Genomic DNA, 142888 nt, shown 5'->3' on the forward strand with positions numbered 1-142888 from the left:
CTCCTTCCCAATTTCTAGTTTTAGGCTAATTCTGTCATTCCATCCTCCATCAGAGGGGGTAATGGGTACGCTTTCTTAGTTGTTTGATGCATCTCTTTAAGTTTCTTGCTTAAAGAAGCTTATACAATATGTTAAATACACTTTTATTTTTCACTTTTTCACTTTCTTGCTTAAGGAAGCTTATATGTTAAATAAACTTTTCCCCACTTCTCTCTGTTTTTTTAAAGATTTTATTTATTTATTCTCAGAGAGAGGGGAAGGGAGGGAGTAAGAGAGGGAGAGAAACATTGAAGTGATTAACATCCGTTGGGGTTGCCTCTTGCACCCTGACTGACAAGGACCAAACCTACAACCAGGCACTTGTCCTGACTGGGAATCAAACCTGCAACATTTCGCTCTGTGGGATGACACCCAACCAACCGAGCAACAACACTCATTTCCTAACCATGAAATAAATTCGATTTTTTGGTTTGCTTCCATTAGTCTTTTGTGCACACAAGTTAATCGGTGGCAGGAAAGATAACCCACAGAGAATGTTAACAGCTGACAAAAAAGTGTCCTTGGTCCTGATCCGCCTTGGTCAGGTCTCTGAACCACATTCAGAGCTTCAGTAGCAACCTGGCCCTTCCTCACGGCTTTCAGACACTCGTACCACACCAGCCCAGCTCCAGCTGGATGTCTGACCAGGGTCACCTGCACAGGTGCGGGATCACCAGAACACCTGCAGGGGATCCACTCTTTTGAGTTCTCCGCCCTAGTGCAGTGGGGCCAACAGTGACACACGACATATTTCAACATGTGGGTCATGGTTGGTTCAGCCGACTCCTTTACCCAAGACACTTATTTAAAGGTGTCTTATTCTGAAGAAATCACAAACCAGTCTACATTAAGTCAGGGGTACAAATGTCCCTTTCCAAGAAAAGCTCCAAGTAACACTTATTTTACTTTTCGTCTCAACACAACTCTTGGGCTGTGGACCTGTTAGAACCAAGAATTTGAGAAACTTTGACTAAATCTAGAAAAACACGGGCTCTGTAATGGACAAAGCAGATCGGGGGGCAAAGTAAACGCACTGGAAGAAACAGGATTCTCCTTCCTCTCATGTGCTTCCGGAATCTAACTACAGAACTCCATTACCTTCTCTGTCACTCCCACAAAAATCCCATAACTTTCTTTATTTTTTATTTTTTTAAAGATTGTATTTCTTTTTAAAGAGGGGAAGAGAGGGAGAGAAACATCAATGTACGGCTGCCTCTCGCACACCCCGCACTGGGGACCTGGCCCGCAACCCAGGGATGTGCCCTGACTGGGAATGGAACCAACAACCGTCTGGTTCACAGGCCAGCGCTCAATCCACTGAGCCACTGGGGCTTCTTAAAATAATTTTTATTGAATTTACTGGGGTGACATTGGTTAATAATTTACACAGATTTCAGGCATACGATTCTATAACACATCATCTGTGTGTTGTATCATGCGTTCAGCATCCCAAATCAAATCTCTTTCTACCACCTTCTATGCCCCTCTTACCCTCTTCTACTCCCCCCTCCTTCTCTCTGCTAATCACCGCACTGTTGTCTCCGTCTAGGAGGGTTTTTTCCTTTGCTTAACCTCTTCACCTTTTCCACCCAGCCCCCCAGTCCCCCTTCCCTCTGAGTCAGAGTCTTTTGACTGTAACTGAGGTACTAGTTTTTGGAAGTGTTCGCTTTAGATCACGAAATCTGGGTTATGTGATACCCAGAGGGGTACACACTGGGAGACAGTAGAGTAATTAATCATCATGGAGCAAACATCTACCGAGTGTTCACCAAGGGCTAAGCGCCTTCCTATGCATTGCCTCATTTCATTTCACTACAACTTTCAGAAGTAGATACTATTTATTTACTTTGTTTTACAGATAGGAATCGTAAGGTTCAGCTATGTGAGGTAACTCTCCTAGCCTCACTCAGCTTGTGAGCGACAGAACTAAACCAGAACTTAGATTTGATCCCAAATGTGAATGAAGTGGGTATTATCTCATTTTGCAAATGAGTGAATTAGAGATGTTAAGTAACTTGGCCTAAAGTTACATAAATGGTGACTTAACAGTGGTAACTGGACTTGAACTCATGTCTACTTCTTTCTAAAACTTATGGTTTTAACTATTTCCAATTCTTTAAAAAAATTTTAATAGACTTCTATTATTTTTAAATGATTTTAGAGAGGAAGGCAGAGAGAGAAAAAGAGATCAACTTGCTGTTCCACTTATTGATGCATTCATTGGTTGCTTTTTTTGTATTTTTAAAGGTTTTATTTATTTATTTTTTAGAGAAAGAGGAAGGGAGGGAGAAAAACATCAATATGTAGTCACCTCTTGTGCACCCCTCACTGGGGACCCAACTTGCAACCCAGGCACACACCTCAACCAGGAATCGAACCTGGTGACCCCCTGGTTCCCAGGCTGGCACTCAGTCCACTGAGCCACACCAGCCAGGGTTGGTTGCTTCTTACATGTGCCCTGACCTTGGATCAAACCCGAAACCTTGGTGTATCAGGACTATACTCTAATGAACCGAGCTACCCTGCCAATACCTACCTGTTTTCAATTCTAAGATATCATTGAACAGGAAGAAATGTAGTAGGAGAACATAACACATTGAGAGTATTAGAATTTTATAAATTAATTTGACTGCCATTACAAACCCCATTATAAATCAAGCCTTAAAAAGTTACCGTTTTGGGTTGTTTTTTTTTTGCCCTGGCTGGTGTAGCTCAGTGGATTGAGCGCAGGCTGCAAACCAAAGGGTTGCCAGTTCAATTCAATTCCCAGTCAGGGCACCTGCCTGGGTTTGGGCCAGGTCCCCAGTATGGGGCGCTTGAGAGGCAACCACACATCGATGTTTCTCTCCTTCTCTAAAAGTGAATAAACAAATCCTTTTTAAAAAAGTTAAGGTTTTTGTAGCACATCCTTAGGCTAAAGGAAAAAACATAAACTGAGGACCTAAATGGCAAGGATAACTTGGAATATAATGAATGAGAATCTCCGAGGGTAGAAAAGGGACTTGAAAAAAACATGGTGTCGCTGAGAGATGCCCACATTAACTTATTTACTGCATCGGCTGCTGTGCTTCCACTCTGTGCTGCAATTCCCACACTGAGGCTGTTCCCACCCTTCCTGTGTCCCCTGAGCTGAGCAGGCACTTCCTGTCCCGTTGGAAACGAAAGTCAGAGACTGGGGGTGTGGTGTGTGTGTATTTACTCTGCTGAACGTAGTACTGTCTGCCCTGTTATCATAGCAGAAAGTGACAGGAAAAGCTAGAACAGAGATTGGAACTTCGTTTAAGGGAGGGTTCGACTGTGCTGGTTACTGTGGCAAAGCTGAGAGGGTTCATTTATGTCTTAACAGAATATCTATGATGGCAGCAGGTGGGCGTAAGCGATTTGAAGGCTTTCATTCTGCATCCCTGTCCCCCTTGGACTGATAGGACTTACTGGGTACCACTCTTAAATCTCTGGTTTCCTACAAGTTTCTTTTCTCGTTAAGACTTCTTCTGCAGGACACTCCTTTGAATCTTAGAGGTGAGAGTTGCAACTGTGTGAGTTTTTTCACTCTAAGTTTGTATTCTTCTTTTCTAAGAACTTCGTATTTTTAGTCTTTATGAAACATGCTTTTTAAATAGTTGTTTTTTTTCTACAGCTCAGAGACAACTGGAAGCAAACATCTCCACTCTGCGAACTTCAGTTTGGGCATAAATTCCAGGTTGGGTGAGTAACTCTAGTTGTCTCAGCTTCACAGACCTTGAAGATTAGGGAATAGTGGGACACAGAGTCTAATAAAACAGCCATAGAAACCACTAGGCAATTACATCCCAGGAAAGCCAGGGCAAAAGGAAACCACTAGGTACCACGTTTTCTGACGTAGTCCAGTTTGATAATTCCTTCTGAAATTTGGAGTCCTACCCAAAGGAGCCTGAAAAGCAGCAAGATGCCTCGGCCCATTGGCATGACCCAGGAGGCTTAGAACTGTCCAAGGACCTGAAATGCGTTGTTGCTGCTCATGTTCTGTTTTTCTGTCTCTGTCCTTTGGTGAGCTCTCCTGTTTGTTTTTTGTTCATAGACTGAGATCACTGTGCATATAAATCGTGTGTGGGGTGGGGTGGGGGGAGTCCTGAGCTCATCTCTCGCGTATTCTTAGTATGGTTTTCTTCCCATGTTTTCCAAAGCAGTGTGTCCCAGAGGCCCCTTTAAAATCAAGCTTGAAATCTTCTTATGGCTGACATTTAAGGGAAAATCATTCTCATTGTCTTTTCATGAGAATCAGAACTTGTTCGTAGAGGAAGGGGGCTGGAATGGAAAGGAGTAGACCTAAGAACTTTTCTTTTGTTTTAACTACTAAGCTTGTGAAAAATTAAAAAAATAACATCTTGGGCATTAGGACCCAGTGGTAGTGCCTCATTCAGACTCTGGGTTAACTTCTCTCAGTGACGTCAACAAGCAGCCCTAGCTCATTCTTTACCCACCCCCCCTCCTCATTTCTTTCCCTCTTGCTCCTTTTCTCCCCCTTCTCCTCCCCTTCTCTTCACCCTCTCCCTCCCCCTCCTTCCTTCCCTCCCTCTCTCTCCCTCTCTTTCTCCCTCTTCCCCTCTCCCTCCCTCACTCTCTCTCTCTCCCTCTCTCTCTTCCCCTCCCTGTCCCTCTCTCTCTCCTCTCTCAGCTCCCTAATATTAAAGAGAAAAATGCTGCTATCGATGACTTCCAGACCTGGGATTTCGACTTTTGGCTATAACAAGAACAACAAAAAGGTAGGGAAAAGTGTTTTTTTGGAATTCAGCTACTTCCTTTTCTGGGAATCGGGGAGTGCTCTTGGCTTTAACATTCTCCTGAAGACAGGAAAAGGATTCCTTTCTCATCTCAGCACTTCTCCCTTTTCCACTTTCTGGCATCTTTGCTCACCTGGTTCTGAAGTTCCAGGAACTGTACAGTCTTTGAGGCTGGAGAAGTCAGGGGAACTAAAAACAAATCAAGCTTGTGAGTTTGTATCTTTGAGAAACGAAGTTGGTCCGACTTCCTGCTGATACAGCCAGTCTCCACAGGGATAACATGTCATCTCAGACCCCGGCCCCCAGCCTATTCCCTCCAATGTTATTTTATCTTTCTGATTAAGTGTTTCCATTCTTCCCCTCCCCACCCTCCTTCCTACCCATTCTGCCAGCACTATCAGGCAGCAGAAATACCCAGTGAAATCACAACGGCTTCATCCAGAACTGGGTATACTCTTCTAGACCAGATAGAGACCCTACCCAACCCACACCAAAGGAAAGGAGCCTTAAGAGAAGACGTACTTTGGGATTAAGGCAGAAAGGTCTGTGATTCTTTGGATTTTGCTGCTGCACTGGTACTTTGAGATCTGTAGATAGCCAGGCTCAGCCCGCATCCTTGGAGGCTTTGGGATTAACCTGAGGCTGCCAAAGAGTTGTGCTGTGCTTGGGCACATGAGCAGTCTGGAGAGAGGAGGACATCATGCCCACATTTCCCAGGGACTATCCTTGGCAGTTTCAGGCATCTCAGGACACACAGTGCTGGATTAGGATGGACTTCGTGTTGTAACAGGAAGACCGCAGACCCTCCCTCGTGTTGTCACTCTTCTTTGAGTAAAAAAGATAGCCTAGGCATTTGGGGATCTTTTAATGACCCGAGGAAGTGTTGGAGGGTAGGAAAGAATTTCTGCTGCTTGCTCATATAACTAGAGAGACTATTACAGGTTGATTGATTGACTGATTGGTTGATTTTAGAGAGGAAGGGAGAGACAGAGACAGACAGACGTGACTTCGTTGTTCCACTTATTTACACATTTAATTGGTTGATTCTTCTGTGTGCCTGACCGGGATCAAACTGCAAGCCTGATGTATCTGGATGCAGGTCTCATCAAATGAGCTACCTGGCCAGGGTTATTACAGGTACATTTAAACAGAGAGAGAGAGAGAGAGAGAGAGAGAGAGAGAGTGAGATCAAGGCAGTGGGTGATAGACCCCAAACACTTAGTGCTGGCTTATGGGTATTAGTTTGTATGGTACTCTTTCCGTTTGTATCCTTAAATAACTATGGGTCCATTAGTGGTTTTCCATGGTCTATACACAATGCATGTATAGATTTATGGCTTTGATAGAGGGATAGTCCATCTGTTTTTATTCTTTTCAAATCTTATATAGTACTATATGAGAGTTTCTTTACTAATTTTTTCTTTCCAAGTCTCTCTGGTTACTCAGACCCATTAAAATAAAGTAAAATGAGTTACAGGAATTAGTTTTTTTCGTATTAGGGGTTTCACGCATTCGATGCTATCTAAAATCTTTTCTCAGTTCTCTACTCCCTTTCCCTCTTACAGTATAAAAAAACATTTAACCATCTTCTAAATCTAGGACAGTATAGAGGCCAAAGAAGTACAATTATGGATTTGGATTTACATCTTATATCTCTTCTTGATAACTTGTCAGGCTTGAGAAACAATTCAGGAAACAGTGGGGGGATGCCTGCTCACATACTCACTAAAGTATTCGTCAAGAATTCTTTGGGTCCTTATAGGTCAGTGTGACCACATCACTTTGTGGCTGTATATCTGACTCCTTGTGTGTGCACACAGGCTTGTGAACATCGGATCTATTTAAACTAAAGCATTACTACATTGCTCTTTGCTTTTGTGTTGAAATATAGGGCTTAATGTGTTCATTTCTCTTTTGAGGAGAGTATTTTGGATAGAGTTGCTCATGTACTTTGTGCATACTTCTCTACCCAAGGTTTAATTTGTAAAGTAACTTTTATTAGTTTTTTATTATTTATTTCTTAAAGATTTTGTTTATTTACTTTTAGAGAGAGGGGAGGGAAGGGAGAAAGAGAGGGAGAGAAACATCAATCCACTGCCTCTCATTCGCCCCCAGCTTGGGACCCACAACCCAGGAACGTGCCCTGACTGGGAATCCAATCTGTGACCCACAACCCACTGAGCAACGCCAGTCAGGGTTAGTTTTTAGTAGTAAATATAAGACATGCCCATTCAAAACAAAGCAGAAACAAAACTTAAGCATAAGGAGGTATATAAAATTAAAAATCAGGCCTTCTCTTTATGTCCTGAAGTTTATTACCCAAACTCACCCCTCAGGGACAGTAACTCACAGCAGTTTGGTATAGGTATCCTGCTGCACTTTTTCTGTGACAAGAATAACTCATAATCTTGATATTGGATTATTTACCATTTCTATTAAGAGCTCAGTTTCTCAAGTAGAACAAGTCTCCATAAAGTTTTTGGGCCTGTTGAAACATTAAAAAACTGAAAGAACAATCAAACTCTAAACTTCTGAAACAGGATAAATTATAAATATCTGCTTGAAATAAAAACACAGAGACCAATGGAATAGAATTGAGAGCCCAGAAAGAAACCCACACATATATGGGCAACTAATTTATGATAATGGAGCCAAGAATAGACAATGGAGAAAGGAAAAATCTCTTCAATAAGTGGCGCTGGGAAATTGGACAGCCACGTGCAAAAGAATGAAACTAGATACTGTCTTATAACATACACACAGATTAGCTCAGAATGGATAAAGTCTTGAATGTAAGACCTGAAACAATAAAATACATAGAAGACAACATAGGTACTAAGCTTCTGGACATTGGTCGCCAGTGGTGTTTTTGGAATTTGACTCCAAAGACAAAGGAAACAAGCAAAAATAAATGAACGGGACTCTATCAAACTAAAAAGCTTCTGTACAGCAGAGGAAACCATAGAACCAAAAAGGCAATCCACTAAATGGGTGAGGATATTTGCAGATGATACTTCCAAGAAGAGGTTAATACCAAAATACATGAAAGAACTCATACAACTCAACAATAAAAAACAAATAATCGGAATAAAAAATAGGCAAAGGATCTGAATAGATACTTTTCAAAGGAAGGCATATGAAAAGATGTTCAGCACCACTAATTATTAGGGAAATGCAAATGAGAACAACAAACATATGATGCCTAATAAAGGCATCGGAGTCTTTCACAGGATGTGATGCTGAATACCCTCTCCTTTCTCTGCAATTAAAATAATCACAGAAGGGGCGAAATGGGGATTTCGACCAGAGATTCTATAAAATAATGTGGTACATTTTTTAAAAGCATCTGTTTTAATGCCCCTCAAGTATTCTTGGTTCATTAAAAATAAAAAAGACTGCAGTAAAAAAAGTCTGCGTTCTAGGGTCTCCACACTGCTTCTCCACCATGTGACAGAGTTGCCTCAGTGGAGAGATTTGAATGTAGGTAAGATTGAAAGAGGAAGTGTTTGGGACTGAAGGAATTTCAGACGTGTAAAGGGCCCAACCACGCCTTCCCTGACATCATCTTCCTGGCATGTGTTATTATAATTTAACTCCTCAGAGCATCAACAACCATTTCCTTTGGGGAAAAAAGAAAAGGGATTGGGATAATTTGGAATAATTTGGCCTTTCGCAATCTATTTCATGTAAATTTCTGTTTTCTGTTGATCTTATACTGCAAACCAATGACGGGCAGAGGCCATGATGAGTGAGACTGACTGGGGGCTTTGCCAAGTCTTTCCTCTTTTAGAAGCTTGAGTTACCTGAATGTTTCAGAAGTGTTTACTCAGGAGAGAAGAAAGTGAGAAGCAATACTGTCATTGTTTATAGTTCTAGCAGAATTTTTTGGTGTTTACTACATTTCTATCTAGTTCCCGTCAAATTAAATTTAGTAGAACTGTGGACTAAAAACGTTTTAACATCCCTTGGAGCTGCCTGCTGTTAGCTCTGTTACCAGTAATGAAGTGAACTGAGTGGGTTAAAGTTTAGTGGCAATGTCTTTCCACTGACCCTTTCTTGCCTTTTTTAGCACTAGTACTCTAAGTTATGCTCTCATTACAGATTATCTTTACATTTGATGATAAACGTACAGCATGATCTCCTTACCTCCAATTTCTCTGCCCGTTACCTCTTGCCTCCAGGTTATTTTGTACCTGCTGCCAGAACAATCTGCCAACATTCCACTAGTTTAGTGTTGAGCATTTCTTGTATAAAAATTTTTAAAAGAAAATTTTTATTTATTTTTTGGAGAGGAGAAGGGAGGGAGAAAAAGAGAAAGAAAAACATCAATGTATGGTTGCTTCTTACACGCCCTCTACTGGGGACCTGCCCCACAACCCAGGCATGTGCCCTGACTGGGAATCGAACTGGCAATCCTCTGATTCGCAGGCCTGCACTCAATCCATTGTGCCACATCAGCCAGGGATCTTGAATAAAAGCTCTTAATGCCTATATATTACCTGCTAAATAAAGTTCAAATCCTTAGCCCAGTACCCACCATTTATTCAGTCTTTCCTTATCTTCTCCACCTTGTCCTGTCAACTACAAAAACTAGTATCAATTCCGTGTTTCTCAGAAAAGGTTAATTTAGGAAAGGAAAGGATTGCAACCCACTACAGACATGGCAATTTACACTTTTCCATGTGCCAGGATGAAGAGGTCCTTACAGAGGGGAAAAAGAGAAGTTAAGGGGAGGGGCAATAACAACCAAAGAGCTTCATTTAAGCATAGAGTTCTTCCTGTGGGGTTCTCTGGATGCCACAGAAGTCAAAAACTCCTCTCATGGCCCTGGCTGGTCTAGCTCAGTGGATTGAGCGCAGGCCTGCGAACCAAGAGGTCGCTGGTTCGGTTCCCGGTCAGGGCACATGTCTGTCTCTCTTTCTCCTTTCCTTCTCCTGTGTCTAAAAATAAATAAATAAAATCTTAGAAAAAAAAAACTCCTCTCATAATCCCAAATCCTTCCACAGAAACCTCCCAGCCAATCATATTCACTAAAGTCTCAGTCATAATCTTCCCCCCTCCCCCATGGTTCCATTACTTTCGCTCTGCTTTAGCCAGTTGTGTTACCTGTAGTTCTCTGGACACACCCTTTGATTGTTGGTTTACATTTTTTATTCCATAAGAAAATATGCTGTAAAACAAAAATATAGACAAGAATCAGGACAGGGTAAATAAAGATTAGACTAAGAGGTCAGTTGGAATTAAATGCAAATATGCAAATCAGAGTTTTATCCTGAAAGACGAAGATTGAAGAATAGTCATTGATTTTGTCAGCGTAGAGGTGGTTGGTGACTTTGACCAGCAATTTCAGAGTGGGGAGCAAACGCCATGCTGGAGTGGGTTGATGAATGAAACAGGTGAGGGGGTGTCCATGGTGTGTACAGGCCAGTCTTTTAAGAAGTTTGATTAAGATGGAGAGCAAAACCAAATTAAAAAGGTGGGTTAAAGATCTGAATAGGTATTTCTCCAAAGAAGATCTATAAATTGCCATGAAAAAATGCTCAGCATCATTGGCCATTGAAGAAATAAATGCAAATCAAAACCACAATGAGATAGTCACTCCACACCCACTAAGATGGATGTAATAAAAAAAAGAGGTAATAACGTAACATAATTGGACGCTTCACACATTGCTGGTGGGAATGTAAAATGGTGTGGCTTCTTTGGAAAACAGCTTGGCATTTCTTTAAAGGGTTAAACACACTCCTGGGTATATACCTAAGAGAAATTAAAATACGTGTCCACACAAAAACCTGTACACCGCTTTTCATAACAGCATTGTTTATAATAGCCCCAAAGTGAAGACAACCCAAATATTCCTCAACCAATGAATGAATAAAATAAAATATTGCATATACCCATACAATGGAATTTGAAATTTATTCAATAATGAAAAGGAATAGAGTACAGATACAGTCAGCAAAACGGACGTACCTTAAAAACATGCTAATGAAAGAAGCCATTCACAAAAAACCCCACGTATTTTGTGTTTCCATTTACGTGAAATATCCAGAATAGGCAAATCCACAGAGACAGAAAGCAGGTTAGTGATTGCCAGGCCTCTGTGGAGGGGGTGGTTGGGGAAGGAGGGGAACAGCTAGTAAAGGGTGTTGGGTTTCTTTTTAGGATAATGAAATGTTCTAAAACTGATTGTGGTAATGGTTGCACAACTCTGTGATGTAAATACCATTTAATTTATAGTTTAAATGGGTTAATGACGTGGTATACAAATTATATATCAATACGATTATTTTTAAAAAGATGGGGAGTACAGAAAGGAGGTAAAGGCTGGCACAGGATGGCGATGATGTTGAGAACTTTCTTAAAGATGGGAGATATGAGAGCCAACATGTAAAAAGAATCATGAAGAGTTACACTTGTTTTCCAAATATATGTATTTATATTCCTATCCTTCCCACTCCCTGATCCTTCGGTTGTTGTGCCTTAAGTATGCAGCCTCTGATCCTTTTGTTCCTTCCTTTTGGTTTGGCCTTTCTGTTCATGTGTTCGCTCCGCCCACTTCATTAAACTGCTCCAGCATGGTAGGCCTTGGGGCCAGGCATGACTGTGGCCCTTTAAGAGCTCATAGTCAAAATTGTCTTTCAAAACCCTACATATCTCTTTAAGGTCAGCCAAAATGTTACCTTTTCTGTAAAGCTTCTCCAAAATCTCCACCTCCCAGCCCCTTTTTTTCCCTGAGCCTCCATAATATTTTGTATTTCATGTAAAGTATTTCTATAATTTTGTATTGTATGGGAGTCATTCAGGTGGTTGTTTTATCTTCATTACTGGAGTATAAACTCAGGAAAGGTTATTCAGTATATTATCCTCCAAAACACCCGGTACAACTTATTCAATCTGTCTAGTAGTTACTAAAAATGCAGGATCCAACACAAATGACAACCCTTTTTATTACAAAATCATAAGCATGTAATTCTGTAACATAACAATATCACACTCAAGTACACCACATGACATTTTAGGTGAAATGTTCAAGTTAAAACTATGCATTATTACACCCATATTATTACCCTACTAACCACACACTCAAGCAGGCGTTACTTCTGCTGGACCTGTATATCCTAATAAATGTGATTCAGCTCATGTGAGGCATTAAATTAAAGTTAAGCAAAGGAAGGCAGTGCAGCTTGCGAAATATGGAGTTAGACAGAGCTGAGTTGAATGTGGCTTTTGGCCCTGGCCAATGTGGCTCTGTTGGAGTGTCCTACTGTAAACCTAAAGGTCGTGGGTTTGATTCCCAGTTATAGCACACACCTGGGTTTCAAGTTCAGTTTGGTTGGGACATGTGCAAGGGTGAGTTTGAGGAGCAACAGGTCAATGTTTCTCTCTCTCTCTCTTTCCCTTCCCCTCTCCTTAAAAAAAAAAAAGTGGCTTTTGTCACGTACTAGCTGTGTGACCTAAGTTTCTTGTTTCTTCAACTCTCTGACCTTGAATTCTTCATCTTAAAGTACTGATATACTTTACTGAGTATTTTGAAGATCAGTAATACTTATAATTACATATCAGCATGTAAATAGACTTATTTCTTTTATCAAAAAAAACCAACATCTTTTTTCTTGATGTCCCTTCTTCCTGCTGTGGCCTCATTTCTCTTCCTTCCTTTATAGTAAAATATTTTGAGAGAGTTGTTTATTCAAGACTATGTATTGGCTGTCTTGGCTCCAATTTATTTTCTTTCATTATTCTTTATTTATTATATTTACTGTATTATTTGATAATACAAAGATTACATGTACTGTATTTTCGCCATGTTTTTTGTGTGCATTATACACAGGATTATTATACCCATGTATAATGCATACCCTTATTTTTCCCTCAAAAATTTGGGCAAAAAAGGGTGCATTGTACATGGCAAAATACAATAACTATAAAACATAATAATAAGAGGAAGACCTGTAAATCCACATTCCAAATCAAGGACTGGAATCATCACCTATAAATTGTGTGTAGTTATGAGTTCCTCCCCATCCCATCTCCCACTCCTCTAGAAGTAATCACTCTGCTGAATTTTATATTTGTCATTATATTGCTTTTTGAAAAATCCTCACCCAAGGATATGTTTGTTGATTTGAGAGAGAAAGCGTGAGCAGGAAGAGAGAGAGAAACATCAATTGGTTGCCTCCAGTACTGGTTCCAACCAGGGATCGAACATGCAACCTAGGTATGTGCATTGACCAAGAATTAAACCTGCAACCTTTTGGTGTATGGATGGTGCTCCAACCAAATGAGCCACCAGCCAGAGCTGTCATTCTACTGCTTTTAAAAACAGTTTAATTCCTTCCACCAAGATGGAGGTGTAGGTGGAAATATTGTGCCTTCTTGCACAATCAAGTTTAAAAACAACAAAGTTTTAGCAACAAAAACTCAGCCAAACCACAGAAAATTGAACTATACAGAAGTCCGACAACAACAAACCCTTCAGCCAGACTGGTAAGAGGGGTGGAGCCAGTGACTGGCGAAGCAGGGTCAGGCAGGAAAGATCCACTGGACCAACCCAGGAGCGCAGGCAACCATGGGCAGATCCCAGGTGTAGGGTGGTGGGGGCAGGCTGACTGCGGTCACACATTCACGCGCAGATAAACCAGCAAAGGAGCAAGCAGTGAGACAGACCTTGCAGGCCCCAGCGGTGGGAAGCAGCAGAGGGGACCACTATTGCCCCTCTTTGACCCCACCCCCACATACAGTGTCACAGCCCAGCGACCTGGGTGGCCCCACCTAAGGCTCCCCTCCTCATACGTAACAGGCACAAACAGACCAAAACATGGCTAAAGAAGAACTCAAAACCCCAGAGCCAATAACTCTAAGTGACCAAGAAATTGCTAACTTATCAGATGCACAGTTCAAAACAATGGTGATCAGGATGCTCACAGAACTGGTTGATTTTAGTCACAAATTAGAGGAACAAGTGAAGGCTAAAGTAATTGAAATGAAGGGAAATGAACAGGAAACCAATAGTGATGGAAAGGAAACTGGGACTCAAATCAAGGGAGTGGACCAGAAGGAAGGGAAAAAAATGACCAAACAGAAAAATATGAAGAAACAAGAATTCAAAAAAGTGAGGAGAAGCTTAGGAACCTCCAGGACATCTTTAAACGCTCCAACATCCAAATTATAGGGGTACCAGAAGGGGAAGAGAAAGAGCAAGTGGAAAACTTATTTGAACAAATAATTAAAAGAGAACTTCCCCAACCTGGCAAAGGCAATAATTGACTTCCAGGAAATCCAGGAAGCTCAGAGTCCCAAAGAAGTTGGACCCAAGAAGAAACACACCAAGGCACATCATCATTACATTAGCCAAGATTAAAATGAAGAAGAGAATCCTAGAAGCAGCAAGAGATAAGGGGACAGTCACCTACAAAGGAGTTCTCATCAGACTGTCAGCGGATTTCTCAAAAGAGACCTTACAGGCAAGAAGGGGCTGGAAAGAGGTATTCCAAGTCATGAAAGACAAGGACCTACATCCAAGATTGCTCTATCCAGCAAAGCTTTCATTTAAAATGGAAGGACAGATAAAGTGCTTCTCAGATAAGATCAAATTCAAGGAGTTCATCATCACCAAGCCCTTATTATATGAAATGTTAAAGGGACTTATCTAAGAAAAAAGAAGATAAAAAAGATGAACAGTGAAAGGACAGCAAACTCACAGTTATTAAGAACCACACCTAAAACAAAAGCAAACTAAGAGGATACCTAGATCAGGAGCAGAACCATAGAAATGAAGATCACATGGAAAGTTAGCAACAGGGGAGTGGGAGGAGGAGAAGGAAGAGAAGGTACAGAGAATAAGTAGCATAGATGATAGGTAGAAAATAGATAGATACTATTCTTGGGGAGGGCAAGAATAGTATGGGAAATATAGAATCTAAAGAACTTGAGACATGTGTTCATGAACTAAAGGGGGGCAATGGTGGGGGAGGGGTGTGCAGGGTGGAGGGGAATGAAGGGAGGGAAATAGGACAACTGTAATGGCATAATCAATAAAATATATAATTAAAAACAACAGTTTAAAAGCATACTTAATTTGCTTGTTTCCATTGTTCTAATACTATTGAACTATACTTGTTATAATTAATATTATCAGATGAGAAATTTTACAGATAAAAAATGTGGTATATAGAGAGAATAATCACATTACTAGTAAATGGCCTAGCTGGGATTTGAACCCAGATAGTCCCGCTCCTTAGCTACCTTCCCAAGCACTACCATATTGCCTAACTGTGGTACGTAGTCTTCTGTTTTTTTCTTTTTATTCAGTATTCATGATTCATTTATCCTGTATATAGCTGTGGTTTATTCCTTTTTCAATGCCATATAATATTTTATTTTGTGAATATACCATAATTTATCCATTCTCCTACCAGTGAGCTTTTGGATTGTTTCCAGGTTTATTTGTTTTTGCTATTTCTAGCATCGCCACTCTAAACATTTTCATATATGTGGTAGATTTGTGTAAGAGTTTCTCGTGGGTTTATATCTAGGAGTGGGATTGCTGAGTTTTAAGGTATGTGGATACTCATTCACCTTTAACAGAGAATGCTACATTGCTTTCTAAGTGTGCCGAATTTGTTTCTACCAATAGTGTATAAATTTGGAGGTCGATTCACATCCTCTACTTGTTGATCGTGTCAGCTCTCTCTTATTCTTTCTTAAATCTAGTTTAATTAGGCTTTTACCCTACCACTCCACCCAAACTGCTCTTATGAAGGTCTGCAATGGCTATTTATTTATTTATTTATTTGTTTGTTTATTTATTGAGAGGGTGGGGGAAGGGAGAGAGAAAGAGAGGGAGAGAAATAGCAACGTGTGGTTGCCTCGCACACACTCCCTACTGGGGACCTGGCCCACAGCCCAGGCATGTGCCCTGACTGGGAACTGAACAGCGATCCTTTGGTTCTCAGGCTGGCACTCAATCCACAGAGCCACACCAGCCACAGCAAGTTTCATATTCTTTAATGGTCATTCTTAACCCTCATCTTACATAACTATTGTCAACATTTGGCGCGGTTAATCACGTGCCTTGACTTGGTTTACAGAACACCACACTCTCCTGTTACTGTAGTATCTATGGCTTCTCTTCTTCATGCTCCTTCCCTCCTAATTTTCCTGATCTCTAAATCTTGTAGACTCAGCTCTTGAGTTTTTCTGTCTACACTCCTCCCTCCATAATTTTATTGTCTCATAGCTTTAAATACCAGCCATATGATGACAACTTTCAAATTATATTTCCAACCTGGCCTACCCTCCTGCTTTCCAGACTCATGTTTAGTATCACACTTGACATCTCCATTTAGGTATTTATGAGACATTTCAAATTTAACATGTTTAAAACAAAGCTCCCGACTGCTTTCTGCCTCCCAGCCCTGCCGAAGCTGCCCTTCACATCATCTTTTTCATCTCTGTAAAGGGAATTTCATTCTTCCAGGTACTCAGGTCAAAACCTGGATTTATCCTTGACTCTTCTCGTTTTCTTACAGGCCTGTCTCAAATAGCATAATACTAGCACCTACTTTATTGGTATATAGTTAATGATCATTAAGGTTACCAATTATGACTAAAATCACCCGTGGAAGAAATTATTTACTTCTTTTTATTTCTATTTGCATACGAACAACTTACAGTTTCTCTCATCTTAAAAACAATATATATGAGCACTGGCTGGTGTGGCTTAGTGGATTGGGCTCTGGCCTGAGAACCAAAGGGTTGTCAGATCAATTCCCAGTCAGGGCACACACCTGGGTTGTGGGCTAGGTCCCCAGGGGGGGATGTGTGGGAGGCAACCACACACATTTCTCTCCCTCTCTTTCTCCCATCCTTCCCCTGTCTAAAAATAAATAAATAAAATCTTAAACAACAACAACAATATATATGGCCCTTGCTGATGTGGCTCAGTAGTTTGAGCTCTGGCCTGTGAACTGAAAGGTTACTGGTTCAATTCCCAGTCAGGACACATGCCTTGGTTGCAGGCCAGTTCCCAGCAGGGGACGCATGAGAGGCAACCATACATTGATATTTCTCTCCCGCTCTCCTTCCTTTCCCCACTAAAGATAAATAAATAAAATCTTAAATGTAAAAAAAATAAGTAAAATTAAATAAAAATAAATAAAATCTTAAAATATATATATATATATATATATATACACATATGGAAAAAAGCTGTTTTAATCCCATGTCTCCTGCCAGTTACTGTCCCATTTTTTCTGATACCTTTCATAACCAAACTTATTTTTTAAAAAAGATTTTATCCATTTACCTTTTAGAGAGAGGGGGAGGGGGCGGGAGAAAGAGAGGGAGAGAAACATTAGTGTGCCAGAGATATATCCATCAGTCGCCCCCCACACTCCATCACCCGAGGACCTGGCCCAGCAACCCAGGCGCACAACATCAAAGCAGCACCTTTCCGGTTTGCAGGCCAGCACTCAATCCACTGAGCCACCCTGGCCAGGGCCATAACCAAACTTCTTGAAAGAGTAGTTCGTATAGAGTGTCTACTTTCTTATCGCCCATTCTCTTTTTCTTAGTACTATATTTGTTTTTTAATTGTGGTAAATATATATATTATATAAAATTTACCATTTTTAAACTTTTTAATTGAATTTATTGGGGTGACATTGGTTGATAAAATTATATAGGTTTCAGGTATATATCGTATTGTGTGTTCATTACCCTAAGTCAAGTCTCCTTCCATCACTACCCCCGCTTACCCTCTTCTACCTTCCCTTACCCTCCTTTCCTTCTGGTAATCACCATACTGTTGTCTGTGTCAATGAGTTTCCTCATTTTGAAATTTAAAAAATTGTGTTTATTTATTTATTTTTAGAGAGAAGGGAAAGGAGGGAGAAAGAGAGGGAGAGAAACATCAATGTGTGGTTCCCTCTCATGCGCCCCCTACTGGGGATCTGGCCTGCGTTCCACGCATGTGCCCTGACTGGGAATCAAACCAGTGATCCTTTGGTTCACAGGCCAGTACTCAATCCACTGAGCCACATCAGCCAGGGCTATTTATTTATGTTTAGAGAGAGAGGAAGGGAAGGAGAATGAGAGGGAGAGGAACATTGATGTTGGAGAGATACCTCCATTGGTTGCCTCTTGCTTGCCCCCAACGAGGGACCTGGCCTACAACCCAGGCTTGTGCCCTGACTGGGAATCGAACCTGAGACCTTTCAGTTCATAGGCCAGCACTCAGTCCACTGAGCCACACCAGCCAGTGATGTTTTGAAAATTTTTAATGTTTTTTTGTTTATGCTGTTACAGTTGTTCCCCTTTCCTCCCTTTGCTTGCTCCACCCAGCCTGCTCCTCACTTCCATAGTCGGTCTTTTTTTCTTAATTCCTTCACTTTTTTCACCCAGACCTACAACTCCCCTATTCTCTGAGAGCTGTCAGTCTGTTCTCTATCTACGTATGAGTCTGTTTCTATTTTGTTTGTTCATTCAGTTTGTTCATTAGATTCCACATATGAATGAGATCATATGGTACTTATCTTTCTCTGACTGGCTTATTTCACTAGCATAATGCTCATTTTTATCCCATTAAGTGTATAGTAAAGTAGTGTTAAGTACATTTACTTACACTGTTTTGCACCCAATCTCCAGAACTCTTCGTCTCCCAAAGCTGAAAGTCTACATACATTATGAAACACTTCTCCATTCTCCCTTCTCCCCAGCCTCTGGTGACCAGTGTTCTACCTTCTGTCTCTGAATTCTCTGAGTACCTTATATAAATGAAATCATGCAGTGTTTGTCTTTTTGTGATGGGCTTACTTCATTTAGTATAATGTCCTGAAGGTTCATCCATGTTGGTGCATGTCGGACTTTCCTTGCTTTTGAAGGCTGAGTAATATTTTGTTGTAAGTAGACATGCACCACATTTTGTCCATCCATTCATCTGTGAGGGGCACTCGGGTTGTTTCCGGCTTTTGGCCACTGTGAACAGTGTTGCTATGAACCTGGGTGTGCAAATACTCCTGAAACTCTGCTTTCAATTCCCTTGGCTATATTCCCAGAGGTAGACTTGCTAGATCATATGATAATTCTATTTTTAATTTTTTTGAGAAATCACCACATTTTTTTCCATAGCAGCTATACCATTTTACATTCCCATCGACAGTGCACAAGGGGTCTTATGATTTCTTCACATCCTTGCCAACACTTATTTTCCATTTTTTTTGATAGTAGCTATTCGTTGTTTCTTTTTTAAATTTATTTTATTTTTAGAGAGAAAAGAAAGGGGAAGAGAGGAGAAGAGAAACATCAATGTGTGGTTGCCTCTCACGCACCCCTTACCGGGGACCTGGCCCACAACCCAGGCATGTGCCCTGATTGGGAATCAAACCAGTAACCCCCTGGTTCGCAGGCTGGCACTCAGTCCACTGAGCCACACCAGCCAGGGCTGACAGTAGCCATTCTAATGGATGTGAGATGGTATCTCATTGTGGTTTTGATCTGCATTTCTCTAATGATCAGTGATGTGGAGCATCTTTTCATGTACCTGTCCATTTGTGTATCTTATTTGGAGAAATGTCTGTTTAAATCCTTTGACCAGTTTTTAATGGGTTGTTTGCTTTTTGCTGTTATAGTTCTTTATATATTTTGAATATATAAATACATAAATGAATGTTAACTCCTTAGCTGATATGTGATTTCAGATATTTTTTTTCATTCTGTAGGCTGCCTTTTTACTCTTGTTTGTGTCTTTTGAAGTACAAGAGTTTTAAATTTTGATTTAGTTTAATTTATGTATTTTTTTCTTCTGTTGCCTATGCTTTTGAGAAATCACATTTTTTTCCATAGCAGCTATACCATTTTACATTCCCATCAACAGTGCACAAGGGGTCTTATGATTTCTCACCAGAGTTTCACCAAATATCTAAGAAATTGTCAAATTCACTCTCATGAAGCTTTCCCCCTGTTTTCTTCCAAGAGTTTTATAGTTTCAGTTTTTATGACTAGGTCTTTGATCCATTTCGAGTTATTTTTTCTGTACAATGTAAGATAAAGGTCCAACTTCATTCTTTTTAAAAGATATTTATTTATTTATTTATTTTTAGAGAGAGAGGAAGGGAAGGAGAAAGAGAGGGAGAGAGACATCAATGTGTGGTTGCCCCTTGTGCACCTGCCACTGGGGAGCTGGCCTGCATCCCAGGCATGTGCCCTGACTGGGAATCGAACCAGCGGCCCTTTGGTTCGTAGGCCAGTGCTCAATCCATTGAGCCACACCAGCCAGGGCCCAACTTTATTCTTTTGCAGATAGATACTCAGTTTCCCCAATTCCATTTGTTGAAAAGACTCTTCTTTCCCCATGGAATGGGGAATAAACAATTCATAAATTTTAAATTATTTGCTCTTCTGAGTAGCATGGTGAACTCTCACACCCTCTTGCTCCGTCTTGCCTGGGACATGAATCACCCTTTGTTCAGCATGGTATACCCAGTCACTTAGTAGGCCTCTTGATTATCAGAGTGACTGGTTTGGTATTGCAAGGCTTGTGTTCAAGTAACCTGTATTTTACTCAATAATGGCCTGAAAGTGCATAATTCATTCTCCATACTTGTTATTAGTCTGTTCAAATTTTCTATTTTATCATGATTAAGACTTGGTAGGTGGTATGTTTCTAGGAATTTATCCATTTCTTTTAGGTTGTCCAATCTGGTGGTGTGCAATTGTTCATAGCAATCTCTTGTGATTTTGTTTGTATTTCTGTGGTATCAGTTGTAATATCTCTTATTTCTAATTTTGACTGCTCTCTTTTTCTTGGTAAGTCTAGCTAAAGGTTTGTCAATTTCGTACACCTTTTTAAAAAACCAACACTTAGTTTTATTAATCTTTTATATTGTTTTTCTATTCTCTCTTTTATTTCTTTTTGCTCCGATCTTTATCTCTTTTTTTTTCTACTAGCATTAGGCTTAATTTGTTCTTTTTGTATTTCCTTGAAGTTGTTTATTTGAGATCTTCTCTTTTCTTAATGTTGACATTTATAGCTATAAACTTCCCTCTTAAAATGGCTATTGCTGCATTCCATAAGTTTTGGTATGTTGCATTGTCATTTTTGTTTGTTTCAAGATACTTTTAAATTTTTGACCCATAGGTTGTTCAAGAGTGTGTTGTTTAATTTCCACATATTAATGAATTTTCACATTTTCCTGTTATTGATTTCTAGTTTGATACTATTTTGGTCAGAAAAGATACTTGGTATAATTTCAACATTTTTAAATTTTTTGAGACTTCTTTTGCAACCTAACATGGGCTTTGTCATAGAGAATGTTCCAAGCACACTTGAGAAGAAGGCACATTCTATTGCTTTTGGATGGAATATTCTGTTAGGTCCACTTGGTCTAAAAAAGTTTAAGTCCAATGTTTACATATTGATTATCTATCTGGGTGATCTCTCCATTGTTGAAAGTGGGGTTTTGAAGTCCCTTAGTATTACTACACTGTTGTCTATTTCTCATTTCAGATCTGTGAGTGTTTGCTTTATATATCTAGATGCTGTGATATTGGATGTATTCTCACAATTGTTATACCCTCTTGATGAATTGACCCCTTTATCATTATATAATGACCTTCTTTGTTTCTTGTTACAGCTTTTTACATAAAGTATATATTTTTTTCTGATACAAGCATAGCTAGCCTCACCTTCTGTTGGTTTCTGTTTGTGTGGAATGTCTTTTTCCAGCCCTTTGCTTTGTTCCTGTGTGTGTCCTTGTAACTGAAGTGAGCTTTTGTAGGCAGGATATAGTTGGGTCTTGTTTTTTTTCTATTCAGCTACTTGTGCCTTTGATTGGAGAATTTAACCGTTTACATTTAAAGTAATTATTACCAGGTAAGGACTTATTATTGCCATCTTGTTCCTTATTTTCTGGTTGTCTTGTAGTTCCTTTTTTTCTTCCTTTCTTGCTGTGTTCCATTATGAACTGATGATTTGCCATAGTATTATACAGGCATATCTTGTTTTCTCGTGTTTTGCTTTATTGCGCTTCTGAGATATTGTTTTTTTTGATTGTTTTTTTTTTACAAATTGAAGGTTTGTGGCAACCCTACATCAAGCAAGTCTGTTGGAACTATTTTTCCAACAGCAGTTGCTTACTTTGTGTTTCTGTGTCATATTTTGGTAATTCTCACAGTGTTTCAAACTTTTTCATTATTAGTATATTTGTTATGTTGATCTGTGATCAGAGACCTTTGATGTTACTACTATAATTGTTTTGTAGGGCCACGAACTGCCACCATATAAGACAAAATTTAATAGGTAAATTTTGTGTTCTCTGACTGCTTCATACACCAGCCATTCCCTTGTCTCTCTCCCTTTCCTCCAGCCTCCCTATTCCCTGAGACACAACAATATTGGAATTAGGCCAATTAATAACCCTACAGTGGCCTCTAAGTGTTCAGGTGAAAGGAAGAGTGGCTCATCTCTCACTCGAAATAAAAAACTAAAATGATGAAACTTTGTGAGGAAGGCATGTCAAGAGCTGAAACAGACCAAAAGCTAGGTATCTTGCACTAGTCAGCCAAGTTGTGAATACAAAGGAAAAGTTTTTGAAGAAAATTAAAAGTGCTACTTCAGTGAACACATGAATGATAAGAGAAGTTTGAAGCTAGCATGGTTGGTTCATGAGGTTTAAGGAAAAAAGCCATCTCCATGATTTGAAAATGCAAGTGAAGCAGCAAGTGCTGATGTAGAAACTGCAGCAAGTTATCCAGCGGATCTAGCTAAGATAATTAATAAAGGTATCTACACTAAGCAACAGATTTTCAATGTAGACAAAACAACCTTATATTGGAAGATGTCATCTAGGACTTTTATAACTAGAGAGAAGCCAATGGCTGGCTTCAAAACTTCTAAGGACAGGCTGACTCTCTTGTTAGGGGCTAATGCAGCTGTTGACTTTAAGTTGAAGCCAGTGCTCATTTTATTATTCCCCAAATCCTAGGGCCCTTAAGTAGATTTAAGCTAAGTCTACTTTGCCTGTGCTTAATCAATGGAATGACAGTCTGGATGACAGCATATCTGTTTACAACACGGTCTACTGAATATTGTAAGCGCACTATTAAAACCTATTGCCCAGAAACAAAGGTTCCTTTCCTAATATTACTATTCATTGACAAGGCACCTGGACACCCGAGAGCTCTGATGGGATGCACAAGATTAATGTTGTTTTCATGGTTACTAACACAGCATTCATTCTGCAGCCCATGGGTCAAGGAGTAATTTTGACTTTCAAGTCTTATTATCTAAGAAAGGTATTTCAAAAGTCTGTAGCTGCCAGTTAGTGATTCCTGTGATGGATCTGGAAAAGCAAATTGAAAACCTTCTGGAAAGGACTCCCCATTTTGTATGCCATTATGAACATTTGTGATTTATGGGGAGAGTCAAAATGTCAACATTAACAGGAGTTTGGAAGGAGTTGATTCCAACACTCATGAGGACTTTGAGGAGTTAAGCTTCAGTGGAAGAAGTAACTGCAGAACTAGAATTAATGGAGCCCCAAGATTTGACTGAATTGCTACAATCTCATTATAAAATGTATGAGCAATTGCTTCTTATGGATGAGCAAAGAAAGTGGTATCTTGAGATGGAATCTATCCCTAGTGAAGATACTGGCAAGATTGTTGAAATGACAACAAGGGGTTTAGAATATTATATAAACTTAGTTGATAAAGCAACAGCAGGGTTTGAGAAGATTGACTCCAATTTTGAAAGGAGTTCTGTGGCTAAAATGCTATCAAATAGCATCACACGCTATAGAGAAATTGTTTGTGAAAGGAAGTCACTCAAAATGGCAGATTTCACTGTCATCTAAAAAAAATTGGCACAGCCACCCCAGCCTTCAGCAACCCCCACCCTGATAAGTCAGCAGCCGTCAACACTGAGACCAGACCCTCCACAGCAAAAATGGTTACAAGTCACTGAGGACTCAGAAGAAGCTTAGCATTTTTTAGCAATAAAGTGTTTTTAAATTAAGGTATGTATAGCACATGATTTTTTAAAAAACATAGTACTATTGCACACTTAGTAGATTATAGTATAGTAAATATATAGCTTTTATATGCACTGGGAAACCAAAAAATTTGTGTGACTTGTTTTATTGCAATACTCACTTTGCTGTGGTGGTCTAGAACCAAACTAACCTGCAGTATCTCTGAGGTATGCCTGTACTGATAAAGATGGAGAAATACCTGCCTTAACGTATTTTAGCTGAGTAAAGATGTTTTTTAAACAAAACTCTATTTGTTTTTAGAGAGAGGGGAAGGGAAGGAGAAAGAGAGGAAGAGAAACATCAATGTGTGGTTATCTGTCGCACACTCCCAACTGGGGACCTGGCCTGTAAACCAGGCGTGTGCCCTGACCAGGAATCGACCAGCGACCTTCAGTTCACAGGCCAGTGTTCAGTCCACTGAGGCACACCAGACAGGGCCTGAGTGAAGATTTTTAGTTTAAAATTTGCTAAAGGTCAGAGGCATGAACTATAGGAGGCACATTTCTTATTAAGGTTCTTTAGGGGAAGGATTTTCCCTCATTTATATTTATGGCTCCCTTTTTCTTTTGTTACTAATCCAATTCCTTATCATCACCACCACCAAAATGAGAAAGAGAGATTGAGAGAGAGAGAGAAACCTGGAGATGAAACTGGCATTTTAAAGTAATTTCAAATAGATTTATACCATCCAGTACTTTAAGCCAAGGGAGACCTGAAGTATTAGTGCGATATAGTAAAATGTACTGTGTTATAGGTAATTATGCAAATTTAGAGTGTTACAAACCAAATGTAAACACTAAAAGCCTCCTTAGAGCATAAGGACATAAAATGTGCCATGAAGGAATGGATCCATGTTCCAGCCGACCTGGCATTTCGTCTCTAACAGCAGTACCCTCCAAATGTTAAGCAGGGTCTGGTGGCCTGTTCTGGTGTCAGTAGTGAAAGATTAGAGAAGTTTCACCTATCCTGCATTTCTTGACCATAATAGCTCTGTTATTCATTTATTTAAACTTTTAAAACTTATAACTGACTTATAGTTGACTAACCCCCAATTACCATTATAAAACATTTCATTTTTTGCTACTTGACATGGTAATCAGTATTTCATTTTATTTGTCTAAGTTTATAAACATTTTCAAGCATTTGCATGTATTTTACAGTTCTCATATTCTACAGTTTTATGAATAATCTACGTTCAACTTATTTACGCCTTTATGATTTAATACATTTTTATTATTTCCTCTTTATCATTTAAAAAAGATTTTATTTACTTATTTTCAGACAGAGGGAAAGAGAGGAAGAGAAACATCAGTGGTGGTTGCCTCTTGAATGCCCCCCACTGGGAAGATGGCCTGCAATCCAGGCATGTGCTCTGGGTGGGAATGGAACCAGTGACCCTTTGGTTTGCAGGCCAGTGCTCAATCCACTGAGCTACACAAGCCATGGCTCTTCATCATTGTTTAATGGAACCTAGATTGTATTAGTCTTGTCTCATGACACAATTTACTTAAGAGGTATACATTGTTCTCTACCATCTATGTGATGAAAACATCCCTCTATAACAAAGCACCTTTTTTCAAAACATTTAACAAGCTTATTTGGCCTCTCATTATTTTTGAAAGATAGGTAGGACAATTATGTATTTACTTACTTTATGGCAGACAGGAATTCCTTTTTTTTTTTTAAACTCTCCTGTTGAGTTCATTGCTGTTACAGATTGAAATCATTCTTTCCAAGGGTCCAGGATCTTCCTCATTCTCCAATATCTAAATGTATAATCCTTTTGACCTTCTGTTCTTCATGTCTCCTTGCAGCCATATGTGTCATTGTCTCAGCAGATGGCACCACCTAGTCCAAGCAACAGTACCCCTAACAGCAGCAGTGGGAGCAATGGAAATGACCAGCTGAGCAAAACCAACCTCTACATCCGGGGATTGCAACCCGGCACTACTGACCAGGACCTTGTCAAGCTGTGTCAGTCGTAAGTTGGGGTATGTGTGGGTAGGCTACCAGGGACAGTATAGATTTGGTGATACTGGCTTCTTGCCATATACTTGTATCCTGAAATGCAGTATTATTTTGCTTCTATCTCTTAGTCATAAGGTTTCTCAGCAGCCCCTCTTAAAGAAATTCTACCTGCTACTAATATATAAAACCTTTGTGTTTCTCTGAGGAAAGCCAGGATAAGGCTGGCCTTTGACATCAAGCATATGACTTTGGTTCTAGCAGGTTCTAGAATTGATGATCTTGGTGAAAAGATTCCTGTCCTTACACCTTGAATAGAAATGTTCAGGGTGTCCAAAGGTATTGATTAGAAGGCAGTGAGAGCCAGCGGTGGGGTATAAGAATGTGGGACTAGCCCATTGAATTGTATACTCAGGAGAGTTCCTGTTGCTAGAGATACTCCTAGTGAACTAGAGGAGCACTCAAATTAGTGGATAAAGAAAAAGGTGGAGAAAGAGGCTGTCACTTTGCATCTACCCCCTAAACACTTTTGAGGTTCTTCCTTGTAGATTCGAGTTGGGAGGTGGAGATAACTACCATGGAATTAGCCCAGTTAAGAATGCTGGGAAGGGCCCTGGCTAGTGTAGCTCAGTGGCTTGGTCACGGGCCTGCGAACCAAAAGATCGCGGTTCGATTCCCAGTCAGGGCACATGCCTGGCTTGCAGGCCAGTTCCCAGCAGGGGACGCATGAGAGGCAACCATACATTGATATTTCTCTCCCTCTCTCCTTCCCTTCCCCTCTAAAGATAAATAAATAAAATCTTAAAAAAAAAAAAAAAAGAGTGCCTGTTCAAAACAAATGCTGGGAAAATTGAAAGTGTGCAGAAATGCTAGCTCATTTCCTTCTGGCAGAAAAATATGTTTCTGCCAAAAAACTTGGGGGAATTAGAGGAAAAGTCTGGGGGTGGGATGGGGACATTAATCAGGACAAGGAAAACTGAATTTGGGTTAGTGAACGGCAGAGAAAAATCAGAATCTTTGATTATGTAAATTTACCATTTTAAGGAAACTTTGTTTTGAAGTATAACAAATGCATGTAAAAATGGACAAATCATAAGTATTTTCAAAACAGTGAATTTTCACAAGGTGAACACACCCTTATCGTTACCAAATCAAGAAATAGAACATTAGGACCTCCGGCCAAGATGGAGGTGTAGGTAGATGCACTGTGCCTTCTCGCACAACTAAAAGAAGGACAACAGCAATTTAAAAATAAAAAAACAACCAGAACTGACAGAAAATTGAACAGCACAGAAGTCCGACAACCAAGGAGTTAAAGAAGACACACTCATTCAGACCTGTAGGAGGGGTGGAGACGGGCAGCCCGGAGGAGAGGACTCGGAGCAGGGAGGTGCCTGGAGAACCGGGGCAGGCAAGGCATTGGCTGCTGGATCTGGGCAGGCGGTGGATTGCGGAGGGGCGCACAAGGCTGCAGCTGGCCAGCAAGGGGCAGCTGGAGGAGCAGGCGGTCCCACATTCACTCGCAGATAAACCAAGAGAAAAAACTGGGAAGCAGTGCGGACTGTGCAACCCAGGCCCCCAGCTCCAGAAATAAAGCCTCAAACCACCAATTGAAAACACCTGTGGGGGATAAATTAAAAAAAAAAAAACAAACCTGGCTGGTGTAGCTCAGTGGATTGTGCGCGGGCCTGCGAACCACATGATCGCAGTTCAATTCCCAGTCAGGGCACATGCCTGGGTTGCAGGCCGGTTCCCTGCAGGCCAGTTCCCAGCAGGGGACGCACAAAAGGCAACCAAACATTGATGTTTCTCTCCCTCTCTCCTTCCCCCCTTTCCCTCTAAAGATAAATAAATTTAAAAAAAAAACACCTGTGGGGGTTGAGCCAGCTGTAGGAGAAACTTCCAGCTTCACAGGAGAGTTCGCTGGAGAGATCCACAGGGTACTAGAATGTTCACAAACCTACCCACCCACCTGGAAATCAGTACCGGATAGGCCCAATTTGGTTGTGGGAAGCAGAGGAAGTGACTGAAATCCGGTAGAGAGGGGACCAAGTGCCATTGTTTCCTCTCAGACCCCTCCGCCACATAAGTGTCACAACCCAGCAACTGGGTTGCCCAGCCCTGGTGAACACCTAAGGCTCCGCCTCTCACTACATAACAGGTGCATCAAGACAAAAAAAAAAAATGGCCCAAAGGAAAGAATAGATCAAAGCTCCAGAAAAAATATAAGTAGGCAGTGAAGAGATAGCTAACCTATCAGATGTACAGTTCAAAACACTGGTAATCAGGATGCTCACAGAATTGGTTGAATTTGGTTGCAAATTAGATAAAACAATGAAGGCCACGCTAAGTGAAATAAAGGAAAATGTATAGGGAACCAATAGTGATGAGAAGGAAACTGGGACTCAAATCAACAGACTGGACCAGAAGGAAGAAAGAAACATCCAACCAGAAAACAATGAAGAAACAAGAATTCAGAAAAATGAGGAGAGGCTTAGGAACCTCCAGGACATCTTTAAACATTCCAACATCCGAATTATAGGGGTACCAGAAGGGGAAGAGGAACAGCCACCAGTGGAAAACTTATTTGAACAAATAATAAAGGAGAACTTCCCCAATCTGGCAAAGGAAATAGACTTCCGGGAAGTCCAGGAAGCTCAGAGAGTCCCAAAGAAGTTCCAAGGAAGAACACACCAAGGCACATCATAATTACTTTAGCTGAGATTAAAGATAAGGAGACAATCTGTAAAGCAGCAAGACAAAAGGAGACAGTTACCTACAAAAGAGTTCTCATAAAACTGTCAGCTGATTTCTCAAAAGAGACCTTGCAGGCAAGAAGAGGCTGGAAAGAAGTATTCCAAGTCATGAAAGACAAGGACCTACATCCAAGATTACTCTATCCAGCAAATCTTTCATTTAGAATGGAAGGGCAGATAATGTGCTTCCCAGATAAAGTCTAGTTAAAGGAGTTCATTATCACCAAGCCCTTATTATATGAAAATGTTAAAGGGACTTATCTAAGAAAAAGAACATAGAAAACATGTATAGTAAAACATCACAATTATTAACAACCACACCTAAAACAAAAACAAACTAAGCAAACTAGAACAGGAACAGGACCACAGAAATGGAGGTACAGGACCACAGAAATGGAGAACACATGGAAGGTTATCAACAGGGGAGTGAGGGAGAGAAGGTACAGAGAATAAGTATCATAGATGGTAGATAGAAAATAGACAGGGAGAGGGTAAGAATAGTATAGGAAATGTAGAAGCCAAAGAATGTATATGTACAACCCATGCACATGAACAAAAAGGGGGGAATGTGGGTGGGAGGGCATGTGCAGGGCGGAGGGAAGTGAAGGGGGAAATGGGACAACTGTAATAACACAATCAATAAAATATATTAAAGAAATAGAACATTGCCAACTCTTCAGAAGCCCACCTCGCAATTACTGTCTCTTCCCTATCCCCAAAAGTATCTTCTTGAATATGATTAGTGCTACTGTTAACTTGTACATGTCTTTCGGTGCATGTGTGTACACATTTATGTTGGGCATATACCTAGGAGTAAAATTGCTGACTCGTAGGATGTGCATTTGTTTGGCTTTTGTGATATGCTAGCCGATTTTCTGAAGTGGTCAAACTAATTCCAACTCCCACAACAATGTATGTGAGTTCCCGTGGTCCAAGTCCTGGAGGGACTTGCCCCCAAAATACAGCTGTATGAGGCATCAGAGGTACTCTATAAATCCCTTCCTCTCCCGATGTAGTGGTTTGCAAATTCATACGCATTTTTGCTAGCCCTGGGCCGCACAAACTCAATCTCTAAAGGCAAGGTGCACATGTCACACTGGTTCCTTTCCCTCAGCCTACCTTGCTAGAAAGGTATTTAAATGGAATTCGTGTAGGACTAGTAATGTTTTGGGGGAATGGAAATTGGCAGAAAGGTTGGTTTATGAGGGAAGAGAGAATCATATCAGTCTAGTTCCTTGATTTCTGCACCCTGTGTTTCTTGTTTTAAATTTTCAATATAGGCCCTGGCTGGTGTAGCTCAGTGGATTGAGCGCGGGCCTGCAAACCACACAGTCGCAGTTCGATTCCCAGTCAGGGCACATGCCTGGGTTGCAGGCCAGTTCCCAGCAGGGGACTCACGAGAAGCAACCACACATTGATATTTCTCTCCTTCTCTCCTTCCCTTCCTCTCTAAAGATACATACATACATAAATAAATACATAAATAAATAAATAGATAAAAGTTCAATATATTGTGCTACAAAAATCCTCTTACTCTACAAGACAGAGAAAACAATTCTATTTCACTATACCTCTAGGCATTCGTTTTGCCCTTTCTGCTGACTCTGAAGGAATGAAAATAGTCAGGATGGGCATGTAGGAGGGAAGTAAGGAGTCCAGAAGGGGACCGTGCAGAAGTGGGAATGAGGCCGGAAGCACAGGTGCTAGATGAGTTATGGCGAAAGGGAGGCTGAGGAGAGCAGGTGAGTCAACCCTCGTGGATGCTTTGTGCTGGGAGTTCAACCTTTCTAGGAAGGGTGGTATTCATATCTCTAGAAGGACTTTCTGCCTTTGTCCCAGTTGTCTCTCTCTGGTTTGTAGGGGAAGCAAACATGGCTGGATCCTAAGCCCTAGTGGGCAGGAAGGAGAGCACGGAATCTGGGACTGGTTCTCTTGGAGGGGCTTCTTATTCTGAGGAGGAAGCAGCAGCAGCAGCAGCAGCAGCAGCAGCAGCAGCAGCAGCGAGCAACTCAGCTGTTGCCAGCTGCCGTGGAAATTCTGAGCTCAAAGTCTTGGGCTGCTCCGACCACAGCAAGCTCCACCCTGGGGCCTTGCTAGGGATCGCAGCATGTGTGTCCTCTGGCCTAGTCTCACGCAGCTCTTCCTTTGCCTAAATTTGGGAAAGAATCCAAGTATGTAGCCCTGAAGGGCCAGGATGGCCACATTACCACCCCCACCCCCATTTTAATGTGTTCTTTTCCCAGCCTCCAGGGCATTGCTTGGCTTATTCTTTCCAATTCATTGTGTCACAGAAACCCCACTGAAAAAGCTAGTGAGAGGTCTCGAGGAGTAAAGCAAACACATCAACCATCCTACGTTCTTGAGGGTTAGAAGAGGGAGAAAAAAATGCTTCTTCGGGGTATCACTCTTAAATTCAGTCCCTGCAGAATGTTTTCAGTTAAATCTTATACTTCTAACTTTGTTAGTGGTATTTGTTCTGTCTCTTTAATATTTTCATCCTCCTGAAGTAGAATGTAGAGACTTTTTTAGTGAACCACTTCGGATATAATTCCTGACCCGTGACACTTCACTGCTCAAGTTCGGGAGCTCCAAATGACTCTGCTGCCAAAATGTAATTTTCAAAAAGTTGAGAAACATGACTGTCATACAAGTTTAGGTGAACACATGCTGAAGATTCATTCGACTCATTAGCGAGGGAACCAGCAGGATGGTAAATGGGTTCACCGAGCGTTTGAGGGACTGGGTATTTATAGGTACGGGGAAAAGAATGTGTGATAAGATAGCTAGCTGGGTTACAGGCAAAACTGGTTCCTGTCCTAAAGAACAAGGAAATTGCAGTCTTTGGGATTATCTTTTCTATTGGACAGAAATTAGTTATATTTCTACTGGATAAAATGTACAAGTTAATATGCATCTTCACAAAATCTGGGCCCTAGCCAGTAGTAGATAGTAAGTGAAACAGAAACAGCTCACTGGATAATGAAATATACTTGGAATGGGCCTTTTAGACTATATTCCAGAATGACATTGAAAGGATATGCACGCTCGTTTTGTTTCATTGTCAAGTTTTGGATAATTTTCTTAGCACTGCTATTGCACCTGGTCTTGTGCCCGCTCCCCTCCTAACACACTTACATCTTGGCAGTGAGAAATAGAAGTCTTAGTAAAGACTTAGTAAATACAGTAAAGTAGGAGAGAGAGCCATTTGCAGTGGATTAAAGTTGAGGTCTCTTGAATATAGTAACAATAATAGCAGTAAAGAATTTTTAAGTGTTTACCTCGTGGCAGACACTCACACTTAATATTCATGAACTCCTTTTCCATCCCCCGCAACCCTATTTCGGTTTTACAGACGGTGAGGCTGAGGCACAAAAAGGTTAGGTGACTTGCCCACGATCACACATGGCTACAAAGTGGCAGAACCAAGACTTGAACAGAAGAAAGTTGGTTCAGGTTGACCTTCAATCAGGGGCCGTTAGAGGAGTAGGGATTGGAGTGTCAGAGTAGGTTTTCATAGGTGCAATGGTGTGTCCCAAAGAGGATCAGTAATATATCAAGGATTATTTTCAGTTCCCAAAGAACAGCCCGAGCTCTGCCCTGACATCTTCAGCCACGTGTATGTCACCAAGATTCTTTCCCTAAAGGATAAGAGTGTCTGTCTTTCCACCTAGTATCTGCGTCTTATTTGGGGACGAATAGAGACGCGTGTTGGACTGCCGTTACCTTACTTCTTGTAGGCACCTTTAGAGGTTAGGTTTGAAGGGTAATCATGGCATTTTAAATTCATCTCTTCTTTGTGTTTATTATTAAGTTCTGGGTGGGATCAGTTGTCCTAGTGGGAGTGGAGGAAGAACGTGGGTTCACATACATGTGTCAGTCTCTCAGTCCCTGCATCCAGGGCATCACTCTGCGTTTTCTTCTCCCTTAGATATGGCAAGATCGTCTCCACTAAGGCCATACTGGACAAGACCACAAACAAATGCAAAGGTGAGAAAACAGCTGCCCTTGGCAATGGGGAGCAGCTGAGAGTGAGCCCACCCTTGCCTCTGACCTCACTGCGGCAAGTCCCTGTACCGGAGGTCAGAGAGAAGTCTCACAGGTTTTCAGGCTTAAACAACAAGCAGATATTTAGATTCTTTGGTGACCAGATAGCTAGAGTTGCAGTGCTATTTGGGAGACCCGAGGCTAGAAGCCTGCAGAGTCTTGGAATTCCCTGGGCTTACTTTGGACCTCATGTTGCCCTGGATTGGATGGCGGACGTGGGTGAGACGATTTCTCCTTGGCAAAGCATCGTAACTGCTGTGGTGATGGTGGGGTAGATGGCTGGGGGCTTTGTTGGGGTTTTGAGCAGTTTTAGGTGGAGATGTAAGAGTGGAAGGAGGGGAAGGTAAGCAGGTTGGAGTGGGGAGAGGCTCCTTCCAGCAGGGCCTGGTTACCTGCAGCGAAGAGGCTGTCTCCTACATGCCTGGCATTTCTGGGCCGTGGCTGGAAAAGAGGAAGGGATTTTTTAGAGGTGGGGGGTGGTGCTGTGGGTTATTAGAAGAACCTAGTTCCTGAATCCTCAGATTTTTTTGAGAGGGAGGGAGAAAGGCAAAGACACCGCAACGACCTTATCACCCCTGGCGTTCTTAGCTTTAAAATGGACCGAATCTCACAGGGTGGGGAGCACATGGACAGTCACCCGAGACCTCTTCATTTCTCTCTCCCTACCACTTCCCTTACATGGGTCATAACTCTCCTCTGTCTCCTGGGAGGCCTGGGCCTCCCACCTCCCTCGTCCCCCAACCTCCCAGTGACGTTGTCTCCCTGTTCCAGGCTACGGCTTCGTGGACTTCGACAGCCCCGCGGCCGCCCAGAAGGCCGTGACAGCGCTGAAGGCCAGTGGTGTGCAGGCGCAGATGGCGAAGGTAAGGGCACGACCCCGTGTCCTTTCCTCTCGGGGGCTCTGGTTAGCAACCAAGGTCCAGTTCCAAGGTTTCCAGAGGGCTTAACAACGATGAAGTTGAAGGGCAAGGTCCAGTTGCAGTGCTCTTTGACTATATCTGGCCAAAGGGAGTGTGGGCTGGGGACCCACTCAGCAGCCCTTGGCTGCTAGAGGAAGATGGTATTCCAATCTGGCAGGTAGCTCTCAACTCTCTGCCTCTCGTCAAGTATTATAAGCAGGCAAGAGGGTCTAGAGGCTGCTTCCCTTCCCCCTGTTGTTTCCCCATCCCCACCCTGGCCCCTCACTCCCCTACCAGACAGCTTGTGCTGGTTTTGCCACATTGTCTGAAGAAGCCAGTCGTGGCTCTCAGAGGTTCAGAACAATGCTCTCCACCTCCCAGCTCGGTTCCCTGGGGGGTGGGGGAGCAACACACAGCAGGGAGGGCAACCGCCTCCTCTTCTCAAATCTCCAGCTTTTATTTTCATCTAGATTACTAGGAATCCAGAGGCTTCTCTCTCCCTTCTCTTACGTGGGATCGTCCCCTTGCCCTTCTGAAGTAATTGTGAACACTCGGCGTAGAGCTAATGAGGCAGGTCTGCCAGCTGCCTTTTCCTATAAAGGTTAAAGAAAATGGGAGCCCTAAAGGGAAAGGCAGAGAATTAAGGTTGCTGGTGACCCACAGTCTAGGGCAGTGACTGCTTAAATTCTTGAAAATACAGCGATGGGACGTTACAGTCGCTGTATGCATTCCGCCCTCTGGAAGGGCTCTCCCACCTCTTCCGTGCAGAAAATGCCTGGGCGGTGGAGTTTCGGAGTCGCGGAGTCGCGGAGTTCCTCTGAGACTAGAGCTTTCAGGGCTCCCTGGTGACCCAGAGAGCTACCCATGTGGCGCTGGTGCAGCCCCCAGCACGTCGCCTTCCCTTTCTCCTCCCCTCTTCCTGTGTTTCGGTGAACAGGCATTCCTACTCGGAGGAGTCTGCTGTGGCCGGAAGAAGGGGGAGGGAGGATTACTCAAAACAATCCAGCCCGGGAACGCGGCAGTCCCAGGGAATCCAGCCTCCGGGACAGGCCGCTGGGGGAGGAGGGAGTGCTGCTCTGCCTAGTTCTTAAAGAAACAGACGAAACTTTGTCAATGACTTGTATTATGGGCTTGTACAGTACTAGTAATATTAAATATGCTTACTGTTTGTTTTGCCTGGATTCAATACACAACCCATGATAGTGAGGCTCAGTGTTTTTACAAGTCGTTAAGATTCTGTTTGTCTATGTGGGACCCTTCCTGCTCTCTTTTCTGAGACGTCATTTTGTCTTTTCTGAGACGTCATTTTGTCTTTTCTGAGATGGTGGGAGAGGGATAAGAGGTATGAACTGCATTTTCTCTCCTTTATTTCCATAGCAACAGGAGCAGGACCCCACAAATCTGTACATTTCAAACCTCCCGCTGTCAATGGATGAGCAAGAACTGGAGGGAATGCTGAAGCCCTTTGGCCAAGTTATCTCCACTCGAATCCTCCGGGACACCAGCGGAGCCAGCAGAGGGGTTGGCTTTGCAAGGTGAGGGATGCCAAGAATGGGAAATGATGACGTCAGTGAAGAACATCACTTAGAGCCCTGGCCAGGTAGCTCAGCTGGTTAGAGTGTTGTCCCAATATGTCAAGGTTGTTGGTTTTATCCTCAGTCAGGACACAGACAAGAATCAACCAATGAAAGCATCAATAAATGGAACAACAAGTCAATGTTTCTCTCTCTCTCTCTAAAATCAGAAAATTAAACATTAAAAAAATAATAATGTTACTTAGAAGGTCACAAAAAACCCTCCCCCCCCAACAGGGACCAAACTATTGGCCAAAAGTACGTGACAGTAGATCAAAAGTTTGTTTAATTATAGGCCACAATACTCACAAATCCATTTGCTCCCTGAAGTCTTTATTTTCCCCTCTACTTCATGCTACTCTAGCCTTTGCTCCTTTTGATGCAGAATCAAACAGAATAAAGCAATTCTGTATCTTATAGTTTACAGAGTAGTTTCTCATCCTGTTCTCTCATTTAATCATTACTACAACCCTGTGCAATATTAATCTTCCATTTTGTAGATAAGGGAACCGAAGTTCCCAAAATGAAGTGATTTGCCTAAGGTGTCACACCAGAGGGTGGTGGAAGCAAAGCCCTAATCCTTCTGGCTCCAACATTAGTCAGGATGAAGTGGACGATCTGATCTACCTTTTCAGATCCATTGAGACACTTAGATGCTAGAACCAACTCTGCCACTAACTGCCCATGTGATAGGAGACCTTCAGGAGCCTTGGTTTACTCTGTGGGTTGATGTCGGCACGTGATTTTCTTATGTTCTGGAGAGCTGCAGAGCGCTCCAGGCGCCGGTCTTTGAGCTTGGGTGTCCTCACTGTTGTGGGACTTCAGCTCGCCCGTCCCACTTAAGAAATGGTTACGCTTTTATTTATCTTAAGATTTTGTTTGAAAGGAAACTCCGTTGTTGTTTCTAAGTTTGAAAACTCCTGGACTAATGCCCGTTTGTTTTTTAATGTCTTGTCTGGTCTGAGAGCACTCTCCTACTCGGGAGCGTTTTGGGCCTCGCAAACAAGGAATAGGGCTTCTCTAGCCAGCTCAGCCTTGGTAGTGCCACCTGCTGGCGATCCCAAGTATAACTAGAGAAGTTCCCAGGCTTGTGGTCCTCGGACATTTTTCCTCCTGCACTCTCGCACTCCAGGAGAACGGAGATTCCCACCCTGGTTCAGATCGTGGCACTGCGGTTGTCCTATTAATTTTTTTCCCCTAGACCAAAAAACCCCTAAAACCCTTAATAGGTCAATTTATTAAGTAATTAAATGGTCTAAACAACTCAAAAAATGTCCATATCTTAACAAGTTTGTGCCTAATTGAGAATATACACTGAAAGAGAAAATATTTTTATTTCACCCTTAAATAACTATCAGTGATAACGGGCTGTGTGCCTGTCGGAGACCGCACAACTCCTCCGACCTCCGGATCGGGCTCCATACTTCCGCCCTCATCTCCTGTTACACACTTGTCTTAGGGTACTTGCTTTTGTCATAGCAACCGCTGAAAAACCAGCTTTGCAAAAATACATTATCAAATGTATTGTTGAGTGAGCTACACAGTATCCAACAGACGTTGCTGTATTTTCTTCAGAAAGTCGAAGTGTTCCTTGTTGTGCTTCTGCAGGTACCCGGCAACCACGGGGGTGTCTCAGAGCCCAGTCTGGGAACTGTGGCTTTGAAGACTTGAAAAAGCAATGAGATCTCTTGCATGTTTCTATGTTAATAACTACAGATATTTTATTCATATGTTAAGATTCTTTTCTTAAAGATTTTATTTATTTTCTTTTAGAGAGAGGGGAAGGGAGAGAGAAAGAGAGGGAGAGAAACATCAGTGTGTGGTTGCCTCTTGCACTGGGGACCTGGCCTGCAACCCAAGCATGTGCCCTGATAGAAAATCAAACTGGTGACCTCTTGGTTTGCAGGCCCTGGCTCAACCCTCTGAGCCACGCCAGCCAGGGTGACATAGATTCTTGCTAGGTATGATTTCCAGCAAATTATAAACATTAATATTTTAAATCTAACTCACATCATTTTTCAATATATCCAGATGAGACCTAAATGTCCTAGCAATCCGATACACAAAATCACCTGTTTTGAAAATACATAGGGCATTTTTTAATAGTTACAACCCTTACATCTTTCATAAAATGTTCCTTTTTTTCTTCTTGAGCTTGTATTTTTATTTCAATTGTATTATACTGTAGTGTAAAACATTTTCATAGTTGCAAGCCTTTTTGTGGATCATCCTGTCATACTTCTCCACAATAAAAATATGTACATGTTAATTTTTTCCCAGCGGCCCTGAGGCTCTATATGTATTAACCCATAGGAAAACCCTCTTTATGATTTTTAGTTCACAATTGCCCCAAACAACACAAATATATTTAAACATTTATACGAAGTTTTTATTGGAAATACTTCTTCTATGACATACATAAGTTTAAATTTTATTTTTAGATTTTCCTAGTTAGAACGCGTAGCCATCAGCGAACGTCGTTTATCACTGTAACGAGACCGGGTTGATATCCGCTTTGTTCCTGTTTTTGCGTTTCCATGCTGAGAAACCTCGTTCACTTAAATAAGTAGACAGGACTGGAAAGAATTTTGTTAAAATAAGAATTTTTTAAAAGACTTTATTTCTTCATTTTAGAGAGAGGGGAAGGGAGGGAGAGAAACATCAGTGTGTGGTTGCCTCTCAGGTGGCCCCCACTAAGGACTCAGCCTGCAATCCAGACATGTGCCCTGACTGGGAATCGAACCTGCGACCCTTTGGTTCACAGCCTGTGCTCAATCCACTGAGCTACACCAGCCAGGCCTAAAATAGGAATTTATTTAATCCCTTTTGAGTTATTTGCCAAGAACCAAGGTGATCTATCATGAATATTGATTTTTTTAATATGTCATTTGACACCTTGTTAAGTCCTCCAGCTTCTGTTGGAAGAATTGGGACCATCTAACTTACAAAAAGATTCATAACTCTGTAGGTCTTCTCTGCCTTGTGTGGCGTTTTGGGATGAGTGGGAAGTAAATGGGGAGGGGTGGTTGTGAGAGGGGACTTTGGCTTTGACCGTTGATCAGGACCAATGCCCCAGACAGATCAGTTTTAGGAAAGAGTTTATGATGAAGTTGAGGTTCTCAAAGTGATTCTCTCGACACGCTGTGTCTGTTCACCCCTTTGACTAAGGAGTGGGAGTAACCCAGCTACAAACTTCTGCTCTAGGATACTGATCATGTCGTTTTCTCTAAAAAGTTCCATTTGAGGCCTTTTATGGTGACCGCCTTCATAGGGATGGTTTATATTTTTAGTGGTTATTGGCACAGAAAATATACTGAGACCTACTTGAAATATGGAAAGAGAGGAGGACACTGTACCTTGTATTACATAGACCTTTACACTTAAAAAAAAAGATTTTATTTATTTACTTTTAGAGAGGGGAAGGGAGGGAGAAAGAGAGGGAGAGAAACATCACTGTGTGGTTGCCTCTTGCACACCCCGCACTGGGGACCTGGCCTGCAACCCAGACATGTGCCCTGACTGGGAATCGAACTGGCAACACTTTAGCTTGCAGGCCTGCACTCAGTCCACTGAGCCACACCAGCCAGGGCTAGACTCTGACACTTTTAAAATACATTTATGTAGATTAACTGTTTGATCTGTACAATCCTGTAGAGGAGACAATAATTTCTCTAAAGTGGAAATGAGGAATGGGTTTCCACAGGGTTTGGGGCATGTCCTAACTCAGAGCTCTGGGACGTGAGCAGAAGCTGGAGTCTAGGTTTTCTCATTTTCTGATTTTCCACTCAGGCCTCTTTTCCCAAGAAGGAACTTTAACTCGGTATTTCCCAACTTTGTTTTTCTGCCACTGCGGACCAGATAAACCCCATCTGATTACTGTCTCCTCCTATAGACTCACGGAATCTTAATGATGTTATAGTAGCTAATTAGACCTTGGTAGATAACCAGAAGCAAAAAATAAATATTGACAAATTCTCAGCTCATGTAGTTTTGTCAGAGCGAGGGAACAATTTCCATTAGGAATTTTGTGATAAAAAGTACCCTTAACAGCCCTGGCTGGTGTAGCTCAGTGGACTGAGTGCAGGCCTGTGAACCAAAGAATCACAGTTCGATTCCCAGTCAGGGCACATGCCTGGGTTGCAGGCCAGTTCCCAGCAGGGGATGCACCAGAGGCAACCATATACTGACATTCTCTTCCTCTCTCTTTCCCTTCCCCTCTAAAGATAAATAAATAAAATCTTTATTAAAAAGTACTGTTAACAGCCTCTAGTTATTGTTTTTTTGTTTTTTTAAGTGAGGGAGAAGGGCCAGGCCTTGCGGAGTAGGAAGACCCTCTTTTTTTTTTTTTAAGATTTTATTTATCTTTTAGAGGGGAAGGGAAGGAGAGAAGGAGAGAAATATCAATGTATGGTTGCTTCTGGTGCATCCCCTGGTGGGAACTGGCCTGCAAAACAGGCATGTGCCCTGACTGGGAATCGAACCACAATCCTGTGGTTCACAGGCCCCACTCAATCCACTGAGCTACACCAGCCAGGGCTGTATTTGTATTTATGAAGCAGACACAACACTAGTCCCATCCATAAGTATCTTCTTTGGAATATGTATTCATAGCTTAAAGACCTACATTATTCCTTTCGGGGCCCCTTTAGGAGCCAGCCGATAGAACCTTCATTAGAAGCTGGAATTGCCTCTTCAGAATATCTTGAATTTGTGCGGAGGAAACTCCGTGTTCCTATAGGCACAACTTTTGGAGGATTTGTGGGGCTGGGAACTTAGGACATTCTTTTTGAATGTAGGGAGAGCACAGATCCTGAAGAAGCTAGAGCCTAACGCCTCTTGTGCTCCTTAGGATGGAGTCCACAGAGAAGTGTGAAGCCATCATCACCCACTTTAATGGAAAATATATTAAGACACCCCCTGGAGTACCAGGTGAGGCATCTGGGAATCAGGCTGAGAGGGCCATAGGTTGTTACTCCCAGTGAAGACTCTGGAGGAGTTTTGCATGAGTGTGAACGGGCTAAGTGAGGTGGGACTCAGCTGCCTGTCTGCTTTCTCTCTTGGTAGCCCCATCTGATCCGTTGCTTTGCAAATTTGCTGATGGTGGTCCAAAGAAACGACAGAATCAAGGAAAATTTGTGCAAAATGGACGGGCCTGGCCAAGGAATGGAGACATGGTAAGAGGACTTCTGAGGAGATAGGAGGACTGTGGATAGGTACTAGAATGGGATGGAAATGACCATGGCCTGATTTCTGTGAACTTAGGTGGCAAGCTTGGGAGCTGCAGTTTGCAACTGAGAGAAGCTGTTTAACATGCTGCTCGCTGTGGGTCTGGAGTGGGTGGGATTTTGCAGCCTGCACACCCAAAAAAACTTGGAACAGCTTGTTCAGACTTCATTTTAATCAGCTGAACCAAATACTTCCCCACCCTTGACATCCTGCATTTACTCCTGTTCTTATCCGAGAGCTTACAGTATGAATGTTGTGTTTTTTCTTATAGGGTGGTATGGCCTTGACCTATGACCCCACTACAGCTCTTCAGAATGGGTAAGGGTGTTTCAGATAACCAGGCCGACTGAAAATGACAACAGCCTTTGTCCAGGCACTTGGCTGTTTCATCTTGATCTTTTAACAGCACTTAGTGGGTGGCCATGTCTGTCCGTGGGGGGCCCTTTCTGATTTCCTGTGACTCTGTACTGATGAGGTTCCTTCCTACAGGTTTTACCCAGCTCCTTATAATGTTGCCCCCAACAGGATGCTTGCTCAGTCTGCACTCTCCCCGTACCTTCCATCTCCTGTGTCTTCGTATCAGGTATGCTTGTGCCCAAAAAGGGTGTGGTGGTTTTCCCCATCACTGCATTTTAAGTAAAGGAGTATAAGGCTGGAAACTACTTGTTTGTTTTCCCTTTGTATATACCACACACAAATCACACTACAGGAGAGCATAACATGTGGCCGCATCCCACTTACGTAGACTGTTGTAGGAGCATCCTCTTTCTCTCTGCCCACCGCCTCCACAAGTAAATCCATATCAATTCACTACTGTTTTCAGTGTTTTTCTTCATGTGCATATATACATATGTATATAGTTTTTGGAAGTTATTGTTTAGGTTACCAAAAAGTTGACCATACTAAATGTATTTTTCATACTTTGCTTTTCTCACTTAACAGCACCTTAAACCAGTGGTTCTCCAAGTGTAGGCCCTGGGCCAGCGGTGTCAGCATCCCCTGGGAATTTTTAGAAACACACATTCTTGGACTCCACCCCAGATCTACGGAATTAGAAGCTGGTGATGGTCCCAGCAGTCTGAGTGATTCTCGGGAGCCTGTGGGTGATTCTGATACAGCAAATGTTGGGCTCTCTGTTCTCATTATTTCCTTTTTCAGTGGTTTCATAGTAGATCATGCTGGAGAGATACCAGAATTCTTTTTCTTTAAATTAAAAAAAATTTTGTTGATTGATTTTAGAGAGAGAGAGGAAGGGAGAGAGAGGAAGAGAGAAAGAAACATCGATTTGTTGTTCTACTTGTTTTTGCATCCATTGCTTGATTCTTCCTTGTCCCTGACCAGGGATGGACCCAGAACTTTAGTGTATACGGATGATGCTCTAACCAACTGAGCTACCCAGTCAGGGCCAGAATTCTTCATCTGTACCCCAGTGAAGGTCATTCACTTGGATTTCAGTGTTTTTCTGGTATAAATAATGCTTCAGTAAATTTTCTTATGCGGTAAACATCCTTGTGCTTCTATCCTTGCCTATATAAGTACTTATGTTTCTGGTGGCTGGCATCTGAGGAGTAGAATTGTAGTTTGAATTTATGGACTGTGGAGTTTTATAAATGTTGCCAGATTGCTTTTCACAAAGGCTGTGTCAACTCACGTTTCCACTAGTAACGTGTGAGAGCAGCCGCTTCCCTCCAGCCGTAGGTGACATTGCTCTTGAAATTGTTCCCACCTTTATGGGTAGAAAGTGCACTGTGACTTCAATTTGCACTTCCCTGACTGCAGCTTAGTTTAAGCATTTTCAGTGTTTGTCATGTTTTGATTTGCTGCTCTCTGATTGCTTTTCATATGCTTGGCCCAGTTTTCTGTTTGGTTTTGTAAATTATAAGTATCGATCCTCTGAATGTTGTCTTTGTTACAAATGTTTTTTTCCAATTTTTTGTCCACTGACTTTGTGGTCCTCAAACTTTACCTGTGCATCAGAATCACCTGAAGAGCTAGTTATACCCAGGTTACCAGGCACCACACCGAGACTTTGATTCCGTAAGTCTAGGGTGGGAGGCAAGAATTGTATTTCTAGCAAGTTCTCAGGTGCTACTGCTGCTGCAGTTGCTTGTTGAAGGACCATACATTAGCAATCACTGGCTTTTGCCATGCCAAAGTTTAAAATTTGTGTATAGTTAAATATATCTGCTTTTTTACTTATAACTTTTGAATTTCTTGTCTTAATTCAAAAGATCTTCCTAGTCCCTGTATGGTACATATTGTCTGTAAGATTATTTCATTGTTTTATATATAAATGTGTAATCATCAGGAATTTGTTTTTGTATATGGCAGAAAGTAGGTGTCATATTATATTTTCTTTCAAAATGTTAACCAGTTGTCCTAGAACCAAATTATTAAATAATCCATTCTTTTTTTAAGGAATTATTTTATTTACTTTTAGAGAGGGGAAGGGAAGGAGAAAGAGAGGGAGAGAAACAGCCATCACATGGATGGCCATCTGTTGCGTCTTGCACACCCCCATCCGGATAGTTGGCCCTGTGACCGGGCATGTGTCCTGACTGGGAATCAAACCAGTGACTTTTTGGTTCACAGATCAATGCTCAGTCCAGCGAGCAACACCAGCCAAGGCAAATAATCCATTCTTTTTCCATTGAATTGAAATGCCACCTTTGTCATATAACAAATACTGGACTTTAGCGCTGGCTTATGTAGCTCAGTGGATAGAGTGCCAGCCTGCGAACCAAAGGGTCACTGGTTCGATCCCTAGTCAGGGCACGTGCCTGGGCTGTGAGCCAAGTCCCCCAGTAGGAGGCACGTAAGAGACAACCACATATTGATGTTTCTCTTCATCTCTTTCTCCTTCCTCTTTCTAAAAATAAATAAATAAAATCTTTTTTAAAAAAAGACTTATTTTTTAAAAAATAAACACTGGGGACTTCTGGCCAAGATGGAGGTGTAGGTAGACACACTGTGCCTCTTCGCACAACCAAAAAAAGGGCAACAACAATTTAAAAACAAAAAAACAACCACTTCTGACAGAAAATTGAACTATATGAAAGTCTGACAACAACCAAGGAGTTAAAGTAGACGCATTCATCCAGACTTGTAGGAGGGGCGGAGTCAGGGAGCTGGTACCGAGAGTGCTCGAGGCAGGGTGCTTGGCGGGCCCTCCGTGCACAAGGCAGCAACTGGCGGACCCAGCAGGCAGCGGATTGTAGAGGGGCATAGCGTGTCCAGTCCCACATTCATGCTCAGATGAACCAGGTGACAGTGGGAAGTGAGACAGACCCAGCAACCCAGGGTCCCAGCACATAAAAATAGAGCCTCAAAACACCTATTAAAAACACCTGTGAGGGTTGAGGTGTAGCGAGAGACTCCCAGCCTCACAGGAGAGTTCGTTGGAGAGACTCACAGGGTCCTAGAACATACACAAGCCCATCCACCTGGGAACCAGCACCAGAAGGGCCCAATTTTCTTGCAGGAAGCAGGGGAAGTGATTGAAATCCAGCAGAGAGTGGAGCAAGCGCCATTGTCCCCTCTTGGACCCCTCCCCAACATATAGCATCACAACCCAGCGACGTGGGTTGCCCCGCCCTGCTGAACACCTAAGGTTCTGCCCCTCATACATAACAGACACCATAAGACAAAAAAAAAAAAAAAAAAAAAAAGCTCAAATGAAAGAATAGATCAAAGCTCCAGAAAAAATACAACTAGGCAACGAAGAGATAGCCAACCTATCAGATGCGCAGTTCAAAACACTGGTGGTCAGGATGCTCACAGAACTGGTTGAATGTGGTCACAAATTAGATGAAAAAATGAAGGCTATGCTAAGTGAAAGAAAGGAAAATGTACAGGGAATCAATAGTGATGGGAAAGAAATTGGGACTCACATCAACAGTGTGACTCAGAAGGAAGAAAGAAACATCTAATCAGAAAAGAGTGAAGAAACAAGAATTCAAAAAAATTAGGAGAAGCTTAGGAAACTCCAGGACATCTTTAAATGTTCTAACATCCAAATTATAGGCGTACCAGAAAGAGAAGAGAAAAAGCAACGTGTGGAAAACTTATCTGAACAAATAATAAAGGAGAACTTCCCCAATCTGGCAAAGGAAATAGACTTCCAGGAAGTCCAGGAAGCTCAGAGAGTCCCAAAGAAGTTGGACCCAAGGAGGGACACACCAAGGCACATCATAATTACTTTAGCTGAGATTAAAGATAAGGAGAGAATCTGAAAAGCAGCAAGACAAAAGGAGACAGTTACTTACAAAAGAGTTCCCATAAGACTGTCCCCTGATTTTTCAAAAGAGACCTTACAGGCAAGAAGGGGCTGGAAAGAAGTATTCCAAGTCAAGAAAGGCAGGGACCTACATCCAAGATTGATCTATCCAGCAAAGCTTTCATTTAGAATGGAAGAGTAGATAAAGTGCTTCTCAGATAAGGTCAAATTCAAGGAGTTCATCATCACCAAGCCCCTATTATATGAAATGTTAAAGGGACTTATCTAAGAAAAAGAACATTAAAAACATGTACAATAAAGGGACAGCAAACTCACAATTACTAACAACCAAACCTAAAACAAAAACAAAAGCAAACTAAGCAAACAACTAGAACAGGAACAGAAACACAGAAATGGAGATCACATGGAGGATTAGCAACAGGGGTGTGGGAGGAGGAGAAAGGGGGAGAAGGTACAGAGAATAAGTAGCATAGACGATAGGTAGAAAATAGACAGGAGGAGGGCAAGAATAGTATGGGAAATGCAGAAGCCAAGAACTTATAAGTATGACACATGGATATGAACTAAAGGTGGGGGGGATGTGGGGGTGAGGGAGTGTGCAGGGTGAAGGGGAGTGAAGGGGGAAAATGGGACAACTGTAATGGCACAATCAATAAATTAAAAAAATACAGGTGGGGAGCACTGCGGGGGTTGGCTGGGATGGGAGTAAGAGACAGACTACTATATTTGAACAACAGTTAAATTAAAAAAAAATAAAGTGAAAAATTTAACGCCCAAAAATAAATAAAAAATAAACACCGGGATTTATTTTTGTATTCTTTATTTTCTCCCAATGATTGTAGTTTCCATTCCTATTCTGATAATATTAATTTGATCTGAGTGGCTTTCATAATTTGTTCTAATATTTGATGAGGCAAAATCTTTTCTTTTTCACACTTTGCTATTTTAGCTTTTATTCTTCTGTATAAAGTTTATGTGATCATTTAATCTAAATTTTAAAAATCTCTGAGGATTTTAATTGGAATTACATTAAATATATATATATATATATATATATATATATATATATACACATCTATAAACTAATATATATATATTAGTTTAAGAGAATTGATGTTTTAATAATAGTAACCTTCCCAGTCAGGGCACATGCCTGGGTTGCAGGCTGGGTCTCTGGTGGGGGACACATGAGAGGCAACCACACGTTGATGTTTCTCTCCCACTCTTTCTCCTTCCCTTCCCCTCTCTCTAAAAATAAACAAATTTAAAAAAACGTTTAAAAAATAATAATAGTAACCTTTTCACCCAAGGCATAGTATTTTTTCGTGTTTTTAATTTTTTTATGTCATACAATGAAATTTTAGTTTTCTTTATGTAGGTCTTATGCTTTCCTTGTAAAATATATTCCTAAATGTTCTATAATTTTTATAAGCATTTCTTAATACACTTTTGATACACTGAAAAAAGCTGTTGATTTATGTTCATCGATTTAGTATGCAGCTAACTTACCGAGTCTTCTTATTACTACTAGTATTTTTTCTAATTAAGCCTCTTAGGTTTTAGAGGTATACAGTTACATCATCAGTGCAAAAGAGTAGTTTCTCTTCCAATTTTATGCCAATTGTGCTTTTATCTAATTGCATTTATTTAACCTTACTGTAAGATGGGTTACTACAATTGCAGTGGTTTTAATATTTCTCTGTTAGGTTAATATTAGCAGCTAGTTTTTGCTAATAACATTTAATATATGTAAGTAGTTCCTTTCTAGTCCGTATTTTACTTTGTGATTTAAAAAAAATAAATGGCTGCTGAGCTTTATCCAGCGTCGCTTCAGTATCTGAAAGGCATTAAATGCTATAATGCATCATAGCATTGTACTATGGCTTTTTCCTTCAATTCTGACTTACGTGTATAGAGTTTTAATCTGAACCGTCCTTACATTTATGGAACAAACTGTACTTGTTTATTATGATGCATTTCTTACTTCTCATTGATATATTTTTTTCATTTTAAAATTGAGGTATAATTCACATACCATAAAAGTCATACTCTTAAGGTGTACAAGTCAGTAGTTTCTAGTATATTTACAAAGTTGTACAACTATCACCATTATCTAACTCTAGAACATTTTTATCACCTCACAAAGAAACTTTATACTCCTATGTGGTCATTCCCCATTCCACCTAACCCCCAGCCCCTAGCAACCACTTTCTATGTCTGTAGATTGGCCTGTTCCAGACATTTCTTAGCAAGTGGAAGCATGCATTACACTTGTGCCTGGCTTCTTTCTGTGAGCATGTTTTCAGGGTTTATCCACGTTGTAGTATGTGTCAGTACTTCATTTTTTTCTGTGACTGAATCGTATTTCATTGTGTGGATAATACCTCACTGTTTCATTCATTTATCCGTCGATGGCCATTTCCACCTGTGGATTGTATGAATGTTTGTGTGCAATTTTTGTGTGAACATGTACTTTTATTTTTCTTGAGTATACATCTAGCAGTGGCATTGCTGGGTTACACAGTAAATGCTTGATTTTTTCAGGAACTGCCAAACTGTTTTCCAAAGCTGCTGAACCATTTTACATTCCCACCTACGGTGTGCAGGATCCAGCACAAATAACGCCCCTTTTTATTACAAAATCATAAGCATGTAATTCTGTAACATAACAATGTCACACTCAAGCACAGCATGGGACATTTTAGGTGCAGTGATCAAATTAAAACTATAAATTAGTACACCCATATTATTACCCTACTACCCACACCCAAGCCGGCTTTACTCCCAACAGACCCTGCACGAAAGTTGCTGTGCTGCCCTTTTACTGCGGTCATCCCAGTGGGTGTGGAGTGGCATCTCATTGCGTCTTTGATCTGCCTTTCCCCAGTGGCTAATGATCTTGTGCCTCTTTCATGTGCTTATTAGCCATTTGTATATCTTCTTAGAGAAATATTTATTTAAATTCTTTGAACCTCTTTATTTTTAGTTTCTCAGTATTATATGGAACCAATTGCTATTTAATGTAACTTGTTTTTTCAATAAAATATACAAGAGCAACAGCTGCGTTCTCATTGCCCTTGTGCAGCATGAACAGCAGTGACAAACCTTCCCGTACAGGAGAGGGGCGGGGCGGAAAGTTGAAATGAGGTGCACCTGGCACTCGGAGCCGAGGGTGGGGTGAGGCTCTTCGGGGGCTTCAGAGGGTCATTGCAGGATGAGAAGAAGGGCAGGTGTTGAATGGTTAGTAGCTTGCCTTGTCCTATAGGTGGATAAAAGAAGCTGTCTCTGATAATTTCTTACTATAGGCAAGGCCCCTAATTCAAGTTCTTCTCGTAGTTAAATGAAAGGACAGAGGGGCAGAAGTTTCTCTTGTAGCGTCTCAGTTGTCTTTAGCTCAAAATAATCTGCACACCACAGAGGCACAGCTGGAGGTGACTTGTCCTGAACCCCCGCAAAGGTTAAACTGTTAGGGCTTCAGACCCTGGGGTGCCCATTTTTAAACTGGATTATTTGTTGAGGTATAAGCGTTGCTAATTTTTTTTTTTTAGATTTTATGTACTTATTTCTAGAGGGAGGGGAAGGAAGGGAGAAAGAGAGGGAGAGAAACAGCAATGTGTGGCTGACTCTCACATGACCCCTACTGGGGACCTGGCCCACAACCCAAGCATGTGCCCTGACTGGGAATTGAACCCATAACCCATCGGTTCACAGTCCACTGAGCCACACCAGCCAGAGCAAGAATTGCTAATATTTTTAAAGCAGTTTATTCTTAGTGTTTCTATTTGATAATGGGGCATTCCATCTTTTGAGGGTTTTGTTTGAACATTATCAGATCCTTGGTCAAAACAATAGTTTCTAGGCAATTAAAAATTTTTGTTTATTTTTGCTTGCTTTAGAGAGTAACTCAGACATCTCCTCTACAAGTACCTAACCCATCTTGGATGCACCACCAGTCATACCTCATGCAGCCGTCAGTGAGTATTCAGAACCAGGCAAATGCCCGAGGCCACTTGATGTAAAGGAAACCACTGGGAGGGGCTAATCATATGGGATGGAAGATGATCTGACTTTGGGTGGTGGGCACACACTGCAGTATAAAGATTACGTATCATAGACATGTGTACCTGAAATCTGTATGACCCTATGAACCAATGTCGCCCCAATAAATTTAATAAAATAAAATAAAAACACTAGGAATTGATGAAGGCAGGTGTGGGTTTTGAGTTCCAGCTCAGGCCCCTATGCAGCCAAGGTATATGACCTCACATTTTTTGAGTTTGTTATTCTTAGGCAGGGATCCCTCTAGACTGATGGGCAGAGTGCCTATTCCGGTTGCACAACTGGGTTGCTGCTCCTCTCTCATTTCCCAGGATTTTTAAATGGCCCCTGTAGCCATGAATCCCTGCTTCAGGCAACCTCACAGGATGCTGCCAACGAACCCTGTCCTTTGTCATTGTCTGTAGGGTTCAGTTCTGACGCCAGGGATGGATCACCCCATTTCTCTCCAGCCTGCCTCCATGATGGGACCTGTTACCCAGCAGCTGGGCCACCTCTCCCTCAGCACCACGGGCACGGTAAAGCAGGATACTTCTGATTATAAACACCTACCGAGGGAGGAATACCTGTGTACTACTTTTCAGCATAAATACTTGTACATGATAAGTATCACTTCAGTGTCATTGAGAGCACACTCAGAGTAGGAGACAAACTAACAGGTAATAATCCATGAGGCAAGGATACAGCATTATAATGCTCCCCAGCACACTCCTTTTAACTGATTCCTGCTTATAAAACTGAACAGTGTTTCTATCTACATACTCGTGTATGTGGAAGTTCATCCACATTTCCTAGGAATCCGTATCAAAATAGCACTAAGAAAGAAGAATGAGTGGAGCTCACCAGGTCTCATGTAGGCCCGCTACGTTCCAATGTGCACGGGAGGGCTTAGAGGCAGAGAAGGCAGTGCACAAGGACAAGCCGAAGGCGGGACAGAGGAGAAAAGGAAGCTGTGTCCGCGGAAGTCCCCCTATGCCAGTGTTCTTTAGAACCATCACCTGAAGTGGATTTCAAACGCACAATTAAATCAGACAATTAAACTAGAATCTCTGGGATGGAACAGAGGCATCAGTCTTTTCTAAAGCTCCCAGGTGCTTTAAATGTAGCCAAGAATCACCGCACTAAGCCCCTGATGTTTTTCATTCTAGTACATGCCAACGGCTGCAGCTCTTCAGGGAGCTTACATCTCCCCGTACACCCCTGTGCCTTCTTCCAGTGTTTCAGTTGAGGTGAGAGCTTTATAACCTCTTTGGATTGAGGGTAAGAAAATGAACAGAGGCAGATTTTCCCCGTCCAAGACCTTCCTCTCACAGCGATGCTAATTCTGTGTTCGCAAATAGCTGACTGGTATGTGAAGAATGTAGCAAGGAAAGTGTGTGTCCTTGAATGAGGCTCTTCCTGACATTTGGCCAGAGGGTAAATACCAGAATAGTAAACACTAGTGTTCCTTGGGAAGAGAACAGGCTGCTCCAAATGCTGGGGATGTGAGGCCGTGTGTCTGAGTATGTGTGTGCTGTGTGCCTGTGCACACTGACACTGGTGTGTGGGGGGCGGGTGAGCTGGGAAAGGCACGCCAGTGTGGCTGGGTCCCAGCCAGGCTGCTTCAGTGGGAGGTGAGGGAAGGGTGCACAGGGCTACTCTCCTGCTTTGGCTGTGGTTACAGGAGAACAGCAGCCAGCAAAATCAAGTGACCGTGGATGCTCCTTCAGACCATGGGGTCTATTCTTTCCAGTTCAACAAGTAACAGTGGTAAGAATCACATGCTGAGGGGCAGGGTGCACTGAGCAGCCTGAAGTCAGACAGGGTCTCATGTTTGTCATCCCCGCTCCCTACCCTCTTTGGCTTATTCCTCTGGTAGGATTCCCTTCCCCATCTTTGTTGAATACAAACTGCTGAAGCTCCCAGACTCCAGAGGGCTGACCCGGAATGTAGATCATCTGTGGGCCCTGCTAAGACCTAATGCTTGGCCATCATTTTTCACAGGCCTGGGCCTGAAAAAGAAATCTCTGCACTCCTGTCCTCTGCTCTTCCTCCCTTCCCGATGGAGCCTGGGGAAACCGTCACTGTCTGTGTGTGCTACATTCAAGGAAGCCAAAGACACTCCTTTATGTTTCTTTTGCAAAGAAAGTTTTGTTTTGTTTTTAACTGCAGTATACCCCAAAGAGACATGGTGCCTGGAGCTTCTTCTCATCTTTATGAAAAACACTTTTTGAAGTGCTGAACTTATTTGGGAAGGCTTAACATTTTTTATTTTATTTCTTCTCTTAAAAAAAAAAAAAGAAAGGCATGGTGCTAGAACATTGAAGGGGTCCTACTATGGGTCCTTCCTACAGAGGTTGGTTGTGGACTTTTTTTGGTACGTGTAAGAAAATATGCAGAGTTTAAAAATTTTGTTTTATAAAGCTCTTAACTCACCCATCCTATCTTTTCTTTATACATATTTTGCCTTCTTCCTCTCATCCAGATTTTTCTTCTTCTTCTCTTTTCCATGCAGCGGACATGCCTATTTCATCTTTTTACAGTTTTTAATTTTGTGAGTTTCTCTTTTGAATGAAATTTTCATATGGAATTTTTTAGGGCCAGGCAAGGAACAAGGTAGAACACTAAGCACGCAGTGGAAGTGGTTTTTCTTCCCTCTGTCCTGCCACGTCCTGTGAGAAAAGGCAAGACTTTGTCTTCAGGAAGCAGAGATGAGGCCTAGGCCCGCAAAAGAGACAGTCCCACCGCCTTTGGAAGTCAGGCTTGAGCCAAGTGTGGATGAAGACTAGGTCTTCCCTTGCCAGTTCCAGAAGGGTGGACTTAACTGACTTCTAATTCTTCTCACTGCCAAGGCCAACACCCCCTGAGGAAGTATCTTCTCTAGCTACAGCTTTTCAAAAATACCTGCTTTACTGCTTCCTAGAGGATCTTCTCACCTGCTCTGGGTCTGGGGGCCCCTCCCCTCCCATCACGCCGCTGTGCTGGGAGCCTTTGAAGTTGTGACCTCGCTGAGCCCACTCAGGCTCTGTTCCCACTGTGGAGAAGCAGTCGCTTCAGTTCTAGACTGGTGGTTCTCAAGGAGATGGTATTGTCCCCTACAGGCCATTTGGCAGTCCCTGGGGACATTTTTGATTGTTGTGCCTGGGGGTGGAGGCTGTGAGCTACTGGCATGTAGCAGCTAGAGACTGGGGATGCCACTGAACATCTTGCAGGGCACAGGGTCCCCAACATCCCAACAAAGAATTATCTGGCTCAAAATGTCAGTAGTGCCAAGATCAAGAAACCTTGATGGAGATAGTGCTGTTCCTGCCTCCTGGTCAGAGGATCTGGTGAATTCCTACTCGAACCCTGGACACACTGCGCCTTTTGAGACTCCTGCAACTAGTTGAAAGTGACAAAAATGGAGTCCTGGAAGTTTCCTCCGGCTCTGACCTTTGACACCTCTGCATACCCTGGAAAGGCTTGTGCAGTTAAATGCATACACATCCAGAAGAATCAAGGTGGGGACTGTTGGGTGCCATGCAGGGGTGGGCAGGGCAAAGCTCTCCGTAACTACCCAGGGCAGCCCGTCCTGCCTTGGTGTGTTTGGGCCCCTTTGCCAGGGAACTGGTCATTTTCCTTCTTGTGGAAAGACAATGGAGCTAGGATAGAAAAGGGCAATAAATCCCACCTCACTATTTACAGTACCAGGAGTCCTATTAAAAAAAAAAAAGCCTGTATTTCCTCTTCAACTCATCTCCTTTTGCAAGTCCTCACTCCATGCACATGGAGACAGAGAAGAACCTTTTGCCCGTCTTCTAGGAAATGAGATTCTTCACCTGTCTTCTCCCAGTCCCTCCCTTATACACTGAGAGGAGAGTTCTGCTCCCCCTCGCTTCAAGGTCAGGTGCCTTTCCACCAGACAATCAGACTGAAGGCCGGGCGACACAGACTGGAGGAACAGGTGTTCATTCGGCTGGCTGTCAGGAGAGGAAGGCGATGACGCTGGGGGGGAAGGAAGCTGTATTGGTTGTTGTACATTGGGCTTGGCCCCAGCTTTCCCTCCCCTCCCACCGGTCCCAGGATCGAGAACCCAAATGTTCCCTATCCTTAGGCTGTTCTTTTGTTCATCCTGGGGATGAGTGAGTGGGGGGGGAAATGGGCAGGATAGAAGTGTAAAGAACAACATTGCCACTATTCATTTTCTCATGGGTGCTTCCATCCTCAGGGAGGTCTCGTCCAACATAAAACACACCCAAGCTCAGTAACCTTCTAGAACGGTTTAGCTGGGCAGGTAGCTCACTTCCTACTTAAGGACAGTACACTGTAGATTGGTCAGTGGTCTTGAGGAAAAAAACACAAATCTAGAATCCCACTCATCTGACAGCAGCTTGGAGGAGCCTTCACGTGTGAGGCGAAGTGCAGCAGGGACCTCCCACACAGACACCACTGAAGTCACTGCTGCCCTGCTCTGCCTCCCAGAACTCCTGAATCTCTGTATGTGAGAAAATGTTTAGATTTCGTGACTTCACTCTGTTAAATTCTGAAATTACCTATCGGGCATTCTCCTCATGTGACTCTACTTAATGAATTCTGTTACGTGTTTCTGGTTTAGGCGGGGTTGGCCGGGCACGGGAAGCCATGGGGAAAAGTTATTTTAGTAGTGGTTAAAGGCACTGTGCAACTTCTTTTCTGGTGTTTTGGGGTTAACACTCGTATTTTTCCCTGGTTGCTAGTTCATTTCTAACAGTTCAAACATGGGTGATTGGGTAAAGGAGATGGAAGGAATAAGGGATACTGTTTCTCATGAAATAGCCTCGTGGTGGTAGGATTGTAGGGGAGCCTTCAACTTTGCAGCCTAGGGGATGCATCCTGGGGATGAGTGAGTGCGGGGGGGAATGGTCATGGTCAAGTGCAAAAGCTCTTTCGGTTGTTTCTGGTTACCCCAGAATAGTGTGAACTCTTCAATTAGGTCTTGCTGTGGTAGGCCAGGGGGCAAACCGTGTAATGACAGCCTGGCCTAGGACATTAACTAATGCTAGGAAGTCACCCCCAGAGTAACGCTCTTTAAACATTGCTGCCTCGTGTCTTCTCAGCTGTCTTCACGGAGCCCAGACGGTAGTTCCTTTGCATGTGTCATCTCATCCCCACCCATTACATATGCTTCTAACATTCTTAAAACATTCTAATACTTTGTATTTTTGCTTTTGGTCAAATAGAAATACTCAAGCACCTTCCTCAAATGTTAGTCCTTAGCTAGGCTCTGAGCCTGCCCATCCCACCCCATGCCAGTTTCTCCTGTTCCTCTCACGCTGAGATGATACAGACACTAGGCTGCCTAGACTTCTTGGAGAGTATGGTAGAGATTTGGGTACATGTGGGAATGATGGTGGAGAGAAATGTTATTTTTTTAACCAAAGAATTTGAAGATCTGCCCAGATTTGGAAGCCTGGCAGCTCTGAAGCAGTGGCCCTTGTGATAGATAGGGGTGGTAAGAAGACATTAACTTGCACTGAGTGTGAAAACTACAATAGGTTATGCTATGCTACAGACCATCCCTGGGTTGGGCCACTTCAGCCATTTCTACTTACACAGCAGTGAGGTCATTCACCTGCTTGGTACCTGCAAAGCTCACTCCCTGTGGCTTCAGTGTCAGTGCTTTGGGGGCTGACACGTGGGTTGGTACTTTGCAGCACAAAGGTGCTGTGAGAAGCCTTGCCGGAATGGAATTTATTCCTGGACAGAAATCTTGTTTTCTGGTCGGGTGGGGAATACCAGTGCTGCTCTTGCACATGTGCTCCACCTCCTGGGAGAGCAGCGGCCTTGCACCCCAGGCTACTTTGACCTTCTTATCCAAGGACAATAAACTGGGATGGGTAATCAGGTCTAAACTTGTCCTCAGGCTCAGATACATTAGCTTCAGAGAAAACAGTGGGTTTTATGAAAGCTAATCTGTAAGGTCTACAGCTTAAATCTTGTGCCTTGTCATACTGATTCTTCCCAATTCCCACTTAAGCCAACTACTGCATTTCCGTGTTTACCTGCACTTTAGGTCCTTCCAGGTATTAGCAGATCCCTCATATTAACTCCACTTTCACCCCTTCCTTTCATTAGTGGAATGAGGGCATAAACACCTGGTTTACATCTTTTCTTTGACTTTTCATGAGGCTTAGAAAGCTGCAGGCTGGAAAGGTTCATGGTCAAGTGCAAAAGCTCTTCTGGTTGTTTCTGGTTACCCCAGAATAGTGTGAACTCTTCAATTAGGTCTTGCTGTGGTAGGCCAGGGGGCAAACCGGGTAATGACGGCCTGGCCTAAGACATTAACTAATGCTAGGAAGTCACCCCCAGGAACATCAACAGTGGAGCAGAGCTCAGAACTTAAGAGGATGAGTTGGCCAGTGGCTGCCATGCAGCTGAGAAGGTAAGCAAGCACCAAAGAGGGCATTTGTGATTTTCACAGGCTGGAAGTAGATGTTCCTTCTCCATCTTATTTCAGTTAAAGTTTAGAGGGTTCACCAAAATCAAACATGTAGCTTAGAGGGTGATAAGATTTTCCAGCCCAAGTAAATAAGTACTTACCCCATTACTGGTGTCCTGTCCCACAACACACGATTTTTGGGTGGTGAGTGCTGTCTTGTGTGCACTTACCACCTTGGACAGGAAAAAAGTTTAATTTATATTTAGGCACATTTTGTACGCTTTTTCCTTTATCCAGAGACTTCTAGTTTTATACTCTTCCCATGTCTATGCCAATGCCACCCATCTAGCTTATTCCTTTTCTGACCCTGGGTATTCTTACGTTCCTTCCCTACAATTTGACAGAGCTTCATTTTGTCTTATTCAACCTTTGTTTTGAAATAAAACACAAACATCTACCTCCTGGTGTCTGATCCATGGGTGGAAGCTGGGAAGTGGGTGATGGGCCCATGCTTGCTATGGGAATACAGGTAGCAGCTTAGGAAGCCAAAGCCGTGTCTCACAAGGCAGGACCAGACACTGGATGCCATGCTGCTCCAGCACCAGAGCCAGGGGCACTAAGACCCCGACCCATCCACAGAGCAGACATTCTGCCCTGGGTACTTCCTGCACATTAAAGACCACAGTTGTAAGTTTGGGATAAACCTTGGACGATTAAAGGCTTGTTGCTGTCCTGCCTGCTCTCTTCACTGAACCAGTCATACTCACCCTAACACCCAGTGTTCCCCTGGGGCAAGTGTGAACACCCACACTGAAAAGAAGATAAACACACAGAGTCTTTTGAATCTCTATCAAATGTGGTTTTTATTCAACTGACAAGCACTTTTCTACAGCTGCACTTGTGGAACATCACATGGCAAAAACAGGAGTTTTTTTCTCTAGACTTTTTTTCCCTTTTTTTAACCTTATTAAAAATGAGATTGGTCCTAAAAATATAGAAAGAAATAAATTTAAATTCACAAAAAACTGTACATTATCAAAAAGTCACTAAAACACCACATTTGGTTATATAAAAAGTCAAGTCCCTTTTGATGTAAAAGGAACACGGAAACTTGTTGGTGTTGACGGTGTGGTTTCTTCCTGTTACCAGACTGATAGGGGAGGGGAGACAAAGGGGTAGGGGGTGGGTTCTTTTTTTTAACCTGCCTTCCCTACCAAATACTCTTATTTATGAAGAAAAGAAAATCCACCTAGCTCAAGGGGCAGTGAAGATGAAGAAATAAAAGTGAGAACAGCCCCTTTGATCATGCCCTACCCCACCCCGCTCAGCCCCACACTTCTTCAAACTGAGGCTAGGACTCCACCCCACCTTCCGAGTGCCTGGTCCCTAGGGAAAGATGGAGCTGGGAGAGGAACACAAAAGTAGGGACAATTGAGATTTCACTCCCACCCACCTTGCCTCCAACAATAATATTAACCTAGTACATTTTATACCAGGGGAAAACTGCCATGGGGAAAAAGAAGAGCCCCAACTACAACAGTTCCAAACATTTGACTAACACAAAGTTTGTTACAGCGCAGTTATTTAGATAAAATATAAATATTTATGCATAATATAAAGTCAATTCAAATATTCTTCAATCCACCTCTTATTTAAAAGCAAAAAGAAAAGTCTCAAATAAAATTAAAACTTCTGAGGTTTATCTGACAGAAAAGGCGACTTTAGAAATAGGCTAGGAGGGAGAAGGGGCATAAAGGAATAAGAAAGGGGCTGCCCCAGGACCTACACTGCCCCCCGACCCCCTCAGTGGCTATTCAGTGCTGCCAGAAGTACAAGGAATGCTCCACCTCACCTGGGACCCCCCCACACACACACCACCAATGGAACATTTCCTGGGTGCCTTAGCTCTCTGCTTGGGCCAGCCAGCGGCCACCTCCCCAGTGCAAGTACCCGTAATTTCTCATGGGAGGGGCTCTGCTGAGCAAGAAAGCAGGGGGCCAGGAGCCCATGGCTATAGCTGGGAGTTAGCTTTCCTCTCACATGTTGGGGCTTGGGCATAGTCACATGTAGGGCAGTGGTGGACCCCAAACCCCTCCTCCCTACTCTCTTGTGCTCCAGGGTCTCTGCTGCTGGGGAAGGGGTCCTGGGGTATGAAGTAGATAAGGGGAGGAAAGCACAACTAAACCCACAGAAGCTCATGGGATTAGGAAAGGTCCAGTTCTGCCCCTCTCCCTGCAAAAGCTAAGACTCAAAGCTACTGAAAGGAGAGGGAGTTCCTGCTGAAAGATTGCACAGTTTAGAGGCTGGAACAGAAATGACTGGGAGAGAGGAGACAGCCTTGTCCCCAGAAAAACTGTTCCTGTGGTTTTCCAAAGACAAAAATATGATGGTCTGAAATAATGGGAAAAGTGGGAATAAAAACAGATATTTGGGGAAACTGAACGGATGCCTTCAAAACAATACAGGGGCACAATTAACAGTGTCCTCTCTCTCACTCTCACATTCTCACACACGCACTCACGCACATGCGTGCACACGCACACGCACACACACACACCTCTCAGGCCAGTTGATTGCTATCTGGCCTCCATCTTGGGGTGTGCCCAAACTCAGCAGTAGTTGTCCCTGAGGAGTTCCCAAGAGGGAGGTTTGGGTAAGAGGTGGGGGAAGGAGGCTGCAAGGCCCAGGTTCCACAGTGCCTCCCTGCCCTCTCCCAGCTACCGAGTTTCAGGAAAGGCTAGAAACTCAGCATGTGAGGAGTATCCAACATTACAGAGGGATATGCTATTGGCAGAAGATGAGGACAGACAGAAACAGGGACCAATGAACCTCTTTTCCCTTTGAAAGGGAAAAAGACTTGGAAAAAAATGAAGGAACCCGTACACGATAGTTTTACATTATTGGATGACAGAAAATCTAAAATGGGGGTGGGAGGGAAGGTGAAAAATTGAGATAGAAAGTGAGAAGCAGGGGAGGAACTGAACATGGAAGCAGCATGTTCAGGGCCCGGTGTCCGGCTCGACACACTTGGGAATTAAGTCCACTTTACTGGCCGTCACTGCGGGTCCACACACAGTACAGAGTGTTTCTCGGTTTCACACATTCACTAGAACTATTGCTATTGTTAAATAGCCCCAGAGTGCTGGGGCATGGGCAGGGAAGGTGGGGAAACTGCAGGGAGGAAGTGGGGACTTTTTTCCTCCTCCTCATTTTCAATTAGGAAATAAAACAGAAAGGAAAAATTAACTTTTTTCTTTTTCTTTTGGCTTTTAGTCCAGAAGGACCTCATCACTGCCCCTCTTACTTGAGGAGCAAGAGGAGGAAAGGGAGAGGAGGTGTAGGGACAAGAGGACGTGGGGTGCTGCCCAAGACAGAGCCAAATGTCAGAGATGTATCTCTGACCTGAGTCGAGACCTAGGGCAGCATCAGCAGGTGAGAATGGCAGGGTTTTTTTGTTTGGAGGGCAGGGGGAGAAGCCACAGGTGACTCCCCACCACCCTTGCCTCACAGATTTGCCTGTTTTCCCTGATAAAACTCCTCCCAGCGGCTCTCAAAGAAGCGTCGCATGATGTGCCCAGCTTTGCCCACTTCAGAGTCATCCTCATTGAAGGTCTGGCAGTTGTCAAAGACCAGGAGTGCATCAGCCGCAAACTCCTCTGAACTGGTGTACCTGGGCAGGGGTGGAGGCCAAACTGTGAGTTGGGTAGAAGTTAGAACAGTGACAGGGGAGCCAGGAGAGTGGCTGATGTCTACTTACCCTCCCCGGAGCAGCCGCTCCCGCATGGTGGAAAAGTCCATAGGGTTTTTGATAATGCGTCGATACCCACTCACTAAACGTGGGTTCACGGGCTCCAGAAAAGGCCAAGCTGCATCATGGGACTCCATCTCCATCAAGATAATCCTACCATTAAAGGGACAGTGATGGCTGCAACTCTGAAGCAAATACACTGGCCCCTCCCAGCTCTTTACTCTGGTAAAAGTAGAATCAATTTTCCCCAGAATTTACTCAACTCACTCGCAAAATGTGAGATCATTATGATGGTTCCTCATGGAGAGTCGCCGCCGCTTCGAGGGAGACAGCCCTTCTTCCAAGTACCGAGGCACTGCTGGGCTTTCTCGGCCCCTTGACAGTACCCGGCGTGGGCGGCCCTCACTCTCTGGGAAGTTCAGCACATAACTACTTTTCCGCTTCTGGCCTCGTTTTGGGAAACCAGGCTTCTGAGAGAATTCTCCCTCTACCTGCTAAGGAGAGGAAAAAGATGAGATCAGCAACATCTGGAGATGTACTTGGCCTGCCCTCCAGTTCTTTACTATCCCTACATGTCTAAGAGTGACTGAGAAGGCTTCATGCATAAGCCAGCACGTGAGTTTATTCATATAACCCAATAAGGTAGATAAAAGAAAAAGTATAATCACTCCCATTTTATAGAAGAAAGCAAGTGAGGCTATAGAATTTACGTCACTTGTACAAAGAAGGACCAAACTCAGGAACCCAGGTGTCCTACCACCTAGTCTGGAGATCTTTCCAAGGAGACACTGAAGGCATGATTAAAATGATGTTTGTAAGACTGGTGGTAAACAGGATGAAAAATACATCTGACTTCTGCTAAGGAGTGGGAATGAGAAAGCAAAAGGCTTACCTGGGCCAAACAGACAGCACAGAACCAATCTCCCTCTGGAACAGCTTCCATTTTGGGCCTATGGCAGTATATGTGGCAGCCACGGTCACACCCATCACAAAGCAGAAGAAATTCATCGTTGTCACCTTTCCGGCAGACTAGACAGGTCTGGAGCAAGGTTGTGAGGAGGCAAGGTGAGCCCTCTGCCAGTGACCCCACCCACCTGGGCTGGCTGGCTCCCCAGTCTCTTACCACTTTGTTGACGGACTTCTCCCAGGCAATGGACCTCTCCAGTTGACCCAGGCACAAGCATACCTGGGCTGCACTCCTGCACCTCTCAAGTGTCTGGCGCCAGGTGCGCATACGAGGGGTGATCTCATATGATCTACAGGGAGAAAGTGGTGATCTATGGATGAGTAGGATCCATTAAACTTCTCCCTTCCTCCCAAGACCTAGAATGGGGGGTCACTCACATCTCTGTAGTGGTGCACTGGGGGGCGGCACTGGGCGTGCTGAGCAGGGCCTTCTCTAACACAACTTCATGAGCTGGCCAGAGGGGCTCCCGCAGGTACCGCCGCTCCACATTCTGCTCCAGGGCAGCCAGTCGCATCACAGCCAAGTCCAGAGGGTTGGTAGTTTTACGCTGGGGGGCCAGTCCTTCCCTGCCTCGACCTCTCCAGGTGATATCCTCCTGGGGGTCAGGTAGATGCTCACAGTAGGCCAAGTCTTCACGAATAGAGTCTGGGCTAGGACACGTCCAGCCCTGCAGGTGGGAGAGAATAAAACTCACTGAAAAGGAAGATAATTAAGCACAGAAAAAAAACATGATCCATTAAGGTCATGGGAGATCATTTGTGAAGGAGTGACCCAAAGGTTTTTCCTAGCAGGGTATAAGAGATTAACACCCTCCCTTCAGCAACCCCCTGCTCAGTGCCAGCCCTAGTGTACCCGGATCTGCAGATCGGACAGGATAACCCGCTGTTCCAGCTCCTCTACCCACTGAAGCACAGCCAAGTCTGTCTCATATGTCTTCTCTTTGGGAGACCAGCTCATAATTCCTTCTTGAAAAGCAAGTAACTGACTGGGCTCAAAGATGGAGTCTGAGAAGACAGGAGATAAAGGGTAAGGCCCATCAGGCCACCGCCCACAGCAACAGCTCAGTATTTACCCTGGGCTCTTCAGCTCAGGCTAGGTCTAAGTATCTTACCAGTTGAGGGCCGCAGGCAGACTTCCTTTAAGAAGTCCCTGTGCTTATTTAGGTGTTTGTGAAGTGCCTTCTCTCGGATGCCTCGGGGGTGCAGGGCCTTGAGCATGGCATCCAATGTCTCAGGATCTCGGATCCACCACCAGCCCGAGCACATCTCTGTGAACAGAGTTTTTGTATTCGGGGTGGGGTGGGAACCAGCATGAATCACATGGCCCATACCTGATGCCACTTCTACCTGCATTCTTACCCCACCACACCCCAAGGTCACTCACCAGGAGGAACAGGCTGGGCTGTCAGCTGGTTTAGATAACGCTGCTCCATCTGTTTGAAGAATTTACTCGGGGGTCTCCCTCTACGTTTTGGCTGCCCCAGCCCTGTGGGACTCTGTGTAGTTTCACCAGGGTCTCCTGCTCGCCTCTTAAGAGCCACCCCAGGCAAGGGAGTGGAAGAGAGCTGCACTGGAGAACAGGAGTTGGCAGCACTGGGTCTATTCACCTGTGCAGATGGAAGATAAGGGGATGAGGGTTTTTTTATGTTTATAGGTCCCTAATGGCTCTCCATCCTTTCCCCCAACTTTAGCACCAGCCCATAGCCAGTGGCAAGATGAAATCAAGTGCATACTCCTAATCTTGGCTACTTACTGGTTTGGAGGAGATAGGTAGCTGAGGGGAAGGAGTGGGCTGGTCCTCAGAAACTGCAGGGGGTGGTGTAGGGGCAGCATTGCAGGGCATCTGGGCTGAGAAGTTAAACCAGGGGGCTTGAGAATCAGGGTTGGATACTGCCTCTTCAGGCTCTGGCTCCTCCGGGGGCTGTGATGAGGTCAGATCCAGTTTTCCAGGGCTGCTATCAGGTGTGAGGACTGAGCTGCTCAGCAGAGAGCCGTGGCTCTGAGTCTGGCTCAGCCAAGACAGGAAGGCTGACTGGCTGAGGTCATGCTGGCTCTGACCCAGAGACAAAAAAGAGCCTTCTGGCTCCAGGAATCCATTATGGGTTGGAGGATGGGACTGAAGCTGGGGCTGGGCATAAGCCTGAGGCTGAGGGTGCGACTGACTATCGGGCTGAAGCTGGGCTTGGGGCTCTTCCGAACCCTGACCCCTGGCAGGGGATTTAAGGTGCCTAGGTTGCACAGACCCAGGCTTAGTTTTCCGAGGTCGGCCTCGGGCCCGGGCAGGAGAACTGGCAGAGGTGCTGGAGCCAGTTAATTCCCTCTTCAGAGAAAAGGAGTTTGGGCTGGGTGCTGAATGGGCTGCCACTTTCAAGGAGTCAGTTTCCTGCTTTATCATATCCTCAGGAACTGTAAAGAGAAGTAAAGAACTTAAGACATACACTGACAATATAAGGGGCAAGAAAGAGGCTATGTAAATGCAGAGTAGGCACTTTCTTTTTTCTTTTGGTCTTAATCCCTCTTTTTTGAGATTCTACTGGAGCAACTTATATGCCAATGAACATGGTATTTGGGAAAGAAATACTATTCTCCCAAGTAATCAGCAGCAGCAGCAGCAGCATAATTGTAAGCTAACATTTATGAAAAACCAACTATGTGTTAAGCAGTATTCTAAGAACATTAACTGGTGACTGCAGGAGGAGAGGGGGGAGTGGGGCTTGAGGGGGCTTAAATGGCAATGGAAAAAAAACACAATAAAGAATTTTTTAAAGAAGCACATTAACTGATTTCAAACCTTTCAATAGCTCTGTGAAATATACATACTATTATCATCTCCATTTTACAAATTAAGAAACTGAAGTGTACAGCTGGAAAATGACAGAACAGGTAGGCAGGTAGTCTTACTCCACAGCTTGTGTTCTTAACCACTATGCTTTGCTGATTCTCATAAAATGAAAGATGCCTAAAATGACTAGGCAGAGGAAAAGGAACTGTTTAACTTTCGTTAGATAGGTGTCAATTCAGGCTCCTATGACACACCTACCTAAGCACCCCTCTGTTCCTTCCACAAAGATACCAGCCAAATAGGGTAACACCCAGTAGCGGCGTCTGTAGCGGTCCTGACCCAAGGAGAATGCCCGAAGCATCTGGGATGAGTGAAGCAGCTTTCTGCGAAAGAAGAGCTGACGCTGCATAGACAGTGAAAAAGGAATATGAATAAAAAATACATTTCCAGAGTGGGGACTTCACCCAGTATATGGGAGAAGGGTAATGGCTCTCAGCTTTACCATCTGGGCCCAACTCATTAGGTGACCGATTCTCACCCAGCCCCTATCTCCAGCTCCTGGAGGTTAGAAGTCCAATACCTTGCTGAGCTTTTCTATCTGGCGTTCTAGCTCTGGGATGCTAGATGCTGTGATGTCAATCTGGAAAAGAAACAAGTGGACACCGAGAGAAAAGAAATTTTCAGATTCAAGAAAGAGAAATGCAGCTGACCCTTGAACAAGGTAATGGGGTGCTGACACTCCCCCCACCCTGCAGCCAGAAATTCACATATAATTTTTGATCCCTCCCAAACGAAACTATAATTTTTCTTGGTATCTGCAGGGGGTTGGTTACAGGTTGCCTTTCGGATACCACAATCCATTGATGCTTAAGTCCTTTATAAAAAATGGTGTAGAACAATGCATATACTTGAACTCCCAACTATAAATTGAAATATGTGTTGTTTTTGAGCCAGTTGGTTGAATCTGTATATACAAAACCCATAGATATGAAGGGCCGACTGCTTATTTGTATATGTATGTATGTATGTATGTATGATTTATTTTTAGAGGGGGGAAGGGAAAAAGACAGGGAAAAAATCATCAGTGTGTAGCTGTCTCTCACACACACCCCCTACCGGGATCCTGGCCCGAAACCCAGGCATGTGCTCTGATTGAGAATAGAGCTGGAGACCCTTCGGTTCGCAGGTCAGAACTTAATCCACTGAGCCACATCAGCCAGGGCTGTATATTTATTTTTAAAATTCTGCATATAAGCAGACCTGCACCATTCAAACCCATGTTGTTCAAGGGTCAACTATAACCTTTTCCAATTCCAAGTTTCCTTGGTCTGGGGCTAGTACCTCTCCATCTCTCCGACCCCTACGGCCATGGACAGCTGCTGTACTCTCCTCCTCCTCTTCTTCTTCCATGCCACTAGTCTCCTCCATGATCCGAGAGCTGCGCCTCCGCCCCAGGCCTTCCTCTGGCCCCTGCATTTCTGCCTCAGTCCTCCCTGTTCGCTTGGCTAGTGCAGTTTTCAGTCTTGCAATAAGAGATTAAGAAGAACTACTGTGAGGAATGTGATACTACCACAAAAAGACATTTGGAATCTACATCATCGAAAACCCTAGGGTAAGGCCCCAAGACCAGGGAAGGGGCTAAGAGCATTAAGTTCCAGGCAAAAGTCCTGGCTGTGCTTCACCCTTTCGTCCTCCTCTCCTCTCTTTGGACCCTACCCTCTGTCCTCTCCCTACCTCCGCAGCCGGCCTTCAACAATCCACTTGTTTTTCCTGTAGCTGGACATACTCTCCAGGGTCTTGTCAATCTCACTGCAGGGGAATAGAGAATGAGATTTTAAGGTAGAAGTGGCAGCACACACAACGAAGAGAGCTCAAGGGTAACAGGACTGCATCTGAACAGGAAATTTTAGCTTAAAGCCTAAACTGAATGAATAGCAGAGAAAGGCTTAGGTTCTCCCAGGAAAGGCACTAAGATTCAGTGCCCAGTCCCCCCAGCCTCTCCAGAGCATGGCAGCAGACACACATTGCCCAAGACTCTAGATGGCCACACCCCTCCTCATTCCATTCTGACCCCGGCATGCAATAACCATCCCCTCCCCTGCCCCTCACTTGATAATGAGGGTAGAGCCATTGAGCTCATGCACAAGGAAGGCAAGGACAGCAGCTTTCTGTTGTGGTGGCTGAGCCTGAAAAGGCTGGGTGCGCAGGCTGTCACAGAGGACTGGCTCCACTCCGTATGCCATGAGGAAACAGCGCAGGATCTCAGACACGTTGTCTCTTGTCAGTGGGATCTCCGACACCTTTTCCCCCAAGATCTTTAAGGACTGTTTGGAGGAGAGCATAATGGAGGTTAGGAGAAAAAGAGGAAAAACTCAAGTTGCATGAATCTGGAATAGGAAAATACAGGAGAAAACGGGTCAAGATAGAAAAAAATGAAAGTTGCTTGGACAAGATGTGAGAGAGGATAAAGGAAAGGTGCAAAAGAAAAGGAGTAAAAGGTAAATGAACGGAACAAGCAGAGGGAGGTCAGGAAGAAAAAAGAAACAGAAGAGAAAAAATACAAGGAAAAGAGAAGTTACACGTCTCTTCACTTGTCCTGATCGCTTTAGGGAGGAGTTTTAATGTGTTTAACTTAAAGAGAAAGCAAAACTGAGACAAAATACCGTATCCCAGGCTCTCCCAACCTGCCTTGGAAAGCGCCTCACCTGACAGTAGGAGGGCAAGCCAGGGTCATAGAGTGCAGCCTTCAGGAGCCGAACCAGCAGATCTTGCACCTCGCCCACACTGTCGCCTTGACACAGGAGTCCCTCTTGCAGGACTCCTAAGCTAGGTACATCTTTGGCAGGGTCAAGGCCCAGCACCTTGCCGAAACTGTGTAGGAACTCCACAATGGTCAAGCAGTCTGAGAAGGCCTCACTAGGCAGGAACAGCCCAGGGATGCGTGAGAAGTCAGGCAGCGGCTGTAAGGATAAAAGTGGTAGGGGGTTCTGTCAAACAGACTGGCAGACAACAGTTGGGATACCTAGGAGGTCCTGCCTTTAACTGAAGTGTATTCATTCACTCAATGGGCCCCTCCAGGACCCACGACCTGTTATTCTCCCCTCACTACCTGGTGGTCAGTCAGGCACATATCCTCTGTTGGCTTCTTCATCTCCTCCAAGATCATCTGCTGCCTCTGCCGCTCCTCCAAGCACCTCTGCATGGTCAGTGTTTTATCTGCTTTAGAAGCTGGCTTGGTTTTGGCCATCTCCTCTTTTTCCTTCATTTTTACCTTCTCCTTCTTCTCCTTCTTGACCTTTTCCTTCAGTTTTTCCTGTTTTGTCTTTACCTTCTCAGCCTACCCACCCAAGGGAGAGAGGAATCAGGAATGCCATAAAGATTTCAGTCACCACCCTTCCTTGATCCCCATCCTCCCACCCCAGAGCCCAGAAACATGACTATAAAAAAAACCACAACTCACACATGTCTTGCAAAATCAGTTTTGTGACTTCAAAATTATACTTGTGTGTACATACACCTACCTTGGATTTCTTCTTAGTTTCCTTCTGCTTTAAGTTCTTGGTCTCTTGCTTCCTCTTGTTTCTGGCCTGTAAACCATAAGGGAAGTCATTTCTCCTCAAACTCTGAAAGCATCTCTGTTTGGGCTAGGATTCAAAAAAGACAAGGGTGCTGGGGAGGAGAGGTGAGAGTTGGGATAAGGGATCGGCAATGGATCATTTCTCTCACCCCGAAGATGCCTACATTATTCTTGAATAAGCTCAGTTCTCTAAATCAAGCCCCCCAAATTCCAGGTAATCAAGGTATGCTTGCTACATGGAGGGTGGCAGTTGTAGGAAAAGGGGAAAAAAAGACAAAGCTGGTTGTTAACAGGCAATGTTAACCCACTGTGTAATCTCAGATGTCCCTCACCTGCCCTTGGATAGCAGTCTGACACTCTCCACGTTGTATCTTCTGCTTCATCTTCTTCTTGATTTTACTCATCTTTGATTTATCCTCCTCATTCAGTGTTTCTATAAGGGCAGAAAGGAAAATGAACAGCAAGCCCTGGCTGGGTAGCTCAGCTAGTTAGAGCACTGTCTTGATATGCCAAGGTTGTGGGGTGTGATCCTCAGTCAGGGCACATACAAGAATCAATCAACAAGGGGAAAAAAAAAAGAACCAAACAATGAAAGCATAAATAAGTGGAACAACAAATCCATGGTTCTTCCCTCTCTAAATCAATAAAAGAAAAAAGAGCCCTGGCTGGTAAGGCTCAGTGGATTGTGTGCTGGACCGTGAAGAAAAGGATCACCAGTTTGAGTCCCGGGGCACATGGCTGGGTTGCGGGCTAGGTCGCCAGTAGGAGGCTCACGAGATGCAACCACACATTAAACTTTCTCTCCCTTTCTTTCTCCTTCCCTTCCCCTCTCTTTAAATATCAATCAATCTTTAAAAAAAAGAAAAAGAGAAAGAAACATGAAGAGTGAGGCAAGCAGACCAATCTCTGGCATCCAGAGCAGCACATACCTGTCACAAAGCTTATTTCCCAAGCAACCCCCTGAAGAATCTAGGCTTTTTTTTTTTTAAGTATACAAAACACAATGTTGGGGGCGGGTAATGTGGGCGAGGCACCTGCTATGGAAGTAAAATAAAGACCTCAAGTGGTATCTCCAGACCCGAAGCGTCAGCCCTTGGAACAGACTGCACTGCTTTAGAAGGGGTTCTGGAGGCCATGATGGCAGAGTAGTCTCCTAGCCTATCCATCTCCCAGGCTGCCTGACAAAGACAATAACCCACACACTGATTTTTAGAGCGGAGAAAGAAAACAGAAAAACAAACTGCCAGGAAGGAGAGTGGTTTCCAGAGTTGGAAGCACTGATTAACCAAGAATGCACAAGAAAGGACCCAAGATGTGTAATGGACATCTCAGCAGAATCAGATCAACACTGACACAGCTTTTGTTTATGCTCAGTTCTCACGTCTTACTCCACAGAAAGACCTGAATTTCATTCCCTTTGGAAGACTGAATATTGAAATGTGATCATGCAAATAATATACTGTTTTAGAATTGATGTTTTTGATCATAATACCTATTCTGTTCTGACAGAAACACTAGCACATATGTACAACAACCCTGTAAATCAGACAGATATTAGCTGCAGAGGAACCACTACAGGCTTCTATTAAAATATAAGTGACTTGCTCCAGGTTATATGGTGAGAAACTGGCAGAGCTAGAACTTTAGGAGTCAGAGGACTCCAAATTTTTCAAATTCTTCATAGTTTATCAGGATAAATGTAATTATTTACTGAAAAATTAGACATTTCCCACCTGTCTATCCCACTAAAACAGTGCCAATTATGTTTTGAATTCATATTTGAATTCTCAACCTCTGAGATGATGGCAATGAGTAAAGTAAGAATGTACAACCAAAACCATTAAGACAAATAAGAAGCTGAAACATGGTAAAAGAGAACATGAAAATCCTTTTTTCTGGGAACTAACTGGCCAGGGCTCTACTAGTGAGAACACCTCAAGGAAGAAACTTGTTGTTAAAGAAATACCACAAAAAGAGCGGGGACCCTGATGCTCCTTTCCAGCAAGGGGGAAGCGATTCAGATTCATTCTGTCCAGACAATGTCAGTCACGCCCCTGAGAAACCTATCCATTAGCAATTCACCACCATTTCAGAAACCTCATAAAGCAAGCAGAATCTTAAAGTAAGAAACACCACTGTTAGTTACAAAATATTCACATGAATATAAAGTACAGCATAGGGCAGCAATTTTCAAGTGGTATGCTATAAGAATTTTAAAATATGCAATACTTAACTAGTCAGGGGCACTGACCTCTTTTTCCCTTAGATTGTCAAAAAAAAACAATAACAGCCCTGGCTAGTGTGGCTCAGTGGATTGAATGACAGCCTGCAAACCAAAGGGTCACCAGTTCAATTAGTCAGGGCACATGCCTGGGTTGTGGACCAGACCCCCAGTAGGGGGAGCATGAGAGGCAACCACACATCAATGTTTCTCTCCCTCTCTTTCTTCTTTCCTTCCCCTCTAAAAATAAATAAAACCTTAAAAAAAAGAAAGCTAACAGCCAACACAATAACTGCCCAGTGTGAATGGATCAAAATTGTACCTATTTTTTCTCGTCAGATCAGCAAAAAATATAGTTTTGATGTGCTACAGAACTTTAGTAATTAGTGTACATGTGCCATGAGTTGAAAAAAAGGTTGAAAATTGCTGGCGTAGAGAGCACAGTCTATAATACTGTAAAAACTATGTATGATGCCAGGTTATTACTAGAATTATTGAGAGAATCACTTTGTAAAAATTGTATAATTGTCTAACCACTATGCTGTACACCAGAAATTAATATAAAACAATACTGAATGTCAACTGTAATTGGAAATAAAAAAGAGAGAGACACCATTGTACCTTGGGCCTCCAGTTTCTTCAGGAGGCGGTTGTCTGTCTTATTCAAGAGCTCAGTGATTTTGACCTTGGGTGGCCGACCTCGACCCCGTTTCACCTTGGGAACTTCCTTGATCTTGGTCTTCTCAGTGTTTCGAGGTCGGCCCCGTTTTCCAGTAATTGCCTGAATCCTGGATGGGATCTCCTCTGCTGACAGTTTTATCCACTGCAAGCCCTAAAGTAACGAGGAAGACTGTTACAATGGGAGGGAGTCAGTGCAAGCTACCTGGCCCTCTGAACCATTCAATACCCCAGAAATACCTTTAACTCCCACAAAAGAAAGCTGAAGATTATCCACCAACCCTTTCTCAGGAACAAAGCGTATTTAACACTCGGGTCTGTACCTCTGGTGTATCTCTCTCTTCAAAGAAATCTCCAACAGGCACACGGGGACTGAAGCTGAAGTGCTCACGGCGGACACTGTGCACCACATTGCGGTTCAGGTACTAAAGGAAGGAGATAAAGTGGCATTAATAAGTCATAGCCCTACCAAGTGTTTGGCCAGCAAGAGCACAAGCAGACAATGCCAGCCTGCTGCCACTGGACCCAAGAAAGAAGTTTGTACTTCCTTTAAAAAGTCCATGAAAGCTACACTACCTTAATCACTTCTGGGAACTGTTTCATCCTCTTTCCACAGGGTCCATAATACCAGGTCTCCCCTTGCCATCGGTGGCTGCCCTTCTTGATGCGCACCTCTCTCCGCCACCTGCCAGAGAAGCACACGGGCCCTGCCACCAGGTCACACCCCTACCCACTCTCAAGCCACCAGGAGCCAAACCCACTGAGCAGATGACCCTCTCCACTTTTCTCTCTCTCGAATTGCATGTAGATGCAAACACAGCATGAAACACAAGCTTGGCTAGATGGCAGGCCTAAGATCCACAAACCCCTCAGGGCCTCAGGGGAAAGCAATACACCAAACTGCACAAGCCCAGGAGGCCTCCACCCCTTCCTTCACAAAGTCAGTGATACAAGCAGCCAGAAACCCCAATCACCAATGCCATTCAGGGCAATTACTAGGTTTCCAGTAAAGAGGATGAAGACCTAAAGGAATAAAGGCAGAAATGACAGAGGGTGGGGGGAGGTAAGAGGTAGAGTAAACTCACTGTTGACTCCATGAATTGACTTCGCAGGCCAGGGCTTACTAAAGAACTCTGTGTTCTAAGCAACAGATTATTCTAAGACTAAGCCTTATCTTTCTCTCAAAACTTTAAGCAGAACTCAGACTTGGTGACCACAAATAGCCTAGAGGGGTAGGAATGGGGAAGATCAGGAAGGCAGATTCTTACAAGGCCTTGGGTGTCAGCTGGCTTGTTCATTCTGGTCACGTACTGTTGTTCCTGCCCTTACCTCTCTGAAGAACACTAAAAAAATCTCAATTCATTGGGACTAAGCCACTCCCCATTCACTGCATATAGGACATTCTTTAAGCATACAGTAAAAGTCAGCTAATTTGGGTATCTGAGCTGTAAGGTCACCAGCTGGACTTGAAAACAGTAACAGCTGTAGCCCCCTCAGCAAAAAACTGAGTGGCCACAAGATAAGGAGAGTATAGGTAAGGGAGGCAGAGGCTGAGAGGGGAAGAAATGAAGCCTAGGTAGGACCCTCATGAGAAAGATTATCATTGCAGATAAATTGTCCTTTAATCCATCCTGTCTAGCCCATTCCTCCATGACTCAGATGAAAAGCTCCCTTCCCTTCTTCCTAGAGTTATTCTTTGAATTTGTCAAGGTCAATGTATATAGCAGACTAGAGCATTTACCCATGTTGGAGGGGCAGACGAACTTCTTCTGGGGTAGCAATCCGTCTCCTTAGAACATCACCTTGGGAGAAAAGTAGGGAATACCCAAAGTTAGAGTTAAAACAAAATACTGAAACAACAGGCCAGCAAGGAAGGGCTAAATACCACATGGAACAGAAACTTTTCCTGGAACTGGCTAGGGGTGGAACAGAATCTGTATACTCACTACCAGCAGCAGTGACTCCTTCTCCAGTGATCTCTTCCAGGTCAGCAGGGGTTTCAGGGAAGCTGCTGACATCCTTATTTGCTTGGGAGGCTGCTGGGAAGACAGCTGCAGGAGAAGCTGTAGTAGATGCTTTTGGGGAGGTAACCAGGGAGGCCGACAAGGAAACTTCTGAGGAAGTTGGTGGAAGGGCTGGTGAGGAAGCTGGAGAGACTGTTGGGAAGGCTGCTGGGGAGATTTCGGGGGAGGCTGCTGGAGAAACTGCTGGGGAGACTTCTGCAGAGACTTCTGGGGAGGCTGCTGGAGAAACTGCCAGGGAAATTGCTGGGGAGGCTGTTGGTGAAACTGCTGGTGAGGCCACTGGATGTAGCTGAACAGTGGATGACTGGTCAGGGGCTGGCTGGGTCAGAGGTGGTGGGAAGTCTGAAGTCTGAGTCTCCATTTCTTCCTGTTCTGCATCACTACCATTATTCAGGTCAAAGCTGTTATCTAGAATGTGAAGAGACCAGATGAATAAAGGAAAAATGATGTCATATAAAACAAAAGAATCTACTCAGTCAAACCTGGACTAAGATAAGCAGGGTTACTTCCAGCTTTTCCCTAGAGTTGGTAAGAGAATTAGCCTTTGACTGTTCTCCCCAACCATTCATGAAGGTTAAAGGGCAAAGCTGCTGCTTCTGTCAATGTGTGAAGAAACACCTTTTACCTGGAGCCGGTAAGGCCCTTGGCCTCCTTTTTCCTGCAAACTCCAAGCCTCACAAGTCCTTCTGGGCACATGGCAGAAGTCAGAGTGGAGCAGCCTATGCCTTTCCAGTCCCACCACCCACTATCCCAGCCCTTTTAGCTCCCAGCAAGGTGCTTCCACAGATATCCCACCCCTAATGCCCAAACTATGCATCCTGTTCTCTCACCTTTTCCCAGGTCAATGACTTTCTTTGTCTCACCTCCCCTCACCTACCTTGCAGCACAGACTCTCCAAGAACGGGTGGAGAGGTGGGGCTAGCAAAAATAGAGGCTGAAGTCTGACTGTCATCTGCCAGGAGACTGAAGGCAGTGGCATTGTTGAGGGAAGGACAATCAAGGGCAGAGATCACAGGGCTGTCCTCAAGAGGCAGCTTGTCCTCTGCATCCATCAGCTCTGTGTCATCTATACCATAGAGTTCTCCACTTACAGGCTCTTCAGGGGGTAGAAAAATCAAAAAAGCAAGATTTAAGAAATACTTGTCTGCATATATCTAATTCTAGTTCTCACAGTGTGAAGGTTCTTTCTAATAATAAATTAGGGAAAATTTATAGCCCCCTCATGAAAGAGTGAATTCATTAGGCTGTAGGGGATTATAAAAGTAGAAATGAAGGGAAAAGCAAGGGCACTATAACAACCCATAGACCAGTGCAAAATTCTACCATTTATTATAAAATAGGCCTTTCTTACATGTCAGTGGAGTGAAAGGTAATTGTTTACTGGCAAATGACTTCTTCCTGCTTAGTAAGAACCCAAACAGCCCAACTGTGTGGTAATAAGTCCCTATCCAGTGAATTATTAAAGCCCAGGGCTCTTGGCCAAAGGGAACATTGGGAGAAAACCTAGGAAATGAACCAATTCAGCTCAGAGGGCAGTTCACCCAGTCAGGCCAGTGGCATGAGACTGTAGTCTGTCACAGGAGTATCTGGAGACCTCGACACCCCTAATTCCCAAATCTTTTCCCCTGCTTTACTTCTCTTGCAGGCAGTACAAGCTGGCTATCTTCTGCGTGGTTAAATTGAAGGGAGCCAGCCTGCAAACCTACCTGGTGCCAGGGTGTTAAAGGGCTCCAGAGAGACTTCACTGAGGATTGGAGTGTCTTCCAGTTGATCAGGAAGATGTGAAGGATCATCTAAGCAGCTCACTGTGGGGTCAGGGACCAAGACTGAGACTTCCTGGTGTAATGATTCCACAGAAGGGATGGAGCCATTGTAGCCACACATCTTTAGTTCTAGGAAATACCAAGAGAGAGCAGAAGTCAAAATCAGTGCTTTCCCCTGGTTCCTTTAGCTATAGGAGGCAGTCGATCTTTACTTAGAGAGATGTTCTTTCTTTCAACATTTATAGATGCCGGTTCTATGTTAGATACCAATCATATCCAGATATTTTCAGTAGGCACAATGTTTACTGAGTACTATCAATATCTTACAGCAGATAAAGGGGGGGCGGGTAGGAATATGGGGTCTGAGACATGACTTCCACCGTGATTGTAGCTATTTCCCCCATTCAGTGGAAATAGGGAGTAGTAAACGGAGAAAGCATCCTGTAATTTTATAGGGTGGTCGGCCTTATACTTGGAATCAATAGCAAACTAGGCATTTATTTATTTAGAGGGAAAAGATGGAAGGGATGATCACATGTACCAATGCTCATAAAAACAAAAAAAGAAACAAAATTGTGATCAGACAAGCAATAGTATGCTCTGCCTGCTTCCTTTGAGTGCCAGTCACTACCAGGGCTCGGGCCACTTTAGCAGCCAGTCTAGCCCTGCCATAATCAAGTCAAAATGCCCTCAATACCCCCTGCTAGTCCCCCAGCCCATTCCTATATTTTGGAAGCCCTGATGCAGGGTGACTGTTGGGGCTGTTTCAGGCTCGCCCACCTGCCCTCTCCAGGCCAGCAGCTCTGCATGAGCTTGAAATAATTTGCACTCCCACTCACGAGCTGGTGCTGCTGCCACAAAAACACCAGCTACTTGGCTCTGCTAATCACCAACATGCAAATCAGCCTCCACTGCAGAGAGCTGGAAAGACAAGTTTTCCTCACCTCAAAAAGCCACTGCCCCCACAGCCCCATTTTCCTTCTCCCAGCCCAGCTCACAGGCCCACAGTTATACCTGGCTGCTCTTCTTCCAGCTCCAGGCTGCCTACCAAGCCAGTGCCATTCTCTGCCACGACTGAAGTCAGCTCCTTTTCTGCCTCCTCATCAGGGTGGATACCACGCCCTACTTCCTGGGAGGGTGCAAAAGTCTGGATGCTGGAGCCCAACATGGGAGAAGTCTGTGGGGAGGTGAAAAAACTAGGGGGTCCGTTGGGCATCACCTCAAAATTCTGGTCAGGAAAGGAATCATACAGTTCCTGTGAGTCAAAGTTGAGCCCCATGGGACTCTGGGTACCGTTGGCCCAGAACTCTTGGCTCCCAGCCCGAAGGTTAGTGTTGTGACTTGGGGATGAAGGTTGCCGGCTGCCCCCAAGGATGCCGTTGAGTGGGTACTGTCCCCCCGAGAATTGGGAGAGAAGGGGTGGGTCCTTGAGGTTGCTGCCAGAATTGGCAGATGGGTACTGTGAGTAGTTCCAGAGACAGTCGTAGGCCACGTTGGGGTGATGGAGGTGTGAGGTGCTAGAGGAGTGGGGAGCAGAGTTCAAAATCCCTGAAGTAGTAGTGTGAGATACAGTAGATAAGCCATTAACATTCACATCCCCATTCAAACCTGGCAGAGAAGGAGGGAAAAGCGTCAGTTACAGACATGTATGCAAGTAACTCTACCAACTCTACCAAAAGAATAACACTGACTAGAAAAAGGGAAGGTGAAGGGGAGGGGGATTCCCCCTCTGCTATATTTATAGCTCTTTAGTCTCGAGGGAACACCCAACACAGATGCTCCTGGATGTAAGCTTAGCAACTGCTACTGAGGCTCCTGAGTAGGGGGCTGGGGAGTTCTCCTGGTCTACCACAGGAGTGACCAGCAGGGAGCTGGCTGCTACTGATACTCAGGGATTTTTATTTTGTTTAAATGAAGCTGTTTGCAGACATCCTACAATGACTTGCATTCTTTCCCATCCTCATTCTCTAGAGGAATTTTCCCCTCGAGTGGCATGACTGAATTCCCCCTTTCCCCCCAGCGCCTGTTTGGTCCCACAGTGGCATCAAAGGGACAGCCTCCACCTCACTGCCACATGCAGATCCAGCACTTTGTGCTGGGCTAAGAATAGAATCTGTAGTCACCACAGCAGCAAGATCCCAGCTGAGAAGCTGGGATTGGCCCCTCCCCATAAGGCACTGGAGAGTAATATGCAGGGAGAGGAGGCGGGAATCTCTGCATGACTAGTAATGCAGACTTCAGTTCTCAGTATCAATGGCAACTTCTAGACTGGAGGACTATCAAAATAAAAGGGATGAAAACATAAGGAAGCTAGGGGAGAATAGGTGAAATAAAGAGCTTCTAGCTACCTGCTACCCCCTTGTGGATAGGAGGGAGAGGTAGAAGTATAAGTCTATGGCAGTATTTTCTGTTGCAAGGAAGGAAAGAAGCATTTGGGCTTCTCTTTGCTTCCAAGCATAAAATACCTGAAACCCTGGCAAAATTAGAGAGATACTTGGCAGAACCATGGTACACAGAAACTGATAAGCCAAATCCAGGAAAAGACCTGATCCCTGCAATAACACATCTATCTGGAATTTGATTTTTTTTCTCTGGGGAACTTGGTAAGCAAACATGAAAACTCTCCCTGTCCCTATTTTCCATCCATAGGGATAGGAGGTGGCACAAGCATCTATCTGCCTGCTTTTCTGCTGCATGAACTGAAAGGCAAACACATCCCAACCTTCACCAAACCCCTCCACCCCTCAGTTCTAGATGTGGCTTCTCCAAATTCTAAATACAGCTTCTCAGAGGGCGGGCCCTTTATCTCTCTCGTGGGTTCAACCTGGTTATCAGAAGCCTAGCCACCTCACCACTCTCTGGCAGTAGCCAGGGAACAGGGCTGACAATAGTAGGCTAAGATGAAAAAAAACAGTATGTTTTTCTAATCGCTTCCAACCTTAAGTCAAGACTAAAAGTGTGGCTTCCATAACCCCCTAGAGCTTGTTCTTAGAAGCTGGATTTTCCTTCAGTAGCTGGAGTTGTCCCTTTCCCAGTGGCCCTTAACTGTTGTGAGGTAGCTGGCCCAGAGGAGAACCGAATCTTGTTTCATCAGTCTGCTCTAAAGGAATAATGCCTGCTCCCTCCCCAGGCCATGCGGCCTCACACTCACTTTTCCCTTGCTGGGGGAAGTTCATGGGAGACCCGTTAGTGTAGAGGCCCTCCCCTGAGGAGGGAGAGGGTTTCAGTCCTGAGGCAGCAGGTGCAGGGGGAAGGCCAGTAAAGTTAAAATGGTCGTTGGCCTCCATTTCTGTAGAAGAGGAAAGAGAAGGGGAAAAAAAATACTGGTGGTTAAACAAAGTTATGTCACCTGGAATTTTCTACAGGGAATGACCCCTCCCCCACTATGTACTTACCCTTCTCCACCTAAGTACTAGGGGGAGGCGACAGATTAAAAAAAAGAGAAAGAAACATACTCATACCCTAGGCAGTCAGCCTTGTAGAGATAAGAAGAGTTAGTGAGAACAACCAAGATGCAAGCCTGCTGGAGTCTTCCCCGTCTGTTAGCCCCACCTTCTTAAACTCTTAGCCCAAGTTACCCTTCTATGTTAGATATTAGCCCCCTATTGCATAATTTAACATTCTCCACCCCACCCCCCTTCAAGGTAAGGCCAGAGATCCACAGAAGGTTCTCAAAGCCATCATTTTGATAGGAATCCATGGAAATGGGGGTATTGGCCAAGAAGCATAATTGATATATAGCCTGTTTTGTTTTATTATTCTCATTAAACAATTTCTACATTATCCTATCTATAGTCTTAGATATCTGAATAACGTAATATTGTTACCTTAGTAAAGGGATTTGAAAAGAATACATTTCAGGAAAGTGACCATAATGGCAAAACTGAAATATCCAGCAACATTTCTTTTTCCATGGGAAATACCATGCTCTCCAAGAATATAGCTCAGAAAAGTATCAGAGGTGAAAAATTTATCAAAAGGGCGTCCCAAGAAACACTACTATTATATCTACTATGGTTCATAAAGTTCTGGTTCTGTGGTTTAAATGGAAAAGGTCATGGAGAGAATAGCTGGGTATTTGTATTTGTAAAGTGCAATGGCTCATCTGGAGGTAGGAGAGTTAAAAAAGCTTTTCATTCTGTCCTTAATATGAGGTGATATACTAGTAAAGCCTTTGATCAGAATAAACTTTTCTTTGATAGAGCAAAGAGGGAAGAAAGAAAGCAGAAGCCAGAATTATTGGTAGTCTGACATGTCAATCAGATACTTATAATGTATATACTAGTGCATACTAATTTGATGTGAGGGACATGATATTCATGGATACTAAAAAAGTAGCTCCTTGGGTTACCATGTTTTTTAAAAGAGCAGAAGAATTCAGGTAGAAAGATTTCTTTATCAAGTTCCCAAGATGAGGGAGTAAGCTTACCTAGATGGCTTTAAATAATCTTTTAAAAAAGAACCAGAAGCAAAACTTTTTAAAAAAATAAATAAATTGGTTAAGAATATATTATGTTCCTGAGTATTTAGTGGTCCCCAACCTTCTTGGCACCAGGGAATGGTTTCATGGAAGATGATTTTTCCAGGGACCAGGGTGGAGGGGATGGTTTCAGGATAATTCAAGTATATTACATTCAAACTCACTTCCTGCTGTGCAGCAGGCCTGACTGATTCTGGTCTGTGGCCCAGAGGTTGGGGACCCCTGTGCTGGATAATACAAATTAGACACCATTCGGTGATATTCAAATTTAACATAATTCTGAGCATGAAATATGAACCCTGTATAGGAGACGGTATGATAGCTATAAGACTTTCCAGGCTAAATATCATAATTAACTCTATTTTCATCAATTTTAACTAAAAGTTTAATTTTAAACAATTTTAAATGTATTGATTTGAGAGAGAAAGGGAGACTGAGAAACATCAGTTTGTTGTTCTACTTATTTATGGATTCATTAGTTGATTCTTGTATGTGCCCTCACCAGGGATCAAACCTACAACCTTGGCATATGGGGAAGATGTTCTCTACTTAAGCTCTCTAGCCAGGGCTTAACTAAAATAATAATAATAAAAAAGAAATAAAACCAATTTGTGCCCTGGCTGGATAGCTCAGTTGGTTAAAAAGCATCATCCTGATATACCAAGGTGGCAGGTTAGATGCCCTGTGAGGTCCATACACAAGAAGAATCTGTTAATGAATGCAAAAACTAGTGGAACAACAAATAATGTTTCTCTCTCTCTCCCTCCCTCCCCGCTTCTTCTCTCTCAAATTAATAAATTAAAAAAAAAATTAAAAAGAAAAGCTATTGTATTTTTTGTTGATTTCAGAAAAAAAGTTTTTAGGATTGACTTATTTTCCTGTCTTCACTCTAAAATAAGCAGTAAACCTAAACTTGCTATGCACCAATGAAGAAACTGGGTCTTTACAGAGAAAGACCTCAGGATCCCCCAGGATATTCCCCATAGTTAAGGCCATTCCACAGCAGTAAGAGATCTGGAAAATAAACATCATGAGATTAAGGATCCCTCTGAAATGAAAAACATCAAGGAGGAAAGTTCATTCACTAATTCTCTAGGTTCGTTAAGATTCCTTCAAAAGCTTACATCACAGACCAAAGAGGGCATTCAGAAACTCATTTCAGAAGTCCTAGAAATGCTATGCTTAGAGAGCCAATCTCCTCTGACTCCCATCTTCACTCTCCCTCAGTTTTACACATAGCCACATCTCCCCTGGTATGTTTTTGTGACACACACACACTTTTTCTATGTTCACTGGACTATAATCCTTCCATCAGTGATAGGCCACAGTTCATTTTTGTTTTATTTTTTTAATTTCATTTCTTTATTTTTCGAGAGAGGGGAAGGGAGGGAGGAGTGGGAGAAACATCGATGTGCCAGAGAAACATCCACTGGTTGCCTCTTGCAAACCCCCAGCTGGGGACCTGGCCCACAACCCAGGCATGTGCCCTGACTGGGAATCGAACAGTGACCTTTTGGTTTTCAGGCTGGCACTCAATCCACTAAGCCATACCAGGGCATTTTCCATTTTCTATTTGAATCCATGAGGAAACTAGTGACCTTCTCCTCTCTGCTACTCTGGGAGACCACAGCATTTCCTGTCTCATAAATTATATACTAATAAGAATAAATGGATGGCTCACAGAAATCAGATAAGTAAAAGGAATGGGAAGTTATCTAGTGCCTGAGGTCTCTTTCTCCACTAACCTCTACTGAAGGGTCATCAGGACCACAATCACTTCATTTATCAATACAAGAGGCCCCCTAGAAACATAAATACCCTTTATGCTGTGCAGTGAGATCAGCACATAGTGGGCTCTAGTTCAAATCCCAGCTCTGCTAATACTAGTGTGACCTTGGACAATCACTTAACATTATTGAGCCTCAGTTTCATCATTAGTAAAAACTTTAGTACTCACCTCCAGGGCTTGTAAGGATTAAGTGAAAAGAATAAGATTAAATGAAGAGGAAATCTACATACCTAGCACACTGTTACCAAGCAAGCACTCAATAAATGTCACCTGTAATTATTAGACAGAAAGGGTATAGACTGCTTAGTTTTCAAAAAGATAATGAGAGCTGCCCTAGCCAGGTGGCTCAGTGGCTTAGAGCATCATCCCATATACCAAAAGTTTGCTTGATCTCTGGTTAGGGTGCATATAGGAGACAACCAATTGATATTTCTCACATTCACGTCTCCCTCAAATCACTAAACATATCCCTGGGTAAGGATTAAAAAGATAATCAGGGCCCTGTCTGGTATAGCTCAGTGGATTGAGCACGGGCCTGCAAACCAGAATATTGAGGTTTGATTCCCAGTTGGGGCACATGCCTGGGTTGCAGGCCAGTTCCCAGCAGGGGACGCATGAAAGGCGACCATACACTGATATTTCTCTCCCTCTCTCCTTCCCTTTCCCTCTAAAGATAAATAAATAAATTTAAAAAAAAAAAGATAATCAGGACCAAAAGGCCAAAATATAAGTATAATTTAAACCATTACCCAGCCATACTTTCTTATAAGAAACTTGACTCTTGATTTCAGCTGTAACTTAAATATGAAATCACAGAATGGAAAAGCAGAGGAAATGTGGACAGCTTCCCTCAGGTATAAACTCTGGCTTATTTCACTTGAACCTTTTCTACCCAAGATGCTTTTTTCACAATAAAGACTGAAAAATTATGCCCTCCCATCTAGAACTAGTAAGGACAACAGTAAAGCAGAGTGTCTCCCTTTGAACTAATAGAATTTTGGCCAAATGAGAAAAGAAATCAATCTGCCCAATCCCCAGAATAGCAGACAGCTCTCATGACCAGGAAGTACAATCAGGCCAGAACCCAACCCAGTCCCAATAGCATGTAAATGGATCTCTTAAGATCCTCAATGCTTCACTTATATCAGTTAAAGGATGGTGGCCCTTAAGCTTGAAGCAGTAAAGTCCTTGCCATATGGCCAAATAGGCTGCTTTTCTCTCAGTTGTAACTCAAGAGTTACTACTATGTGGACCTGTGACATGGTTTTAACAGAAAAAGGCTGACAATGCACAAAGTGTTGAAATAAATATTACAGATTTCAACACTGTTGCAGGTACCCTGACAAACCTAACAGACTTCTGAGGCTACCCACAGAAAAACAAGACACATTAACACCATCCAGCTAGACACTTTGGCAGTCCCTAAACCTAAAGCTCTTTGGTTTGTTCTTCCCATATAGTCTACCAAAATTCCACTCATAGGTTTCCAATGTTTATCTTTACTAAACAGCAAATGCAAATTTTTCTGTATAGTTACGGAAATAAATCACACCACTTTGTTTTAGCTTTATAATTGTGAATGTTATGAAGGATATTTCTCAACTCTACACATCTCTGGATTTAGCCACCATACTCTAATATAGTGATTTCCAATCAGGGATGATTTTGCCCCCTGGAGGGGTATTTAGTAAAGACAAAATGTATATGTTACTGGCATCTAATAAGTAGAAGCTAGCGGTGCTTCTAATGACCCTGTTATATACAAGACAGCCTACAACAAAGAATCATCTTGCCCAAGATATCAATAGTGCAAAGAGTGATACGATCTAAGCTAGGTGTTCTTAGATCCTCTCTTCTTATATATAAAGGCCGCCCCATTCCTGCCCTGCGCCCTAGGGAAGTTCCAAAAGTTTTCACTGTTTCAAGGTTCCTGATGCTGCAAACAGGGATGGTTTCACTTTTATATCTAAAAACCCCTTCCCTGGCTATGCTGTCTTTCCAATACTGCTTACCAATTCTAAGTTCCAAGTGTCAAGCCACAAAACTGACAAGGCTTCTTCCCCATTCAGCATAGCCCATTCTGACAGCCCTGGTAACAACCTTCCCTTCAAACTCTGACTCAGAGGACAGCATATGCTGACTGAAGCGCATTCCCTCAAAATGTCCTTTTCTTAACCCCCTTTCCTAGGCAGGACAGCAAGGCAGGAGGAAGATGATGAAAGAAGGAAGATTACACCAAGGTGGCGGAGACGGCGAGAGCAGCCATGTTCAGGCTGCTCAAGAGAACACAAGATGACTGTTCTCTGTCTTTTATTCTAAACAATATAGGTTCTACAACATCAGCTGGTTACGAAGTTCTACCAATGTGACTCTAGCATCTAATTTAGTGCTAAGTATATAAAAAGGCCAAATGAAATACATATTTGTTGAACCCACAGATTGAACAAATAACTAGATCTTTTCTACCACCTTACTTACTTATCCAACAAATGTGGTTTTTGCTCATACTATTCTCAGAGGACCAATAAATCCAGCTTCATTCTTCATAGAGATAACAATTTCTAAAGGAAGAAAGGCCCCCAAATCTTGACTTATTTCAGACAGCAGTCCCTTTGTAGAAAATAAGGCAAGGAAACAAAGAAGTATTAAGACTGTATAAAGGCCATAAATTTAAGCTCTACATTAGTAAAATGTTCTGCTTGATTTAGCTGAATACTCAAGGCACAAAACAGATTTTAAAATACTTGCTGACTGAACAAATGAACCATATAACAATCTAAGCTAGGTGTTCTGTCACATCTCTGGTCACTTTACTGTCAGAGGACTAAAATATGCCTCTGAAATTGCAGGACACTTAAAACCTACACTCCAGAGGTTGTAATGAGTTTCTTTCTTTCAGCTCTGCCTGAGTCTCAGAAATTCAGCTCTAACAGTTAAGGACACCGCCCTTTCCTACAAGAAGATATCTCACCCTACCCGCTGCCCTGCAAAACCTGAATTGATCAGGCAGGTTAAAGATCCTGTTTGGTGAAGCAGGTTATGAGGAGTCCCGGGAAACCAAAAGTAGTGAGACCACCCACCCGTCTCTTAAAAACCCTCATGTTTTAGTCTGTTGATAATTTTTTGGTAGGATTACGCTATCCTTTTAGTCCATAAAATACCTTTTTTAAAAAAAAGGTTTTAATTTTAGAGAGGGGAAGAGAGAGAATTATCAAATATGTGACTGCCTCTCATGTGGCCCCCACTAGGGACCTGGCCTGCAACCCAGGCATGTACCCTGATTGGGAATTGAACCGGCAACCCTTTGGTTTGCAGCCTGTGCTCAATCCACTGAGCTATACCAGCCAGGGCTGTAAAATGTCCTCTTAGTTATTCTTTATAACTAGAAGAATAAAAGACTCAGTAGCACAATAACACAATTCTACTTTTAAAAAAATTTACTTTATTATTATTACTGTTATTTAGATTTTATTTATTTTTAAAGAGAGGGAGGAGCCCTGGTTGGTGTAGCTCAGTGGATTGAGCATGGGCCTGTGAAGTAAAGAGAGGGAAAAGAAAGAAGAGAGGGAAACACCAATGTCTGAGAGATACATTGATTGGTTGTCTCCCCCACGCCCCCAGCTGGGGACCTGGCTTGCAACCCTGGCACATGCCCTGACTGGGAATAGAACTGGTGACCTTTTGGTTCGCAGGCCACTCAATCCACTGAGCCACAACAGCCAGGGCACACAATTCTACTTTTATTGCCAGTGACCCATTCCAAGAACAAAGCCAAAACTCTTCAAAGCTTTTTGCTTTGCAGAATTTTATAAATTTCAAAATTATGCAGACTGACTGCACCAGTATAGATCATTTGGATTTGGCATTGTCTCACAAAGTGAAAGGTTGCCAGTTGGATTTCCGGTCAGGGCACATCCCTAGGTTGTAGGTATGGGCCCCAATCCGGACAATACACTGATGTTGTTCTCCCTCTCTTCCTCCCTACCTTCCCCTCTAAAAATAAATAAATAAAATCTTTGAAAAATTATACAGACAGGCTGGTAAAAAATGGTCCTTCTGACCCATGTGTACCAATGCTGATAAAGTATTAGTCTTGGGCTATGAAGGTAAGTATATGAGGATATCCACATTCCAAGAAACAAACCAGGAAGACTATGTGCCCCAGAACATACCTCAAGAGTTTTATACTTCATTCTATGTCCTAAGACATAAAAACTTTGGCTCATCTCACACAAGGTCAAACATCACGTAAGTTGCTGGACTAAGTTCCACACTATTTTAACAGTACAAGAATACAGGAGACAACTTCTGAGTTGAGGTGGTAAGAAAGGTCAACAGCAGTACAACACCGACAAGTAACCTTAACAAGCTTTTCTTCTCTCATAGCAACACCCGATTCCAGAACCCTGAGACTGCAAGATGAGCCTCTTAGAGCATTCTAGGTTTCTGACTGGCTCTAAGGTCAGCCCACCTAGTTCTATCTATATACCTCAAATGTTTTCCTTTAGAGAGTAGAGTGAAAAGGGAAGAAAAAAGGTCAATATTGAGAAATTCACTCCTCTGATAGAAAAATGCACCCATTTTACAAGAAGGCCATAGAAGGCTTGTTTCATTACACTTTCTGATCAATCACGTATCAAATGATGTCCGTATCCACTTTCTCAAAATCAACTTCTATTTCTTTTTTTTTTAAGTTATTTATTTATCTTTAGAAGGGAAGGGAAGGAAAGAGGAGGAGAAACATCAGTGTATGGTTGCTTCTGGTGTGTCCCCTGCTGGGAACTGGCCTACAACCCAGGCATGTACCCTGACTGGGAACCGAACTGCAATCTTTTGGTTCACAGGCCCGCGCTCAATCCACTGAGCTACACCAGCCAGGTTCAACTTCTATTTCTTTTAAAGAGTCCAAAGAAAACAGTGGTCTTCTTAATTCTTTCAACCTCAAACAGGAAAAATCAACTTACTATTCTGTCAGATCCCAATTTAGATAAACAAAGGTTGAAGAAAGGGGAACTTAAACTCAGTGTCAAATCAACCCTATCAGAAAGCAACTCGAACCAATCAGTCAAGCAGAGGGGCAAGAAAAAAAGAGGACAATAACATGTGACTTGTTTTTACTGTTTCCAGAATGTCAACCCCAACAAGCCCCAGTGAAAAAAGCAATGATGTGATATCTTAAAAGTGATGATGCTGTCACATAATACGTTTGTATGTTCGTATCTTGGACCTTTATTCTAGGAATGTACAATTCAGACGGGAAGTTTGTGACTGGAAAATAATGAAAAGTTTATTTAAATGCCAGGCTTAAGTAGTTTTCGGCATAGTCCAAATAATCTCAATACCTCATCTCAAAATATAAAATCCCACCCTGGCAAGTATGGCTCAGTGAACTGAACACTGGCATGTGAACCAAAGGGTTGCCAGTTCGTTTCCCAGTCAGGGAAATTGCCTGGATTGCGGGCCAGGTCCCCAGTAAGAGGCACCACACTGGGGGAAAGAGGTAACCACACACTGAATGTTTCTCTCCTTCTCCCTCCCTTCCCCTCTAAAATAAATACAATCTTTTAAAAAAAACCATACATATATTCCCACGGCCAACTCACCTCTAACCAAACCCAGTATTTAATGATGTGCCTGTGGACAAATACACAGTCTATCACTATATGCTATAGTAGAAATCTCCTGGAGTTACCAAGTGGGAGAAAGAGAAAATTTAGACACATGACTACACAGAACAGAGGAAAAGCTTGTCACTCTCCAAAAAGGGTAGTAAGAGATGTCTTCTATGGGCTGAAGAGTAAGTCATACGACAGCTAACTCTCCTCATTGATTCTGCAGAAGGCAAACTCTCCAGCAATCTATCAACTAACAGGCTTCCCACAGCGACTATCTTTAGGCTAGAATCACCAGTGAGGAACAAGCCCACCACCCTCATTGCAAATTAGTCTCCATCCCAACACACAAATACCACTGACAGTTAAATCTTCCCCATTTCCTCTTCTCTTCCACATCTTAGAATCTACCCTTCACCTCTGAATCTCAGTTGTTCAGGTGCTCTTCAATACAGAAAATGTAATACTTAAGAATATATTAAGCAGGACTCCAAACGCCACTCCTCTCATGCCACAAAAGATTCCAAGTCCTCCTGCTGAGCGAATTTGCATCATTTGTATTGAAAGTGCTGGTGGATGACTGAGTTTGCTATTCTATGACCTCGAGTTCAAGGAAAAAAATCAAGACAGGGAGACAGAGATGCTCTGGAGGGGAGTCAGGATCAGTTGGATTAACCACAGTGACTACTTCCAGTTGACAAATGAAGTTTACCAGAGGGAAAAAAAAAAAGTTGAACGAAAGGACTCTCAGACCACATGGTTGGCAGGAACTAAGCTTGCCCAGAGGCCTCAGAAAATGAAACCAAATCTGATTAAAATGGACATTTCAAAACAAGAGACGCAGCAGCAAACGCACAGCTGCCATTTCCCGGCCACTTCCTGTGGGAGGCTAGGGGGAGGGGGTGTTTGTGTACAGATGGAGGTGGCAGCTACCCCCCTGTCGCCCCTCCAAGGATGCAAATCTCTTACTCCAATAAATCCCACAAAGGACGATTACTATTGGCATTGCCTTCCCCTGAAAACTGGGAACAGGAAAGAAAGGGATGATGCAGGATTATCTTTTCAGCCACGGAAATGGGGATCCCCTGGTGAGGGATCCCCCTTGGAAAGGAATCCTTCTTTATCCTTCCCCTCAGCACCTAAACCTAGCTAAAATCCGGAGGCTTCAGTGTCAACCCTATCAGCCCGGACCCTAGAGTGGGTGATTCTCCTGGGACTCGAGGGCCGGGAGCCAAGCAGAGCACCACTCCTGAAAGGCCCTTTCCGGCTGGCCACGATCATGAGAACGTGGGCGTGCGCGCGCACATACACACACACCCCGCCCCCGAGGGAGACACCCTGAGATTTCTGGAAACCCCTTCTACCCTCCACTCACCGCTGCCAAATCGCCCCATCCCCACAAACGAGGTGGTTAACCCGCCCAGGGAACCCCCTCACCTACTCTCTGCATTCGGGCAATCCCCACCCCCACCCAAGGAGGTGGAGCCCCTCCCGGGGATTCCACCCCGAGTGCCCCTCAGGAGTCATTTCCACCAGCCAGGCGGCTTCTCTGCCTCCTCCTCGTTGTCGTCGTCGATGCTCCTGCGGGGAGCCTCCACGGCTACTGCCGCCCCCACCGCCCTACCCGGGGTCTTGAGCAGACCCGCCAGCCCCCTTCTCTTCGGGGCGAACTCCCACGCCCCCACGTCTGGGGCTGGATCCTAAGTGGAAATAAGCTGGGGTCTGCTTCTCGTCCCAGGCGAGGCTCTAGGCGGCCTCGAAGCCTGTGTTCCCTAAAGGAAACCACGGAAGAAAGCAGGACTCCCTCCCCTCAGGCCCCCTTGCCACAGACCCAACAGACCTGAGGTGGCAGCGTCCAGCCAGACTCGGGGCTTGTCTCTCCCCAGGGGACGGGCGGTTCACATGGCCGCGCTCCGGGAGCCAGAAGGGGAGGGGATCGCGGGGGGGAGGGGGTCTGGGGTCCGGGAGGGGGGAGGGGGACGCGGCTCAACCGCGGGGCCCAAGTGGAGCCAACATGGCCGGCGGGGGAGGAGTGAGTCGAAGCCAGAGGGGGCGGTGAAGCTGCGGTCGTCAGAGAGCCGCCCTCGGCGGCCCAGCCACTGGGTCCTAGTGCCGGACATTCAGTCCTTCCCGGATCCGGAACTGGGTCCTAGCGCCGCGGTGCCTGCCTAACTTACCGGGCAGTTCCGCCTGCACGTCTCGTTGTGACTGGTAGTCCTACTTCACCCAGAACAAAAGACCAAATTTCTAGGACCAAGGCATGTGCCGCTTCCCTACGGGTGGGGGGAGGGTAGATAATTTCGGAGGTAGTTATTTCCCAGGCTGGGTAGTGGAAAAGTGGAAGTGTAGAAGCGGAAAGGTTAGTCAGCAAAGTTCGGTCTGGTAAAGGGGTGGAGAAAGGCAAGAGCTTGCTGTGTCTGCTGCCCACTCACCTCTGTCCTGTGGGGGCAGCCTGGTCGTGCCTGGATCACCACTTTCCCAGCGACATCTGCAGGGCCCTGCGGGTCAGGAAGATTCCTGTGCGTAGGAAAACGAAGCTTGGCTCTGGGACCAGACAGAAAAGACCTGAGTCTAGCCTAAATCTGGTCAGAGGAACAGGGGATGCTCTGAGCAAGAAGAAAAGTGACTAGCAAGTGTCCACCTCTTCTACAGTTCCAGTACGTTTCTGAGTGTGACACCTAATGAGAATAGGAATGAAAAGTCTATCAGAGGACTAGAGTGTGTCTTTCATCTAAAATGTTTATTGAAAGGCCCCAGGATGGGGAACAGTGTCATAGATGATGTTAGAATTTAGAGAATTTCTAGTTCAACCTCCTCTTGTTTAGCAGATAAAGAAATTAAGGCCAGAGAGGTTAACTGACTCCTTCAAGGTCCAACAGATAAAATATGACTAGAAACCAGATTTTCTTTCCTTGCAACTCAAAAGGGTTTGCAATTCAATTCAATTCAATTCAGTGCAGTTCTACAAACAAAGGCCTAAACTGTGCAAAACTGAGGCTCAGTATCCTGGAAGAGGAACAGACATTGTGCAGATGTGCATGGAGGTCAACAAATACCTTTTCCTTAGGGTTCTGATGAGGGAGATCTGAAAACTGGGTGGGACAGGGCATGACAGCCAAATATGTAAGTCTAGATTAGATTTGCTCACTCTACAGAGGAGTGGGCCCCTCCTGAATTTTAGGGACAGACTCCACTCCCCACTACAAATGGTTGAAAGAGGCTAAGAAGGAAGTGAGCTTCAGCAAAAAGAAGAGGCTAAGAGGACTAGGAAGGTTTCTCTCCCTGTCCTAAGAAAAGCAGATTACCAGGGTTAAAAAGAAGAAACCAAAACCCTCTCTCCTCCCCAAGTCACATTTATAGGTCACCTTGGAGAAGAAAATAAAGACTCTCCAACAATCTGCTGACCTCAAGTTTCCGAGTAAATAGGGAATACACTCAGGGGAGAGAGGTCCTTCCTTTGAAGAAAGCAGGGATCCAGCAAACTTCTGCTAAGGAATACCACCCTCTGTGCCCTGGCCCTCTCATCCATCCCGATAGATAGATAGATAGACAGAGAGAAGGATAGATAGATAGATAGACAGACAGACAGATAGATAGATAGATAGATACAAGTGAAGAAGAGAGTTCTGGGCATGAAACTGGCTTCTGAAAGGGCCAGGAGGGAGCAGTATCCTTTTTTTTTCCTCCTCCCTTTTCTAGGTTGGCTAAGGGAGAATCTTCCTACCTCCCATCTCCCAGTCCCCAATCCAATGGTAAGGCCTGTCGGAGACAGCAGGCAGGGGAGGAGCCTGCGCTGGTCAGACGAGTGTAGCCACGCCCCTCCCCCACACCCACACACACCCACCCGCTAGCTCGGCTCTGCTCCGGAAGAGCCGGTTACTCCTGTGCCCCACTTGACTGCCCCCACCCCTTCCGAGACCCAGGCCTAGTCTCCAGGGCAACCCCTAGCACTATCTCAGCCAGAATCGGTAGGGAAGAGGGGTGTTGGATAAGAGAGGGCCACCTGGGATTAGAATAGAAAGTGGGGCAAGATCCATTCTTTCCATCTGGTGCATAAAGACTACAATCACCTTCCTTTCTGAATGAGACCCTTCCTAATCCCATCTAATCAGAGATCTCCCTTGCTCTTGGAGAAAGGATGAGGGTGAGATGTCAATATACCCAATAACTGGGCGCTTACTGCTTGCCAGAAGCCATCCCAGGCAGCAGCTGTGCTTCTCCCCACATCCAGACGACAGAGGGCAGAGTGACCCCATATGTCCCCAAACATTCCTCAATCCCATCAGATGTGGCCAATCACTCACCCTATTTCCTTCTAGGAAGCTACTAGAGAGGGGAAAGGGGAAATGATTTTTTCTCCCCCAGCAACTTGTGAGAAGGGAACGTAGGGAACACTCCAAACCTCTCTCAAACTAGGCCAGTGGGCAGATAATGAAAAAAATGGGGAGGGAAAAATCAGCACCTGCTCCCCCTTTCCACCCTCCTTGTGTTCCTGCTGCACCAACCCTGACTCTGGGGTCAGTTGCCACAGTGCCTGGCTCCACTCTGAAGCCAGATGGCTGGGGGCCGGAGGAAGAAAGAAAGGGAGTGAGAAGGGGATTCGTTTGCATCCCTCTACCTTTCTCCCTCTCCCACTCCAAATACTCCTGGAATTTAATCCCAAACACCACTACTGACCACACTCTCCTCCCTCCAGCTTCTTCCCTGCCCATGGAACAAGACTCACAAGAATCTGCAGCAAATCCAAACCCCTTGTCCTCTCATTTCTGGAGAGGGGGTGGTGGTGAGAGCACAAGAAGAGAAGGGTCAGAGCTGGGGGAGCAACTGGACTTGGAGGGAGGGGGAATTCCCCAATGGAGATACATACAGTAATTATTAAAGATCTTCTTTGCCCTCACTTGCTGAATGGTTCATACAGTTGATAGGGACTAGTAGGGAGATGGCCCTCAACCCTGTAACCATTTTACTTCTCTCCTATAACACAACAAAAGGCCCATAACACCTCCTCTCCAAGTGGTATGTGTCACCTCAGATTCACGCACAATCCTGTTTCAAACACAGCAATGAGCTTCTCCATAATGGTCTCAGGGGAGGATGAAGAAAGCCCTAATTCCCTTAGGAGTGGGGACTCCCTTTGCATCTGAATAAAGACTGGGCTTCCCTGCCTTTCCTACCACCCCAATACCCTTAAAGATTTAGTCCCAGCCCCTCCCACACCCACTATAATCCCAATAGCCCCTCAGCCCCTTAAACCCAGAATCACAAGAATTGGGCGCCGACCTCCCCCCCCCAGTCCCCCGAGTCTACTGGCCCAAGAACAAGGCCTTTCCAACCTGGGCTGGTTGGCGGATGCTGAGGTCCGACCCCCAAACTCGGGAAGTGGTGGGGTGGGATGACAACTAGAGAAAAGCTCTAGATGTGACTTAAGTTGAACTTAAAGGACTAAGCGGAGTAGAGCAAGAAAGTGGCTGCAGTCTAGGCTAAACCCCCAACCCCCTTACTACGGAGGGGAGGAGTTGGGGTGGCGGTTATTCCCCCTCCCATTGGAGGTTAGGATGGCGTGGGAAAGCGCTGGTTCGAGAGGAGAGGAGGCGAAACCCAGACCGCGGGAGGTTTTTCTGGCGAAGAAGGCGCAGGGGAGGGGAAGATCATGGGTCTAGAATAGGAGGGATACCCGGGAGAGGTTGGCCGAGAGGCGTGAGAAGCCTCGGGATTCCGGTTGCAGAGGACAGGGGAGAAATAGGCAAGTAGATAGTGCGGGGGAGAGAGGAAGGGCAGCTCGCGTAGGGGGATGGTCAGATCCTGAGTCCCGGCCACTAGGGATCCTGGGGCAAAGGATCGCAGGGGCGGCCCGCCCGGGGACTGCGGAACCGGACGTGGGTGCCGGGCCTCACCTGGAGCAGGGCCGGACGGCGGCGGCGACGGCGCAGGTGGCCCAGCCGGGCGGCGCCTCCTCCCCCAGCCCTGGGCCGGCGGCGGTGGTGGAGGCGGCGGGGGGGGGGGCGGGGAGGAGAGCACTTAAAGGGGCAGGAGCTACTAGGGTAAGGACGAGTCCTTGGGTAGGGCTGTTGCGAAGAATACGCTGGGGGAGGGGGAAGCGGGTGGCGTCTCCTAGGGGCCAGAACCAGGAAGGATCCCAGATGGAGGAAGAGAACAGATCCCAGGAAGAGACAGAAACTTCTGCGGTGACGTGGGGGATGGCGGTGGGTCCTAACAGGAGGACTTTGGGAGGGCTCCGCCTGCGCTCCCCGGGCACCGGCAAAGATCTTTTCACAAAGCAAGGGCGGGGAAGGCAGTGAGAGTCACGACTCCCAAGTAGGAATGGGAAATGCCAGAGAGGGAAATCAAGGCCGATCCTGCTGCGGGTAACGCACAGCGGCCCTACTAGGTGAACAGGTTTCCTGTGTTTCGGCTCCTCAAGTCTTCATCCCTACAGCTGTAGAAAGGCCTGCCCATCTTCTTTCCTCGGCACTACCCAAGTTTAAAAGCCTGTGGAGTGAGGAAGCCACGAAGGCAAAGACGTCCTAGGCCTTTCAACCACAATCTTGCCTCTCAGCCAGTGTTGTCAGTGCCTGGGGCGTTGGGGGCAGCCTATAGCAGCCCTAGCAGGGCCGTGAGAATCGGCTTTATTCAGGTTCAGTTTTCCCCCAACCACCACCACCCTTGCAGCAACCTCTGGGGCAACAGGAAACAGCTGCTCAGTGCAGCCCCCACCTGGTGGTGGGTCAGGGTGGGGGAGGAGAGAAAACAGGGACTTAAAAGGCCTGGGAGAAATTAGGGGGAGTAAAGACCTACCAAAAATGGGCTTTACTTTTGGGGGGAGGTTAGCACTGTGTACTGCGAAATATTACTTGAATTTCTGTCGCTTAAATGGGAAGGAGCAAGGGACTGGGTAATGGGGGGGAGGGGTTATGAGGTGGAGAGTGTCAGGCTCTTCCTTGGAGCTGGAGCTTGCAAATGCTCATGATCCTGTGCTCGGCAGTCTCACTGGCTGAGCTCTGTACCCCTATGGTCCCTTTTCTCTTCCTTCACCCCCCAAAAGAGCAAAGGTTAGGCCCCACCCCTGCTGAGTCAGCCAGAGAGGGAGGCAGGCATCCCTCAGGCCTTCCCGGGGGGCTGGTCCTCAAACTTACCCATGTCAGGCTGGCAGGGCTCCAGGGCTGGGACCACCCAGCTCCTCACCGACCTTGGTTCCCCCTTCACGTGAAGTCTGGCGTTAGAGCCTCCCAAACTGAGCTGGGAACTAGCACGAATCAAAAAGCCAATGTATGCTTCCTGCAAACCACAGCCTGAACTGCTGTAGGGTGATGTCCCTGTGTGACAGACTGGGGTGGAGAGGGAGGAGGGAAGGGCGGGGCTTTCTCTGGGTGGAGAAGGGAGGAGGAGGCGAGGACAGGGCAGAACCAGGAGAAATATGGAGGAAGGTTAGATCTGTGTTGACACTCCAATGGCGTGGTAGAAAAAGAGAGTGGTAAAGAGGGAAGGAAATGACTAGTTGCAGCTAGTAAGAGGGAGAAGGTTCTCGATGAATGCTGAAAGATGTGAACGTCTGAGACGGGGGTGTAGGATACAAATGACCTTTAGGATCACAGTTCCCAGGTCTGCCTCTGGATAACCCAGGAAAGCGAAGCAGAAAAGGCCGAGCCATACCCTTGGGCCTTCTGAACCAGCTTCATATTCACTCTAGAGTAAGGACCTAATGCTCCCTACCTCCATAACTCAGCATTTCCCCAATTCCAGTTTTTTCTGGGGGCGAAATACTGGGCACAGGCGGCTCAGGGGCTCCACCTTCCGTCCAGAACTTGACACAGAAGAGTGGTGCCAAGGACGTCATAAGGCAAATGGGAGGAAACTTAGAGGCCGCTACCCCACCCCTGCCGCCTCTCCCAAGGTCCCTCCCCAACCTTCAGCCCCCAGGGGCCTCTGAATTGGGATGTTCGTCCCCGCCCAGTTTCTGCCCAACTTCAAAGCCTCGGGGGTGGAGCTTATAGATGCAAACTCCTCCTTAGGACCAAAGCCCCAGCTGGTTTGTAAACAGTCATTAGCCAAGAACCACGTCCCAGCAAATGGCCTTCAAGAATTTCAAAATGGTGAGGTCAATTCTTGCAGTCTCCAGTCCTACCACCAGAGGGTAGTAGTGGGTCTGGCACCAATTCCGACCTTGCATTAACTGGTACTTGTTTCAAACTGAAATGAGTGTACTTTTGACTATTCCTTCTAACCCTGCAGCTTCTAATGATATAAAACGAAGACGGAATTATTAGTTCCACTATTATAGTTCAGAAGCCCAAGGCCAGCAACCCTGAAAACTGCTATTCTTATGCAACACACCCAAGTCTCTCCCTAACTTTAGTAAAGGATCTTAGCAGAGCTCAGAATGGCTTCATGGCATTTTATACTCTTCATTTCTTCAAGCCATAACAAACACACAAGGCTTGACAGAAATATAAATCAGGAACTCTTCTGGTTGGGAAAAAAAGATGAAGGCCCACAAAGCCCTTTTGACTAAATTTTTGCACATATCAGTATTAACCCTTCAGACCATTTCCTAAAAATTAAAATTTTTGTCCATTTATTAACCCTTGCCTTGTTGTAGAACACCAGTTATTTCTAAATCCCAACCATTTTTCCCAATGTGCATTTCCAACAAGACCCACAGTTCACCAATCCAAGACAATGGCTTTTTTTTTTGGCGACCCATTTAAAATATATGGCCTACTTTGTGCTGTTTCTTGTGGCTGGCCACTCTAAAATTCCTATTGGCTATGTGGTTAGGACCAAGAAAAACAGATGTGGAGGCATATACATTTTATTGTAAACCTTAAATACTCTTCAGACAAAACACAATGTCTTCAATCACGGCTTTCATGTGGCTTACAGAGAAAACTGAATTTTTTTGGATTAGGGACAAGGAGAGGGACAGCTTGGAGGAAAAGTGCTAGGATTCCCTCACGAATGCTCCTCAGCCAGCTTATCGGCTTTTGCCACAGCTTCTTCAATGGGTCCCACCATATAGAAGGCCTGTTCAGGGAGATGGTCATATTCACCTGTAGGGGGAAAAAAACAAAAGAAAAATCAAACTGGTGAGAAGTGGAGGGACATCAACTTTCTGCAGTGTGTTACACACCTTACCACCTGAGGCCACAGAATGTGATGAATTCAAGTCACCTAAGAAATCTTTCCTTAACGAACTTCCCTCACAAATCCAATGTATAAGATATGATACAGAGTATGGATTAAGAACAACTGATCTAGAGCCACATAACCTGGGCTCAAATTCTTGCTACCTTTGGCTATGTGACATTAGAACTGTGCTGTAAGTCTCCTAATTTGTAACACAGTAATATTTTCTTCCTAAGGATCTTGTAACACTTAGAAGAGTAGCTAACACTGAACACAGTAAGTATAGGCTGACAAGAATCAAGTAATAACATGTTTCCCTCTCAGAAGTGAGGTCTTTCCAGAGAAAATTAAAGGGAAATAGCTTGTTTTTACTTCTCAACATTATATAATTAGGTATGATATATTTATATATTGTTTGATGGCTGCTAAAATGGGAACACAGCACCACAAGCATTCAAGACAATTCAGGGTTTTTCTGCCATTTATGTTCAGCTTTACACCGAACATCTCACCTGCCAAAATCTGCTGGAATCCTTTGATGGTCTCCTTCAAGGGCACCAGCTTCCCCATATGTCCTGTGAAGACCTCAGCAACCTGGAATGGCTGAGACAAGAAACGCTGTATTTTTCGTGCCCGAGACACAGTCAACTTATCTTCCTCAGAAAGTTCATCCATACCCAGGATGGCGATGATGTCCTGGAGGGATTTGTAGTCCTATGAGAAAACAAGAAAGCCCAGAATATTTACAATCTTTTAATTTGGACAAAAACCTAAGCATTAGTATCACCTTACCTCACTTTATAAGTAAAAGAAGTCAGTGGAGGAGAAGACATACTTGGGGTGGTCATGAGGACCCTCAGCTAAGATCAGTGTCTTATCCTTCCTTCTCCTAATCTGGTACTCTTAGATAGAATTGGATTCCAAAGACCAAGTACCCGGAAACCCAAGTGACCCTATTAACAACCACTAGAAACCTCTTGTCTCATCCTTCCTTGATCTAAACGAAATCATTCAGTCACCAGGAAAAATGTGGTCCTAATACAGTCCCCAAATTCCCTCTGTATCATTTTAAGGACACAAATCTCACCTGAAATAATACTCACCTGTAGGATCTTTTGCACCCCACGGGCAACATCATAATGCTCACTGCCAACAATGTTGGGATCCATGATGCGAGAGGTGGAGTCTAAAGGATCCACGGCTGGGTAGATGCCCAGTTCAGCAATAGCACGGGACAGCACAGTAGTGGCATCCAAATGGGCAAAGGTAGTGGCAGGGGCAGGGTCAGTCAAGTCATCAGCAGGCACATAGATGGCCTAAAGTGAGTCAAGAAGCCATGAGGAACAACAGAAAACCAAACAATTCTACTCAAGCCATCCCCTTTTCTGAACTGTCCCTATTCTCACTCCAGCTTCTTAGCATTCAAGAGTCTACCTCAAACGAACCTTCTTACCACCCCTAATAGCTGCTGAGTTCACAGACTATCTGATCCTTCTAAGCAGTGATGAAAGAATTTTCACGGTCCTTCCCTTTGCTCTTCATCCTACATTTTAATTCTTATTTCATACATTTTAACTCTACAGTAGTCATAGCCACTTTCTGAGTTAAAGGTTCGGTCCCCAATTGAGGTACATGCAAGAGGTAACTGATGAAGAAGCCAAGAACTTGTAAGTATGAGATATGGACGTGAACTATAGGGGAGGAATGTAAGTGGGAGAGGGTGTGCAGGGTGGGGGGGGGGGTGAAGGGGGGGAAATGGGACAACTGTAATAGCATAATCAGTAAAATATTTTTTTTAAAAAAGAGGCAACTGATCAATCTCATCCTTTCTCCCTCCCTTTCCCCCTCTCTAGAATCAATTTAAAAAATGGAAATAAAAAACTCTGCACCGCTACAATAGTTCACTAGGGATCATTCAAGTTACTACCCAATTTACACATATTTTTAGATTTTACTATATATACCATCTGCAAACATTTGAAAACGTGTAGTACATTAACCCAATATTACTTACCATTCAATTTCCACATAGTTCCACAGACTACCCTTCAGGCTGGAAACTACTTTTACATGTATACCTTCAATTACTTTATATGAATGTTTCTTAAGCTTTTAGCAGTTTTAGCATGCACACACAAATCTTACCCATTATTTCAGGGAGCACACGAACCTAGTTAAAAGCCTCTTGAGATGTAAGTAACTAGGTTTTATACTGGTTTGTACATGCCTTTATACAAATTAAACCTTCACTTATTTCATTGTTCTTACCTGTACAGAAGTGATAGATCCCTTCTTGGTGGTAGTGATCCTTTCCTGCATGGTACCCATATCAGTGGCCAGGGTAGGCTGATAGCCTACAGCAGAAGGGATTCTTCCCAACAAAGCAGACACCTGGCAGGGCAGTAGAGGTGGGGGAGATAGAGAATAAAAAGTGTTAGGTGTCTGCATCTTTAGACTCATCTGCATCATTCCATAGAAAGGTAAAATGAACCAAGCAGTCCCTCTCAAGCTTTCTCTCTTACCTCTGAGCCAGCCTGGGTGAATCGGAAAATGTTATCAATAAACAGCAGTACATCCTGACCTTCTTGGTCTCTGAAGTATTCGGCCACAGTCAGTCCAGTCAGAGCAACCCGAGCACGAGCACCAGGAGGTTCGTTCATTTGACCATACACCAACGCTACCTGCAGTAATCATACACAATCAGAAAATCTGAATACAGAGCTCAGGAATTATGTATGCAGGCTCCAATGGCTGCTTTATTCAAATGTGGGAAACTCAACTATATAATGTGAGGTGGTAGGGAACTGCATTTGCAAACTCCCCTGGCAAAAAAGAAAAAGGAAAACCTGGCAGAAGAGTATGGAAGCCACATACCCAAGATCCCCAAACAGCTAAACAATTAAAAGAACTCTTCTCAGAAGATGTTAATGTTTTTATTCACAAATTTCATTTCCCTTCTAGAGCTGCAGTTTAAAACACAAGATAATTTCTTGAATTAATGAGGTAAAAATCTGCACTTTACTGAGGTAGCAGGAAGGATATAAACTGTAAGTGAAAGGTATAAAATAGGGTTATATGAGACATATGAACCACGTCCAACTTCCCTCAAAATTAGCTTTCAAATGATAGGTCTAGCTACCACAGAAAGCTTGGAAATTTAATCTGATGTTAAAAAGGAAAAAAAATATACACTAGTATATTAGAAATTGGAGGGGAAACACTGACAGGAATTTCCTTTGTAGTTCCTAGGACACCAAAATTAAAACAAAAACCATGGCTTCATCTACCAATGCAATCCACTGCAGTAATTTTCTAGTGCACCAACTATACAGACATCAATTCAGGGCTCACCTTGGAGGTAGCATCCTTTAGGTTGATAACACCAGACTCAATCATTTCATGGTATAAGTCATTGCCCTCACGGGTTCTCTCACCAACACCAGCAAACACAGAATAACCACCATGGGCTTTGGCAACGTTGTTGATTAACTCCATGATCAGTACAGTCTTGCCAACCCCTGCACCACCAAAGAGCCCTGGGACAAGTTGAGAAAAAAAAAGAATAGTTAAGTAAGAGTTCTGTGTTCCTAAGAAGCAAACTAAAAAGTTTTTTATATCTTTTTCCTTCTCAGAAATGGCATCTGGCTTCAGCAAACTCAGAAGAACGAAAGTCAGAAGCTACTCATCAGCGAGGGACAGTACCCAGTCATAATATCATAGGATTTTTTTTCTTCCTGTGTTAGGTTTGGAAAATATGTACCCACCACTGACATACCAATTTTGCCCCCTTTGGCATAAGGAGCCAGGAGATCCACAACCTTAATACCAGTAACCAAAATTTCCTGCTCAACACTCATCTCCATGAATTCAGGAGCTTCGGCATGAATAGGAGCAAATCTGCAAAGGCAGAAGAGAAGATCAGTGTCTATTCATCTTGTTGAAGGATTCCTCTAGATTTTCAAGTCTAACCCTTTACTCAATCTCCTATTACCAAAGGGATTTCATTATCTTGGGATGCAACAGTCCCTTTTTCTGACTAACTTTCAGGAAGATCTTTCTTTTACTGAGTCCTAAACTAACAGCACCCCTTCACACACCAGTGGGAAGTATATGATATACACTGTATTTTGCCATGTATAATGCACATTTTGCCCAACTTTTTTTTGGGGGGGAATAAGGGTGCACATTATACATAGCAAAATGCAGTTAAGTTCTAGAAACCGTGCAACATAAGCCACTGGTACTAAAACTTACTTAAGTAGCTGGCTGGTGTGGCTCACTGGACTGAGCACTGGCCTGAGAACTGAAAGGTGGCTGGTTCCATTCTCAGTCAGGGCACATGCCTGGGTTGCCCCAGTTGGGGGCATGCAAGAGGCGACCCACTGATGTTCTCTCCCCCACACGGATATTTCTCCTCCCCTGTTTCTCCCTCCCCTTCCTCTCTCTAAAAGTAAATAAAATCTTTAAATTTAAAAACCTAACTAAGTAATCAACTTGAATCCTAAGTAGCAAGTTTTTTACAATCAGAATTTCTTTTTAAATTAAGTAGTTTTGTCTTTTACTCCCATCCCAGCCCACCCCCAGCCCTCCTACAATCATAAATTCTACATCCTTGATTTTCTTCAGAAGATATTGCATTGTGTAGCTTTAATAACTGAATATTTCAGCATTTCAAGGATTCTCCACAGGAATATTCTGCCATTATATAAGGTGTTAACTAATGTATAAAACTTCAAGAAAAAGCAGTTCCTTTGTGTGTAGTTGCAGTTAAGAAGGATCCTTACTGTTTGGTTTTGATGGGGCCTCTCTCATCAATGGGTTCTCCAATGACATTCATAATTCTGCCCAAAGTTTCAGGACCAACGGGAATTTTGATGGGTGCACCAGAATCCAGGACTTTCTGGCCTCTAACCAAGCCTTCCGTACCATCCATGGCAATGGTCCTTACTGTGCTCTCACCTGTTAGATAAAGGCATTGCTGCAAGGTGATGTGTAAAAATAAGGCGACCTCATGGTAGTTAATGAAGTGTAGGTAGCATGAAAAATCAAATTAACCAAGACTCCTTCTCAGTACCTAAATGTGGCTTCAGCAAACTCAGAAGAACGAAAGTCATTTTGATAAAATCATCATAGAAGGAAGACAGACTGGTTTGGGAAATAATTCAGCTAAACAAACTCTTTAGTTATCCTAACAAATTGTACTTACCCAAATGCTGGGCCACCTCCAAAACCAGCCTGGTCTCCCTGCCTTGCACCTCTAGAGCATTTAGGATGGGTGGTAGTCCCTCATCAAACTGGACGTCCACCACTGCACCGATGACAGCCACGATGCGCCCAGTGGCGGCGCCTGCCTTTGGCGAAGGAGATGTTTGAGCGGCATAATCTCTGGCTAACAGACAAAAAAAAATGTTGGAAGGAGGGGGGTCAGGGCAGTTAAAAGTCACTGGAAGACTGTACTTAACCCAGAAGGGCCGGTGAATTCAGCCCAGGACCGGCCTCCTTCCGTTTGCAGGGAAGTCTTGTCCAAAGATATGGCAGAGCAGGAACCCAGAAAGCGCCTGCACAATCTTCCAACCTCATGCACAAAACCCCATTATTCGAGACCTCGGTGCACCCCATTTCATGTGAAGGTCACTGCGCCCCCATTTTCCTAAATGAGACGTAACGAGATCGAAAAAAGCTTTCATGGGTGAACCGTTCTTGTATTCCAGCCGTTAAAGAGCAAGAAACTGGCCCTGGCGTCCCTGTAGCACCGTATACTTTAGGCCCAAGAGACAATCCGCCCCGGGCTCAAGGTCATGGGGCGGTAAAGACAATCCCAGCTCCTAGAAAAAAAGGAACTTACCAGCCTGGAGTGCTGCGGGGGCAGCCCGCAATAAGAGCTGAGCTTGGGGTAACGGTGCTGAAGGGCTGAGTCCCCGCAAGGCCCCAGAGGCCGAGACTGCGGCCACACGACCCACAAGACCCAACATGGCGGAGTCCGGGTCGAGACTGAACGCAACAGCCCTAGCAGCCGCCAACACCACGGCAATTGGGGCGAGGCCTACTCTGCGGTGGGCATGTCCATTGGATGAATTTGCTGCTCATCATTCTCAGAGCTATTCCTATAGGTTAATAATCTCTCGTCGTCTCAACCGTTGGTCAAAATTGGTGCTAATCTGAATTCCTTTTTTTACTGGACCTTGTCAGGCTGGGTACAACCCTCAGAGCCTCAAAACGTAATTGGACTACAGGGATGTCAGTCGAAGGCTGTATTGGCGGAAGTACATTTAGGAGAAGGGCTGACTTCCTGTTGGGCAACACGTGGGCTGTCTGGCTGTCCTTGGGCTCTCTCCTTTGGTAGAACCTTGAGCTGGATGGCAGTTTCAGGGGCGGGAGTTAGGGAAATGGTATCGTTGTGAAGCAGCACTGACGGTGACCTTGGCGAAGTTAGGAGCTTTCTTTAAGAGACATAACACGCTTTTTCTTTTGCAGTGGTGAGACTGGAAGCTTACATACGCTCAGCAGGTCAGGAATCCGGACAGAATCTCTATCACTTAACGTTGTACAATGAAGGAAATTAATGTCATTTAATAGATTAGATGTGTGTTAGGCATTGAAGAGACATAAATAAGGATTAAGAGCTCCCTTTTAAGAAAGACAGGAGCAAACAATGCAGTAAAGTGTGATGGATCCTGATTAAGTGGGTGCATGAAGGAGGAGGGGATAAATTTGGATCACCTAAAGATGAAGGGCAATTGCCACAAAGTGGAGAGGCAACCCTGGCCACTGTGGCTCAGTCGGTTGAAACACCCTCTCTTAAACGGAAAGGTTGCAGTTTTGAAATGTCGGGCGTTGGATTCGGGCTCAGGGCTCATTCCTGGTTTGCAGTTCCATCACCTCTAAGTAGGGGCGAGTACAGGAGGCAACCGACAGTTATTTCTGTCTCTCTCCAATCAAATGGGCAAAGGACTTGAAAGCCTTTTTTTTTTTTTTTTTTAAGGGAGAGGAGGTTGACAGATCTGTTGTGAAACAGGAGTAGAAATTCCTAGGGTAAATAAGAAGGAGGACTATTCCTAGCATACATTTGCCTCAAACAGCATGCTCCGTTTGTGGAAATACAGGTGAAGAAATTTGGAGGTAAAGAAGAGAAAAAGAGAGGATAGTAAAGAGATCAGTACAAAAAGAGAAGCAGGAGCCAGGTCTCAGGGCTGTGAATGGAAGTGGGTGCTAGACAGGTGGGTATGTGAAAGTGTTCTTTGAGCATGAAAAATCATAGAAAAAACACGGCATTCTTTTCTGTAGTATTAAGGTTTGGATTTTGAGTAAATATACGAATGAAGTAATCATTTTGCTCTCTCTTTTTTTTTTGAAGATTTTATTTATTTATTTACTTTTAGAGAGGGAGGGAGGAAAAAGAGGGAGAAGAAAGAGCAATGTGTGATAGATACATTGATCAGTTGATTCTTGGCATGGCCCCAGCTGGGGCCCTGACCCACAACCCAGGCATGTGCCCTGACTGGGAATCAAACTAGTGACCTCTTGGTACACAGGCTATCGCTCAATCCACTGAGCCACACCAGCCAGGGCTGTAGTATGGATTTTATTCGAAGCTATCTGGGGGCAGGACGGGGGAGACTCAATCTATTAAAATACACATGACCATATGGAGTAGTTAAGCATGGAGCTACCTTTCTCAAACTTTCCCTTACCAGCTCACAGTAGTTCTCATTTTTCTGTTTATCGTAAAAAGTTTCCTGTTTGGCAATGTAGAGCTAGCTATTTAAGGATTTAAAGGAGAAAACAGGAATAGGAGAGAAAGTTAAATTGGAAAGTGCCTATGGTAATATTGGCTAGTAAGAGGGGTAGAACCCAAGAAAAACAGCAACATGTATGGAGCAGGCAGAGAAAAATGAACCAGCAAAGAAACAGTACAGGAATAAGAGGACCAAGAAACTTGGTGTTAAGAATCAAGGAAAGATAGCCCTGGCTGGTGTAGCTCAGTGGACTGAGCACGGGCCTGCGAACTGAAGGATCACGGTTCCATTCCTAGTCAGGGCACATGCCTGGGTTGCAGGCCAGTTCCCAGCAGAGGACACACCAGAGGCAACCATACATTGATATTTCTCTCCCTCTCTCCTTCCCTTCCCCTCTAAAGATAAATAAATAAAATCTTCTTTAAAAAAGTGTAATTCTAGAAAGTAACAATAATATCTGAATGCAAAATACTACCCTGGAATGCAATAATCTGTTTCATGTCTAATATAAATGAATGAGTCAATCAAATTAAAACAAGGTTTTCTTTCCTGAAAAAAAAAAAAAAAAAGAATCAAGGAAAGAAGCCCTGGTTGGTGTGGCTCCAGTGGGTTGAGCCAAAGTTCAATCCCCAGCCAGGACACATGCCTGGGTTGTGGGCCAGGTCCCCATTTGGGGACATACAAGAGGCAACCAATCGATATTTATATCGAACACTGATGTTTCACTCCCTCACTCTCTTTTCCTTTTTAAAAATAAATAAATAAAACCTTTAAAAACATGAATTCCCATCACTAAAGCATCAGGCATGAAGACAACCTCCCTCAGACCTGGAAAAAGCCTAAACATTTCCCTTTCCCCTGAATTGGGGACATAGGATCCTAGCCTTAGTGAAACTGGGTGATAGATACAGTTCCTCTCCTCCAGAAGGGTTTATCTGCTCATTATTAATACTGAGAATGACTCATATGGAAAACTCCATTTGGACTTAATTTCCCTGAAAAGATTATAGATGGGTGAAAGAAACTGTCCATCCCAGGTCTTTAAGTTACCTGCCCATTTTAGAACAACAACGAACAAACCAATAATCAATCAACGAATGCATGAATAAGTGGGACAATAAATTGATGTTTCTTTCTCCACCCTCCCTTATGTCTAAAATCAATTTTAAAAAGAGAATCAAGGAAAGAGTATTAAGGAGAAAGGTGCTCAATAGTATCAATCACATTATCATATAAAATAAAGGTTAAAAAGAACCAATTGACTGGTGTAGCTCAGTGGATTGAGCGCGGGCCTGCGAACCAGACAATTGCGGTTCGATTCCCAGTCAGGGCACATGCCTAGGTTGAAGACCAGTTCCCTGCAGGCCAGTTCCCAGCAGGGGACGCACGAAAGGCAACCATACATTGATGTTTCTCTCCCTCTCTCCTTCACTTCCCCTCTAAAGATAAATAAATAAACTATTTTTAAAAAAAAGAACCAATTGAGTTTGACAACCAGGAATTCATTCCATGATGAAGTGGGTCAAAGGTAATTTCAATGAACTGCATCAAAGAACACCTTTTAAAAATTATTTTTGATCCATACTCTTTCCTTTATGTTGGACAGCATCCCAGTTAATAGACACCTATATGTTTAACTGGCTTCCCTCAACTAGTACAGATGAAGTTTCTGTATATAGGTGACTCCTTGAGAGTACTGCCACTGGAGCCATGTCACTGGGCAAGTTATTTAAAATCTCTGTACATCACTTTCCTAATCTACAAAAGAGATAATAAAATGGGACTAATCTCCAGGGTTGTTTTGAGAGTTAAGTATATTAATACAGAAAGAAACATTTGGAACAATGTCTGGCATATAGCATAATTTGTGTTAGCTAGTAGTTTTACTTATTGACTTGGTGGTAAGATCCTTTGGTCTCTGCCAAAATTTTATTAACCATCAAACATAGTTAAACTAACACTTCACTTAATATAGGTGTAAGATTTTCAAATAAATTTCCAGGTTACTAAAGGTCATTACTTTTTCAAAAGTTTCACACATTTGTCCTCTTAGCAGATTATCAAATAATTTAAATTTTTTCTTGGACATTTGCATGGTTAAATCTTCATAACACATTGCAAAGTAAATGCTTAAATATTACAGAGGTGGATACATAAAGCCATTTCTTCATTATGCTCGTGTGAACTTTTAATTTTTCTCACTTCTTTGCTATCAATGTTTGCCTGTAGCAATTTCCTGTCTTCTTGTGAAATCAGATTACTTGCTAAGTTTATAAGTAATACTGTTTAAATTATCTTAGACAGCTTGGGTTGAAATAGGTTTTAGCAGTCTTTCCGTACAAATGTCATCTATAGTTCTGACATGTTATGGTCCTACTTCATATTTCTTCATTTCCAGATATCAGGTAATATATCATGTAAAATACAAGTTATTTTACATGACAATAGGAACCACGAACATCTGATTTCTTACCGGAAGTTACTTTCAAATGACTGACCCCATAATCTAAGACTGAAAACCATTTCATCTTAAGGTGACAATTGCGTTTTCTGCCCACTCCTTATTTTACTGCCATCCATGATGATCATGCTTCACATCCTTCCAGTACTCTGCTAATTGGTAGAATGTCTTCTGATTCTACATTTTTAGTTTTTTAGTGAGATTTTTATTTATTTTTAGAGAGAGGGGAAGGGAGGAAGAAATGGATAGAAACATCAGTTACCTGTTGCTGATCTCCCACTGGGGACCTGGCCTGCAACTCAGACATGTGTCCTAACCAGGAACCAAGCCGATGACCTCTTGGCTAGCACAATGACACTGAACCCACAGAGCCATACCAGTCAGGGCTACCCATTTCTTTCTTTTTTTAATTTTTAGAGAGGAAGAGCAAGGGGGAAAGAGGGGGCAAAAAGGCATTGCTTTGTTGTTTCACTTATTTATGCATTTCATTGTTTTTTGTGTGTGCCCTGACTCAGGCAGCAAACCTGCAACCTTGGCATATTGGAATGACACTCCAACCAACTGAGCTAACTGGCCAGGCCCTCTACCAAATTTCTTGACTATCATCTTGGGTGATTTCAAATTCCATGAAAATAATGCATTTAGTACTGTAGCTTCAGAGTTCTTTCACTTCTTCAATTCCAATTAGTTTCACATTTCACTCAGGCATCCTGCTCCCCACAGTCATTCCCAATTTTTATCACCCTGAAAAGTCCTTCCTTAGAAATTCAATATTACCAGACCAGAGTATTTTTTTTTCACAGTACATAAACATATTCTAGGTATAAAGAATTAGAGTCCTTTCATCGCTACACCTAAAATCTCACTCCCCTTCTCAGAAATAACCTTTAAAAATCATTTGGCAGCCCTGGCTGGTGTAGTTCAGTGGATTGAGCGCGGGCCTGCGAACCAGATGATTGAGGTTCGATTCCTAGTAAGGGCACATTCGTGGGTTGCAGGCCAGTTCCCAGCAGGGGCCAGTTCCCAGCAGGGGGTGCACCAGAAGCAACCATACATTGATATTTCTCTCCTTCTCTCCTTCCCTTCCCCTCTAAAGATAAAGAAATAAAATCTTTTTAAAAAAATCATTTGGCAAGCCCTATGGTGTGGGTCAGTGGATTGAGCTCTAGACTGTGAACTAAAGGGGTGCTGGTTCGATTCCCAGTCAGGGCACATGCCTGGGTCCCCAGTACAAGGGTGTGTGAGAGGCAAGCACACATTGATGTTTCTGTTCCTCTCTTTCTTCCTCCCTTCTCCTGTGTGGAAATAGATAAAAAAATTTTTTTTTACATATATCCCACTCACTTTCTACCCATTGCATATCTATATTAACGGAATGAAAATTTTTAAAAGATCTTATTTACTTTTAGAGAGAGGGGATGCAGAGAGAGGGAAATGTCAATGTGTGGTTGCCTTTCACAGGCCTCCTACTGGGGACTCCGTTCATAACCCAGGTATGTGTCCTTGGGAATCAAACCAGCTGCCCTTTGGTTTGCAGGCACTCAATCCACAAGCCACACCAGCCAAGGCAGAATGAGTTTTTTGAAACTTCAATGGAAGCACACTACAGGAAACTTGTAAGTTCTGATTTTTGTTTTGGAGAAATTTTTGTGTCAGTACATTTACATTTACTTTATCGATCATGAGTACACATTATGCCATAACAGTGTGCAACAATTTACTCCATTAATGGTCATTTGGATTGTGTCATATGGCTATTACATGTAATACTGAGTGAAAAAAAAGAGAGATCTTACACACATCATTGCGTACACCATCCAGTACTTAATATAAACCCCTAGAAATAGAATGCTGGCTTAAAATCATATTCTTTTAAATCTGCCACATGGCCCTGTAAAACCATCTTGCTAATTTGCCAGATTCCCAAAATTCTTGTCAAATTTTAAAAACGTGGTTAAGCCCTGCCTGGTAGAGCTCAGTGGATTGAGCATGGGCTGTGAACCAAAGGGTTTCTCTCTCTCTTTCTCCCTCCCTTCCCCTCTGTCTAAAAATAAATAAATAAAGTATTTTTTTAAAATGTGGTTAATACTGAAGGAATAAAAATTAAATTTGCCTTTCCCCAGTTTCTACTAAGATGGAATACTTTAATGTTTATCAGTAATTTATTTCTTCAGTGAATTCCTGTCCCTACCTTTTGCCCATTTCCCCCTGCATTGGCTTGTCTTACTGATTGTAAGTGATCTTCAAATGCTTTGTTAAACATGGTATAAATATTTTCTTCTACTATATCACTTATATTTTAACCTAAATAAATTTTTTTTTAAAGATTTTATTTATTTATCTTTAGAGGGGAAGGGAAGGAGAGAGGGAGAGAAACATCAATGTACGGTTGCCTTTCATGCATCCCCTGCTGGGAAGTGGCCTGCAGGGAACTGGCTTGCAACCCAGGCATGTGCCCTGACTGGGAATTGAACCGCGATTGTCTGGTTTGCAGGCCCGTGCTCAATCCACTGAGCTACGCCAGCCAGGGCTCCTAAATAATTTTTAATGCCAGATTTTTTCTTTGTAACTTCTAGATTTTTTTTTGATATCATGTTTGGGAAGATTCCCCCCTATCCTTACTTAGATAAGAATTTGATTAATGAAAGAAGGGTCGTCAAGGAACACATATAAAGGAGCCATGGACCAAGCCAAAGGTGGGGTAGGATTGAGGGTGGGGTGGGTGAGGTGGAGGACAGTGGTGGTGGGGCAATAGGGACAACCGTAGTTGAACAATAACAAACAAAACTGATTAATGAACTTTTTTTCCATTAGTGGGCCAGAAAATTCATGCATCTGCCAGTCACTAGATAGGTGGAAGTATTAAAATTCAGCTTCTCAGTCGCACTACCCACATTTCAGATCCTCAGTAGCTCTATGTGGCTGGTAGCTACTCTCTCTGTCAATGGACAGATTTCCTTCATTACAAAAATTCACACTGGATGGGACTGACAATCTCAGCAGGACCAACTGATTCAGGATCTGCATTTTAGATCTAAAACAGCTGTCAAACTTTGAATCCGAATAACCCTTTCAACTTTGATTGAGTAGGTCTTTTGGGGGCCCAGAATTTATATTTCTAACAAAATTTTCTCTCTTTTTTAAAAGGTTTTATTTTTAAATAGAGGGGAGGGGAGAAAGGGAGAAAGACCAATGTGCTGTTGCCTCTCAGGCACCTCACTGGGGACCTGACCAGCAACCCTTTGGTTCACAGGCCAGTATTCAATTCCCTCAGTCACACCAGCCAGGACTCCTGACAAATTTCTCCATGGGACTGATGCCACCAGCACGGGACACTTCAATCACTGATCTCAAGTACCAGTTAAACTGGTTCTTGAGTTTATTGCAAATTCCTGGACCTCACATACACCTACTAAAGACCTAGGAATCCACATTATTAAAGCCCCATGATGTTGACAGTTTGAGAACCACCCTGGGTTCAAGATGCGCCAGAGGGCTAGAGAAAAAGGGAAGGAAGTAGACCTAAGAGGCTATTTAGTTGTGAGAAGAGACCAATGGTTAAGGGACAGGTATATTCCCCAATGGAAGGTATTAGTTGTAGGGGTGGCTGCTTTACACTTCTCTTAAACTTAGCATCATTATGATTCAGGCAAGGGAATGGGTTACTAAATAGAGTGTGCAGGGTGAAGGTCACTGTTTTGAGCATAAGAAATCTAGGCTGGAGTTCTAGATAGGTTCTTCACATAAATTATCCAGGCAGACAATATTAACTTATAAGCAAGTGACATGATTTGGTTTTCACTTTGAAGAAAACCATTAAGAACAAAACCAAGACTGGCAGCATCTTAAATGTTATCACAAACCCTATTTGACCACTTACATCTGTTTGGAATTTGCCTTTCCAGGTCTCCCTGCCAGTGTCTTAAGTTTAACTCTTTAAAAAATATATATTTTATTTAGGCATGGTTGGTGTGGCTCAGTGGATTGAGTGCTGGCCTGCGAACCAAAGGGTCACTGGTTGATTCACAATCACAGCACATGCCTGGGTTGTGGACCAGGTCCCCAGGAGGGGATGTACAAGTGGCAACCACACATTGGTATTTCTCTCCCTTTCTCCTTCCCTAAAAATAAATATGCCCTAACTGGCGTGGCCCAGTGGATTGAGTGCCAGCCTGCGAATCAAAGGGCAGCCACTTTCATTCTCAGCCCAGGGCACATGCCTGGGTTGCAGGCCATGTCCCCAGTGGGGGGCACATGAGATGCAACAAGACATTGATGCTTTTCTCCCTTTCTGCCTTCCCCTCTCTAAAAAATCCTTCAAAATTTTTGTATTTACTTGTTGAGAGAGAGGAAGAGGGAAACATCAGTGTGTGGCTACCTCTTGCACACCCCCTACTAGGGACCTGGTCTGCAACCCAGGTATGTGCCCTGACTGGGAATCAAACCAGTGACCCTTTGGTTTGCAGGTTGGTGCTCAATTCACTGAGCCACACCAGCCAGGGATGTTTACCTTTTTTGCCATTTGAATTCCTGCACTAGTTTCCTTTCCTTCACACCCAGTCACAAAACATTTCCCACACTATGATATTCCTTAAGTGATTACTGAACTTTCACCAAATGTACAAACTATGAGAATAGATGTTATCCCACATTCAAATTTAAACTATTCAAATGTGAACATTTTTAAAATTAAAAAAATCTTAAAAGCAGATGGGATCAGAAACCCATCAAGCAGTACTTTAATGCTCTGTAGCCTAAAAATGGCTGGCCATAAGATGATGAATCCTTAACATTTTAAAAATATATTTTATTTTTTAAAGATTTTATTTATCTTTAGAGGGGAAGGGAAGGAGAGAGGGAAAGCAAAATCGATGCATGGTTGCCTTTCATGTGTCCCCTAATGGGAAATGGCCTGCAACCCAAGCATGTGCCCTGACAAAATGGATCCGCGATCCTTTGATTCTCAGGCCCATGCTCAATCCACTGAGCTACACCAGCCAGGGCATAAAAAATATATTTTATTGATTATGCCATTACAGTTGTTCTATTTCCCCCCTTCATTCCCCTTCACCCTGCACACCCCTCCCCCGCCATTCCCCCCCTTTAGTTTGTCGTCACAAGTTCTTTAGATTCTATATTCCCCATACTATTCTTGCCCTCCCCCTATCTATTTTCTACCTAACATCTATGCTACTTATTCTCTGTACCTTCTCCCCTCTTCCTCCTCCCACTCCCATTGCTAACCCTCCATGTGATCTCCATTTCTATGGTTCTGCTCCTGATCTAGCTGTCCTTTTACTTTGCTTTTGTTTTAGGTGTGGTTGCTAATAACTGAGTTTGCTGTCCTTTCACTGTTGATTTTTTTTTATCTTCTTTTTCTTAGATAAGTCCCTTTGACATTTCATATAATAAGGGCTTGGGGATGATGAACTCCTTGAGTTTGACCTTATCTGAGAAGCATTTTATCTGCCCTTCCATTCTAAATGAAAGCTTTGCTGGATAGAGCAATCTTGGTTATAGGTCTTTGGATTTCATGACTTGGAATACTTCTTTCCAGCCCCTTCTTGCCTCTAAGGTCTCTTTTGAGAAATCCGCTGACAGTCTGATGGGAACTCCTTTGTAGGTGACTGTCCCCTTATCCTTGCTGCTTCTAGGATCCTCTCCATTTTAATCTTGGCTAGCGTAATGATGATGTGCCTTGGTGTGTTCCTTCTTGGGTCCAACTTCTTTGAGACTCTATGAGCTTCCTGGATTTCCTGGAAGTCTATTTCCTTTGCCAGATTGGGGAAGTTCTCCTTTATTATTTGTTCAAATAAGTTTTCCACTTGTCCCTCTTCCTCTTCTCCTCCTGGCACCCCTGTGATTTGGATGTTGGAACATTTAAAGTTGTCCCAGAGGTTCCTAAGCCTCTCTTCATTTTTTTTTGAATTCGTTTCTTCAATTCTTTTGTTGGGCCATTTTTTTCTTCCTTCTGGTCCACTCCCTTGATTTGAGTCCCATTTTCCTTCCCATCATTATTGGTTTCCTGTGCATTTCCCCTCATTTCAATTAGTTTAGCCTTCACTTGTTCCTCTAATTTGTGGCTAAAATCAACCAGTTCTGTGAGCATCCTGATCACCAGTGTTTTGAACTGTGCATCTGATAGTTTGGCTATTTCTTGGCTGCTTAGAATTATTGGCTCTGGGGCTCTTGGTTATTCTTGAGCCATAATGTTTTGGTCTATTTGTGCCTGTTACTTACAAGGGGCAGAGCCTTAGATGTTCACCAGGGCGGTGCGACCCACTTGCTAGGTTGTGACACTCACTCTATGTGGGGGCGGAGTCAGAGGGGCAATGGCTGACCCCTCTGCTGCTTCCCACAAGCCGCTGGGGCCTGTGTGGTCTGTCTCACTGCTGGCTCCTTCGCCTGGTTTATCTGTGCGCAAATGTGTGCCCGGGGTCACGCGGCTGCCTTGCTCCCTCACTGGGTCTGCCTGCCGCCACCCCATGCCTGGGATCTGCCAATCACTGACTGCGCACCTGGGACAGTCTGGCCAATTTTTCCTGCACAATCCTGCTCTGCCAGCCCTTGGCTCTGCTCCTCTTACCGGTCTAGCTGAATGGTTCATTGTTGTCGGACTTCTGTACAATTCAATTTTGTTTTGGTTGCATTTTTGTTACTAAAACTTTGTCTTTAAACTTGGTTGTGCGAGGAGGCAATGTTTCCGCCTACGCCTTCATCTTGGCTGGAAGTCCGAATCCTTAACATTTTTAACTTCCAGGATCTGACATGCAAAAAGTTTTTCAATTTTTGATGACTATAAAACTGGGGAGATCCCAGCTGACTGAGGATGTCAGATCTCATTGCCATCCTAAACTCTTCGCTTCCCCCCTGAAGCCCCATAATAAAATGGTTTGGTGTCCCACTCTAAAAAATAGTTTTTAAAGAGAATCAAGCTACAAGTCAAAGGTTAGGGTTTGACTCTGGTCAGGGCACATGCCTAGGTTACAGTTTTGGTCCCAAACAGCAAGATAGATATTTCTCTCTAAAAGGTATCTCCCACTGAGAGAAAAGGTACTTCTCACTAGGTCTTTGAGGACATTGCAATCTGCAATATCTTAACAGGACCAGAACCCAAGGTACTCCTGTAACATAATAGAGTTGACTGTCAAGTGTTATGACTAGGGCTACTGAAAAGTGGGAAGATTTTCTAGTTGTAGCATTTCAAGAACATGATGTTGAATATCATTCTAAACAGTCATAACAGGGGAACGAAAAAAGGTTTTTACGCCCTATCCAGTATGTTATTGCACTTCTGTTCTACCAAGTTTTTGTCCAATGTTCCCTGCTACCCCAAGGCCTAGCCTGTGAGCTCTGAATCCAGCAATTACTTGAAAGATCCACCTTTGTACCCCCCAGCAAACACTGCCTGTAACGCAGGTTTCACACAAAGAAGTGCTGAAATATAAAGCATTTCTATGCTATGACAAATACATATAGAAACTGGAGGGAATAAAAAACTGCCAAAATGCAGAAGCTCAAAAGATTTAGAGGAGGACAACACATTTAGTTTTATTTCAATCAAATCACAACACTTTCTTTTCCAACTGATGGAAAGTGCATCTACAATTTGCCATTACAGATCCACTTTTAAAAGGTTTCCTGTCATATTACAGTGAGCCTCTTTTTCAAACAGAGAAATATTCCCAAACTCTTCCTCAAGTAAAAATAACTCCATTCCATTAAATGGCAATACATGAAATTACAGTAAACCAGACACTTAAAAGGACAGCCAATAAGTCTTCCAACAGTTTATTAGAAAGAATATAGACATTAAAAAAAATCCCCATTGTCATGAACATAAATTGAGGTTTTCAGCCCTGGTACAAGCTGGATCAAAAAAGGAAAAGAAAGGAAAAATATCCAATAGTGTATTAACATTTTTTTCACTCATTTGCCATACTGACAGTGCAAATACAAATTTGGTCTAAATGTACAGACTCTCAAGCAACAATGTACAGCCTTTCTTTGTCCTCCATGCTAAGAGATGTAAAAGTTTGAGGGCCAAACAATACCAAATGTATAGGCTTCAAAAACCATCTAAGTTAGGGCATTTACTAGTTTTAGCTAAGATACATTTGGAACACTGACATGTGGTCACTATGTACAATAATATGAAGTAAATTTTTTGAAAAATATAACTTCAGTGGAACAATCCTGAAGAATACACCAGAGGAACAGATACCAGTTTAGGGTATCAACCAATTTGTTTCAGCCAGTTGGAGTCCATTTACTAAAATCTATAACTATCTTTCCATAATCCAAGAGCTTCCTTCCTATCATGTCAGTATCTATGTTATGAAGTAAAAGAGACTTAGGTAAAATGTTTTTATTTATCACAACTGCTGTATCAATTGCTTAAGACCTCAACAGCATCATGGAAGTCTGGGAAATGTTCATGCATAAGGTTATTTGCCTTAGCTGACTTAAAATTGCCCTATACAATGGTACATATATCAACCCTTAGTGAAGCCTTTAAGAAAACAAACAGATTGGAAAATGGGTTAAAGGAGGCAAATGCAGCATCTGCCTTTAGAGCAATCAACTCAGAAATTCAATTATGAAATCTTTCGAAGAAGTTATTTTTCTTTCTCAAAATCCGGTGATGACAACATTCCTTACTCCAGATCTGGCATTTCTGAAAGGATTTTAAAAAGATTATTAGTATGAAAGTATAAGGAAATAATCCACCAACTTCAAAGTCTTATAGGAAAGGCCGCCAGTACCAGAGTTAAACAGTTTCTTCTTTTCTGAATTTGAATCTCATTCAAATTTCTGTTTTGGCTATTTATTAGAAGCCATGAAAAAAACAATGTATCTTTTCCCTAAAAATGATAAAGACATTAACCTCTTCATTGGTTTTTGATGTGAAATATCACTGTGTAAAACATACTTTTCACAAAGACACTTACTTTCATCATCACTGTCTTGTGAATCCTGCAAAAGAGGAAATACAAAAAAGTTATCAAGTTGATCAAACATTCCTCTGTGAACAGCTTTGCCTTAAAAAGCTGAAGCACTGTACTTTTCACTAAAGTAACAAAGAGATGTGGTTGTATCAAGCTTATGAATTTAGACTTTAAAATAGATTTATTGAAGACAAACAGATGTACAGATGAAGTTGTGTGCCTTTTGGTAGGAATTAAGCCCACTCTTTAAATCCCTCCCTGCTAAACCAGACTGAATCTTGGTATGAAATGGTTTCTCTTCTCTTTTGACATTCAGTGAAGGAAAAAAAAAAGGCTCAATATAAAGACCAATGGACTGATAGAAGACAGCAAATGCTAATGATAGCTGGTGAATTGTCTAACTGTACTGAACAAATGTCTTAAGGATGTTAACAGAATGCCAAAGAGGGGAATGTTGAGAAGAGTGACCCATTATATCCTCTTTACAGCTTCACAAAGTCCATGTTTATTATAATCTCTGACCAATCCTGCTTTTATAAAACCCATTTCACTTTGTAAAAATAAATCCTAACCTTACTCTTTAATTGAATACAGCGTATGATGTCTCCATGCAAATATTTGTTTGAAATCTGGTCCCTTTTAGAATGGCTGATGAGGCACCAGGTACCCATCCCTCAAAAAATGGGCACATTAAAAAAATTTTTTTTGATTTAAAATGAACCATTTAAAAACTGCTTTTCCCTATATTAAAAAAATAAAGCATCAAGAAGTGGCAAAAAAATCTTGAATCTATAGCAAACAACCTGTAAATACATTGTTTCTTACTATTTAAGTACACAGAGAAAAAAATTTATAGACTTACATCATCTGCTCCATCTACTTCTGGTAAATCTACATCCTCATCACCACCCATGTTGTTCATCATCTATTTGAAGTGTAAAAATTAGTTTTAAAAATTATGTTAAGTTAAGCCCTAATTATTAGGTTGCACGCTCCAGAATATTAACTCTGCCATAGATTTGCACCAGTTAAAAAAAAGCAAAATAAACATTAATTTAAGTACCTTCCTTTCTGGAAAAGGTAGACTGTAGGTAATTATATGAAATCCTGACAACTTGTAGGGAAGTTAAAACTTAGGTCTCATCAAAGGACAGTGAAGTTATTAAAATTCATCAGCAAGGTATGATATAGAAACTAAACACCCAAAACGTGAATAGCAATTACCACTGATGATGGTTAAGGAAAAGAATGGGATTCATTTGTAGTTGTGAAGTGTTATATCCTAAGCTAACTGACATATGTATTATGGTATCCTCATTATAGTTTTAGAAGAACCAATAAATGATTTCTTTAAAATAAAGTCCTTTGGGATAATCAGTTTGTATAAAAAGGCCTGAAATTCAATGAAAGGTCAAATAGCAGCAACTAAGTTAAAAGCACAAAATAAACATAATTCTTGAAGGAAAAGGTACACATAGTGCAAAATAACCTTGCATATATAAATACCTTTGTATACTCATAATAAAATGGGACTAACAACAACATACTTACATGAAGTACTAATTTCCTATCTTTATTGTTTCTGGTCATAAAGCAAGTAGTGTAAAGGAGCCAAAAATGAAATTAGTATTATATAGGGAGGGACTTATCTCCTCCAAGTAACAACTCCTCTATAATGTTTAAACTTCTAAAAGTTTAAAATATTTACACAACCATGTATAACTTTCTAAACAAAAATCAGAAACTTCAAAAATACAGGCTTACCTGGACTTCAGAGTTTTAAATACTTAGTCAAATCTCTCAGTATAAAAATTCTGGGCAACCTAGTCTTGAATAATATGAGTAACTAGTAAAGTTTCCCCAATGTCTGATGGTAATGTTGAACACCATGATTAAGTTTCTTTTACCAGAAAAAAATGCTCAAAATGTGCCAAGCATGTGAGGTGCTGAGGACAAGATGGCAAGAGAAAGAGAGAACTGATATTCGAGAGCTATTTAGGAGGTAAAACAAAAGAACGAAAAAAATGCAGTTAACGTTACACTGGATAGACAGGCAGTGAAACAGAACAATGTTAAGTTGTGATTTGCACAGGTGGGTAAAAGGGGGCACCAATTACTACAGGTAAGAAATAGTATAGTTGAAGAAAGCCACATACTATTGTCTACCCTCCTTTGTTTTTTTAAAATCTACCTGGCCACAGTTTCCCTTTTGTCTTTTGAAATTAAGGTGCTAGAGCCATGTGAGGAGAAATGTTAAATAAACAGTTGCATATGCAATGCTGAAAATGTACTCAGTTTTCAAAAAAGAAATGTAAACAAACTAGTCAACTAAATTTTCAAATTGCAATGAGAAATGGATTCCATTGGTGTATCTTCAGCTTAGAGCCTAATGTTTTCTCTTTTCTGATTAGCTTTACAGCAGTTCATTTGATAAGATCTATTCTACCTAAAAGCAGATCAATGATTTCTTTGGGTAACATCTTGAGAAATAATAGGCTTACTCAAACCCTTTCCTTGATTTGACAAATTAAAATATCCTTACATATCACTCATTGTGCAGAGAGAAATCAATTTATAGTTTCACTTATTTATACATTCACTGGTTGACTCTTGTATGTGCCCTGACTGGGAATTAAACCTGCAAGGTATGATAACCTTGTTTAAAGGTTTATATACATATTACATGGCTCCATAATTTAAGCCAATTACTATATTAGTAGTCCTAAAAATATCTGTTCCAGGGTTGGAATAAAAACTAGCTATATATGCCATGGCTGGTGTGGCTCAGTGGATTAAGTGCTAGCCTGCAAGCCAAAGCATTGCTGATTCCATTCCCAGTCAGGGCTAGGTCTCCAGGGGGTGTGTGCAAGAGGCAGGGACACACTGATGTTTCTTTCCCTCTTTCTCCCTCCCTTCCCCTCTCTCTAAAAATGAATGAAGATCTTAAAAAAAAAAAAACACACGCAAAGGCAATACTACACTGATCGACTATATGGTTTATTTTTTGTCTTTATACATCAACTTTATAACAACACTAATTTTAAAAAATATTTAAAAAGTTAAATTTTAGGATTAAATGACTACTGTCAAGATCTTATTGCCCTGACTGGTATGGTTCAGGGGGTTGGGCATCAATCCTAAAAATCTAAAAGGTCACCAGCTTGATTTCCAGTCAGGGCACATGCCTGGGTTGCAGGCTAGGTCCCTGGCTGGGGTTGTGCCAGAGGCAACCAATTAATATTAATTGGGCACATTCATGTTTCCTTCTTTCTCCCTCCCTTCCCTTCTCTCTAAAAATAAATAAATAAAATCTTTTAAAAAATCTTATTTAGTTTTACTGCAGACTAGCCTAAAAAAGCAATGAATGTTTTAAATACCACTTGATGTTTTAAAAACAAATTAAATTGACTACATAGAAATATACTGAGAGGGCAGAAGAATACATTTAAGAAACTTACCTCAGAGAAACGGTCAAAATTAGACATGTCTTCATCTGAATCATCTTCCCAGTCTTTCCAATTATTGAAATCCACACTAAGCCAATTAAGCTATAAGACCAAGAAAAACATCATCCTATGATTAGGTTAACTTGTATTCATTGGCATGTACCTTAAGACTACATATTTTGGTAAAAGGCAAAAGATTTATATAATCTGAAGGGAAGCCAGACTATAAGACTACATTTTTTTGAACTGTGGGTTTATACCCACTAGTAAACCATAGAATTAGCACACAAAAAAAGGAATAGACTAGACAAATCACAGTGAAGTCAAATGTAGTAATGGCGAATATAGTTTCATGATGCTTCTTTCCACTGTTAAACAGACCTACATTTTAAAACAACAACAAAAGTTCATTGGTACAGGTAAGAAAGCATTGAGAATTTTTTTCTTAGCATAGATAAAGAACTATGCTAAGATACCTGGTTAACTTATTTTGTTTAGTGGCACCAAAATATATTCCTGTGTGAGTAGTTTACAAAGGCTTTTAAGCAAAATCTGCCTCTTGAATGCAAAACATTCTGTATCAGCTAGTGACTGATCTTAGTCTGACTATACCTGGTTTTAAGTTAAAACTAATAAATCTCAAAGTAGACAAAAACACAGAATACAGGCTATAATACTACTTAGCTATGAAACAAACACACGTTTCCCATATCCCTGTATCTTTTAAAGTAAAAATATAAAACTTAAAAAAAAAGAGAGAGAGGGAAAAGATAAGAAAAAGAAACCAACCTTTGCCCTTTCTTTAGTTAATCTTGGCCAGGACTGGCCAGATTCTCCTTTTCGTAAACAACATAAAATTGATCTGTCCGTTCTTTTATGCTTGGAATCCTAAAAACAAAAACAAAAACAAAAGCACTGTTATACCATTTATCTCTCCAGTATCACTATAAGACTCTAGAAAGCAGCTTGTCATTCCTCACCTCTCCTTTCTAATTTCTTTTCCTTCATTTTCCCTAAACACTCAAAGAAACACCCCCTAACTACGAAAAATTTCATAACCTTACCCAGCTACAGAAAAGGACCATTTTTCTTTCCTGCACAAGGTGTCTAGAATAAAACCTTTAAAAAAATTAAATATTGTACAATCATAGAACAGTTTAAAGATTCTATACTTATTTATGACAAGACTCGGGAATATGGTTGAGTCTAAACAGTAAAAACAAGAACAAAGTAAGTACGCAGAAAAGTGGTTAGAAGGGGGAAAACATAAACATCTCTACCTAGCCCTCTGAAAAGAAAAATAGAACTAGTGCTTACTCCTAAAGAGAATACTTGAAATTGAAGCATGTCTACTTCATGATTTAAATAGGTGTTAAAGAATCAAGACTACTTACATTTGGATCAATACAGTGAAAAAGATCAATCTCATTTAAATGTTTAAAATTATCATTTCCTCCAAGACAACTGTGAAAAAAAGAAACAAAGAAGATGAGCCTCTTCAAAAAGGTAAAGATTAGTATAGTGACTTCAAGTAAAAACAAGAACACTTAAGCCAAAGTTATTCAGTTGTCAGAAATAAAGCTCTACTCAATTATGTAAAATGAAAATTTACCTGAATGTAAGTTTGGATTTTTCAAAATTTACATTAACATCTTTACTGTCTTCAACACAAAATTCAATGAAGACATAGTCCCTGCGATCGTACCACTTTGCAGAAGCAGGCTGCCTACAGAGAGATAAAATTAGACAAACTTAAGCTGGAATTCATTAACTACATATTTATATGACCTCCAAAGTTTAGCATATAAATAACAAATTTCTCTATGACATTAGAGCATTGATTATTTTCAGGCAATTTATTACAATTTCTAACAAAAAGTACGTTTTTACTCTGACAACTATAATGCAAGTTAAAACACAATGACAATGATTTTATAATTAAAAAGTTTTAAGCCCTAGATGCTGTGGTTCAGTGAACTGAGTGCCGGCCTGTGAACCCACGGGTTGCCGCTTCAATTCCCAGTCAGGGCATGTGTGCTTGGGGTGTGGGCCATGTCCCCAGTTGGGGGAGTGCAAGAGCCAACCAACTGATGTTTCTCTTGCACACTGATGTTTCCCTTCCTCTTTCTCTCTCCCTCCCTCCCCCTTGCTCTGCAAATAAAGTTTTAATTATGATAAAAAGAAATTAAAAACAATGTTCAGTAGAGAGCTAACCATCTAGGTAGCCCTGTCAAAATTTATAAGCCACTCCCCTTTAGAGCCCTGCTCCTAAAATTCAACCTCACAGAATTAAAAAACCATACAGAACTAATCCACTCTCAACTGCGGCGATATATGTAGTATTCAATATTTTAACTCAACAAATGCTAGGAACTGTAGAGGGAATTTAAATAATGACAGTTTTTGTTTTCAAAGTTCTCACCTGCAGCTTCTTTTTGACAAACTTTTAAGGTTCTGAATAATGACATTAGATAAAGAATTAAACCTCTTTACATACAGCCTCACCTTTATACTATCTAAACATGTACCCAAAATATATTACACTAGAAGCAACCTGGAGTATTTGCTTTTTCCATATCATTCAAGTGCTCCTGGTCCCTTACAATACAGTATTACCCGGTCTTCATAGAGCTCTACCCATCCAATAGAATATGGCTAAAAAATTGCTGCAAGCAAATAGAGTCAAATATGGTTGACTGAGAGTCAAAGATTACATGTGATAAATCAACTCTTTTTCTGTAAACCTAACATTACTTCAAAATAAGTTAAAAATTTTTAGTTATTATATGTTCAAACACTATTTATAAATCAACTCAATTGAAAGGAATTGTTTTGCTTCCAAGCTCTGAAATTCTCAACCCTAAGAAGTAGCAGTTTAAAGCCCCTTTTATAAGTAAAAGTTGCAAACAGTTGTTGCAAATGTTGATGTTCATCAACATTTTTACACAAATGTTAAACTTGCCTGGTCACTCTACTCTGGAACATTGATATCAGATCTGAAGTTAAACATTACAGATGGCAGTTTCCCAAGTCTAAATACCAGCAAATCAGCAAGGGTAAATCTATTTTTTAAGGTTATCTATTGACATATTAAAAAAACAAAACAAAACAAAAATATGAGATTTTAAAATGCTTCTAAAAAAGCCATCTAACTGAACTTCTGCGGACTAAGGAACCAAAACTTCTAATGTTAGTATGTTAAAATAAGTAACAAACAATTCAGGAGTTTTATGAAAGATCATACATTATTTGTACTCATCTTATGGTCCAAACAGTATTCTCAATGTTGGGTAACATTTTTTTAAAAAGAGATTTTATTTACTTACTTTCAGGGAGAGGGGAAGGGAGGGAGAAAAAAACTGAATGTGGGAGCTGCATGGATCCGTTGCCTCTGTCATACCCCCAACTGGGGACTTAGCCTGCAACCTTTCTGCTCACAGACCAGTGCCAATTCCACTGAGCCACACCAGCCAGGGCACATGTTCTGTCTGTAACTGAAAACATCTGCTAACTTAATAATTAAACTTAAATGACTAGGTTTATAGACTTTCACATTGAAGTAACCAGATAAGCTACATTTTAAAAAAGCACTAATGATAACAATCTGAGGCAATGAACAGCCAGGTTCCAAAATACTATTTCCAACTAAAAGAAACCAGCCCTGGCAGGTGTAGCTCAGTGGACTGAGTGCCAGCCTGTGAACTGAAAGGTTGTAGGTTTGATTCCCAGTGAGGGCACATGCCTGGGTTGCCTACAAGGTCCCCAGTTAGGGGTATGCAAGAATCAACTGATCTATATACGTATATCTCACACGTTGATGTTTATATCCCTCTCTTTCTCCCTCCATTTCCCTCTCTAAAAATAAATGAAATGCCCTGACTGATGTAGTAGTTCAGTGGATTGAGTGGGGACTGGTGAACAAAAAGGTTGCCTGTTCAACTGGCAGTCAGGGCACATGCCTGAATTGCAGGCCAGGTCCCCAGTAGAGGGTGCATGAGAGGCAGCCACATATTGATATTTCTCTCCCTCTCTCCTTCCCTTCCCCTCTAAAGATAAATAAAATTTTAAAAAGTAAAATAAAAATTTTTTAAAAAAGAGAGAAAGAATTAGGCATTGTTCATGTTTTTCCTTTATGGACTTTTATTCATAACTAAGTAAGACCAGTTCATGAAGGAAATGTTACAGAATTCCAGCTTCAGTGTGGAATAAAACATGGGATGGGGAGAGAATCACTATTTCCCAACCTTTAAATTGATCTGGCAGTGATCATCAATGGATGAAATGATAAACAACTGATCTCAGCACCATCAAAAGTGAGACAACCAAACATATACCTCCTAATTTGATGCAACATGATACATTTTACAGTAAACTTTACTTTCAGTCTACAAGAAATATAAGGAAGAGGAATAAATTAAATGCTATAAACTTCTGGCCAAGATGGAGGCATAGAAGACACGCTTTGCCTTCTCAGTCAACCATAAGGATTGTGACTAAATTCCATAAGGATCGTGACTAACTTCAAAACAAAAAACAACCACTTCTGGCTAAGATGGAGGCATGGGTAGATATGCTTTGTTTCTTTGCACAACCAAAAGAACAACAAGCAACTTAAAAACCAGAACTACCAGAAAATCGAACTGTATGGAAGTCTAACCACCAAGAAAGTTAAAAGAAACATTCATCCAGATTAGTAGGAGGAGCAGCGACAGGAAGTGGGGGCAGTGAGGACAAGGGGCAAGGTGGAAGCTAGTGGACCAGGGCGGGTGAAGAGGCAGCTGGTGGACTGCGTGGTCCCACATTTCACATTTGTGTGCAGATAAGCCAGGAGAAAACTGGAGAGTGAGACAGACCATGCAACCCAGTTTCAGCGTGGGAAACTAAAGCCTCGAAACTGCTGGCTTTAAAAACCTGTGGGGGGTGCCTTGGCAAGAGAAATTCCCAGTCTCATAGGAGTCTGTTGGAGAGACCCACAGTGTCCCATAAGCCCAACCACCAGGGAATCAGCACCTGGGAAGGGGATATTCCATTTGTGGGAAGCGAATGAAAGTGGGGGAAGAACCAAGCAAGCAGCATTGTTGCCTCTCTGACCCCTCCCCCACATATAGCTACCACATTGCAGAGAAGTGGCTTGCCCAGCCCTAGCAAATACCTAACGCATTGCCCCTTATGACATAACAGCTGTGCCTGAGACAAAGAAATATGGCCCAAATGGAAGAACAGATCAAAACTCCAGAAAAAAAGCTAAATGACTAGGAGATAGCCAACCTATTAGATAGATGTAGAGTTCAGAAGCTGGGTAATCAGAATGCTCACAGAAATGGTTGACTATGGTCTCAAAATAAGAGGAAAAAGTGCAGGCTATACAAAATGAAATAAAAATATACAGGAACCAACAGTGAAGGGAAGGAAACCAGCATTCAAACCAATGATTTGGAGCAGAAAGAAGAAATAAACATTCAACCACAACAGAATGGGGAAAAAAAAAAAGAATTCAAAAAAATGAAGAGAGCGTGGCTGGTGTAGCTCAGTGGATTGAGTGTGGGCCTGTGAACCACACGATCAAGGTTCGATTCCCAGTCAGGGCACATGCCTGGGTTGCAGGCCAGTTATCAGCAGGGGATGTGCAAAGGGCAACCATACATTGATGTTTCTCTCCCTCGCTCCTTCCCTTCCCCTCTAAAGGTAAATAAATAAAATAAAATTAAAAAGAAAAAGCATTGTTCACGCTATAAATGTCAAGTTATATATAAAGAGTCTATAGTAATGGAGGAGTATACTAATGGTGATCTGGTTATTGTAATAGCTGTTATCAAAAATCAAGTATGTAAGCTCTTCAGTTTCTGTGCACATAAAGGATGTGGGAACCAGGGAAAAAATAAATATTAAAATAAAAAATAAAGCGTCTAATAAAAAATTCCAATAAAGAATATTTACTTCTGCCCTGGCTGGTGTAGCTCAGTGGATTGAGTGCGGGCCTGCGGACCAGACAATCACGGTTCAATTCCCAGTCAGGGCACATGCCTGGGTTGCAGGCCGGTTCCCTGCAGGGGACGCACAAAAGGCAACCATACATTGATGTTTCTCTCCCTCTCTCCTTCCCTTCTACTCTAAAGATAAATAAATTAAAAAAAAAAAAAAAGAATATTTACTTCTTCCCTCAAATTCACATTAAATAATGTGGAATTATATCATTGTTACGAGCTGCTGTGTCCCACACCAAATTCATATGTTCAAGTCCTAAACCCACGGTACCTCAGAATGCAACTTTTTTGTACAGACAGAACTTTAAAAAGGTAATTAAGATAAAATGAGGTGTAAAGGTAGGCCATAATCCATAATGACTGCTGCCCTTACAAGACATTACGACACCACTGCAGAGGGAAGACGCTGTGAAAATAAAGGAAAAGATGGTAATCTGCCAGCTAAGGAAAACCAAGGAACAAGGGATCAGAAGAAACCAATCCTGTTGATTGATCTTGATCAACCTTGATCTTGGACTAAAACCCTCCAGAACTTGAAAAAATAAACTACTGTTTAAGTCATCCCATCTCTAGTACTGTTATGACAGCCTTAATTTTCCAGGAACTAAGAACAAAATTAAATGACCTAAAATAAACCCAGGAGTCAAAAATGGTTTTGTATTTTTAGAGCTGTAAGAACAAGAATGGGACAGATATCTGTTGCCTATAAAGTTTAATATTTACTAAGTGACCCTGATCTAAACCATCAAAAATATAAGGAGAGACCCCTACACAACCAAAACCAGTAATAAACATATATCCGTTCATTTGAAAGGGAAATCTAGTATTTATGAAAACCCTTTTTGCGTTTGATGAGGATCACATCTTTTTTCCCTATTAACCCAGAAAGGGACTGATTTAGCTTTAACTCTAGCTCCTAAATTATAATGGATTTATCTCCAGCTTTATACTAACATTGGCAAAATTTTAACTACTGTGCAAGTCTATTAATTCACTTTTATAGTAACAAACCTAGAGATGCAAAACCCCTTTTCACCTCAGTGTACTTATGCAAATAATTCACTACCTAAAACAATGTATCAGGAGTCTCTCAACAGTCTTTGAAGGGCAAGAAACTTCGAGGTGTTTGTATGAGTCTGGGCAGGTGTGTGGACTAGAACCTGTTAGCAGCTGAGTTAAGAGACCTAACTTCTTGGACTTCATTTGCTATTCTCATCTTTCTCCCCCACACCTATCTAGTGATGGGGAGCATTTATATTTGTGTTTGATATTCATTTCTAAATCTTTTACAATTTGAGGGTTGGGGGCAGTATGAAAGGAAGGACAGAATAACGAAGAAGAGTAGTAGCAGAAGAGCAAGAGGACATGGAGATAAAGAGGAGGATGAACCGGTAGTTAAGGAACAAAGTCCTGGAGGAGGTGACTCATCAGTACTTAACTGTCACTGTGTCAATGAAGAAATCCAGGGCCTGAATGATACTTTTAAACTTCAAAAGCTGTAATTAGTAACAACATTTCTGGAGGCTTGGAAATCCTGGCAGAGAAATGCCCTAATCTTACCTACTTCAATCTGAGTGGAAACAGTTCCAAAGATCTCAGTACAATAGAAGCTCTGCAAAATAAAAAAATTTAAAGTCTTATTTTTGAGGTCACAACCCAGGAAGATTATAGAGAATTTCTGAACTGCTCCAGCAAATCACATACTTAGATGGATTTACTTGTTGAGTGAAGGATGAAGATGGAGATGAAAATGATGAAGAGAAAGATGAAGCTAGTTCACCTGAAGGATATGAGGAAGAGGAGGAAAACAAAGAGGAAGATGAGGATCAGTATGAAGATGACCCCAAGTCAGAACTGGGAGAAGGAGAAGAGGAAGTGGGCCTTTCATATTCAATGAGAGGAAATTCAGGATGAAGATAATGATGACGACTACGTTTGAGAAGTTGGTCTTTGAGGGGAAAAGTGGAAACAAGATGCTGAAAATGATGGAGAGGAAGATGAGTAGATCATTTTAAGACCAGATTCCCTAAACTCCTGGTATGCAATAGTGATCACATCTTCCTTGTTCCTTCATGTGTAAATAGCTATCCCTACAGAAAAGATAACGTGTAACCTTTATAGGAAAAAGTGTGGGTTTTACTATTTTTGCCTTATCATTCCAAATAATATTTACTAGTCTGTTAATAATCATTCTGTATGTAGGGAAAAATTTTCTTTGACACTATTGTGAAATTCCGTAGCAGTTTATTTAGAATCTCAATTTTCCTAATACAAGCTCACTATATTAGTCATTTTAGCCCATAACATGATGGCTTTTACACAGGCATAGTACGGTGTATTTCATTCATATGGTTTTGAAGTTATTTATGAATTAACTGAAATCAGTCAACTGGAACATGAAATAAAAAGTCTTTTGAATAAGTAGGCTATTTTTTTTAGAGGTAGCCCAGCAATACTTAGTTTGAAGCCAATTACTTTCCTTTTGACTAAGTTTTTTGGGGGGCTTATTTGTCACATGAGTAACCTAAAAAGTAGAAGCAAAATAGTTGAAGTTCTATTCAACAATACAGTTCATGGTTTTAGGGAAGGCTTTTGAAACCTTTTATATCAGGTGGCTAATAAGATTTTGTTTTTGAAGGAAAAATTGCTTAGAGTAAGTTCAGAGACATACAGAAGTGCCCTTTGTTCTTCAAGCTTAACAAGATCATGACATGCTAATAGTTATTTTGTATTGTTCTCAAGTGTTAATTTTTCATTTTCCTTTTGGCAATTTCTCTATGATCACCTTCCTTCTTCCTTTTCAAGATCTAAGTTCTAAACAAGCTAAGTGAAACAAACTGAGTGTTTTTATTTTCTGAGGTAAAAATATTATTTCCATTCAGTTTTATGCAACAAGACTCTGCTTACTGGAAATTTTTCCTGGTGTTCAAACTGTGTAGAAGAAGAAAGAAAAGCAGATGGAGTTTTAAAAGCCAAAATAGTGTGCCTCAGAAGTCAGAATAATTGGCTGTTGGTAACTAATGAGACATTCAAGTCAAAAATTTAAGTTAGCTTCTCAAATGACTTATACAACACTCTGCAAGTATTTCTGATTTTTCTAAATAGAACTTTATTATTTCTATAGTTTCAAAGCATTACCAGATATAGCATTTGCTTGAAATACATTAAGCAATGGGAAAAACATTCGAAACTAAATCTGTATTGAAATTAAGATTTGTTCCAGGTGGAAGTCCACTCAAAGTAAAAAATAAGCCCTGGCTGGGCAGCTCACTTGGTAGGAGTGTTGTCCCAATATGTCAAGGTTGTGTGTTCCACACTCCATCAAGGAACATACAAGAAGCAAACAATGAATGCATAAATAAATGGAACAACAAATTAATATTCCCCTCTGTCTATAAAAATCAGTAAATAAAAAAATGGTAGACTTCCGGCCAAGATGGAGGCATAAGTGGAAACACTGTGCCTCCTCGCACAAACAAGTTTAAAGACAACAAAGTTTTAGTAATAAAAACACAACCAAAACACAGAAAATTGAACTATATGGAAGTCCGACAACAACGAACTGTTCAGCCAGACCGGTAAGAGGGGTGGAGCCAGCAGCTGAGCTGGGTGGGGCAGGAAAGACCTGCCGAACCCATGCAGGCACGCAGGCAGCCGTTGCCAGATCCCAGGTGTGAGGTAGCAACCAGCAGACCCACTGAGGGAGCAAGGTGGCTGCCTGACCCCGGGCACACGCTCGTGTGCAGATAAACCAAGCGAAGGAGCGAGCAGTGAGACAGATCCGCACAGGTCCCAGTGGCGGGAAGCAGCAGACTGGACGGTCATTGCTCCCTCTCTGACCCTGCCCCTACATAAAGCCTTACAACCCAGCAACCTGGGTGATCCCGCCCTAGTGAACATCTAAGGCTCCACTCCTCATACCTAACAGGTGCAAACAGACCAAAACATGGCTAAAGAAGAACTCAAAGCCCCAGAGCCCATAACTCTTAAGCGACCAAGAAATAGCCAAACTTTCAGATGCACAGTTCAAAACACTGGTGATCAGGATGCTCACAGAACTGGTTGATTTTAGTCACAAATTAAGAGGAACAAATGAAGAATAAACTAATTGAAATGAAGGGAAATGCACAGGAAACCAATAGTGATGGAAAAGGAAACTGGGACTCAAATCAAGGGAGTGGACCAGACGGAAGAAAAAAACGACCAAACAGAAAAATATGAAGAAACAAGAATTCAAAAAAAAATGAGGAGAGGCTTAGGAACCTCCAGGACATCTTCAAATGCTCCAACATCCTAATTATAGGGGTACCAGAATGGAAAGAGGAAGAGCGACAAGTGGAAAACTTATTTGAACAAATAATAAAGGAGAACTTCCCCAATCTGGCAAAGGAAATAGACTTCCAGGAAATCCAGGAAGCTCACAGAGTCCCAAAGAAGTTGGACCCAAGAAGGAACACACCAAGGCACATCATCATTATATTAGCCAAGATTAAAATGAAGGAGAGAATCCTAGAAGCAGCAAGAGAAAAAAAAGGTGGTTACCTACAAAGGAGTTCCCATCAGACTGTCAGCTGATTTTTCAAAAGAGACCTTAGAGGCAAGAAGGGGCTGGAAAGAAGTATTCCAAGTCATGAAATCCAAAGACCTATAACCAAGATTGCTCTATCCAGCAAAGCTGTCATTTAGAATGGAAGGGCAGATAAAATGCTTCTCAGATAAGATCAAATTCAAGGAGTTCATCATCACCAAGCCCTTATTATATGAAATGTTAAAGGGACTTACCTAAGAAAAAGAAGATAAAAAAGATGGACAGTGAAAGGACAGCAAACTCAGTAACAACCACACCTAAAACAAAAGCAAACTAAGAGGACAACTAGATCAGGATCAAACCATAGAAATGAAGATCACATGGAGGGTTAGCAACAGGGGAGTGGGAGGAGGAGGAGAAGGGTGGAGAAAGTACAGAGAACAAGTAGCATAGATGGTAGGTAGAAAATAGACAGGGGGGAGGGCAAGAATAGTATGGGAAATATAGAATCTAAAGAACTTGAGACATGTGGTCATAAACTAAAGGGAGGTAATGGTGGGGGAGGGGTGTGCCAGGTGGAGGGGAATGAAAGGGGGGGAATAGGACAATTGTAATGGCATTATCAATAAAATATATTTTAAAAAATGGTTTAAAGTAGAAAAGTATTTGGGGAAAGTATGCATGTGTTTCCTTACATGGCTACTAATTATGAGTAGAAAAGTATACCTCTTTTTCTTGTGGAGGCTCCATGTTCGAGGCAATTACTTTTTTAATTTTGGCTCTCTAAATCTGTTTGAAAACTTATCTCAGAGAAAGAGAGAGAGAAGAGAAACTGCTGTTTCACCCATCCATGCATTCACTGGTTGACTTTTCTTAAAAAAATACTTTATTTACTTATTTTTAGAGAGGAGAAGGGAGGGAGAAAGAGAGGGAGAGAAATGTGTGTGGTTGCCTCCCATGTGCTGCTCCACACCGAGGACCTGGCCAGCAACTCAGGCATGTGCCCTGACTAGGCATTAAACCAGCAAACCCCGTGGTTTGCAGGCCAGCATTCAGTCCACTTGAATGAGGGTCAGTGCTCATCAGTGCCACACTAGCCAATGCTCACTGGTTGATTCTTATGTGACCTGACCTGCAACCCTTGGCATGTTGGGACAATGCTCTAACCAACTGAGCCCCCTGCCCAGGACTGGTTCGCTAGATTGCACCCTCTTTGTGTTGGATATTTTTAAGTCAGTGCCAGAAAATGAACTGAGTTACATTTTCATACTGAGATACATTTAAATTACTGAGTATAGCACTGCTTCCTTTTTAGTTTAAAAATGTATGACTTGGGGTTTTAAAAAATCAGAAAGTTATTTGTGGATAAATTTTAAAAGTTGCACAACTAAATGAAATAAAACTTGGGATAAGTTTAGTGGGAGAATTAAAATATCCAAACAGCTAAAATTTCACTCCTCTCTAACTACTGAAATGCCCTGTTTCAGTGCCTAAGAATTCTTATCACACCTGGCTGGTGTGGCTCAGTGGATTGAGTGCCAGCCTGTGAACCAAGAATCACCAGTTCAATTCACACTCAGGGCACATGCCTGGGTTGTAGGCCAGGTCTGCAGTAGGGTGCGTATCAGGAAGCAATCACATTGATATTTCTCTCCCTCTCTTTAAAAACAAGTGAAATAGAATCACAAACAAACAAACAAACAAACAAAGCAAGCAAGCCCTGGCTGTTGTAGCTCAGTGAATTGAGCGTGGGCCTGCGAACCAGACAATCGCGGTTCAATTCCCAGTCAGGGCACATACCTGGGTTGCAGGCCAGTTCCCTGCAGGCCAATTCCCAGCAGGGGACCCACAGAGGGCAACCATACATTGATGTTTCTCTCCCTCTCTCCTTCCCTTCCCGTCTAAAGATAAATAAATAAAATCTAAAAAAACCAACAATAAAAACCCCACACTGGTCAAAATAAAAAAATTCTCATCATAGTAAGGCCAGATTATGAAGCACCTAATTTTTTAAAAAAGATTCTATTTATTCATTTTCAGAGAGAGGGGAAGGGAGGTAGAAAGAGAGGGAGAGAAACATCACTGTGTGGTTTCCACTGGTGTACCCCCTACTGGGGACCTGGCTCACAACCCTGGCATGTGCCCTTATTGGGAATCAAACCAACACCACTTTGGTTTGCCTTGAACTGGTGCTCAATCCACTGAACCACACTAGCTAGGGCTCTAAAATACCTACTTTTAAAGTTAAATTTAGTCCTGCTGCTGTAGCTCGGTGGATTGAGCACCAGCCTATGAACCAAAGGGTAGCCTGTTCTATTCTCAGTTGGGGTATGTGCCTGGGTTGCAGACCAGGCCCCCAGTTGGAGGTGCATGAGAGGCAACCACACACTGATCTCCCCCCTTTCTCCCTCCCTTCCCCCTCTCTAAAAATAAAATCCTTAAGAAAAAAAGAAGTTAAATTTATATACTGACTTATCAATCTTATTGCACAATCAAAATTAAGAGTTTTCTGGTTTGAAAACAACACTTAAGAGCTTCAAATTAAGAGCTTCAAAATAACTTCTTGAGACTTGTTTAGCTTTGTGGGTGATAGTTGCATGCAAATAAGTATAGGGTTTACATTTTGTAGGAGTTCCTGGTCCTATTTTAATGCGCTTTGTCTGGTAGTATGTTATATGGTGTTCAATTCCTCAAAATTCTTAAAAATCTTTGAAGTTAACACTTCTGTGCAACTGTTTTGAAGAAAGTCATGACAGTTAAAATGCACAATCCCCACCCCCATGGGACTTTCTAAGCTTCTGTTAAAATTCCACATTAAGGTTATGTCAATTCCAGTTAATTAAATTCAGCATAACTTAAAATTCTCCTCTATAATTTTAACTAAAATTTCTTAGCTTCTCTTAAAAGGAGGTGCTTAGTTTGCCCTGGCTGGTGTGGCTCTCTGGATTGAGTGACAGCCTGTAAACCAGGGGGTCGCCAGTCTGATTCCCAGTCAGAGCATGTGCCTGTGTTGCAGGACCAGGTCCCCAGTTGTGGGAGGGCGGGAGGCAACCACACATTGATGTTTCTATCCCTCTGTCTAAAAACAAGTCTTTTTTTTTTTTTTTAAATAAAAAAGGAGGTACTTAGGTCATGAGGGTAGAGCCCTTATGAATAAATGAATGGGATTAGTGCCTGATAAAGACTCCAGGAGTATGCAGATTGTTTTGAGCTAAAGGCAATTTTTTAAAAAAGATTTTTATTTTTAGAGAGAGGTGAAGGGAGGGAGAGAAATATCAATGTGATTTGAAGAAACACGGCAAGCAACCCAGACACATGCCCTGACTGGGAATCAAACAGGCAACCTTCTAGTTCACAGGCCAGTGTTCAATCCACTGAACCACACCAGCCATGGCTAAAGGCAACTTTAGCAGCATGCTCAGGAGAAACCTGCCCCACTATGGACTGCCTGGTGATTGTGAATTAGAAGATATGCACCAACAACAGATTATCACAGATAACTTCTTTTGATTTATTTATAGGAAAGGGTATACTTCGATTTAGTAAAGGTCTGCTCGTATCATCCTAGAATGACTTTTTGAAGCCCCCAAGACAACTTGACTCCTCCTTAGCTCAAAATGTCTTAAAAACAGCCATGTTCCCATTCATTCTCTAACCTCTCCTGCATGCAGGGTTCCCATCCATCTGTATGTATGTATTAAACCTGGTTATTTTCTCTGGGGGAGGAAAAAAAAGACCCCAGAAGAGATACCTAGGCCCCTTTCACTAATGTGAAGACATAGCAAGAAGCTACAAATCAGGAAGAAAGCCCCTAAATCAGAAAGTGACCATGCTGGTACCTAGATCTTAGACTTCCAGCCTCCAGAACAGTGAGCAATAAATTTGTTTATAATCACCCAGTCTGTGGTAGTTTGTTATAGCAGCCCCCCAAAATGAAGACAATGAATTCTACATTATTTTAGTATGTATCTCCCAGAAATCTTTAATATCCTTCTGTTACAGTAGTATCCAGTCAGACTTGTTTATTTAAAATTTTCTAGCCCTGGTTGGTGTTGCTCTGTGGTTGGGTGTTGTCCCACAAACCAAAAAGTCACCAGTTCAATTTCCAGTCAGGGCACATGCATGCATTACACCAGGTCCCCAGTTGGGGGTGTGCAAGAGGCACTGATGTTTCTCTGCCTCCCTCTATCTAAAAATAAATAAATGTTATTATATACCTATGTGACAAACCATTACCATTCAAATTCCTTTAATCAGTGGGAAAAAATAGAATACTATCATTTGATCACAAAACATTAGGCTCTTCAACACATACAAATCAACTGGAGGAAATAGCAATAATGACCCTTTAACAAAAATACTCTACTTTTGTAGAAGTATTTAAGGGACTGCAAAACGTGTACAAGAATGTGCTAATTAATAATCTTTATGATGAAACAGGAAGATATTTCAAAACCTATTAAGATTTGTCTTCAATCAATGGCCTTGTACAGAAATTAAAAAGAAAAATGTGGGCCCTGAATGGTATGGCTCAGTGGATTGAGCACCAACCTGTGAACCAAAGGGTCACCAGTTCACAATTCTAAGTCGTGGCATATGCCTATATTGCAGGCAAAGTCCATGGTTGGGGTCATGCAAGAGGCAACCACACACTGATGTCTTTCCCTCTCTTTCTTCCTCCCTTCCCCTTTCTCTAAAAGTAAATAAATATTAAAAAAAGAAAAATGCAGGAAAAAGGATTAGACTGGTAAGTCAACTTAGATTTTTTTTAAAATTAGGGGGGAGGGAATACAAGGGTAGAATTAAAGGGGACCAATAGTAATTATCCACAGGTAAGAAGATCAGTCTGATGAATAAACTATTCCAATAAATATCCCCAAAATAAAGGGCTCACAAATAAGCCAAATGTACTTTGAGGGTATATACTGATGTGGTGTTTTTTTCCAGATCTCCCAAAATACAGCAAAGCCTCAATTAATAGAATATGAAATCAGAGTTCTGATTTACAGATGGCACTCACCAACTTTCAACTACTGCCCACCAATCTATGTCAGATAGTTAAATTTAACTGATGATGTAATACAGCAGAATATAGGGCCACAAGAAGACCACCAGAGCTAGTCCTAACCCTCACCATATCAAGCACCTCATGTAGCCAAGCCTTATAGCTTAAATACATTTAGAGTTTAAACGTTATTCAAAAAACACATTCATTAAACATGGTGCCAGGAATTGTTCTGGACAAATAGCAGTCAACAAAACAGACAAAAATCTCTGCTCTTACTAAGTTTGTATTCAAGTTAGATGATAAAATTTAGTACAAAAATAGTTTCCTAAGAAGCATGGGGTCAGTTCCATTATTTGCTATGGTTTATCTTTCTTAATGTATAAATAGATGGAACATAAGACAACATTCTTTGGTTGTTAGTAACATCTAGATATTCTCCAATAGTACACAACCTCATACATTGGGTTGGCCAAAAAGTCCATATGGTTTTTCCCATAAAATAAGACACATTTTTCATTTTCACCAATAATTTTATTTATTTGGGTATTTTGAATATGTCACTTATCTCCTGCATTAATGTTTACTGTTCTTAATTATTGTTTTGATCTGATTGTTATCAACTTCAACTGGTCTACTCAACTATGGAGCATCATCCAGCAAGAAATCTCCAGCATGAAACTTTGCAAACCACTTTTGACATGTTTGATCAGTCACAGCACTTTCTCCATATACTGCACAAATCTTTGTGTTTCAGTTGCATTTTTACCTTTCTTGAAATAATAAAGCGTAACACGCCGAAAATGTCGCGTATTTTCTTCTGTAAGATGACTACAAAAAAATTAACCAATTTTGCTATTTTTTTAAATGCACCCTCATCTGACAGCTGTCACAATATAATAACAAAATTGTTTCAAATGAAGTTAAATACAACTAAGTGCTACTACAGCCATCTTACAAGAGGAAAAAAAATCAATCAAACTTTTTGGCCAACACAGTACTTTATTCAGAATTATAGTCCTCTTATGAGTTTATTCTTTTAAAAAATATTTACTTATTTTTAGAGAGAGGGGAAGGAGAACGAGTGGAAGAGAAACATCAGTGTGTGGTTGCCTCTTATGTGTCCCCTACTGGGGACCTCACCTACAACCCAGGCATGTGCCCTGACTGGGAATCAAACCAGTGACCCTATGCTCCAGAGGCTTGCACTCAATTCACTGAGCTACACCAGCCAGGGGGAGTTTATTTATTTATTTTTTAAAGATTTTATTTATTTATCTTTAGAGGGGAAGGGAAGGAGAGAGGGAGAGAAACATCAATGTATAGTTGCCTTTTGTGCGTCCCCTGCTGGGAACTGGCCTGCAGGGAACCTGCCTGCAACCCTGGCATGTGCCCTGACTGGGAATCGAACAGCGATTGTCTGGTTCGCAGGCCCTCGCTCAATCCACTGAGCTACACCAGCCAGGGCGGGAGTTTATTTTTAATGGAGCATGATATCTGTCTCAATCAAAAGAGCACTTTGAATTCTAAGATAAAACAATACAAATCAGAAGAGTAGCTTTTCGCTATAGCTCAATAATGCAGTAAACATCTTCTAGGTTTATAAATAAGCTAAACTTATTTCTAGTAAGCTCTTTTAAGAAAAGCTTCTTAAAAAAGGAATTCACTAATATTTTATACATCCCAGAATATCTTTACATATCAAGAGTTATAGAAAATAAAGCTCATTTTAAAAAAAACTGGTAAATTTATTTTGGTTTGTACTAAGTGAGGAATGATATGGAAAGATAAATTCTGCTGCAGAAAGGGAGAAAGTTCTAGGTTGAGAGACAGAAACTTTTTAAGTGTTATTAAAAGCTCTTCCTGCCTGAAATCAAACTCTCATACACATATTCTTTGCTCAGAGAAACCCCAAGACATGCTTCTTGTACTTTCAGGTCTTCGGTATTTAAGTTTTACTACTATGTAAAAACTTTCTGGAAAGGTGAATTATACCTGTTAGTCCAGTGGTCCCAAGTTAGTGCCAAGGTACACCAGGAGACTATGGAGGAACTCACAGGGCTGCCACAGAGTATTTTATATTTGAGATGAATTTAACTTTGATCAAGGCATTAAAGGGTTCACCCTCGTGCACTGTTGGTTGGAATGCAGAATGGTGTTGCTAATATAGGAGGTCCTCAAAAAATTAAAAATGGAACTATCTTACAGTCCAGTGATTCTGGGTATATATGTGAAGAAACCCAAAACACTAATTCACAAGAATATATGTACCCTTTTGTTCACTGCAGAATTAATTACAATAGCCAAACATGGATGCAAACCAAGTGCCCAGCAACAGACAAGTGGATAAAAAAGCTATGGTACATTACACACACCACACACAGGAATATTACTTGGCCAAAGAAAATATTTAACTTGACCATTTGCCACAGCATGGATGAACCTAGAGGGTATTATGTTAAGTGAAGTAAGTCAGAGAAAAACAAATACCATATAATTTCACTTGTATGTGGAATGTAAAATAAAATAAATGAACAAATACAACTGAAATACTCACAGACACAGAACTGATAATAGTTGCCAGGAGGAGGTTTGAGGGATTGAGTGAAAAAGGTAGAGATTAACAACAAATGGGCATTATGGGGATGTAAAGTACAGCATAGGAATATGGAATACAGTAAAAAACATTGCAATAATTATGTATGATGCCAGGTGGGTACTGGAAATATGAAAAACACTTTGTAAAATATATGATTATCTAACTGTTGTGCTATACACCTGAAATCAACATAAAACAGTATTTAATATAAATTATAATTGAAAGAGAAAATTTTTAAAACAAACACTAAGTAGTTCAATTTCAACAGCAAATTGCACTACATCCCTCCCCATTAAAGTGTATCTTTGCAAAGCTGGATTTTTAATGGTTCCTATATCAAAAGAAAGAGTATCAATGGGGAATAGGAACTGAGATGTAGTATCCAATCTGACTTTAACCTATAGGTAATTATACAGCGCCCAAAAGGTATACACATTCCATTAGTAACCATGGTTAAACAAGAAACTCCATTTTTCTTTCAACTCATGTTTGTTTTTCAAAAAGTTACGGATGTTTAAGACAAAATACTTGAGTGGTTTGGACCCCACTACCTACTAAACAGAACTGCTAGGTTATTCCTTTTGGCCTATCAACACTATAAAAAACAAACAAAACCCAGCCAACCTATAAAGACACCAAGGGGCAAACAAAGAATGTTTGTGAACCTTTGTACTAGTTCCTTTATTTGGTAATTCTCATTCTTAAAATATAAGGGTGAAAGCTGAGTTCTTTTTTTTTTTTTTAAAGATTTTTATTTATTTATCTTTAGAGGGGAAAGGAAGGAGAGAGGGAGAGAACTGGCCTGCAATCTAGGCATGTGCCCTGACTGGGAATCGAACCGTGGTTGCTTGGTTCCCAGGCCCGCGCTCAATCCACTGAGCTACACCAGCCAGGGCTGAAAGCTGAGTTCTTAAAGATAACACCCCCCCAGTGGAAAAAAAAACCTCAGTGCCTTTCTTATAAGCAACTCTAGCACTTTCCCACTTTGTGCATACAGTCCTAAAACAGACAAAATTATTCCTCCTCACACAAATAAGACTCAAAGCAAGATCAATCTCTCACTGCTTTCATTACAAATTTTAGATCCTCAGAGCTCCATTACCAAAGTGGTGCAGGTTTTAACAGTAGTAGTAGTTTAGATTAGGTAAGAAAACTGAACCACGGAAATATATTTACTTGGAAAAGGACCACTTGAAAAATTATTCTTCCTGGAAAAAAATAAGCCCTGTTTCAGGAATGCTCAATTTCTGAATAAGGTTCCAATCCAACTTGGTACACCCCCTTATACTAATCAGTGTTGCATGAACTGATATTTGAAGAACTAGATCCTGAAACTTAATAGCAAAAAAACAACCCCCACCCTGGAACTTGTTAGTAACTAGATGGTTTCAGCAAACAAAATAATTAAACATACTGAGTTGCAAAGAGCCCTGACATAAACAGTTTTTAGGAATAAAGTATGACTACATGTCAACATTACTATTGCACAGAAATTCCATGACAACACATTTTATTTGGCTTTGGAATACAACATGAAGAAGGACATTGCTCAAGGTAAGCTTTAATGTAAATGTCCTTGGGAAGTGGAAAAGTAAGCCTCAATTTAAAATCTGTCATTGCCAATCTATACAGTAAATGAAAAGTTTACTACAACAAAGTTCATTATTTCTGTGGCAAAATACACTAAATACAACAATTTTCAATGGAAGAGCTCAGAAAAAATATGATCTTAAGCATTTAAGAGCCAGGTTGATTCTAAACAGTTGATACTAAAAAGGTATTACTTTTCCAAAAAATGACAATCACTAACCTCCTAAACCCCCAAAATGGTAAGGCTTTTACATTTTAAAAGTAGAAAGTACAATTACACATAAACATCTTAATTAACAGAGTACATACTGGTCTGCACTATAGTGATGGTCAAATCCAGTTTCTACTGCCTTCCAGTTAAAGTCTAACTAAGTATGGGGGCAGAGATGGGAGGGAATCCAGTTGCCAAGTTACACTGGTTAGGAAATCAACACTTAACAAATGCCATCATTGGTAACTCTTCCTTAACTTATAGAAATTAACCATATACTATTACAAACTGTTTTTGAGGCTAAAGGCTGATCATTTTATTTTGGGGACTCAGTCACATAAAGCTGAGTGATGACAAAGATTTTAATCAATTTAGGGACAGTCGCAGGATGTTTCTAGACAAGTTAATAATTTAAGCACGAGACACCAAAAATACTTCAAAGAGCTTAAAACTCATAAAACATTTTACTTTTATCTATGGTTAATGAGTCCAACTTAGAAACACTACAACAGTTTTTTTAAAAAAGTAGAACTTATATATATGACCCATAGACATGAACTAAGGGGGGAACTACTGGAGGAAATAGGGGTACTGAAAGGAGTGGGGCAAAGAGGAAAAATGGGACAACTGTAACAGCATAATCAGTAAAATATACTTAATTTTTAAAAATCAAGTAATTTTTTTAAAAAAAGCACCATCCTCCATCCCTACCAACCCCACGGTTGGTTGTGCAGGTCTTAAAAGCTGGAGGAATGTCCTAAAATCCCAGACTTCTCCAAGATAGGTGAGAAATTGAGAACTTTATGTAAACTACTAATCAAAACTTTAAAAAATTGATTAGAAGAAACTTACCTAGGAAATCACTAATAAAAAGCATTCAAGTAAGAAAAAATAGACCTTAAAACCTTATCTAGCATGTCTCTCTCTGTGTTTAAAAAAATGTTTATAGCAGACAGCAACAAAATGAATCCTTACCAGCCAGATTCTTCCTAGGACTGGATGACCCATTAAAGGTTTTTTGCAACTCAAGTAACTGACTCATAATATTCATCTTATAAATTCATTCAAATCATTAGTACAATAGCCTCTAAATACTTTGCAAGGTGGCATATATTAAGTATTTTTTTAAATGAGCTCTGGCTGGTGTAGCTCAGTGGATTGAGCATGGGCCTGCGAAACAAAAGATCGCGGTTCGATTCCCCGCCAGGACACATGCTTGGGTTGCAGGACAGTTTCCAGCAGGGGATGCACCAGAAGCAACTATACATTGATATTTCTCTCCTTCTCTTCTAAAGATAAAGAAATAAAATTTATTTAAAAAATGAGATTTATCTATTCTCTTCAAAACACTCTTTGAAAGCAGCATTCTTGAAATTATATAGACTGTATTTTGGAATAGGGATTGTTAAACTTTTCATCTAACTTTTTAAATCTATTCACAAGCTTACTGTTTCTTACCTATTTTAAATAACCTCCCAAAAGTGTTTCTATTCCAAACTATATAAAACAAGGATATTTCTTCGTGAAAAGATATTCTGTTTGGCTACATTAGTCTATTAAAAGCTGGTAATGCTTCATCTGAGGATTCCCTTTCTACTCATTGGTATTTTAAGATGGACAATCCTGCCACTTTATTTGTAATATAAATTACACAGATTTTGAAGGAAAAAACAAAAGCTACTTTAATACATACATACTTCTTGGGCTTGTTCTCCAACATCACCTGGCTGAGTGTATCCTTTCTATTTTGAATTCTAGCCCAATATACTCACCGTCAATATTACTATTTATTAAGTAATCCCTTGAAAGTGCATTACTTTTTATAGGAGTAAAAATTGTTCCCCTTCAATTGCTATTCACAGATAACTTTCAGGACCAGTTAGTTAAAAACAAAAAACAAACAAAAAAACCCCCTATAAAACAGGCAGTTCTCACATCTGAAAAGGTACAGCTTTTACCGAAAATAATGTTTAAAGTCTGGAAGTGGCAATGCCAAGAATTCTTATTTGGTTACAATCATATCTGGTTATGATTTTCCTTTATCATAACAAAGATTGTTAAAGAATCTGTAGTAAACAAATTTAATCTCTAAGAGAACAAGAAAATAACAAACCTGTTTCACCTCTAAATTGACATAGGAAAGTGAAACTTACCCTAAAGTTTAATACAGAACACATCCACAAGTATCTTTCGACTCGACACGTGGGGAACTACCTGCTCTACGGTAACTCCTCGCTGCCAAAGACAAGGCTGAGTTTTGGCAACTTTCACTCTCTCCGAGAGATCGGAGTTAGGAGAGGGCTTGGAAAGACCCACACTCGAGAAATCACGACATCCAAGAAGGAAATAAGTTGTGGCTGCCGGTATGGCGGACCTCCAGTTGCCTAGCAGTCCCTGTCGCCCAGAGGCCCGCGTGGCGCTCTAGGAGGAGCACCACCAGCCTCTGGTAATACCCACCACAGGTGCACTTGGCCCAGGGCATGGTGCAGGCGTAACAGGGCGGCAGAGCCAGACTGCCCAAGAAACGAAGTGGCAATTCAGGAGGGTCCCACGCCTCCAGGGCGCCCCAAGGCAAAAAGCTCACAGGATATTAAGGCCTAAGGCTAAATTCGGAGTGTTAGGAATAACCTGGACTGCCATGGAGAAAAAGTGGGATTTCCAGCAGGAGGAAGCTGAAGGACGGTTTACAGGTGGGAGAAATCGGACATCTGGACGAAATATGTCCTCCACCAGCCAACGGTAACCGCAATAAAGGTAATGGCCCTCCCACCCCCAGGCCAGAAGGACTGCCACCATTGAGGGAATAAAGCGAAGGACCGAAGGCGGGGGAGGGGAGGGGGCGGCTTCCCGGCAGACCCCAGCGCGGCCTCGGCCTCCGGCCGCAGCGACCTTCCCTTGGCGGGGTGTCGCACTCACATCGTGAACGGGGCAGGGGGACGGGTGAATGAGTGGGCGGGCCTCTCCGGCGGCAGCTGCTGGACACTGGACTAAACTCCGGTGGCGACTCCGGCGTTTTCTCCCTGGTGCGGCCTCTTCTCGCTTCCCTCAGCGGACGGCGGCAGCGGCTGGCTCGACCTGGCTCCCCAGAATGCACCGCGCGGACAGAGCTGCTCCTCCGGTCGGGGAGAAAAGGAAAGTGTAGGAAAAGGGGCGCGAGGACGGAAAGCAAACGTGCGTGCGTGCAAGCGAGGGCTGCTGAGGCCGGGCGGCGGCTGGTGACGCAGCAAAATGCCCGGGCCCTGCCGCTGCGCCTGCGCACTCTTTGTTTTCGGGCTGCCGCGCGGCTTTCTAGAGATATCTACGGAAAGGGCGGGGCCTCCCAACTCTTCGCGATCCTTCTCGGTGCTGGCCCCTCCCTTCGTCTGCTCCGTCAGATCTGAGTAGTTCCCGCCTCTGCTCCCGCGCTCTCCTTCAGTGTTGGAAGCCGTTGGCAATCTAACCGCCCCTCCACGCGCTGTGGGCCATCTGCCTGGGAAACTGCTTCGTTGACTGAAGGAAGAAAGCTGAGGAGGGGGGACGCGCAGAGCCGGGAGGCTTGTAAAGTGAAATGGGGTTTGGTTACTCTTCAGGGAGCAAGCCAGCCCACAGAGGAAACATTCCACCGCAAAAAAAAGTTGGGAAAAGATTGCCTGTGCTGGTGATATTTGCAGAAAACAGTTAACTTCAGAATTGAGGCCCTGGTCCACGCTGTTATTTTTCTGAAGGTTGGGAACAGGTCCAGGGGCAGCAGAAATCTGAGGTCTTTGATTGAGGAAGAACATTTGCTGTTTTTTGCCCCTGCTTTGAGAGCTCCGTGCTGTAGGCAAGACAGGAAGGTTATGAGAGTGGGGAGTCACAGTTTGTGGGATGGATTTAGCTGCTAGGACACAAGTGACTCTAGGCACGTCGGGGCGGGGGGCGGGGAGGGGAATCCCCCACCCAGTGATCGACGATCTCTGGAACTAAAGCTTTGTGCAAGGCAGTGGATTAGGCTACAATGCTGGATAGTAACCAAGAGAACTAAAACGGTACCTGCTTATTCTGGAAGGCAAGGTAACAGTGGAATATGGGTGAAATACACCAATGCACTCCTAGTTCGAACACAAGGTAGATTTATAGAGAGTACCACAAGTCGTTTTGGAAAGGGGGGCTTCATATTCAGCATTAAGGACTTAGTGCCTCAATTGTCTGAAGCTGAGGCAGGTACTAGGAACTACTAATATTGGATCCTGTGCTCAAATCCCGTTTAAAAAAGGAAGGTTAAATCTCAGTTCTTAAATACTGATTTTAAGGAGCCTACCGCCTGTTGGGGAAAATAAAATACACAAGTCAGAATAATGGAAGTACAAAAAGTAATGGGAGCATAAAAGGAGAAGTCAATATTGACTGGAAGGCTTAGAGCAGGCCTTATTAAGGAAAATTGCCCAAAACACGGAAGTAAGGCACAGAGTGGAGAGAGAACCTTTCAGTCCATATTGGGACAATCCCTGCCTGCTCAAGGATTATTCCCTAGCAGACGGTATCTGTGACTGTATTATATGAGTGGAGTTAAGACATTGTAAATTTCTAGTTAAGTTATAGATTTCTGATAGAAGAGCAAACCTCACCATGGCTGGTGTGGCTCCGTAGATTGAGTGCCAGCCCCTGTGAACCAAAGGGTTGATGGCTTGATTCCAGGTTGGGGCATGTGCTTGGGTTGTGGGGCCAGGTTCCCAGGTGGAGCTTGCAAGAGGAAATTGATGTGTATCTTGCACATCCATGTTTCTCTCTTTCTCTCTCTAAAAAGAAATAAAATCTTTCTTTAAAAAAAGGCTAACCTCAGGTACTTTTATTGCTTTGTAGAACAGTTTTGTTTAACCTATAACCTTAATTCTAATTATTTTTATTTTTATGCCTATAAATACCTACTTTCTTAAGTGCTCCTGGAACCAGCTTTCCCATTTTACTGGTTTTGTTAATGAGTTTGGCTCACAAGTTGATATTTGTGGGAGAATCATGTTTTAAATTTTAAAAAGTTTTTATTTTTAGGGAGGGAAAGGAGGGAGGAAGAGAGGGAGAGAAATATCAATGTGTAGTTGCCTCTTGCGTGCCCTCCACTGGGGACCTGGCTGGCAACCCAGGCACATGCCCTAACTAGGATTCAACTGGGGACCCTTGGTTTGCAGGCGGGCAAACAATCCACTGAGCCACACCAGCCAGGTCTCATGTTTTAAATTTTTTGAAAATTGTACTTAAACACCTTATAGAGGTGATAGCAGAAATGAGCCTGAGTAGTACATTCCAGGCAGGATCTTGGTAGATGAAGAGAGACAAACAAGTACATCTAGGTTAGGAGTTGGCAAACTTGCTATAAGGGGGCAGGTATTTTAGCATGAAATCAACCATAGAAAATATGTCAACACATTTGACATTAAATAAAAGTAGCTGTGTTAAAAAAATTAAGAGTGCTGAAATTTAGGTTTATGTTCATATCACAAAATAGTCACAAAATGATTTTATTTTATTTTTTTTAATTTTTAAGGTTTTATATATTTATCTTTAGAGGGGAAGGGAAGGGAAGGAGAGAGGGAGAGAAATATCAATGTATGGTTGCCTCTAATGTGTCCCCTGATGGGAACTGGCCTGCAACCCAGGCATGTGCCTTGACTGGGAATTGGACTGTGATCCTTTGATTCGCAGGCCCGCGCTCAATCCACTGAACTACACCAGCCAGGGCTCACAAAATGATTTTAAAAATATAAAAATCATTCTTACCAATAAAGCCATATGAAAACTGGCAGCCTTCTGGATTTGGGCTACAGGTTGTAATTTACCAACCCCTGGTCTAGGTAGTTCAGAGGGCAGGGGAATAATTTAAGTAAGGTTTTGAAGGTTGGTCATAACCAAATATTGGTGGCACTGAATATCAGGCTAATTGTTCTCAACTTATTGCTTTAATAGGAAGGTATTGAAGGTTTTTTTGAAGGGGAGTAAAACTTGTGTTCTAGAAAGATTAATTTGGTAACAATGTGTAAAGTGAACTGAAAATGAAGGAATTAAATTGAAGATAGAATTTAGAAGACTTCAACTCTAAATAGTAACTGATAATTTCCCTTATCAGAAGTGCTGTGGGAAAAACTGCCTTTCACACAAGAAATTTTTGAAAATTCAGACCCCTTGCATCCTAATTCATAGTTTACTACCTGTGTTGGACACATTTCAAGGAATTTCATGTTAGTGTAACTCTGGTAATGGGCTTCTCACCCAGAAGTTTCACAAATACTGTTATTGGTAATAGTTTTATCCATGCCTTTGCAGGTTATCTCAACCATTAGGTGGGAACCCAAGTTGTACCAGCTTTTGTTTTTTCTTTCACATTCACTTACAAGTATGTTTCAAGTAGGGAGCCAAATCTGGATTCAAGAGTTAGTGTCAGGATTTTTGGAAGAAAACTCAGCAAACTGAATTGGCAGAAATCAGCAAATACTTGGCAAATATTAAGATACAATCTCATAAGTTTAATCCTGACAGTCTCCTACAAGAAAAAAATTCCCAGGCCCATTTTTTTTTAGTGTTTGCAATTTTTTTGTTTTTAAATTTAAATTATTTTATTATTCAATTACAGTTGTCCATATTTTCTCCCCACTCCTTCCCCCCACCAATTTTTAAAATTAGTTAAAGGAATGCAGAAAC

General features: G+C 42.5%; 4 protein-coding genes, 2 non-coding genes and 1 pseudogene across 18 annotated transcripts; 2 read left to right on the top strand and 5 right to left on the bottom strand.

The window, feature by feature from the left end:
* The first annotated feature begins 3217 nt into the window (after window positions 1-3217).
* On the top strand, window positions 3218-55423 carry RBMS2 (RNA binding motif single stranded interacting protein 2). Of its 5 annotated transcripts, none has more exons than XM_037133249.2 (16): window positions 3218-3558; window positions 3677-3744; window positions 4694-4781; window positions 25648-25814; window positions 32483-32541; window positions 33370-33461; window positions 34875-35032; window positions 39921-40000; window positions 40136-40245; window positions 40569-40615; window positions 40787-40880; window positions 48431-48508; window positions 48998-49108; window positions 49739-49819; window positions 50254-50339; window positions 50574-50719. In XM_037133249.2, exons 3-15 carry the CDS (start codon window positions 4716-4718, stop codon window positions 50332-50334), a joined length of 1224 nt encoding a protein of 407 aa, XP_036989144.2. In that variant the 5' UTR covers window positions 3218-3558; window positions 3677-3744; window positions 4694-4715; the 3' UTR covers window positions 50335-50339; window positions 50574-50719. The 5 variants fall into 5 exon arrangements, with proteins under 5 accessions (XP_036989144.2, XP_036989145.2, XP_036989147.2 ...); XM_037133250.2 differs by having other exon boundaries at window positions 3218-3405; XM_037133252.2 differs by lacking the exon at window positions 4694-4781.
* Window positions 55424-55803: 380 nt separating this feature from the next.
* BAZ2A (bromodomain adjacent to zinc finger domain 2A) lies at window positions 55804-91924 on the bottom strand. 8 transcript variants are annotated; one of them, XM_053661911.1, is made up of 30 exons: window positions 91740-91924; window positions 87039-87104; window positions 75877-76014; window positions 73740-74333; window positions 72669-72854; window positions 71840-72058; window positions 70885-71370; window positions 70680-70740; window positions 69515-69623; window positions 69262-69363; window positions 68882-69092; window positions 66372-66472; window positions 65984-66049; window positions 65572-65799; window positions 65168-65422; window positions 64572-64786; window positions 64197-64271; window positions 63804-63984; window positions 63043-63102; window positions 62721-62865; window positions 61434-62086; window positions 61065-61287; window positions 60793-60948; window positions 60534-60685; window positions 60059-60348; window positions 59838-59970; window positions 59607-59753; window positions 58982-59205; window positions 58724-58867; window positions 55804-58636 (listed from the first exon to the last, which is right to left on the bottom strand). In XM_053661911.1, exons 1-30 carry the CDS (start codon window positions 91741-91743, stop codon window positions 58471-58473), a joined length of 5790 nt encoding a protein of 1929 aa, XP_053517886.1. In that variant the 5' UTR covers window positions 91744-91924; the 3' UTR covers window positions 55804-58470. The 8 variants fall into 8 exon arrangements, with proteins under 8 accessions (XP_053517886.1, XP_036989137.2, XP_053517881.1 ...); XM_037133242.2 differs by having other exon boundaries at window positions 58982-59208; XM_053661906.1 differs by having other exon boundaries at window positions 58982-59208; window positions 59607-59970.
* A 1475-nt stretch (window positions 91925-93399) lies between these two features.
* On the bottom strand, window positions 93400-99735 carry ATP5F1B (ATP synthase F1 subunit beta). The gene is made up of 10 exons (XM_037133266.2): window positions 99575-99735; window positions 98936-99118; window positions 98514-98688; window positions 97505-97626; window positions 97081-97265; window positions 96252-96410; window positions 95998-96120; window positions 94833-95045; window positions 94242-94443; window positions 93400-93653 (listed from the first exon to the last, which is right to left on the bottom strand). Exons 1-10 carry the CDS (start codon window positions 99699-99701, stop codon window positions 93556-93558), a joined length of 1587 nt encoding a protein of 528 aa, XP_036989161.2. The 5' UTR covers window positions 99702-99735; the 3' UTR covers window positions 93400-93555.
* LOC119040335 (small nucleolar RNA SNORD59) lies at window positions 97353-97423 on the bottom strand. The gene has a single exon (XR_005080832.2). It is a non-coding gene; the product is annotated as a small nucleolar RNA SNORD59 (small nucleolar RNA).
* Window positions 98792-98866, bottom strand: LOC119040334 (small nucleolar RNA SNORD59). The gene has a single exon (XR_005080831.2). It is a non-coding gene; the product is annotated as a small nucleolar RNA SNORD59 (small nucleolar RNA).
* Window positions 99736-111443: 11708 nt separating the features above from the next.
* Window positions 111444-139487, bottom strand: PTGES3 (prostaglandin E synthase 3). Of its 2 annotated transcripts, XM_053661859.1 has the most exons (8): window positions 139154-139483; window positions 117933-118046; window positions 117715-117784; window positions 117110-117208; window positions 116333-116422; window positions 113737-113799; window positions 112878-112902; window positions 111444-112603 (listed from the first exon to the last, which is right to left on the bottom strand). In XM_053661859.1, coding segments are annotated over exons 1-8 (483 nt in total). In that variant the 5' UTR covers window positions 139156-139483; the 3' UTR covers window positions 111444-112583. The 2 variants fall into 2 exon arrangements, with proteins under 2 accessions (XP_053517834.1, XP_053517835.1); XM_053661860.1 differs by lacking the exon at window positions 113737-113799 and having other exon boundaries at window positions 139154-139487.
* Window positions 123670-124243, top strand: LOC119062535 (acidic leucine-rich nuclear phosphoprotein 32 family member E-like; annotated as a pseudogene).
* Window positions 139488-142888: the final 3401 nt, after the last annotated feature.

The sequence above is a fragment of the Artibeus jamaicensis genome, unplaced genomic scaffold (assembly GCF_021234435.1).
Source record: "Artibeus jamaicensis isolate MK-2021 breed Jamaican fruit bat unplaced genomic scaffold, CSHL_Jam_final contig_233, whole genome shotgun sequence".
NCBI lineage: Eukaryota > Metazoa > Chordata > Mammalia > Chiroptera > Phyllostomidae > Artibeus > Artibeus jamaicensis.

What these genes read in the sequence shown, in the direction of transcription:
- BAZ2A (XM_053661906.1), bottom strand. An exon ending in CTTCCCCCAGCAAGGGAAAA is followed by an intron (nt 74,334 to 75,876) that starts GTGAGTGTGAGG and finishes CTTCTCTGCCAG; the next exon opens with GTTTGAATGGGGATGTGAAT. An exon ending in GAAGAAACTGGAGGCCCAAG is followed by an intron (nt 66,473 to 68,881) that starts GTACAATGGTGT and finishes CTGCCCTTATAG; the next exon opens with AAACACTGAATGAGGAGGAT.
- ATP5F1B (XM_037133266.2), bottom strand. Translation starts at nt 99,701, where the DNA reads ATGTTGGGTCTTGTGGGTCGTGTGGCCGCAGTCTCGGCCTCTGGGGCC. An exon ending in GGAGGTGGCCCAGCATTTGG is followed by an intron (nt 98,689 to 98,935) that starts GTAAGTACAATT and finishes TTTATCTAACAG; the next exon opens with GTGAGAGCACAGTAAGGACC. An exon ending in GATCTATCACTTCTGTACAG is followed by an intron (nt 95,046 to 95,997) that starts GTAAGAACAATG and finishes GACTCACTTTAG; the next exon opens with GCCATCTATGTGCCTGCTGA.
- PTGES3 (XM_053661859.1), bottom strand. An exon ending in TAACTAAAGAAAGGGCAAAG is followed by an intron (nt 116,423 to 117,109) that starts GTTGGTTTCTTT and finishes TTGGTCTTATAG; the next exon opens with CTTAATTGGCTTAGTGTGGA. An exon ending in AAGTAGATGGAGCAGATGAT is followed by an intron (nt 112,903 to 113,736) that starts GTAAGTCTATAA and finishes CCTCTTTTGCAG; the next exon opens with GATTCACAAGACAGTGATGA.
- RBMS2 (XM_037133249.2), top strand. Translation starts at nt 4,716, where the DNA reads ATGCTGCTATCGATGACTTCCAGACCTGGGATTTCGACTTTTGGCTAT. An exon ending in ATAACAAGAACAACAAAAAG is followed by an intron (nt 4,782 to 25,647) that starts GTAGGGAAAAGT and finishes GTCTCCTTGCAG; the next exon opens with CCATATGTGTCATTGTCTCA. An exon ending in CTTGTCAAGCTGTGTCAGTC is followed by an intron (nt 25,815 to 32,482) that starts GTAAGTTGGGGT and finishes CTTCTCCCTTAG; the next exon opens with ATATGGCAAGATCGTCTCCA.